The following is a 143,141-nucleotide window of genomic DNA, read 5'->3' on the forward strand; positions in this document are numbered from 1 at the left end:
AGAGACTTCTCATTTTCAAACATCATTGCTTTTTATAAGATTTGCTCTTCTTCCTTTTCAGGTTAGTGATAACTTTTCTTTAAGTTAGAAATCTTTGCAACCTTCATATTTAGTATAAAACTAAGAATTAAAATGATTTGCTAATAACTATGGTGTAGACGATAAAATAAGTCCGTATCATTGACTTGGGGAAGGGGAAAGGGGGTGTTGTTTGCTTGCTTATTTGTTCATGTGATTGAAAAATAGTACTACCCCTGGTATTATAATTATTAATATGCCCTGGCCAAAGTTGATGGGAAATAGTGGGGGCGTGATTCTATTTATTTTAGTATGCGTGTAATAGTGTGTAATAACATTTCCAACTTGAAAGCAGACTCCCAGGCTAATTCCCAAGAGGCTGTTTCTGAAATGATGGATTTTCATCATCTTTCTTCTCTTATGTTTTCTGCCTCTTTTTTCCATTTCCCTCCAATTTTTCCTCTATTTCTACTTTCAGTCCTTCTTATTCTCAGTTTTGTGTTTTTCATTTTTTCTTCTTTTCTATTTTGTCCTTTTCCTCACTAGTTTTTCTTTCAGTTAGGAGCTCCTGGGCACATCTACCTGAGATGCTTTACTCAAGATTAGAGCAAATTACTGAACAGTAAGTGTCACTGTCTACACATGCAGACACTTACAGTGCAGTAATTTGTTTCAATCTCATGTAAATTTGCTACCTGTAAATATAAGTAGCAAATTTACTCCGGAGTAATTACTGCATAGTACAACATGTGTAGACAGCTAACCAGAAATAAATTTGCTCCCGGGCAGCAAGGGACAGGAGATTGCCCCCGTTTTGGGCAGTCCTCAGCCAGCTCCAGACTGCATGTGCGGATTTGCCTGCACAGCCTGGGGCTGACCAGCAGCTGTCCCAGTCAGGGGCAAATCCCAGCCCTGTGCCCCGATCAGGCAATTGAGGTGCAGGGCTTGGAAGGAGCTGCAGGGGAGGGGAAGGTAAGTCCCCATTTGGGAAGCCAGAGCCAGGAACTCCCTGCTGTCAGGGCAGAGGGACATTGCCCCTGCTTGGGCTCCAGTGGTGAAGCCTGCCCCGGCAGCAGGAAGCTCCCAGGGGCAGGGAGCAATCTCCCAGCCCCCACCAGGAGACAGCTGTAATCTGGCCCCATGCTCCCTGCCAGCCCCTGGGCTAGCATTGAGCCTAAAGCTCCCCCTGGCCACTGCAGGGGGTCGGTGCAGGGCTGGCAGGGGTGGGAGCGGACTGCTACTAGGAGCAGCAAATCTGCTCTCACTTCTCCGCACATGTAGATGCCTGGCCAGGGTGGGTTTACTCCAGAGTAATTTACTCTAGAGTAACTCCCTCCCCCCCCCCAAGAGCATTTGAACATGTAGGCTCGTACCCTGTCCCCATTCTATCAGTTCTTTCTCTCCTCAATGGGATATGGACATTACTGGGACATTTCCTCATCTAAACCAATACATATAGGCTTCTTCTGAAGAAGGGGACTGAAAATGAGTTAGTGAGCCTGCTGCCTTGCAGGCTGGCTTTACCTTTTTAAAGGGTTTGCTCACACAAACAAACAAACTAGCAAACCAAAACTGATGGCCCCTCTCCAGGCAGTAGGGGAGGCCCTTTTGCTCTGGCCCCTTCCTAGTATTGGGTTTGTTTGGGTTTTAGTCCATCTCCTGCTCATAGACCACTTCTTCCCCTTAGCTCAAACTCCCTGCTGTCTCGCTCAGTTTTTTAACTATCGGGGGTACTCCTTGAGTAACTAATTGCTGCCCGCTCCTACTTAAAGGGCCAAACTTCCCTGTTACAGAAGCCTTATTGTGCCTGACTCATATTAGTATAACTCTACTATGTCAGTGAAATTAATTCAGTTCTTCTGCTTTCTTACTCAAAATCTTACAACATTTACTTGCCACAAAGGATGTCAAGTCATGCCAGTTGGAACCAGGGAGGTTTATTTCTAACCTCCTATTCTATGTTATTCTGGATCTCATCCCTCAAAATGAGGACATGACAGGGAAAGAGAGCACATGCAGCCTGGAAGAGATGTAGTAGAGCACTCTAGCAGAGTTTGAATGGGAATGAAAAGTTGGAAATTATATCTGTGGAAGCACTTAAACTCCATTTCCTTTATGACAGCATGCAGGATGGTCCAAGTCTCTCCAATATTTCTTTTATACTTTGGCAAATCAACAACATATAAAAAACTGAAATGAAGTCTCCCAACAGTCTAACACATACTTCATGAGAAATTGAAAATGACATCTACTTTGGTACGTAGCAGCTTCTGCGCACTTGATTGAGGATACAGTGGGCATAATGTCTCACTTGGAGAAAAAAGAAGCAGAAGTGTAAACACTCTGGCAAATGGACTACGTGGTCATTCCAAGGCGGTTCAGAACTGGAGCACTTTCCCAGGGCTGCTCTTCTCATTTGCTGTCATGCCACTTCTCCTTAGGCTGTTGACTCTTTGCTTGCCTGTCCATTTTGCCACACTAAAAGTATTCCATTATTTTCATAGGTATGGAGCCTGTTTTCTGGTTTTACCAACTCAGTTTATCAAGAGGAGCAGGTAGAAGCATGGAGTATGCTTGTGACTGTAGAGCAGTGGACCAGCTGCTGAAGAGAAGACCACAGGCACATGTTTTCACTCCACAGGAGAGAAGTACTGATGAGAGCGTGGCCTTAAGGCCACAGCAGGGAATGTGGTCTTAAGCTTAGGTTATGCAGGCAACTACTTAAGCAGCTACCAAAAACTCCATGAGATACGCTGGCTCGGCAATTCTTGTGCCAGTCCTCTCAAAGCTGGGGGGAAGAAACACACATTAACAGACAACATATTTGAGTCCCAAATCAGAAGGCGAGGCAGTTTGAAGGCTGATTCCTGCCCTCTGTGGGCCCCAAGATCCCAGAATAGAAAGGCTGCCTGTGACAGGGCCACATTTGAAGAGTGGTCGATGGAATATTATGCCAGAAACACATTAGCACTTGGGCAACCCACATACCGAATCTAGTAAAGTCACCTTGTCTCTGGCTTTTAGCCAGGGCTTCCAGGTTGTAAACGGTCTCTTCAGTCCTTTGAACAAACTGTTAGTTTTCTAGGATTATTTTACAAAGGCTAGCAGCATCCTAACCATGACACTTTTGCATCCTGACGTCAGGCCATTGAAGAAGTGAGTGCACAGAAGAACCTCTGTCCTCTAATGCTAGTCTTCTGCGCAAGCACAGTAATGCTTGGTGCTAATAAGGGAAATGCCTAAATCTGTGTCCTCTACAGCTGTGCACACCTAAAGGCCTCCGATCCTTTAAGATTTGCTGTGGGTGAAGCTTGGTATTCTATAAGGAATGAAAGAAAGAATCCACCTGACTTTGAAGAAGAAATAGCTGCCTGGACGCTGGAGGAGGAACAGCAGGGGTAGCACTGACTGAAAGTGTATTTTTACACATTGTTTTTACCTCCTTGTTAAGCCTGGGACTGCCAAAGAGGATCAAACCGTGCTCACTCACTCGTTCCCACTCTATGTATGCCTGAGCTCAGCAATTAGACAGAGCAGATATCCTGAGCACATTCCTCAGCACTGCTTTCAGTTTTCTGTTCTAGGAGAGCCCACGAATGGTACTGGGTCACGCACTTGGGACCCCAGTAAGCTGTCTATGCTGTCTAATTGCTGAGTGCAACTGGTCATGCACTAAACAAGAGTAAGCAGGCAAGGCTTGATTCCTGCCAATGGTCCCAGGCTCAGTAGAGAGGTGACACAGACATGCATTGAGCATGTTTTTAAGGTAAAAGTTGTAACCTCATTAATAGGGCTGTGTGAAACAGAAGTGTTCCATTTCGACCAGTGTTTCGACAGAACAGTGTTTCATTTCGAATTTTTTTCTGAGTTGAAACAGCTGTTCCCTTCCGTTCCGTCAAAACGTTTTGCCGTTTCGACCCTGTTTCGGTGTTTCACCCATAGGATATAAAGGGGAAGAATGAAACAGGCTATAACTTTGTCATTTCTATCCAGATTTAGATTAAGCTTGCGGAACTGGTAGCCCCTTTTGAGGGCATGATGCGTGCCAAGTTTCAAGAAGATAGATGCGGGGGGTTCAGAGAAACTGCACCCCAAAGTCTTGAGAGAAAAACTCATGTCACGTATATATGTTAAACCACAGTGGGGTCAAAACTGCAGAGATGGTAACCCCTGCTGAGGCAACAAAGCCTGCCATGTTTCAAGGAGATAGGTGCAGGGGGTTTGGGGAAACTGCATCCCAAAATCCTGAAAGCAAAACTCCTGTCACTTGTATGTGTTAAGCCACAGCAGGATCAAAACTGCAGGCTCGCTAGCCCCTGTGGAGGCCACAAAGCCTGCCAAGTTTCAAAGAGATAGGTGCAATGGTCTGGGGAAACTGCACCTCAAGCTGCTGACAAGCAAAACTTGTGACATGGATGACACTGTTTGTGTTAAGATGCAGCAGGGTGAAAGCTGCAGGCCTGCTAGGTCCTCCTGTGGCCACAACACCTACCAGCTCTCAAGGAGATAGGTGCAGGGGACTCTGGGGTCTGGGACCCTGCACCTCTGGCTGTTGACAGGCAAAACTCGTGACGTGGGTGACACTGTTTGTGTTAAGGTGCAGCAGGGTGAAAGCTGCAGGCCTGCTAGCCCCTGCTGAGGCCACAACACCTGCCAGCTGCCCGAGATAGGTGCAGGGCTTCTGGGTTTTGGGGCCCTGCACCTCTGGCCACAGGCAGGCAAAACTCGTGTCATGGGTACTTGTGCAACTGTGTCTGTCTTGGCGCAGAGGGGGTGGAAACCACTGCAGACCTGGCTGCTAAGCCCTGCTGCGGCCACAAAGCCTGCCAGCTGTCAAGGAGGTCGGTGCAGGGGGATTCTGGGGCCCTGCACCCCTAGCTGCTGACAGACAAAACTCATGACATGGGTGCTTGTACAACTGCTGCCTCTCATCAGGCAGCAGGACTGAAAATCCCCCATCACTTGTCACCAAGACTTGAGGGTAATAATTGGCCACAGTATGAACATGAGCCGGCAGTGTAATGCTGTAGCCAGCAGGGCCAACAATACGCTGGTATGCATCAATTGATGCATCTCCAGCAAAAACCATGGCAAAGAAGTGATTCTCCTGCTCTAGTCAGCGTTGGTGACAGCATAGCTGGAGTACTGCATCCAGTTCTGCATTGAAACAGCGAAACGTTTTGACTTGCCTCATTTTGTTTCGAGGTTGTTTTGACCATATCTGTTTCATTTCAGTTTTGCTGTTTTGACTTTGAAACAGGTTGAAACACCATCAAAACAAAACTGGTGGTGAAATTTTGCATAGCCCTACTAATTAACTACGGAAGGAAGCAAGGGAACAACCAAAGAGCTGCATAAATGAAAGGCCTGGCCCAGTAACCACTGAGTCAGAGTGTTTAGAAACAGGAGCATTTGGGGACAGGGCAGAGGAAGCCTGACAGGCCCACTTAGGCAGATTCGGCCAGTCTGCTTAGGGGGTTAGGAATGGGAGAGGCTATTAAAGGACCTGGCACAGGAAGGGAAAGAGCTAGATCTCTTACTATTATTAATTACAACTTCTATTATTGCTTGTATAATAATATGTGGTAGTATCATAGGCCCCATTTAGGTTTGAGACCCTGTTGTGCTAGGCAGTGGCTTGTGAGCTCATTGAGCCTCTGGGGCAGGGGGGGTGAGGAGAAGGGAAGTCTTACCTGTCCTGGCTTTCTCCACAGTGACGGCAGCTGCCATGGGGCCACAGAAATGGCCCCATGGCACAGGTTTGCTGGGAGTAGAGCTGTTCCTGTTCCATCATAGTCTCCCCCGAGGGGAAGGGAAGCACCATTGCAATCACTCCACTTGCCCCCACCCCCACATACATTCCTATGACCAGGCAGCACGCTGCACCTGCCGTGGCAAAGACTCAGGTGCCACCACACAGTTGGTATCCAGGGCTGGTGCTTTGCTCACCCCTCACTAGTTATGCTATTTGTCCTAGGACAGAAAGGCAGAAGTAGGGGCCAGGGCACTGGACTGTAGTTATGCTTTATTGCCCTGCTCTGACAACCTTGAAGCTAGTTGTGAAAAGAAGCTGGTTGTGCAGAGTAGTCCTTTATAGGTGACTTGATCTCTTCATCTGCCTTCTATGACCTACAAAAAACAACCTGCATTTTCAGCCAGCTATATCTATTCTTGGAGTATAAAGGCTAATAGTAGTGTTGGACCTAGCGCAAGGCAATACATTTCATAAGCCAAAACCAATAATGGATTCACATCCACTTATGCCAGGGCTGGTCCCTTGCATTTTTCTTTTAGCTAATAGTGAATGGGCCTTCTCACCTTTGGTAATCTGAAGCCTGATGTTTTTTCTTGGCATAACCACCTCAGCATCCTAAATATCTTTTGATGATTCTGGCTTTTTATACCTGCTTAAAAAAAATCAGAATATTATCTTCTGTCTCTCCTTTCCAGCAAATGCTGGGGCTCCAGCAGTGTAACAGAATCCATAAGAGTGAAGCTCTTTAGAAGACAGATTGGCTTGTACTCTACTTGTTTTCAGTGCCTTCTGTCTAGGCATTTACGTGCCCCTCATCATCACTCTATCTGAATGCAGTATAACAAATAGTGGGTGTACTGGCATTGGCAATGGACCCTCAAGACTGCAAGGCTGCAAAAGCTCCCCCTAGCGTTATGATACAAATAAACATGTTGTATGCCCTTAAATTGATTTGAAGACACCTGTGATGCAGGTTGTGTATAAGAAGCTACCAGCTTGACAATAATTCCTGCTATCCTGGGAAGTAGCTGACAGAAACATCTGTGAGGACAGAGAAGTAAAACCTCAGAGCATTTCACTTAGATGGGCTGGCTTGAATTACTGTACATACACACACATGAACAGTCTGTGGAACATAACTGTCTGCCTTTTTGCTCATCTGGAAAGAGGGAAGAAGAGGGCCCTTCTGATGCCAATGCTTGGAGGTTTCCCATATTAACCTGAGATTAATATAGGTAAGATAAGTAAATGTTGTAATAACCAAAATGTACGCAGCTATTATACATATATGTATAGATTTGTTCAACATCTGGCAGGATTAGATCACCCCTAGTTTCTGGAAAACAGAAATTGCCTGGTGCCTTGTCTTAACTTTCAAGTTGGTAAGACCCCATGTGCTGTATGTGCTTTTTACAGTCCCCCCCCCACCAACTTTACATATACATATATGTATATACTTATTTATATATATTAGAGGTCCACCGGTGCATCAGCCTGATATCGGATCGGCGCTGATATAAAGAAAATTGATGGTATCAGATATTAGCTCTTTTTGCCTGATGTGGCTGATCATGTAAACAATAAATGCCCTGTGCATGTGTGCAGCTGCAGTGCAACATGTAGGCTGCGAGGACCACAGTGTGGAGAGCTGTGTCCAGCTGGTAAGTCTGTTGTGGTGGAAGGGGAGGGGGAAAAGAAGGGGCATGAGGAGGGCAGATCAAGGCTCCCGGGGGCTGGGGCAGGGGCTAGGGCAGACGCTGCCCAGCTGGGGCGGGGCAGGACACAATAAAGAGCTGCGGCTCATCCCAGGGCCTTATGGGGGGCAGCTCCCGCTGCTGCACACACCCTGGGAGGGCATGGAGGGGGTGTGCCCCCAGATCTGTGCAGGACAGAGCAGGCTACGGCATATTTTGGGGTGGCTGCAGCCCCTCCAACCCCCCTCCCAATGCCACTACTACCTGCCCTGAGCACAGCCCAGCCCTCACCAGGAAGAGCCCAGAGCAGCCTCGGCCCCACTGCAGCCCGCCCTCACCCCATGCAGATCTGGGGCACATGCCGCCATGCTCTCTCAGGGTGTGCACAGCAGTGGGAACCACCCACCCCATCCCCAGATGAGCCGCAATTCTGTCCCATGCCCTACCCTGCACCGCCCTGGCTGGGCAGTGCTTACCCCAGCCCATGCCCCAGCCCCACTCCCTCCCTCATTGTAGGGGCCTCGATCTGCCCCCACCCCCAGGCCCCTTCCCTTTCCCCTCCCCTTCCACCACAACAGGCTTACCAGCTGCGCACTGCTCTTCAAGCTGCCGGGCTGCTTATCAGAATTTGGATCGGTATTGGCTGATACGCCTCCCAAAAATCAACTATTGGTATCAGCACCCAAAATCTCTACTGGTGCACCCCTAATGTATAACATTTCTGGAGTATGTGTGTATGTATGCATATATATATATATATATATATATATATATATATATATATACATCCAGTGCACCAAATGCCCTGATGGAAAATATGTAGGAGAAACCAAACAACAACTGGCTTCTTTTCTATTCTTTCCAGGAAGAACACAGACCAACTACAGATGCTTCCTTAGCCTGATGAAGAGTGTTTGTACCTGAAAGCTTGCAACGAATAATCTTTCCAACTATTTGAGTTGGCCTAATAAAAGATATCAGATTTATCCAAATAACTTTTTCTGCCTGTTATCAGGGTGTATGCACTTCTGATGCTTGCTAGTCTTGACAAGCGCACCCCCATTCAGGTATCAGGCCGTTAGTCATCACCTGAATCATTGCTGAATTGTGCAACTGTCAGCCTCCTGTACTAACAATTACTTCAGTGCTTCTCAGCCTCTTGTGGGCTAAGATCAAGTGTAGTCGCTGCACTGGTTTGTTGCCCCAAACGAGATCACATTAGAACGGCACTGTCCAACGCACCCCTGTCAAATGCCTTACAAGAGTCTGGTACAGCCTCCCAGTGGGAGGATCTCAGCTACACACCTACTTTATGGAAATAGGGACTCCTCCCTAGCTTGCTCTTGTGGCCATTGGCTAAGAGCAAATAAGACTAGAGGGCATCCGAACCCTAAGACCTCTGGGCTTGGGCCTGCATGTAGAATGCCTGCCAAATGGACTTCGGAGTATCTGAAGCCCCAGGCTGAAAAGTCTGGGCTGAAGGATACTTGCCGTATGTAGCCACGTATGGTATTTGAACAACTGAGTTTTGTTCAATCGAGAGGATTCAGAACTGATTTGATTAATTTGACCCAGAATACGAAAAAAATTCAACCCCCCCCGAAAACTTCAGCAAGTCTGACTTAGACATATGCCCTGCAGTTCTGTTCTATATGGAACAATGACAGAAGTAATCAGTGGCCCAGGAGTCTTCTTCAAGCAAAGTATCATTTCTTTAGAACAAAGGTATTTGAGAGAGCCCTTTTTAAAAACAACAGCAAAAAATAGTAAACCGTCCCTGTACATTTTCACTGAGGTTTGATTCCCTGGATCTGATAAGGGCCAATTTTTTTCTACTCCCTCCCCAAAAATCTCATACTTTGTTAGCCCACACCGTCTCTCAAGGGACTTCTACTTGCTTAGCATCCTTTCCTAGCTGTGTTTTATTGGAAGACAGGATGCAAGCTTCTGGAAGCTGATGTCTGTACTGTACAGTTGCATCATACGCGCATTTAACTTGTGCGAATTCAACTATACGTGGGGGGGCGGGTGGCGGTGGGAGGGTTTGGCAGTGTGGTGGTGGCCCGGAGGCATGCAGCCATCCCTCCCACCACCCCGCATTGCACCGCTGCCGCCGGCCACACAACTCCAAGCACGGCTCTGCGGCGGCGGCGCGAGGTTTTAGCAGCGTAGTGGTTGCCCGGCGGCACACAGCTGCTGCACCCAGCGCTGCATGGCTGCAGCCGGCTGCACAGCTCCAAGCACGGCTCCGTGGCGGCGGGAAGTTTTGGAGGAAGAGGCAGTCCCCACTAGTCAAATCGCTGGCAATTTGACTATACGTGATTTTTGCCTTACGCGGTGACCTCAGAACCTAACCCCTGCGTAAGACTTGACATGCCTGTACTACTTCTGTCCTGACCCTGGGTCTGCTGCTAAGAAAGTAACTCTGTCTACTGGCTCCCACACCACAGCCCTGCAATCAGGCAGTATAGATGGCCCAGGAATGGTAACCTCCAAAACTTGGGGGTTTACACAGCACTGTGCCCAGGCAAATCAACTTAGCTGAGCTAATTAGCCTACCTGTACTAAGATGGGTATACTAGAACAGTGGTTCTCAACCATTTTAGACTCAAGGCACCCTTCAATAGACTGAAGGCAGCCCTCATTAGATTCAAGCCAGCCCTCCATAACTTTTGTGAATTGACCAGCTGCCTGTTGTTACAGTACTTACCTCCTTGCAGAGGGGCCCTACTTGCAAGGAGGCCCTCAGGTAGGGCCTGAGCCTGCACTTATCTGATTTTCTCACACCAGGCTTATCTCATCTTTCAGGGCACCCATCAGAGGATCTAGTGGCACCCCTGGGTGCCGTGACACCCTGGTTGAGCACTACTCTACTAGAACTTGAAATGACTACTTCCAGACATCTGGGGAGTGTCAGAAACTGCCTTAGATTTTGCTCCCTGAAAACTGCCAGCTTTAAATATTGTTCTTCCCTTATCTGTGTAACTGATTTGCTATGTGACAGTGAATAAGTCACTTTTCTTTATCAGTTACCCTAACTGCAAACCAAAGATCACTGTGCCTCCCCGCAGTTGTAAAATGCAACAGATGACACATTACAGAATGGCAAAAAGGGTAGATACGAGTACTGCATACTCCACAGAGAAAACGTAGAGTTGAGGGAGCTGCACAAAAATTGGCATTACTTTTAGGACACGAGAGGTGAGTATCCAGGGTTGCTAACTGAGGAATGAGATGTTTTTCTCAGCCTCAGCTACTGGAGTCTTGCAGTTATGTAGAAACCTCTGCTGGTGATTTAAATATGCCCCCCTGGCCTATGCCGCAGAGCTTTAGCTGACAGATCCAGTGTCTACCCTCATAGCGACCAAACCCTTCCCTCTGCTGCCTGTCACACCAGCTCCGCATGCCACAGGTTTCTGCCAACACTTGGCAGTGTATGCGGCAGCATGCAGAGATGCGTCCATGCTTTCTGATGGCTGCCAACCCACCTCTCATCCCTGGTGCCTCCCAGGGTACAGCTGACACAAGCCTTTTAGTGAAGCTGAAAGTGCCTGAAGAAACCAGAAGCCAGGCAGGGATGTAGGTACTGGCAGGCTCCTGCAAGACTCTCATAACTGAGAAAAGCTTTAAACACCCAGACTGACTGGGCCCATCTACACGTGCACTTTAATGCATGTAAGCTTATTTTAATGCGCATTAACACATCACAGAAAACTGTGTGCTTTCGCTAATGCGCAGTAAAATAGGCTAAGCCTCCTTTTTCTAGTACCTCACAATGGAGGGCACCTATACGCATGATGAAGCTCTGACCCTATGTGTCCTAATCAGCATGACTTGGATCAATCAGTCTGCCGGAGCCTGCTAATTAGCACACTGCGGCAGCCTCCTCCACCGCTATATTCAGCGTCCCTGCATTTCAAAGTGGTGGCAGGGTGCTTTAACTGAAGTTGTCAAACACGCTTTAGGTAAAAGCTCCCCCCACTTCTAAAGTGCAAGATGCTGAATATGCAGGACACTGGGGGCACTCCAATTAGAGCCACTCCAATTTAAGCGTCCCCACTCCACCCCCCAGCACGTGTATAGATACTCAAAGGCATTGCTTTTAATGGGGTTTAGGTTGTAGCCGTGTTGGTCTAAGGACATAGGCAGACAAGGTTCCTTGGGTGAATTTGATATCTTTTATTAGACCAACCCAAATGGTTGGAGAATAGTTATTAAGCAAGCTTTCGGGTTCAAAAACCCTTCGTCGGGCTAAGGAAGCTGCAGCAGTTTTCATTCCATCCAGGAAGAGCACACACCAACTGCTGCAGCTTCCTTAGCCCGACGAAGGGTTTTTGAACCCGAAAGCTTGCTTAATAACTATTCTCCAACCATTTGGGTTGGTCTAATAAAAGATATCAAATTCACCCAAGGAACCTTGTCTTACTTTTAATGCACATTAACAAAAGGCGCATTCGTGAATGTGTAGAGGTGCCGGGTCTCATGTCTGACCCAGCAGCGGCACCCAAGGCTACCTCCCAAATCCTTGGGATGCCTCCGCTGCTCCCCGGCTTGGCTGCGGCTTGGGGGAGCGCGCAAGCAGCCCGCTCCCCTCTGCCACTGCTCTGCTTCCCCTTCGCAACCCCGCCCGCCGCCACCAGCAGTGTCGCTAGAGAGCAGCAAACCCCATTCCTTGTTTTCAGACTCGCGCCAATCGAATCCAGCCTCCCCGCGTCTCCCCGCCCCCGCCCGGGGCTAAGCCACGCCCCCCCGGCGCCGCTGTCTGCGACTTCCTGCTTCCTGCCCAATGCTGCCCGGCGAGCGGTGGGGCGGGGCGCGGATTGGCTTGTCCGCGGCGTTCCAAAGGGGCGGGGCCGCAGGGAGGGATTTAAACTCCAGCTGCCCGCCGCGTTCCTAGGGGTGTTGCAGTGTTCGGGCTGAGGCGAGCGGAGCCGGGTCGGGTGAGCGCGGGGGCGGGGGACTGGCGTCGTCGCGGCTCCCCTCGGCTTTCCTCGCCCCCAAGCGGGGCCCGGGTGGCGGGGAGGGGCGGCTTCCCCCCGCGGAGCTGCCGGTTCCCCCAATCCTTAGGGTGGGTGGAGAGAGGGACGTGCCCTGGCCGCATCCTTCCAGTGTTAATAGGCCGGGCGTCCCTGGGGGAAGGGGGCCCGGGTTAGGAGGGCTGGGGTCCCCTCTGTACTCATGTACTCCCCTGATCCAAGTTTGACCGGCTTAGGTGTTGCTGGCCTTCTCCCTTGGCTCCTGCCCCAGGCAGCATGTGCCCTGCTGAAGATCCACTAGGGAGTAGGTTTGTCCTCCCTCCCCCAGTTGGCTTGGGCCGGCTTGCAGCTCACCAGTCCAGTCCTGACTGGTCTGTGGAAGAGCCTTTCCTGCCTCGTTGCTCCAGAAACCCATTGAGCAACAAGTGCTGCTGGTTGTGCAACAATCAGATGATTTGGTTTCCTTTCTGCGTTGCCCCAAGAACCTTCCTAAGTTCTTTGCAATGGAAGAATTGCCCAATATTTTTTATCTTATTTAACTTATTTAACTTCGTAGCAAGAAAACAAGTGCAAGTTAAGAGCTGGCATCTTCTCAGGGGTGCCTCCGGTCTGTCAAAAGGGTGCTTCAAACCTAAAAGGCTTGAGAACCACTTTCCAAAGCTGAAGCAACTAGAGCAGTGGTTACCAACCAATGAATCACAAACCACCAGTAGATCTCGGGCCCTCTTGTAGTCAGTCTGAGACTGGGATGGGGGGCTGGGTGCCTGCATGCATGCACGCTGCAGCCCAGCAGGTCAGTCGGTAGGGGAGGGAAGGGGTGAGGGCTAGATTGAGGCCCCTCTGGTGAGGGACAGTGCTGCAGAGGCAGGAGCAGGGGTAAGTTGAGTGGGTGGGACTTACCTGCTGGGGACGTGTGCCCCTAAATAACTTTTCCTCTCTATCTGCCCTGCCTTACCTTCCCATAGTCTTACCTGCTGGGTGGGGAGGAGGGGTGGTGGTGCTCTGTAGATCTTGGGATGCTTTTAAATGCCAAAGGTGATCTCGTACTTAAAGGTTGGAGACCACTGAACTAGAGGCCAAGCTGCTGCTTCAACTTGTTACTTGGCAAGCAGTCACTTTAGGTTCTGATAAGGACCGTTACTTCTCCTTTAGCTCTCACATCCCTTCTTAATTTATGGGATAAAAAGTGATTTGTGAAAGGGTGTCAAACTTTCTCACAAAGCTGAGAGGCTAATAGTGGTAGACTGCCTTCCACCAAAAGAAGTTGCTGTGCATGTGGAACTTTAGCCATCATTTAATCAAGGCAAGAATAATGCCCCTCCAACATGCTAATTCTAGTGCTTGTATCTTAAACTTATATTCTTACGTTATCTGTAGTGCATTGCCTTTTAGAAGTATGGAAAGGAGTTGAGTTCCTTCCAAAATGATCACTCCTGTAATACTATGTGGGGGGGTTTTATTTGTTTTTTGTTCTTAATTAAGCATTGGTGTTACTTTGGAAACTACCTCTTTTGTGGCTTAGTGTTCAGCTGTACTGCACTGACACCACTGCTTCTAGGTGTCCCCTGCCCCCTCCTGCCTTCCTAAACAAAAGTTTCCAGGTACACTACATGGAGTAAGGACAGTGATCTGTGGAGGCTGTTAGGTCATCCCAACTTCCCAAACCGGGGTGCATTTTTAAAGGAAGATGCATGTAACTGGAAATTATTCTGTGGATGGCATTCCATGAGCCCAGACTAGTCCTCTGGCTACCCTAGGCTAGTCTGCTGAAATGGATAGGAGTGGTGGGGTAGGAGATCTTGGATGGTTACTAGAGAACTAGTAGAGCAGTGTCCGCTTGTCTGAAATCAAGCGGAAGTTAGGGCAGGGTGGCTTCTTAGACTGATTTGGAGAGGCAAGCTTGTTGCATGTGATGGCCTAATTCAGATGCTGAGAATGGACTTGCATAAAGACAGGATGTAAAGATGAATTCAAGTACAAAGGGAAAGGATAGGAGGTGGAGATGGGCACTGCTCTGTTTTAAACCTGTTCTACCGGCAAGTCCATTCATAGCATCTGATGGAAGCAGGTGGAAAGCTCATGACTCTCCTCTGAAAGGTGTCGGCCTGTACTGCCTTCATCTTTGCAGAGCTGGTAGAGTTCTTTGTAGGAGATGAGGTGTTGACACATTTTAAGTGTACTGTAATAATAATTAACTCCAATTTATTGGCTAGGCCATATGTGGTAAAAGTACATAGTGCTTGAGCCAAATTTTGATTCAGAAAGCATTGATTCATCTTGTGGCTTGTGGTGGGGGGGGATGAATTCAGCTACCCAGTAGTAAAAGATCCAGCTTTTTCTTAACTGTCCTGGCCTGATCTTTGGTCTGGCATAAAACAGGACTGAAACATGCCATCACTCCTGTTTCTAAGCTGTTCTGGGAGGTTGAGCAGCATGCTAAAGCCAAAACTTTGGAATAAACTTCTGGTGACTCAGTTTTAATTTAATTCAGAAGTTCAAAGGATAACTTTGTGAGCTAAATACTGCTGGGGCGCTACCATTCTTCAGGAGTTTGTGAATTAACTTGTAATAATCTTAATGTCACTTAACATATTGCAGGCTTAACTGTTTTAAGTTTACTTTCTAGCTTGCTTCTTTCTTTAATATTAACACTTGGGAAAGAATTTGGTGCAAAATAAATGGAAGGGAATCTTTTTGAAAGAATAATCCAGGTTCAGAAGAGTTCCAAACTGTATGTAAAGAAAAGCAGGATAGATGAAGGTGCTGGTAAAACTAACTCTTGGGTGTGAAACTGCATCTGAGCAGATTCCAAAGTTCGTGCTGAAAAGTGCATATCATATGCTACTGCATCAGCAGGACTTAAATGTTTACCTAGCAGTTCTTCCCTTCATCAGCACTTCATGCTGTCACATGATTTCCTGTTTCAACCATGAGATGTCTTGTGCTCTGAAACACCCATAACACAACTAAAATTGCAGTGTTGCAGTTTGAGAAGGATGGAACAGTATTGCCTTAATCCTTTGAATTACTTTAGCATTTTGTCCATGTTTTATTAGGCTCTGGGCAAATAATTTTTTTTTTCCTCCTTCCTTCTAGAACTTTAAATAGTATTACTCTGACTGGAAAATGTCTGGCCTTGAAACCCTCTTCAGGTACATTGATGAACACCAGGATCTCTATGTTCAGGTAAGTAGTTTAATAATTTGCAGAGAACTTCATCCTAAAGGGAAATCTATTTGTTGGACTGACACTTAGTTGCAAGTTGCAAGAACATAAGAATTGCTGCTTACTGAGTCCATCTTGGCATGGTTTCCTGGCCACTGCGAGCAAGTGGATACTGAAAGGGATTCATAGATTCATAGATGTTAGAGTCGGAAGGGACCTCAATAGATTGAGTCCAACCCCCTGCATAAGCAGGAAAGAGTGCTGGGTCTAGATGACCCCAGCTAGATATTCATCTAACCTCCTCTTGAAGACCCCCAGGGTAGGGGAGAGCACCACCTCCCTTGGGAGCCCGTTCCAGAAAATAAGCAGGATCTGCCTAGGGCTTTTCTTTTTTCCACTGTCCCTCCCACTTGCAGCTGCCATCATTTACGGCCTAGAAAGTTCTATTTCAGGGGCTGTACCCCTACCTCCCATGCTCAATAGCTGCTGATGCATTTTTCCTCCAAGAATCTGTCCAGTCCCTTCTTGAATTTGGCTGAACTATCAGTTTACATAGCATCTTGTGGCAATGAGTTCCATGCTTTACACAGTGTGGAAAAATAATTCCTTTTGTTAGTTTTAAACTTACTACCTACTAGCTTCATCTTGTGACCCCCTGGTTTTCTCCTCCTCATTTACTATTTAAAATAAATAGGCCTGGCCTCTGTATTCTCTCCTCATGTAGAAGCCCCTCCATACCACTAATCATTCCTGTTTCCCTTCCCTTCTCCAGCTTTCTTTCTATATACTTGTTGAGCTTTAGGTACAGTAGTTGAGTGTAGATGCAGCATGGATTTACAAAGGGGCATAATGATACTTTTTATTTGCAATTCCTTTCTTAATGGTTCTTAATGTTGTTTGCCTTCGTGGTAGTTGCTGAGCTGATGGTATTTTTAGCAAGCTGCCTACAATGACTCCCAGAACTCTTCTGTGTGGTAACAGCTAATGTAGAGCCCATCATAGTATAGGTATAGTTTGAGTTACTTTTGCCCCTGTGGATCACTTCCCACTTACCTACGCTGAATTTAGTTTGCCCTTTAGTTGCCCATTCTTTCAGTAGTGCCAGATCTTTCTGTAATTCCTCACTCTGTCTTGGTCTTTACCTTTTTGAATAATTCAGTGTCAAATTTGGCTACCTTGGTACTCGCCCCCTGTTCACCATCACTTATGAATATGTTAAACACCAGTGATCCCAACACCAATCCCTGTGGAACCCTGCTTTTTACTTCTTTCCATCCTGAAAACTGACTGTTCATTCTCGTTTGCTGTCCTTAAGCCAATTGGTAATCCATGAGTGGACCTTCCTGGTAATCCCCTGACTACTTCCTTTCATTCAGAGTTAGTAAGGTGGTGCTGCTAACCACACCTGTATCCATTTTTAATGATTAATATGTTGATTCTTGGTTTTCCTGCTTTCTCAGGAACTCAAGTAACTTGTGGTTGAGAGACTACAATTGGCAATATTAAGTGTAATTGGGTGTTGCCTCACTATAATAATACCAAATATTACAGAGAATAAGTGAGTAAATATTGGGTTTTAATCCATATTCTTTAAAATGCTTCTCAAACCACAAGTAGCCTTCTCAATAGACCAGTGAGGTAAGAGATGATGAGTGATAAGTGGGGAGGCATAGTTGCAGTGACTAAACTAAAGCCTAGAGGGATTTCGTGTCAGAGTCAGGACTAAATTTTAGCAGCTCCTGAATTGTAGACTGCTGACTGCATGTCTCCCCACATGGAGAGAGAAATCAAAGTACTTCTGCAACATCAACTCTTCTTTAGGGGGTTTGACCTTTGTTACAAACTATCTGGCTATAAAGTTTAAAATGTGCCTTCTGCTGATCTCTACAACTTGATATGCTTTCTATGTTAGTGGGGTTTATTGGAAGTCTTGAGGGACTGGACTGCCAAAAAATATTCAAACTTCAATGCTCTTTGTATGGTGCCCATTACTTGTTAAGAGTAACTAGCACATGGGGCCAAAGATGATATTCTTGAGTCCTAAGGGGAAGGGCGCTCAAGCTGGTATCTTTTTAGAGAAAATGTTGCATGAAACAGTTGGTGCCACGAACCAAAACAAAGCCAAGTTGCTTGGGCAAACTATAGCATGTTCAAGCCTTTAATGCTGAGCAGATGGACTATTTTTTTTGCTACACTGTATAAATGGGGCACCTATAAAGGAGAATCTTTCTAGAGAAATCGTACCATATTTATGTGAATCCAGGACTACTTTGAATTTAAGATAATCTTCCTGCCTGCCAAGAAATAAATTCTATGCATAGAAAAATTGTATGAGTTTGTTATAACTTTCCATGAATAGAATCTAGTTTATTGGGGGTTTGTAATCTTAAATTCATTTTCCCCCTTCTCCACCTTCCACTGCTGCAACAGGGGAGGCAAAGAGGGGTAGGGGCAGGTGGCTTGCCCCTTGCCCACTTCCTGTCTATTCCCCCCCTCTCCCCATGTCACTGCATGCTTCCAGACTACTGCATACCTTGCTGTGTGGATTCATGCTGCCTCTTCTGATTGTAAGTGCCGCTTTTGCCATTATGATTTTAAAACAAGGCTCCCCCCCAGCCATATTGAATGAGGGGAAAAGATTCCCTCTTGGAATTGAGTAAATACTAAATATGGTAATTATAGTAACTATACTAAATGGACTCTCCCCCCACTTTTTACTTTTTTTTTTTTTTCTCCCTTCAAACAGAACCCAAACCACAGACTTGTAATCAAATCTTACAGTTGAGACCCAATACCTGACTTTGTACCTCAAGTCGTATATTCCTAAAATACCTTTCACTGGATGGTATGGAATAATACTATTATTAGGGTAAAGTCTTAACTTTTTGTTATCACCAAACAGCGTCTGGCCCAGTGGGTGGCAATCCAGAGTGTGTCAGCATGGCCGGAGAAGAGGGATGAAATCAAACAAATGATGGAAACTGCTGCCAAGGATATTAAGCGTTTGGGTGGCACCACTGAACTGATGGATATTGGGACCCAAAGGGTATGAAGTTCTGCAACATGATGCTACTGTGTAAACTAGAAAATGATTGTGTCAGAGTAGACTTTTAAATTGTGTGGCTTGGTTGGAGCCCTAGGGAAAGGAAGTTGCAACCTGTCAGTGCTTTCCTGCTAGGAACTAATCCTCTGGGTTTCAGAAATGGCACCTAAATGTTGGACTTTACAGTCTCTGCATGGCAGCTTTAAGTGCTCCAGGAGTAGGGACTTCATTTGAAGCTTTATAGAAATGAGCATGAAAGGATCTGAGAAGAAGGGTCCTGATGCAAAATTGGTGCAATGAGAAACTTGACTAGAAGCAAACCTTCAAGGATGGGATTTGTATACCTTGACACTAAACTTCAGTTGACAGAAAAAAATACTTTATTTGTGAAGCAGAAGGTTGTCATCTGGTAAAAAAGTAAATATATGATAGGCACTTGCACAGCCCAAATGACCTATAACTGAAATAGGCTTAGGTTTCTAGCATTGCATGGATCCCAGTAGCAGTCTTGGTTATGCCTGATCTCTTGTCAAGGACTTTTTCCTCCTAGATAATCTAAAGAATGATCCTTGCCCTATCTTTATCAAGAGATTAATTCAGGTCTTTAATCTTTTAGGGATATTTTAAACCTTGTACTCTGTAGTAAGGTGATTGGATCAAAAGCTAAGTAATGCTGAGTAAGAATGAGGGACTATCCAAATTGAAACCTCTTTAACTATACTCCTACTGGTGCATCTCCATAGTGAGTTGGGAGAGTCTGCATTCCCACAATGAGTCTGGTGCTGTATAAAGTTCCAAAACAGCTGAATAGCATCCAAGGTTTAGTGTGGATTCCTGATCAAATTTTAAGGATGTTGGTATCTGCAATGAACACTGAAGTTATGTCAGGCAGCTAATTAAACTGTTCCCTGAAGGACATCAAATGATCTCTCTCTCTCTCTCTCCATCTAACAAACTGAACTCTGGCTTGCTATGTTCTGTACTCACTGCGGAAGTCCAGGTACAAAGGCTTTTAAGTGGCCGTCTTTAGATAAGACCAGCTCTTTAATGTGACATAGTAACTGTAGTTTGCATGACACCAACACTGAACTTCAGCACTGACTGGCCATGTTTTGAAGGTGTCATGAGCACTTACTCTAGTTATAACAATCCTAGCCTGAGCTCTGTGGCCCTGTGGTTGTTCTGTAACAACCTTTAGATTCCCTGGGTGTTGGAAGAGGAGCTGTAGGGGGAATGACTTGGAGGGTGATCCCAGGAACTGTTTTTGAAAATGATGCAGCACTTAGAGAACAAAAGGCACCTTACGGCTGCAATCAGAAGTACACTGCACCTAAATAAAGATGCAAGTTGCTACAGTTGAAATGGAGTCCTCTTAGTGCTTGGTGCATGTAACAGTCTTGGCCATAGTGTCTTATACTCAAATTATTAGCAATATTTGGTCTGTGAAGCTTGGAGGGTAGTACCAATCAACTTTTACTTAAAACATTTTGTTCTTTTTCTAGTTTAACTTCTATCTACAAAAGCTAAAGTGTAGGCCTAGAATTATCCCATGAGATTTGCTTTCAGAGCATTAAACTTTCTAGCAGCTGAATGGCCATCTTATGGCTTATCACTGAAACCTGCCTACTTTTTGTTTCTAGCTGCCTGATGGTTCAGAGATTCCTCTGCCTCCAATTATTCTCGGCAAACTAGGCTCTGATCCAAAGAAGAAAACTGTCTGTGTCTATGGGCACCTGGATGTACAGCCTGCTGCCCTAGAGGATGGTTGGGACAGCGAGCCCTTCACTTTGGAAGAAAGAGATGGTAGGAGTGATACGCTTTAAAACAGGTCTAACCCTTGGCCCCCAAAGGTTTTATAACTTGGATGACCTCTTAAACTGTATTACTTGGAGGAGGTGGGGAAGTGTTGGTAATGAGTGGAAGAGCTTAGCATTTGCCCTTTGGAGAGCTGAGCTTTTAAAGTAAGGGGGAAGACAAAGTGGTTCTTTTTGGTCTAAACTCTTTTTCTCCATCTGTCAGCTAAGCTGTGCTCTCGCATTCTTTTCCTTGTAGCTACTGTGATGTGGGTATGTTAGCATTGGATATTGGTTTTCATGGCAACTGTGCCCATCAAATGCACTAGAACTGAATATTCTGTCACCATTAAAGCTTGTAGTCTGCAGTGGGGGGGGAGGGGTGGGGAGGTGATTTTTTTTTTTTTTTTTTTTTTTTGCATCACCTTTGCAAGTAATCCTGGGGTTTGCAACTAGTATGTGGGCCAAAAAAACTTAACTGGGGGGGAGCTGGGTTAGTCCTATGTCTCATAGCTCAAATCACTGGTCATTGGAGTGCCTGGTGGCTTTAGCTAGGCCAAGCCACTGCACAGGGGATTATTGAAGGACATGGGAGACAGAGGGAATTACTCCAAATGCAAGCTAAGTAGTTTCCCACAGGAGGGGGATCAACATGAGGAAGAAGGGTGTAGGGGAACCCTGCCTTGGGTGAGCTCATACAACAGCTCCTGTTACCACAGCATAAATGGCTAATAATAGAGAATACTGAAGACCCTCTTCTTGAAAGCCTACCCCATAGATGGCCTCTTTTCCCTGCTTCAGCACTCAACAGGCAAAGCTGGTGATCTTGAAAGTCAAAGGTTGGATGACTAAGATCTCTTGTAAAGGCAGACGCATAGCTTTGATGTTTACACCACAGCAAATCAGCTGCTAGCAAACAGACTTATCAGTGACCCATCAGCTTCTAGTGTTGGAGTAACTTAGATTTTATTAATGTGATAAAGATTAACTAAGTTCTTGTAAGAAAAGCTAGGCCCTGTCCTTGTGCTACTTGAGCTACTCACAGGGTGACAAAACTGCTGCTCTAGGAGTTGTTAGTGCTTCCGGTCTGGTTCTGCCATCGATTGACTGCTGCTACAGTGTTTGTGTGAGCAGTGCTGATGAGTATTGGGCACATCCAAAGCTCTGCTGCATTCCAGTGAATCTCAACTGATGTCTGGCCTAGAGGGGGTTGTTTCAGTGTCAAGCAACTTTGGGTACCTATAAACAAGCAGGGAGGCTGCTGAGCAGGCAGTTGGCTGCAGTTGCCATGCTCTATCAGCCAGCCTGCTTTGTCTTGTGTATTGGCAGCATCCCTGTGCTTCATAATGGTGGTGGGGGGCTTTATGTAAAGCTTGTTCAACCCCCATTTTTTGAAATGTGGGGACGCTGATGCACGAGACCCTCCAGGCCCTTTTAAATTAGAGCCGCTCTAACTTAAAGTGCCTTCCTTCCCCCCCCCCCCCACGTAAAAGTGTCAAAGGGCATTTATACTAGCCCATGTACCCAGTCTATTTAATCTCAAGAGATGGGGGATTCTTAAGTGTGGTAGGCAGGAAACTGTTGTTTCTCCTTGAACCTTGGAGTGGGTGCAGAATACTCAGAGGTGCCCATCTGTTAACATTACTTGGATTGAGGAAGAGAAGCTGGCTATTCTAAAGGTTTGATTTGTTAGTTTTCTATAGATTAATTACTGGCAACTAGTATAGAAGTATAACCTCTAATAGCCTATCGAATTGGGGGAGCCAACCTTTTTGGGGGCTTGTCTTGTGGCATGTCTGTTGCTTCCAAAGTGCCAGCCTGATCCCTTTCTCTTGCCCCATCTGCTCTCTGATTTGTGTCTTACTTGCATCTGCTGCCGTACTGCCTGTCCCTTCCTTGTCTGTCATGTACCACCCAAGTTGCCCATGCCATTTGTGGCATGCAGGCAGGGGGCTGGGGGAGCGGGTGTGGGGGGGAACCCCATGGTCCCCTCCCCTCCCCCTAGTACTTACCAGCACAGAGTTCAGCTGCAGCCACTGGGGACTGCCTGAATCATCAAAGCTCTCCGAATCTTTTCTGACTTTTTTTAAATTGGTCCCTATTCGATTTAGGGTTCGACCACCAAATTGGGCCAAATCTCCTCCGAATCACATTGCCACCCGAAGCTTTGCACAGCCCTAATATTCAGCCTTTTATGATGGGGGCAGCCTTGCAGAGCCCAAGTACAGGAACTAGGCTGGCACAGCCCCGCACCCAAAGCTTACCTAAGGCAGGGGTTTTCGACCTTTTTTTTTTTTTTAAGCAGTGTATCCCTAGTAGCTGGCTGAGGGGTGGGCTGGGTAGCAGCAGCTGGTCACGGAGCCGGGGTGATGGGAGGTATGGTGACAGCAGCAGCCACACATGGAGCAGTGGCGCAGGGTGGTAGATGGTGGCCACTGCATGCGAGGCCCCCCCCCCCCCCCCAATCTGGCTAGCCAGGTGGTACCTGTTCAACCCGCAGAGGGGTGCTGCTGCCCTCACTCTGCCCTGGCCCTGCTCCTATGAGGCAGTGGCATGGGGTGGTGCTGCTCCGTCCCCGCCCGTGCATACCCCCTGGGACCTTTCTAGGTACCCCCAGGTTGCACGTACCCCTGGTTGACAACCCCTGATCTAGGGGGTTGGAGGCAAGTGGGATGGTATCTCCTAAGGAGCCTTTGCTACAGCAGGTGCAGCCCATCCCCCAGCATGTGGCGGGGGGTGGGGGGGAACAAATGAAGTACTGGGAGTAGCTGCTGGAGTCTGTGCCAAGGCGTTGCTGCCATTGAAGCCAACCCTGCAGCACTAGCTGCTGCCTTCAGTATGCGGAAAGCTGGGGCAAGTAAGACTTTGCTTCTCACTGATTCTTCCTGTGGCTTCCCCCTTGCAGCCCTAGATACTGCATGAGCTCACTAGGTCTCTGGTCTTGACTCCAAGAATTTGGTTGTTACTTCCTCCTGATAGCCTGCCTGTTCAGTGACTTTGAGGCACATGTTAGCCCTTACTTCTGATTCCAATTCACCTAGTTTTTAGGTTTCATAAATTGGTTCTTTTTTCCAGATTAAAATGCTGTCTTGAATTTATGCTTTAACTTGTGACTGTTAATGGTTGTGAAAGAAGCAGCTTGTCCCTAAAATGCAATTTAATTGTCCAGTTGCGTGAACTTGGATAGAGCTGGCTGAAACTCTAGTTTAACCCTGTTTTTAGGCATGACTGTTATGACACATCCAAGCAAGTTTGAATACACTAGTAATATACTATTGTTTCAGATTCTTCCCCAGATGGCTAACTGAAGCGATGTTGAAGTACGACATAAAGCTTTGTATTTGCAAGTCCTCTATCACTGAATATCTCTCCCTGTATCTTGTTGTTGTTGTTGTTGTTGTTGTTGCTGCTATAGGAAAGCTCTATGGACGAGGGGCAACAGATGATAAAGGTCCCGTACTTGCTTGGTTGAACACCTTGGAAGCTTATCAGCAAACTAAACAGGTATTCTGTTTAGTGCATTCTGCTCAACTCAGCTGTGTGGTATAAAGCAGTACAAAAGTTATCCACTTGCAATTAATCTTGAATCTAGTGTGTAAAAACCCAGCCTGCTTGCTCGTTCTAGTGCTGATGGAGTAGTGCAGTTCTTGTCTTATTTGCAAGTAGGTCATGTAGTTGGAGTGGCTAATTCTGGGGAAGCACTTCAGATGCCTGTCTTGCAGTTATCTTCCTGTAATTCTTAGTAGTTAATTATGTAATGAGAAACAACAGGCACAGCCTACTGCAGGAAAAATTAAGCCTTAACAAGCTCTGCTGAAATGTGAGGAGTGCTCTTGACCTTAAAACCAGAACAGTCTGTTTACTTTTTGAAGGTGGCAAGGGGGGGAACACAACCCAAAAAACCCATTATTCTTCTTTTGGGTTCAAGGGCAAGTTTTTTGCAAACCTGGTCAGGCTGTCAGTTCTGATGCTGCTTTAACTTACTGAAGTGTGAATGCGATCAAAATGTTCAACAGGAAGCCTGAACTATATTAATCTGTAGTAGGTTTTCAGTCTTCCATTTATTATTCTATTTCCAATGTCATTATAAAACAGACTTGCTCTATCAGGTTAAGTAACTAGAGGATATGCTGTTAATCTACTAACCAGGTATTGCGACCCAGGGAATGGGAGGTAGTGGCAGAGGAGTGTGGCTTGCATCCTGTTTCTTTAAGGCAATTTGATAGACTATTCTAACAGTTCATAAAGAGGAGAGAGACTCTAGTCTTGCGGGATATAGATTTGTCAGATCTTGTGCCTTTCTACAGACCAGAAAGAGCTGTCTTATTGCTTCACAACCTTTTTTGGACAAGCTCATTACTTGAATAGTGACACTTGAGTCAATGGAGTATGGGATTGACTTTATTTGCCTGCAGATTTACTAACAAGTGCCCTTCATAAAGCCAGTAACAACTTAGCTGTTCCTAGTCTGAAATGAGCTTTTGTTAATCATCCCTCATCTGAAAGGCATATAACAAGTGCATGGAATAATAGCTGAATGACTCTTTCTATGCATATCTAATCTTTTGGCTCTTCCTCCAAAGGAATTCCCAGTCAACATCAAGTTCTGTCTAGAAGGCATGGAAGAATCTGGCTCCGAGGGCCTTGATGAACTGATTTTTGCTCAGCGTGACACTTTCTTCAAAGATGTAGACTATGTTTGCATCTCTGACAACTATTGGCTCGGGAAGAAAAAACCCTGCATCACATATGGCCTAAGGGGTATCTGCTACTTCTTCATAGAGGTAAAATCCTCTTCTTTTTTTTTTTTTTTTTTTCCCCCACATGCATGTTAACCCAAGATGCTTGCAGATAGGATGTTATGCTTTATGAAGAGCTGTGGCTGCTCTAATTCTTGACACTTCCTGTTCCAGACGATGCACTTTTCTGAAGCTGATCAGTAACTTCCAGTAGAACAAGTTCAGTATCTGTATTCTCCTTGCATAGTCTCTTCTGGATGGTAACATTCATAGGCAACAAAGCCTTCTTTACAAACTTCCCCTAGTGATGTGTAATGCTGCCATGAGTTCTGACATGGACCTTTTTCATCAAGTTTGACTTCTGTATGTGAGTTGTTGTATCAGTCAAACAATATGGCCATAAATCTCCTAACAAAAAGGCCTTTTGCAATAGGATTTTCTTCCTTCCAGTGCCTACAGGAATAAGTTCCCAGTCTTGAAAGACCTTTTGCTGCTATTGCATTGTAAATAGCTGCAGATTTCAAAATATCATTGCTTGCAGCACAGTCTTTCCACTATCTAGCCTTAAAGAATCTCCATAATTGTGGGTACAGCTAGTATGTCTATTAAGGGGTAGGCCAAAAACAACTTCTGGATCTCCAAATAAGCTGTTTTGTAGGTGGAATGCAGTGACAAGGACCTTCACTCTGGAGTTTATGGTGGCTCAGTGCATGAGGCTATGACTGATCTCGTTGCTTTAATGGGTAAGACATGTTTCCCTTCATGGTAAAGTTAGACAGGCCAGCCCATCCTTAACCAAGAGGAATGCAAGTGAATTAACTCTGCCTCATATGCAACTTGCAATAAAGAAGTATAACTAACGGGTCAGCTTGTTATATGCTGTGAGGGGTTTTGCTGCCTAATGTACTTCGTACCATTTCGCTACCTAAAACTAAAGTATTAATCACTTAAATTTATGGTTTGCAGGGGAAGTGTCCATTAAGAAAAATGGAAGGTGAAAAGCTCTAGGCACTACAGGATGGAGTTAACTTCAGGTTTCTTTAGTTGACCAGTGTCTTAGGCTTTTCTTTTTAATCTGAACTCTAGGGCTGTAATTAGCTGCCTGCTTCCCTGCAAACCAGTTTATAAAATGACAGGAAACTCCATGGAGGGACGTTACTTCAAATACAGCACAAGAAAGATTGGGTAGTGACTTACTTTGACCTCAAGTATAGACTAGTCATTAATATGCTGACCTGGCATGTTCATACATGAGTTATTCCACCGCTAGGGCTGACTTGTAGGGATCTTGAATGGCTAGCATAGCATGCACAACACAACTGAAAGTAGTGAAGGCTCTGGGCAGCTAGGCATCATACAGACTTGAACCTGGATCTGTAAAGAGGAGCAGTTCTTACCTCTTTTCCCTTCTTTGCCCTTACTCATAGGAAATGCCTAAAGAAAAAGACTGTAGAAGTCTGTTTACAGTAACATGGAAATGCTTTGATTTAACAACACTTAAGCTTTTAGACACTAATCTTTTTGGCTTTTCCCTTGCAGGCTGTCTTCTGGATAAGAAAGGGAAAATTCTTATCCCTGGCATTAATGATGCAGTGGCACCCCTTACTGATGAGGAGCTAAAATTATATGAAAAGATTGACTTTGACGTGGAGGAATATGCAAAAGATGTGGGAGCAACAAAACTACTGCATGACTCAAAAGTAATGAGAGCTTTCTCTCTTTCCTTTCCGCTCCCTACATTTTTTCTGTTAGGGCAGAGTTATTTTAGGTGGACTCCTCCAGAGACAGCACAGTGTCATACTTGGCTGTTGGGCCTACTAAAATGAACTTTCTTCTATAGGTAGAACATCTTCATTCTTAACTTTTGCATAAGGAGTTCTTGCTGCTACTTTCTTATGTTTCACTAGGGGTGAACTAGAAATTCTGTATAGCTTTTATGTAGCTATCCTACAGGTTAAGTTTTTATAGCAAAACTTCCAGGGAAGTCTCTTCCTGCTATAGGGTAGCCTTTTGCAGTAGCAGTGCAGACTTCTTATGTCCAATACTCCTAAATGCTTGAACAATATTACCATGGATTAAACATCTTCTTTTTTTTTTCCTAATGTGTTTTATTTTTAACAGTGATATTTCTTCATCCTAGATTAAGGTTGTGTGTTAGCCTCTAATAGTTAATGCATCCTCCTTTCTTTTTTATGCAAATATCCTAAAGCTTGTATGATGTCACCTTTTAGCCAGACTAAAATCATGTGTTACATAGGTTTAAAGATGAATACCTACTTGGCCTTGACACAAGATCACTTGCTGAAAGTAAATTGTATAACAAGAGCCATTATCCAACAGTTGAGTGGCCTTATTTAGAAGCCTCTTTCATTAGAGCTGGATTTTCTGAAGTGACTTAAATATGTCCTACAACGAGAAGTGAAGAAGACAAAAGAATCTGCTATCTCAAACAGGAGTTCACACCAGTTCTTAAACCAGACTTCCCTGTGAACAGTGCAGGTTGCTCCAGCTTCCGTGGATAGCTATTCTCTCGAGGACTTGATCTGGAGCCTGTAGTCAACATGGGCAACGGTCACTCCCCAGTTCCCTTGTAATATTAACCATTTTTCCCAATGCTTTTTGCAGGAACATATCCTAATGCACAGGTGGAGATACCCATCCTTATCTCTCCATGGAATTGAAGGAGCCTTCTCAGCATCAGGAGCCAAAACAGTGATTCCAAGGAAAGTAATTGGCAAATTCTCGATCAGACTAGTGCCAGACATGACTCCAGAAGTGGTCAGCAAGCAGGTATGTTGGAATGGCTTGGTGTAAATGTGGGTGGATTTTTAACCCAATTTAATGCTTTCCCTTCTGGTCTGCACAAACACTAAGAATGGTAGTTTTGTTTGTCTTGCTATTTCTCTTCTATATGGCTCTTGTTCTTACATGCCTACATTCAGATTTAAAGAGGTAAAGAATATCTCTTGAAACTAAAGATTTGATATGGTGGTGCTGGGAAAAAGTAGGACAAAATAAGCTGCCTTTTTATTCAGGAGAGCAAATAGTTATACTAATGTTTTTATTTACTGCTTTTTTTTTTGGAGAGGGGGTTTAACCTCGCATATGTAGAGCTTTGCCTAGCAGTTTATTTACTATAAAAGACCAGATTCTGACAGAGTGCCAGAAATTAAGTCTTTAAATGAAAACATCAGCAGATCAGTTGGGGCCTGACATCTAAATGATCATTCCTAATGAGAGAAATAGAACAGTTTAGTTTTCAGAAGCTCTCATTACTTGACTCTTGCTTTGAATTTTGTCAAGGCAGAGTTTTCATGTGCAAGCTGGTGGAAAATGTTTGGGCCTTATGCTGGGTCGATGTGAACATAATTGAAAAGTTGGGTAAATTGCTTCAAACTGCTGTCCAAGTTGGCCAGCACTTGTGTAGGTATTGATTTACTTTTTCTTGCATTCTGGCACTGCCCTCTGAGCTCTGCACTTCCCATACAGTGAGACATTACCCCTGTTTTTAAAGTATTTGCGTACACGTGTGTGCACATGCAGTGATGGAGCAACAGTATCTTGCTAGTGGTGTCAGCTTGGCTGTACAATTAATTGCTGTTCTTTTGGAACATAAGAAGAAGAGTCGGTAATAACTCATGGAAACTCTAACTTTTAAATTGGCATTTATAGACTCCTAACTTCCATCTCTTTTTCATAATAAAAAGGTTGAGGACTACTTGACCAAGAAGTTTGCTGAGCGGCAAAGCCCAAACAAGTTCAAAGTGTACATGGGCCATGGCGGAAAGCCCTGGGTGTCCAACTTCAACCATCCCCACTACATGGCTGGTAGAAGAGCCATGCAGACAGGTCAGTTAGAATTGAGGTTTGGGGCACTTAAGTACAATCCAAGCTATTCCAGCATATCGCTATAGTTGCAGTGGTAAGGTCAGCATGCCTGGAGTGTGTAATGGTAGGTGATTGGACTGTGAGTGAACTTTGTGCTGGGTTGTGATTTGGTCAAAATCAAAAGTCCACCTCAGACAACTGAGTTGGTATAGTTCATTAGAGGCAACTTCTGTGACCAGTAATACACAAGAAAGTGATGTGGCTATAGTAGCATCCAGCTTTCTGACTTCCTAGCCTGCAGAATTATAATTGAGAGGTAGGTCTGGAAGGGGCCTTCAGAAATGACCTCATCCAACCCCATGCCTGAGGTAGTATCACCCCTATACAAACCCATTGTCTAATGGGTTTGTAAAAGAATAACTGTCTAGACTCTTGCTTAATGAAATTTATGCAGAACTGGGTATCCACTTACTGTTGCTTCATGGGAGGGGAGCCTCTGGCATTAGCCCAGAGAGGAACTTGAATTTGTATCGCAAGATGCGTGAATCACTCGGCCACTACAACCTGGCAGTCCTGGTCCAAGACTAAAAGTCCAGGATGCTGGTGGGAGAGGAAGCTTCCTCTGGCGATGACTGGGGTACTATAATGGAAGCAGTCCCTTGGCGAGCTGTTACATGCAAGCGCAGCTAGAACTTAATCTGATGTGCAAATAAAATCCTGTTCACCTGATCAGAAGCTTCCCCCTACAGTGCATAGAATATTGTCGTTAATGGCATATATCATGCCAGGTATAGGTTAAATCCTGCTCTGTAATGTGCTTTGGGGTACTTAATGACTAAGTGCTACAATAAAGTCTCTAAGGAAGCTGCAGCAACCCAAGATAACCAGTTTTTTTTTCCTCTTAAGTCTTTGGAGTTGAGCCAGACTTGACAAGAGAAGGAGGAAGCATTCCTGTCACCCTGACCTTCCAAGAGGCTACAGGCAAGAATGTAATGTTGCTGCCTGTTGGTTCTGCAGATGATGGTGCCCATTCTCAGAATGAGAAACTGAACAGGTAAAACACTACTTGAGGATGCATCTGCAGTGTCATAGAGGTCTCCAAATAAGTCCTGAAAGGGACCAGTAAACCCTTGTGGTCCTGGTTGCTCTTGGTTTTGTGTTTGAAAGACGCCTAATATAGTAATGAATATCCAGTGCCTTGCTCGGCCAAATACTAGCTACCAATACCTGCTTGCAATTCAGGCATTTTCTTGCTTTTCTGCTTACTAGACATCTTTCAGACCTGAGTTGGCAGCTCCTAAGGCAGGAAGGGACTAGTATTAAATGCTCTAATGTCCCAAATACTGGCTCACCACAGTGGTGTATGAGAACATACACTTGCACTAATGCAAAATGCTTTTTCCCTAGGTACAATTACATCCAGGGAGTGAAGCTACTTGGAGCTTACCTCTATGAAGTCTCTCAGCTGAAGGACTGAATTAGGATTTCATTCTCACTAGCACAAGCAATTTGGATATCAGTTCTGGAAATCCTACAGGCAAGCAAGCAAAGACTATCAAAATACTACAGCTGACTTCTCCTTCTACTCACCAACACTTCTCTTCCACAGGGGGAAAAGAAGCCTTTGGGCTCCATTCCAGAAACCCTGCAGCATCCAATACCAAACTGCTGCTTTCATTCCATACTTCCAGCTATGAAGAAAGAAGAATCCCAACACCTGACAAGTGGTTCTGCATCTCTTTGGCTCCTCCCCTCTCTGAATCAAGTTTATGGCTTGCCATGTGCATTCTTTCTTCCTTCCTTCCTCACTCCCAAATTAGCAGAAGGAAGAGTTGTTTTGTTCTCTGCCATGTTAGAGAAGTCTATACTGACCTACAGTGGCTGAACTGAATAAGATGCTGTTTCTATAGGGAAAATCCTGGCAGCACTTTAGTGCTAGACTCCAAGGGGTATACTGGAATTCTTGCAAACTATATAATGGGGGGCCATCAGGCTAGGATGGGACTGAACAGCTGGTTTGCTGTAGCAAAGCTGCTTGCCTGTAGACCAACCTGAATACTTCCTATGCAGTGTACCAGTGACAGGCACTTTTTCCCTTTTGTTCTCCATGTAAAGGCTGACAAATAAAAATTAGACATGACACTCGCACTTAAGTTTGGTTTCTTCCCAAGTGAACCCTACCTATTTTTAAGTTAGTTCTGCACCTGTGCTTTGGCCTATGGGTATTGGTATCCAGCACCACATAAAGGCCAAAGAGCTGAATGGCTTCCTGTCACGAGCTGGCTTGAGCCCTATTGCATGGTGGCAGAGCAGTAGAAGGCACGTGTAGAGTGAAAGGGATAGCTTATCCCTGAGCAGTGCATGTGACTGAGCTGTCATAACATTGTCTTGGTAACTGTTTCAGGGCTGTGTTATGTACAAAATTATTAAATGGTGCAGTGTACCTCCTACATCAGTATACATATGACTTACACCAGCACCTTCAGGGAAAGCTTCATCTACTAACAGGTAGCAAGGCAAATGCAGGCTGGTTCTGAATTTCCTCTCAGTGGTAGCTTTATTTAATTTTATTTTATTTATTTATTTATTTTTAATGCAAGTAGAGCTGTCTGAACATACATGGCTCACTTTTTCTAAGTATGAATGTTACTGAAACAACCAAGGAGTTGGGGAAGTTTTAAGCAAATCTGTAGTGAGCCACGAGCAGCGCCTACTGCATTCTCTGCCTGTGTCTAACTTCCATTCCTAGCCTAAAATGGCTCAAAGACTTAAATGCTCTCAGGATAGCAGATTTAGAGCAAACAAAGCTGGTTGTCTTCTCTAGACTAGAGAGTACAAACACTGAAAAAATGAAAGTATGAGATGAAAATGTGCTTTTGCATTTCTTAACACTAGGAGGCAGGTATGCTAAATTTGATATTCATCCATGTTACAGCTGTTCCTTGATTTGGACTCCAAGGGCACCTATACAGGGGCTGGGCATCTGCTCTGTGTCCTAATTAGCATGTGTGGGAATAGACTTCAGTAACGGACTCATAAGTGTGCTCCAGCAGCCTCCACATCATGTGCATTCAGTGTCCCTGCACTTCAAAATGGTGGCAGGGGCACTCTAAAGCTTGTTGAACTAGCTTTAGTTAAAACACCCCCACAGCCATTTTGAAGCATAGGATGCTGAATACACATTATGCTGCAGGTATTTTAATTAGAGCAGCTCACTGAGCTGCTCTAACTTAATTCCTCCTCCTCCTCCCCCCCCACCCCAGAGTACATGTAAAGAAGCCCCAATTCATTAATTAATTCCCCCTATTAGTTACATTGCTGCCACTTATCTAAACTGGGGAAGGAGAAAAACAGCCAAGTAACAGGACATGGTTGCGGGGTATGGGGAAAATGGGCGGAGGGCATCAAGATAATACTAGAACCTTTTGGTAATAAAGGCGAGTGCTAGTAGAGACTCTAGAGGAAAAGTAGGTGGTCAGGTGGGTAAGCAGTTACTGGGGACCTGAATGTGGATGGGTGTTGGAACACTAGCCAAAACTAGGCAGAGAGTCCTCTGAGAACAAAATAAGCAAAAGTTTGTGAGGGAGCAGCAGGCTTTGTCTAGGTCTTGAATGTTAGAAACAAAGACTATAGACCCATGATCCAAGTAGAACTCTCCCTATCCCTGCACCAACCCCAAATCAAGTCTTTCTTTAAGCCTTTCATAGACTTCTCATTGGATAACAAATAAATTGCTTGCAGAACCCTAGTTAATAGCTTTTTGGATGTTGAAGGCTATGCTTTAAACCAAGACACCACCTTGTTATTGTTGTGGAAACCAACATCCAAGCTGTCTGAATTGCAAAGGTGCTTTATAGCACAGCAGGGGTGTAGGTTGTAGGGGTGTTGGTCTAAGGACATAGGCAGACAACCCGAAGAACCTTGTCTACAGTGTAGCAGTAGCTTGCTGTTGACGTTGTACTATAGGGAAACAAAGGTATCCAACTGCCATCTGCTGGCTGAGTGGGTTATAAGCAGTCATTCATTTTACTTCCCAAATGCCAAGTTATATTTGCCTATTACCACAGTGAACAGGAAGAAGGGTAACTGTCACAGCATGCTTGCTAATGACCAGTTTGAAAGTTTGACATGCAAGTAGGCTTCTCAAAGTGAGTATTACCTTCCCTGAGAAGCTTTTCTTTGAGGGTGCATGAGACTAGCAAGTAGTTATTTTAGCCAAGGTAAGGCTTCTTTCATTGCTGTACACAATACTTTCCTAGGCCTGCAACACAAATAGAATTAAACTTTAATTGTCCATGCAGTTGAATTATTCATATTCCCCAACCTTGTGTGGAGAGCAATTTAGAGCCAACACTCAATGGGGCAGCCAGCTTTAATTGCCTGGGTGCTGATACAGTGCATATAACTGTTTTTTCCTTCTTAAGACTTGCCTAAGCCTATTCTTAATTTCTAAGGAACTGCACTTTATTTTACTGCTTGTTCCAACTTTGAGGGACAGACTTCAGTCTAGTTAAAGCCTTATCCAAAGTCCAAAGGTTTTCTGCTGCAAGTGCCTGAAAGCAATTCAACTTCCAGTTAGGATACTAGAATCCAGGTATTGCATGTTGATTATCTAAGTGTGCTATTCAAAACAGGAACTTCAATAGAGAACTAGCTTGGGGTTGTTGTGTGGTTTTGTTGTTGTTTTTTTTTTAAGGCTGAGAAATCCTAATGCTCTTCTGGACTAGACTAACATTCACTAAAAGAGCATGTATTAACTTTCCCTTCTTCAGTATAACATCATGGTGGTCTGATCACGGGACACCTAGCATGCATGTCACTTGGATAATACTAAGCATTACCCAAAGTTGGAATTTGTTTTGAGCGGTGCCATGGTAATGCTTATTACGATCCCCTATGCCAGGTCTCTGCCACTGGCAGTGGGTAAAGCGAGATATAGGGAGCAAAACCTAGGAGAAGGTATCCTGGGATTGGACCTGGTTGGAGATTTTAGTGTAGACTCTCAGGCCCACTAGAGCCAAGTCCAGGCTCCAATGTGCTCCTGGGACTGGGACCACAATTGATCATGTTTCTGTAGAGCAGTCCTATGTTAACACATGTTACTTAATACTATCTGGAAATGTTCCTACCTAGGGAAGGTATAACTTGGCATGATACAACAACGTGCTGAGTTTATATCCTGCTTGATCACACAGATGCTTGAGTTGTAAGTGTACTTAATACATGCTCAGTGCCTTGTGTGATATTGCATGAAGTTTGTTCTTCAGGCTTACAATATATATCATTATCCAAACCAGGAAAGAATTTCTTGGGTAGCTGAGGCTGTGAAGTACCTCCTGAACTAGGAGCTAGAGCCTGAGTGCATACCACACAATCATAGCTAGCTATGCTTTTTCCCCACTACCCTGGCTGCACTAAATAGAAGTGGTATAGGAGGCGGTGGCTGCTGCAGCTGCTGGGAGAGTAGAGATCTGTCTCCAGGCCAAAAGATTTTTCACCTTTTTTGAAGGCTGATTTACTCAACCATAAATACTTTACCACAAACGCAAGTCAGCTATTCCAGGGGGTGGTTGGGTATTTTAAAATGCAAAGGGAGGAGATGGGGAAGAAAAAGGAACCAGAATGTCAAAGGCAGTAAACTTCAACCCTTCCTCTTGCTTCTCCACCCCCCACCTCCAAATTTCCCATTCCATAGTCACAAAGTCAAGAAATCATAGTTTTTGAGGAGAAAACAATGCTCAAACCCTAATTGAGTCTGCTGGAGCATATAAATTGATGCGCTCTGGCAGCCTTGCATGTTGTGTATCAGCAGCATAGCACACCTTCATGCTGAGAAAATAGTGGCGGTGCACTTTGAGCTAAAACACGTTCGATATGCTATAGTTCAAAGTGCACTGCCACCATTTTCTCAGCATGGAGTGCTACACTGCTGATGCATGTGTTCCTGATGCAGCACCGGGCACTTTTTAATTAGCAAAGCTTGTTAATTATAAGTACCTGGCACTGCGTTGGAAGTGCATGTAAAAATGCTCTAAGGCCCAAGGCTGTAGGAGTTTTTTGTATATTGCCAAGGGGCTAAAGTTATAGCAAGTGTGCTTATGTTTCTGGTTTGAGTTTTGACTACTGGTTTGGGTTGGGGAAGGTGGAGGTCCCAATTGTGCCTGGGGGCATGAGAGTATCTTGAGCCCTGCCAGGGTAGGTTTAGTCAGAAGATTGAAGCTTGGTGAAAGCGGCTGAAACCTAGCAAGGGCAAAAGCTAGATCAGGCCAGGGGACCCAGTCTGAGGAGGACAGGAATCGGGGTCAGGGGCTGAGCAGACCAGAAGGGGCAGAGACTGGGACCAGGGGCCCAAAGATACTAATGACTGATAAGGCTGAGGTCAAGAGAGCTGGACCTGAATCCACAGGCCAGGGCTGGAGGCTTGCAACCAGAGAAAAGGATTGGAGACTGAGAAGGCTGAGACCCCAACAAGGGAGTGATCATGCAGTAACACCTGCAAGGCATGGACATGACTATAGGGAAGTCAGAGGTCAGGAATAGCCCTTAAGGCTACAAATATCCTCAGGTGCATGGGTGGCCCACTGTGCTCAAAGTAGGGCGGAGACCAGTGGAGTCTGGGTGGAACTGGCTGGCTGTCAGAAGAATTTAGGGCTGGATCTAGGACCCTTAGGCAGCCTCCCTTTCTAGCATTCAGTAGTTATATTAAGGCATGGCAGAAGAGAAGGGGAGGGTACCCTAGAGCCAGAGTAGAGCAAGGGTTGTGTGGCCCCCAGGGGGTGTCACAGCCACCCCGGTAGCCTGACTACTAGCTACATAACTGCAAGGTCTCTTTCTACAAGACCACTACTAAAGTCAGGCCACTTGTAGTCTGACAATCTTGATGGTACATCTCTCAAACTTCAGATGCATTTAACATAACACTTTAGATTGACCCTTCTTTAATTTGGCGTAACTTCTGATTTTACAAATATATCCTTCTTCTCCCCCACCCTTCCTCCCACCCATCTTATTAAATCCATCCTAATATTAAATAACCTCAGCTTTAGAGTTTTGGTCTCTTGAAGGAAAGAATGTAAAAGGGTGGATATGACCTTTCCTTTTCAATAAGGACCACTAAATTCTGTTTCTACGTCTGGCCCAGTACTAGGTACAAATAAATCAATCACCTTACTAATTTTTTTTTTTTTAATGTGTAAAATGAATACTTTCTATAAAAATATAATGGACTTATGTACTAAATGTGTTTTTTGTACTGAGTCACTCTTCAACCTGAATAAATCACTTTCCTTGTCATTAATAAAAATAGGCAGAGGTTTGTATAGGAAAGCTTAGTAGTGGGTAATTTTGATTATATCATTCTATATCACCATGTTAGCATATAATAAACCCCAAATGCTAATGTATGTTTTCTAGTACTTCTTAAATATTCATTTCTGTATTAATTTTGCATATCCCTAGAGGTTTCCTTGCCAATGAAATAGGCCAGCTGATGCTGATATATTGGTGTCCTCATTCTGTCCAATCAAGCTTGTGTTCTTCTCAATCGAGGAGGCAGCACATGGACCTCCTTTAAATTTTCTTCCCTGAAGACTGAAAAATGAGATAACAAATGTACTGGAACAGCTTCTTTTGTCATCATTACTGTGCTGTCCTCTCCTTTGGGAAGATGACCGTGCTAATGCAGTATATTTTGAATTGTGGAGACCTATTGTGTGAGGAAGACTTTTTTTGCATGGGGTGGGGAAGAGTTCTTTCACAAAAAACTAAATATTGTAGTTCTCGGTGGCAAAACAGCTATTGTAATCTCTAACATGGTTGTGAATATTCAGTAGATACAAACTTGATCCCCAGCAAATGAAGTGTTTTGAACTTTAATTGTTATGACTTCTTAATTTTGTTTAAAGCCTATTACCGAGTTGGGAAGGAGGTATCTTTCAAGCCCAAAAAGAAACATTAGCTTGAAAGATGCCTCCTTCTCAACTCTGCATATCAAGAAACAGTGAATGACTACCACTCTTGGTAGTCATTCATTGTTTCTTGATATGCAGTGAACAAATGATGTGAAAGCATTTATAAGTGCACATGCGTGATTCAGAAAAGAAGTTTTGAAAGCTGCTCTTGATATAAAATCTGAAATATTTTAATGGAACATAAGGATCAGTTTTAGACTATAAAGTTCATTGGTCTTTTTGGGTACAGAAAGCATTTAGACCATCACAAACATAGATGTAAACTATTAGCATATGCAAAATCACAGTTTCTGACTTCTAACTTGGAGTGAGATGCCTATTACTCATAAGGGAGCTAACTCTATAGATCAGAAGTAGCTGATTGAATGTACATAATTCAGTTGAAGAGTGAAGTAAAAAATGAGGTATTTATTAGCAGGAATTGCTACTATTCTTGATGACGTTGAAAGCCTAGTAGAGGAGGCTTGGAACCTTGGGTTATGCTTCTTAATTTAAATTACATAAAGACAACCATCTCCTAAAATATATTTTTCCTGTGACCTGGAAGGCAGCAACAAAAAAGCCTAAGGAATCTAAAATGAATAAAATGAAACTTTGATCAATTTATTGGTTCTTAAAAGCATGAATCAACACAGCAAAGTAAAGACAAATAATTTTGCCTACAACAGTAAGTGATACATTTTTGTTTCAAGATACTAATGATGTTAATGTCTTCCGTGGAATAACTAAAAAATAAATCTTCCTTCATTACCTTGCCAACATAAGAAACCTGTTTTGAAAGTTCATGCACAGTAATTTAGAAAAACTATACAGTCCATTAGCAACTGCATTAATCATAATTAATTCACTTGTCTTAAAGAATATCTACCCCTAGATGCTTTTTTCCCAATCAGCTTCCAAAAATCTAGAGTAGAGAAATGAATGAAGACCAAGTGGATACCCAGTTGCCTTAGGTTTAAACCTTCTCAGGGTAAACAAGTTCATTGGGAAGTTGGTTGGTGTTTGTGCTGGAGATTTTTGGACTTCAAGCTCCAGTGGTTCCTTTCAAAAGCAGAGTGAGGAGCCTGATGTTGTCTGTAGGCTCCTGTGCTTTGTTTGAGGGCAGTGAATGGTGCAGTGAATATAGCCATCTTTTCAAACTGACAAGAATCCATAGCAGTTTGCTAGTGGCCAAACTTATCAGTTTTTGTCTCTCTAATATATATTTTACTTAAACAATTACTTTTGGGTTCTCTCTCTGTTTCAAGCTGCTAGCACGATCAATCAGCCTCACTATCTTCTCTGCTCTAATTTCTCCTGCTGACTTTGATTCGTTGGTTAATGTTGGTAAGCCTACAGTGTTAGGCTTCATGTCAAGTGGGATACTGGGTAACATTCAACTTTAAGCAGGGATTGATACAGTACTACAGACATATCTGTGATACCTGAACTTTTATCTCCCTGCCTTCCCTTTCCTCAACATCTACCTCTGATTTCAAAGATTAGATTGGGCCTCTCCAAGTGTGTAGCTCAACAGTCTTGGGCCAAAAAAAAAAGAATAGCAACTTAAGTGAAATGTTTTCTAGTTTCCCGCTTTATTTATTTAATTTTTCTTTTGACGACTAGGCTTTTTCATTTGTCTTTCCCTACAACTATCCAGATATGCAGCACTGCTAATGCATCTCTTAACTATAACAGAGGTTCCTGGTTGTGCTCCTTACCTCTCTCATGCTAGTTTTATAACTTCCTATGCATTTCCTAGTTGTATTGTATAGATCTTTACAGAATTTGCAACGGTGCAAAGCCTTATTTTTTCTCTCTAGTAGATGTGGTTCATACATTGGCTCTAATGTCCTGTTTTGAATGTTCATTTTGTATTCATGTTTTTGTTCCTTTTGCTTGTTTAAGGGAGGTTTGAAAAATGCTAGTATACAATGACTTTTTAATTCATTTGTTCATATCTAAACTGGCATTTTTGCATGGTTAATTTTCAAGGTATAAGAAAACAACATAAAAAAAAAAAAACCTGAAAAAACAGGGATAAGCACTATGTTTTCTTCTGAGCAATAACTTTCCTTTCCATATGTTTCCTTCCCTTCAGTATATGGATGGTGTAGCAACACTTAAAGGTATCATCAGGTTGGCAGTTAGCTAGCCAGGGACCAGCAGCACTGTTCCTTCATCACTTGAAATACGAGGCAGTTTAATGACAGTCAGGTCTTTATTCATACATTTCCAGGAGTATCAAAGGACCATCTTTCTGTTCTGTATAGCAGAGACCTAACTAGAAAATTTAGTTCTGATGCTTGAAAATACTGGTAATATTGTGAAAATTGTGGGGTGCATTGGTTTTGTGGTTAGGCAAAATGAAAAGGCTAAAATGACAATTGCTGATATTGAAAGGGGGCAAAACACAACGCTGATCTTATTTCTGTGCAACCTGGAAATGGCTTGTGTATCTTAGGTCTGATAATTTCTAAGCAGGACATTTCTATTACAGACTTGTACAACTAGGTACAGCTCCCTTATCAGGGTAAGGCAGCTTTACTATTCTGAAATCAGAATAGCCAAATCAGGGGAGGGTAAAATCCAATCTCATTCTTGCCTTCTGTTCTATATAAATTTGTAAAAGGAGCTTTTCAAACCATAACCACAATACAGTTCATGTTGTGAGTTCAGCTATGTTGTATGCCAACTCACATGTATGTGAGTTAGCATGTTTGGATACTGGCATCTAACTGTCAAGCAACAGCACTTCAGGAAGAACTTGAATTATCAGTTTTGTGTGTGCGCGCAGCATGGCAAAAGTGGGTGGGGGTAGGTTTCAAAGGGGGAATGATGATGAAAAGGTAGATGTGTATGCAATGTAATCTGGGGGATGATGCCTATTGGATGACCACACTTTAAGAGTTCGGTTCCAAAATTTACTGACATCCTCTTGAATTTGTATGGGAAGTGAGTCTAGCTTTTTATGAGCTTTTGCTAAGATGTGAGTAGTTTGGGAAGCTTCCCCATATATTGGAGCACATTGACTTCTGTTGATAGTAGGAGTTTAAAAAGCTCAATGATGAGGTCCATATTTAGGCAAAACTCTTTTGAAGTTAATGGAATTTTTTTAGAGAAAAGATTTGAGAATCGAGTGCTATAAAAAGAGGGACAAAAAGTCCAGACTGAATTCACATGGAGGTGCTGGAAGACATGGGGTGTTTTGTGTCTTTGTTTTGTTTTTCATTAGCACAACGGAGGCCAATGGTTTTTCTTACTACTCATGAAAATGAGTGCCCCATGTAGGTTAAGAGTATTGGAGAACTAGGTTCTTTGTTTAACGTTGTCAACTGTCTCTGAAAGTGCATCCTTATATGATAAGGCAGGCAATATCCATTAACATAAACCATTAAAATTTAAGGTGATTTATTCCACCTTCTTAATATAGGCTCTAATTTCACATCTATCTGTGTGCAAATATGACATAGATTTACTGGGACACAGCAGTCACCTTGAAGCTGTATTCACTAACAGTTGATTAGCATTATCCATTCAAAATGTAAAACAAGTTCAGCCTCTCTGACCTCATTAGAGGTAGATGAGAGGGGCTTAGTAATAAATACACATCTCTAGCTCCCTCCAATAATTTGATTCATAACGGGAAAAGTCTCCACCATCCCTGTAGGTATCTGGACAAGCTTCTCCGAGGTAATGGTAGGGGGGTTCCAAAACAACCCATCTTAAATTTTGAAAAGGAAAGAGGAGGAATGTGAAACAAGATGTATAATTGTCAATGGCAGGTTAAAACTAGGTCTTTTTTATGTACAGTGGAATGGATCTGCTCTAGATAAAAGCGTGCAATATAAATAAAAGCAGTCTGGTGATTTTAGTTCAAGAATAAGATACTAGAACTTCTCAGTGCTGGATCCCAGTTTTGAAAACAATTTGCTTTCTCTAGGTTTGGGCAGATTTCTTAAATTTCTGATTCCATTTCTTCATCTATACAATTGAGATGAGATGGTATCCACTAGCAGTGTGCAAAATGGGCCATATCCAATTCAGATCCTGATTTGGCCCGAATCGGGGACAGTGATTCGATTAATTGATTCAGATCACTGTCCCCAATTTGGTTTGGCTGAATCCAAATCTGAAGATTCGATGCTGATTCAGAGAATCAGTGATTTGGTCATAGACACAACTTTAAATGTTTTTTTTTCTACGTACCTCGAACTATCAGGCATGGCTTGTGAATGCTGCAATGCTGGGGTGGATGGAGCATCCCACAGAAGCATGGTTGGGGGGCCTCCCGTGTGCTCAGGGGTGAACCCAGAAGTGGACCAGACTTACCTCCGGTCCACTTTCTGGTCTACCACCAAGTGTGCTGGGGGTTTGCCCTGCCCCCTCCCCCTGGCTCAGCAATCGGCCACAGGAGGGATCCTAGGTGTCCCCCCAGGCCCAGGAAGCACCAATTGCTAAGCCAGCAGGGTGCAGGGGGGCCCCACTGCACACTCCCTGGTTGAACCGGAAGTGCTTCTAGTCCACTTCCAGACCTGCTGCCAAGTACGCTGGGGAGCCCCCCGCGCTCTCGTGGGACACTCCACCTGCTCCAGCATCTCAGCATTTGCAAGTCACCTAGTACCTTGAAGTACATAGAAAAAACATTTAAAGTTGTGTCTATATCTGAATTGTGGAAACTCTCCAAATCAATTTGGAGGGTTCTAATTCAATTCGGAGAGATTAAAGGGTCTCCTGATTCAATTAGGAGACTCAGCCACTGAGCACTGTATAAGAAAGTGAGATTCAGTTGGAGAAACAAAGATCAGTCTCCATTTCTGAAGGCAGAACTTCCCTGCAGGTAGCACCAGGATCTGATGTAATTTATTCTCTTTTTAATACTTAAAATACAAACTGCCCTTCTTTTTAAAGCAAAAAACACGATGCAGCCTCATACAGAGTTGTTGTGTAGACTGAAGTTTGTGCTAAGTATTATTCTTCTGGTTATTTCCCAGGAAAATAGACAGTGTTGGGAAAGCCACATGAAAACAGTAGTTTCAACTGTGATAACTATCTTCAGAACACATTTCACTTTTTTGAAAAGTGAGATAGGAATTCATAATTCCAGATTTGTCAGTCAATAATTTTTAGCTAAAATATGAATCATAATACTAATCCTAAAAGATGAATTCTAATGAATCTCCAAAAGAGCCTTTCACCTGTTTGGTATGGCATCACCTTTCCTTTTATGATGCCTATACATGAGTGTGGAGGCTGCACTGTCGTGCTGGAATTCCAGCAGATCGGTTGAGTCTGCTGGAGTGTGGCAATTGCCGTGCTCCAGCAGCCTCCTGCGTCTTGTGTATCAGTGTCCCCGTGCTTAAAAATGAATGCTGATATAGGAGATGTGGGGGTGCTTGGAGCATCTCTAATTAAGGCAGCACACCCCCTACCCCTAGAGCATGTGTAAAAGTGCCCTTAGTGCCTTAGATTTACTAAGACATACAAAAAACTAGAACTCTTGGTTCCAAAATGATACCTTTTATTAGACCAACTGGAAAATGGCAAGAAAATTGTCCTTTTCTGCAAGCTTTCGGGAGCAAAGTCCCTTTGTCAGGCTCTGGGAAAAGTGTAGATGGTACAAGATGGTAAAAAGTCCCCATAGGTAGGAAATAAACTTCATTTTTGCACAGAGGGAGCTGAAGATGGAAGTCTGTCCCTCTGGGTCCATGAGTGTCTTTGTGAGCTGTGCTGAATAGCTCTTTGATGTGTTGATCAGGTAGAATGCCTTCCCTGGAGGTGTCAGATGGGAAGCAGGGAGGCAAAAAAAACTTCCTTATTGCTCTGCAATGAAGTTTAAAATCCAAAATCGGCTAAAATTCGGCATATTCCATGTTTCAGGAGTGTACTTGGTAGCCGTGTTGGTCTGAGACAAAAAGACATGCATACTTAAATTTACTAAGTTATTTTGAAATTCAAAGTTATTATAAACTAACAAACCTGAAAGGAAAAAAAAAAAAAAGAGAGAGAGAATCCTTTAGACCAGTGGTTTTCAGCCTGTGGTCTGCAGACTAAGGAGTCTGTGAATGATGATTCATAGATGTCAGGGGGTGGATGGTGTGTGGGCCGGGAGCAGTCCAAGGCTTTCGGGGGTGCGCGGTGGGCTGTGGCCAGCAGCCCTGGCACGCGGGTCGGGGAATGCAGGCCGGCAGACTAGAATTAGGCACGGACACGTAGCGGTTGATTAAAGATTATTTTACTTACACCGTAGATGGTCACGGTGCAGGCAGGAAAAGCTTCGCTTAAGTTGCAGTTACAAATGAAAAGAAAACTCGCTTGAACAAGACCCGTAGAAAACTCAAGCCTCTTAAACCCGGAAAGAGCTCTGGATACACACACACAAGAAGTTTGCTAGGCTCCGTGGACTGAGCGCGCAGGGAAGGGTACGTCGAGGGATCAGGCAGCGACGGGGAGAGGCTAGAGGTTGATCAGGCCCCTATATCCTTCTTAAGGCACACGCTGGGTTTGTTAGGCTCCACAGCGCTTAGAGTTCTTCATGAGATGTGAAGTCCTCCTTCTCCTCCAGATGGTTGTGGAGTCCTCCAACTTGGGCGGAAACCGCTCAAGCCTCTTATGCAGCTAGCAAGCCAATCGCTAGCCGCCACTGGGGAATAATTTAGAAACAGCCAATAGTGGGACACAAATTTGCATGCGAGTGGTGGGAACTCCTTTGCACCAGGGTTTTCTCTATGCAACTGAGAATTGCACCGTGCAAAGAAAGCTCCTCGTGGTGGGAAATAATTCTGCGTTGCCAAAGCGCACACACAATCATACCCTTGGGTCATGACAGATGGAACCTTACAAGATTATCGGGTCCTGCCCCCCTACACTTGGGCAGGAAAGACTGCTGGGGTCAGATGACCCCAGTAAGGTGGGCAACAAGACACTTTTTGAAGATCGCCAGGGTGGGTGACTGTACCACCTCTAGGGGGAGCCTGTTCCAGACCCTTGGCACTCAACTTATAAAGATGTTTTTTCTTATGTCCAATCTGAAGCAATCTTCAATTAGTTTGTGCCCATTGTTTCTTGTCTTCCCCTGGGGGGCCTTGGTGAACAGATGCTCCCTCAGGCCCTGATGTACACCCCTAATATACTTATGGGCTGCCACCAAGTCCCCTCTGAGTCTTCTTGTCTCCAGGCTGAATAGTCCCAAGTGTTTCAGCCTCTCGTCGTATGACCTGCTCTTTAGACTATGATCAACCAAAAGTATGTGAATACCCACACTTACAACTCAAGGATCTGCACCTCCATTTGAAATTTCCAAAGAAGTCCACACTTCCATTCAAAACTTTCTAGGGGTCCACAAATGAAGAACAGTTGAAAACCACTGCTCTGGACTGTTTCTGCCATATTCACTTTTGGGTTTGGCATTTGCAGAGCAAGAACAGGTGGACAAGAGAGTGCTTCTTTGCAGTGGTCTCAAATATTGTGGAAAAGTATAACTGTACAAGAACTATGTACAGAATTAGATAAAATAACAGAGTTAGAGGTCCTCTCCCTCACTACCATGTTGTTTCTTCAGGACTGGCTGAAGTAAAAAGCAATGAAAATCATAAAATCAACAGATCTGAGGGGTTTAATGGGGGAAAAACTTGGGGAATGGCTATACAGGTACTCCTTATTTAACGTTGTCCCAGTTAACATTGTTTTGTTATTACATTGCTGATGTATTAAAGAAGTGCAATGTTCGGTTATAACGTTATTTGGCCACCACCTGCTAGTAGGTAACTACTGTGAAGTAATTGGATTCACTTAACATCGTTTAGCTTAAAATCACATTTTACAAGAATGTAACTATAATGTTAAGCGAGGAGTTGCTGTATTAAGTAAAAGTACCTCTTTTTATATGCGCACAGCCAGTTGACATGGAACATGAACAAAAACAATATTAACCTGAAGGAAAGTGCAATTGATTGCCATCGATTTCATAGTTCAGGGGCTTTCAAGCTGGGGTATACATACCCCCAGGGGTACTTTGGAAGGTCCCAGGGGGTACGCAGCAGTGGTGTAGAAAAGCCACTGGCACTTCCAGTTTTGCTGCTGTGCACCATGTGGGGGACTCCTGCCCCCACCCCCACTTGTTGACTGGCTGTGTGGGGCAACCCGGCCACAAAAAAAATGTTGAAAACCCCTGTCACAGCTCAAAAGATGCTAAAAATTCTCTATGCCAGGTGTAATTCTATCAAGCATATAGAATTACATATTTCCTTTGTAGAATAATACTCCAGGTAGATTGCAGTATATTGACAGATGATGTACTGAACAGACTAGATTATCACTATTTCACAGATTTGAGTACTTAAATGTTTAAAGTTGCATATGGTAAAATCAAAGCAGTAAGTGATTTCCATGAGGTGTGGGAACCTGTAGCGTGTCAAAAATCCTTTTCATATGTAGCAGGCTCACCTTTCAGAGCTTGGGTTGAGTCCCAGGCTTGAGATCCTGCTGTTTTGACTGGTGGAGCCCATCCACCAATCAGGATGCAGCAAGAGAAATAAAGTCATGCCTGTAGTATTGCAGTGACTATAATTGCTTTGATTGCTTATCTTGTTATTGGCTATAATTGCTTTGATTGTTTATTTTGTTATTTTTCTTTTTATATAAGGAAAAGATATAATAGGATAAAGTTAATCTTGTTATGATTTACTTTTTACTATAACTTGATCAGTCATTATTACTGTTTTAAAATTAACTATTTTAAATTTCTTATTGCTTAGCAGAAATATATTGGACATATTGGTCTCATGACTTTAGAACTTAAATTTAGTATAAGGAAAACACTTGTGTAAGGGTCTGTGGTATACCTGGTGGGTGTGGATATGTCTGGTTTATGTGGAAAGAGGTAACAAAAGAATGAATGATGGACATATATGCCAGCGACAGAGGAAGACAGGCCTCTTGCAGCAGGTGAAAATAGCTTCCTGTGGTTTAACGGTTAAGGGCTGGAGCGGACATCCAGTGAGCAGTGAAGGATTACCAGACGCTAAATTATGCTCCATCCTGATGGCTGAAGACTGCAAGTGACAGCCCCTAAAGATTGCAGACCTCTAAGCCGGAAGATCATGACCTACCAATCCCAGCCTGCCAACAGGACAAGAAAGATGGCCTTTGTGTCTGACTCAACAGAATCCATAGGCTGGTATGGACAGCTATTACTATAAAGAATAAACACGAAGACGAGGCTTTGGGTCTCCTCCACCTGCAAGAAGGAGTTTTCGGCACATCCAACAAGACCTGACTCCAACTCTCTTGGTCAGCCTGGCCAGCCACCGGACTGACCTTGAGCAACTTTGAAACTTGGTAACACCTTAACCTTTGCAGGACTGTCTAATTTTTGTGTGTGTGTGTGCTTGTCTCTTTTAAATGAATGCATGAATAAGTATACATAGGAATGAGTGAAGCAATGAGAGAGAGAGCTTCAGCCCAGAATACTGTGTAGTCTGGTGGGTTATGGCACTCCTGGGATACGGATTCAGGTTCCTCTAGCAGAGGAAGATTAGGTTAAAGTAGGGCACTGGCACCTCTCCCTGATGAGGTGAGGTGGTTTTAGAGTGTACTTACTAGATCTGGCCCAGCAAGCAAGACAGGAGGGTGTATCCTGTTGGAGCTTCACTGAGAGAGGTGCTGCTGATGTTTTTGGGCTGCCAAGTCTGGGGCAGTTGTGTGTGCACCCAGCATTTTGGCACCAAAAAGACTTTGTGGTAATGGAAAATTGCGGTTTAGGTTCCTCCAGGGCTAGGGAGATGTTTTGGAAATCAAATTTGTGGATTAAATACATAATGGAGTCTTTCTTGTGAATCTTGCCCTGGGCGTCTCTGAGCTGTATACATGGCCCATGACAAACAAGGAAGACAAAGCTGGAACTTAAGCGGCATAGGACACTTTGTGCGCGTGTTAATGAGTATTTCTGTTCTAAGACTTCACGCGTTATTCCACTTGTCATGCAACGTACCAATCTGGATTCAGGCAGGAACTGGGAACACAGTTTGTCTCCAGCAGCATTTTCATTACTCATTTCTCATTTACCTCAGCAGTGAGCAACAGTTTTTAGAGATATACAGATCTTGTGCAGCAGGAAGATACCAAGACTGACTTTTATAAACTGGTTTGTACTCCTGCATATAATAAACATGTAGTGGGGGAGACAACAGGCACACACTATTAGGCAGTGTTGTCTTTAGGGCAGCAATCATGCCCTAAATTAAAATGTTTGTAAATATCTGATCAATATCTGTGAGATATTTTTTTGGGAGGAGAGGTGGAATTGTGATTTTTAAAAGCTATGCAAAGGAAACAACAGTATCAAAAGAGTTCATGTGAGGACTGAGGGAAATGGGAAAGGGTAGTGAAAAGGTACCCTGGGTTTTTTATGTTATAATCTTCTCTGTAACTTTGTTTATTGACCTGGAGTACACAAGCTGTTATAGTTAATAAGTTAAACTTGTTTGTATTCTGATAAAAGGGCAGCAGCTGCACAATACACTGAAGGGTTAATAAGATTTGTCAATCACCCAGATATTTTTGCTGCTAACCAAAATCAGCTGTAGCGTAGTTTCCATGTAAGCAGAGAAGTGGGAAAGAATTGCTTTATCTTCCAGACTTCACTATGGTAAGTCTTTTTAATTTCACCGTCCACTGTGGATTTAGATAAGAACCTCCACCCATATAATGGAATATGCCCTTTTTCGAATGCAGGAGAACAAAAGATATTGCATTGCATTGCATTCATACAAAGAAATGGCAAATGAGGTCTGCAGCAGTGCAGTCAGGGCTACATTGTGAAGGGTGAAACAGTAGCTGAAGTAACCAGAGGAGCTGCGTTCAGATGGAATATTCAATAGCATTTTACACAGCCCTGTTAATAAAGGGCATTATGTGCAAGTAGGTCTCTCGATTCCAGTGAAGGGAAATGGGGGGTGGAGTGGAGGAATTGAGAGGTTTTTGCTTTCCTCAGGAAGTGGCATGACTTCACATGATTTGTGTGGCATTTTGATTGCAACGTCCTTTCATGTGCATCTCTATTTGTAATCTATATATATAGTATTTAATATAGATTAAAATATGGACTTGACTGATATTTAACTGGTTCAATCTTTAACTTTAAGGGGGAAGATACAGATGTGTACAATAGACACAATTCCAGTGAGAGCTTCCAGGAATAGATCCAGGAGGGGTGCACTTTTGATTCCTGGTCCACCCAAAGATTAAAACCAGCTACTTGGCTTTGGCAGCACCATTTCTAGTCAGGCAGCAAAGAGGGACTCATTATAATATACCCAATTCCTCCTAAACTTTTCCACAGGTGTTAATGTCCAGTTCTCTTTTTAAATGGTCTCAATGTCCCACCATTCAAGCTATCCTTTGTTCTGCAATTTTGCTGTCTTAGTTGCTCCTGGTAATGTAGTTTCTATTTCACAGCTGTGCTGACTGTTTTTAACTCATTCCAATTAATTTATAGTTGTTTTTGTTTCGATCATAAACTGAATAATAGAGTCCTAGCCTCTGAATTAGGATTTCCTAAACCTTATATGCTGGAGGCTGCAAATGAGAGAGGAACGGTGGGAGTGGAAAACCCTGCTCAGACCCAGTGCACTCTTCCTCTCAGCATCCACACTTTGCTACTGTGCGACATGGGATGCTGGGAAAGACAGACCTGTGTTCTGATTGAGTAAATGACAATTCTTATATTCATGAGGTTTCTTCTATGACACTGTCTTCAGGCTCACGGACTTTACTGGGTCTTTTAGCAAAAGGCAGGTGTTTTATCTCACTTTGAAACTCAAGTCCTCCTGCAATGTAGTAAGTAAAAGGATGTGAAATGAGTTTATCTCCTTGGATTCTTCAAAATATTCTGGAAAAAAAAAATTAAACTTGTGCCTAAACTTTCAGATCCTTTAAATACATGTAGAGGTATAAGGGGAAGATCCACAGTAAGATTTGCTGAGTCTGGAAATGTAGCTGCAAAACCAGTCCCACCCACTTGCTCTATTCTACCTTTGCAGAAAGCTGGGAGATTGAGGCATGACCTTTGGGCATAAAAGCAGGCTTCAGGAGGACCTAATTGCCTAATGCCAAACCACTATCTTCAAAATTCCCTTTCAGCTGCTAATTAGCCTTAGAGGTACCTGAAGTTTGCTATTTCCATTTTTGACATCACAGGTGCTATGCTGCTGAGCATTATCTTGCACCTAATCCCTGCCAGGAGCCACAAAATGGTGTTTCCTCCACCTGTTTGCCAACGGGGCTTGTACATGTTTGTACAGCTTCCACATGGATTTGATTTGACACAAAGTACTGTGGCATTTGCCATGTTCTTCTAAAATATGGTTAGAGTAGATTTAGTTTATTGCATGGGGGACTATTGCAGCTACATTCCCAGGCTCAGCAAAACTTACTGTGGATCTGCCCCTTCTGCCTCTACATGTATTTAAAGGATCTGAAAGTTTAGGCACAAGTTTCAAATTTTTTCCAGAATATTTCGAACACTTCTCAAGCAATACGGCAGGCAGAAAAAGGAGAGGAGCACAATACAGAATAGCCCCAAGTCCAAACAGAAGGGCGTAACATATATACCAAACACTTTTATTATATATGAAAAACATCCCACTGCTTCCTCTCTTTCCACCCAATAATATAGTCCTTTAAGTACTTCAGCTGGACAACGACTCGCCTCACACAACCTGATTCAGGGATTGGAGGGCAGCAGGCTGGCTTGGCTTTCTTGAGTTACTTCAGCAGGTGAAGGATGTGACAGGACTAGAACAGCCTCTGGACTCCTAGCAAAGCATCCTGGTGCTGATGGCATTACAGTATCTTCTGGATCTGTAGACAGGACAGCAATTGGAGCTCAAATCTTGCATCTGATAGACGTGTCTGCAGATGATTTCCCTGCGTATGATGAAGGATTGTTTCCAGTAGCCTGTTTCCTAGGCTTCTGTTCAGTCAAAATATTAAACTCTCTCAAGCAAAGTGGCTTCCTCCACTATTCTGTTTAGCTTCCACTAAGTTGTGGAAGAGCCTCTCTTATTTTATACCTTGATTACATTAGCACTTGATTCCTGAGATCAGTCTATGCAGGGGAGGTGCTGCATAAGCAGAGACCGTCGTCGCTGGTGTGCATTCTAAACGCACAAGGCAGACAAAAATATTAAGACCTTTTCCTTTTCTTATCCCTTTATTATAGTAACTTTTTTCTGTAAATTCATAGATTGTAAGGCTGGAAGGGACCTCAGAGGATCACTGGTCCATCCCCCTGCACCAAGCAGGAAAGACAACTGGGGTCAAATGACCCCAGCAAGGTGACTGTCTAGTCTCCTCTTGAAGATTTCCAGGGGAGGTGATTGCACCACCTCTGGAGGGAGCTTATTCCACAGTCTGGACACCCTAGTAGTGAAGTAGTTTTTTCCTTATGTTGAGCCTGAATCGATCTTCTAGGGGTTTGAGGCATTAAATAACGCGTCCCCCTTTGTTTAAACACTTGGAGACAACTGTTCCCCTGAACACATTAAATCTGCATTTAACCAAACTCTTTATGCTGAGTTGTTTAATCTTTCCTCATAAGTTAGCCTTTACAGTAGTTAATAAGCTACTATCAGAGACTGTTTTATTAGATAAAGCTGGCTGCATTTAAACAGGCTGCTAAGCAAAGTTTGTAATGTTTATGATACCCGATAAATGGAATTATAGCTATAAAATTATAAATCTCATACACTATGGACTCTAAACCTTATTCCAAGGTATAGATTATGAAATAAAAGGAGTTACTAGTAGTGAATCCACAAAAATCATCATTCTTCCTTAACACTATGTTATCCTATAGTGACTAATTAGCAAATCATTGAATTCCAGTTTTCATCTCAATGACACCACTTTAATTCAAGAGTAACTCTGGAGTTAAACCGAGTTAACCGGATAAGTGAGGTCAGAATCAGCATATCTATATGAATGCCCAAGGATCAGTATCAGCCTATTGTTAAAGAAATCTATTCAAGCAGACACATTTCAGGATCATTTGTGTTTCATTGACTAAACCCCAGTTTGTCAGATTGTATGAGTTACGTTAAACAAAGTGTGAGCACCTAGACAAAGAAGGTGCCTACAGTTCCTCTTTTTTTGGTGAGAATGAGAGTACAGTGCATTGATATCAGATTTGGTCATGTGAATGGCCATTCTGTGAGCTGGACTGAGGCCACCATATTTGTTTTTAAATAGTCATCAGAAGGAAATATCTTTCAGTCACTTACCAGTCTGCATAGAGGCTGAAGGTGCAAGTGATTACTTGGGCAATGGCAGTTTTACTGGAACAAGAAATACAGGATTGGTTCTCGAACTGGAAATTCTCATCTCCCAGTACCTTTTGAGGTATTCAGTCTCCATAACAAGGACCACTTTTAGACGGATACAAATACCTGAAACAATAGCAATGTTAAGCTTTCTTCAGCTTGGCCCTCTGTAACAACAAATGCACTTGAAGGCAATGGCCTGATTCTTATTTGCCCTGTAGTTTGTGTAGTAATTTATACCACAAGTGGGTGAATGATAACTAAGTGGATGTAATATGCTGTTGTAGTACACAGGAATTGGTTAGTATCCTTTTAAATAACTTATGATGCTCATTCTGTTTTAGAAGGGTCCAGAAGTAAGCCAAGAGCAATGGTATATATGTATGTAAGTAGGTTTTGTGTTTCATGAACAAGTTATTTGGGATATGCCTATTCCCATACAGTTACTCTGCATCATCTTTTTTGTGTGTGTGAAGGGCTAAAGATATGACAGTTACCATTCCAGTCTGGGATTGTTTTACATATACTTTGCATTGGTGTAAACCAAATGTCCTGCCATGGTACCCTTTTGTATCACTTCTTCTGCTACAGAACCCCTACCGCTAACTCTGTGGGCCATGTGAGCTGCCGTGGAGCCAGGAGACCTTACCCAGTAATGGCAGTGCACCACTTCCCAGCCTGTTCTGCCATTATTCCCAACCTCTTTGCAAGAACCCCTAGTTACCTATTGTGGAACCCCGAAGTTTTGTGGAACACAGTTTGAAAACCACTAGTATAAGTGACTGAAAAACCACAGAGAGTAGGTCCAAACAATTTATTTAGTTAGGACAATTAAATAAAACATTTTTCCCTTGTGGGGGGGGGGAAATTCTGTTATGGTCTGGTGTGGTATTATTTTTTTTCATTCTCTGTTTTTTTTCGAAGTGCTATAAATTAGCAGAGTAAGGGCCCTAAATACTTGGCACTTAGCAAATTCAGGCACTTAGATCACTGTCAGATTCTCGTATCCTTGAAAAAATGGCCTAAAATGAAGTAGAAGGAAACAGTGCACGTGTCTCATTGCTATTTGTGACTTGATTTTTTTTTCCTAGCTTGGATTATTATTTGATAGATCAGCTTAAAACCTGTCATAAACTTCTGAACCAAGAGTTAATTTTTAGCCTGTTGGTACCATTTCCTAATTTACAAATGCTTAATGAACTTAGATACTGTTTTGCTTAAGTCCTTGTTTTACAATGATTAAGAAGGGTATATCTCATAGTTCAGAGTGTCTCCTTCACCACTTTTGCCGTAAACGAAGTCGAATAACAAGAATACACAGAGGTAAGAGTTTTATTTTTACATGCTGCATACTTAGAGAAAGCTGTTCATTAGGGTCTCATTCATTTACTAGATTTGCTTGAGTATCAAACACAGGACTTACCATTCTTGTTTTCTGGTCCATCCGTTCCATAACATTGCTGCCTTTTGCAGGATAGGATTTCTTAGAGCGATATCTTTTATTGGACCAACTATGCAGCTGGGATAAAGTTATACAAGCTACCTCAGGATAGACAGACTTATAAAAATCAAACTGTTACTGGAGTGTGAAATGACTTTCATCCCTGCTAACAAACACTGGACCCTGCCAGCACTTCACATGTAGAACTTTTATTGAAACTACAAGATTAGCGGGACTAGATTAGGCTCTTATTTCTTTACCCATTTTTAGTTACTGTCAGATTTTGGGAGGGGCTGAATTTCTCTTGCAATTTGCTGAATGTTGACAGCAGTGGAAGCTGTTTCCCATGGAGAATTATCAAGTGAGGAGCCAAAAATGCTGAAGTCATCTATGTGGCCACAAGGGGTCCTACCACTGCAATCCGACTGGCATCCAGACAATCGCTAACCCTCTCTGCTCAGGAGAGAGCGTCTCAAGGTTATGTTTTTAAAGAAATTGTTAGTTGATTAATGGTTCCATTAGGAAGATCTTCACTTTGAAAGACCCACCATTTATTAGGAAAACCAACCCTTGCTGTAACTGAAGATTCTCTGTGTTTCAAAGGTGCGTTTTACTATTAGCAAGATGCAGACCAGACATTCTTCATGTTTACATCAATTAGTAAGAAGAGAAATATTTCACTGCATCCCTTCAACAAGTCAACACACGCTTATTCTGTGCATTACTGGCTTGTTTACTGGAAATAATGAAACCCAGATCCATAGATTCCCCTTTGCTTTGTGATGGCATAAACCAAATATAACCTAAGCAAGAACTAAAGCCTGGTCTACACACAATTTTTATACCACTTAAACTAAGGTAACCTACTCACATAGCCTATATCCTATTGCATTCAGGAAGAGCTAAACCAGTATGAGTTGCCTTCATATGAATACAGCTGTCATAATTAGAAAGTATGTTATGGTCCTTTAATTATGCTACCTAATTAAAGCAACATAAAATTTGCTTATAGACGCAACCATATTGCATAAGCCAAGTAAATAAATAAAACTAAAAACTTGAGAATCAAAGGTGGAGTCTTTCCTTCAGTAAGTGTAGTAAAGGAAGGGAAACGCGAAGAATGACGGGCATTATTTCTAAAAATAACTATTTAACTTTTTCCAACAGGTATTACTTGTTCCTCAAAGTCAGATCAAATCAAACCTATTAGGATCTGAACACTAGTGTTTTGTTTTTTTCTTCTCTATTGCCAGCCTGTACTATTCATTTAAGTTGATGGTTTTTGGCTGCAACAGTGAGATACTTTAATGTTGCCAGAAGGCTCACTTCTTTTTAGTGAACTTATTCCCTTTCTTCAGTTCTTCTTGGTTGCTGTAAAATGTTAGTTAAATGGTGATGCTGTCTGCATTGGTAGTGTGCAGAATCATATAGATTCATCTCTTTGACACGCCTCCCTCCTTCCCTGAAGTACAATACAACATAGCTGCTCTCTAATTCCTTTTTGGATTTACAGTATTTAGTCCACCCTGCAACTTCTGAGGGCTCTGTAAGTATTTTCTCTCACTTTTTTCAGCATTCTGCATAATTCATGCTTGCTTTTTAGCTTAAAGTTAAATTTCACGCATGCACAATGTTTAATAAGAAGCTTGTAGATCTCACTTTGGACGTTGTACTGAATTAGTCATTAAACTCCTGGTTAGTTGGTTGGTTGGTTTGCTTTCCCCTGCAGAACTTTGAGGAGTTTTATTTTCCCCAAAAGCAATTAAAAGTTAGTGAAAACTGATTGTTGGCCACACATGCTAACCTGTCTTTTCCTAGGTTCTTTTGTATATGAGGCAGACAAAAAAGGAAAGCTCGTCAGGACCATATCAAAAGTAACCATGTAAAAAAACAACTTTTTTCAGCACTTAACATGGCATTTAAAAATCCATAGAGATACTTTGGGATTAAAATGCTGTGAAACTGTTGGTTGTCGTAATTCCTTTCTTTTCCCTTTTTATGCAACGAAAATAGTATACATATGGAACAGCAAAAGCTTATACATACACAGAACGGGAAAACTGTATATGAAGAATCGGAGATGCCTCTTTCTTGTTTGCCTTTGTTTACTTTCATCTCTTTGATCTATACTGTTATCTGAGTTCAAAATTGATTCTGTATAACTAACAGAACCCAGATAAACCTGTTTTGTAATTCAGGGTGAAGTGAAATGAGGACAGACGACCTAGATCAGTGTTGCAAATCTTTCCTGGATTGAGGTTTGGGAAGAAGGAGGTAATTGAACAATTTCAGAAGAAATAGACTAAATGTGAAACTAAGGAGCTTGTCAAGTTATAGCAGGTGAAAATAAACATCTCTAGCTTTACTGATGCAAATATCTTATTAAGCTGGTCACGTGCTGTGCTTTCCTCCAGTCCCTTGCATCACTCCTACCTCCCCTAATTGAAGAGTGGACCTCCACAAGTTACCCATCTTAAACTTGATCTCCAGGTTATGCTAGTCCTTATTCTTACTGTCTTGTCATACTTGTACAACATGCATGCAGTATATTAAACACTTTTGTAGATCCTCTCAAGCGTACCCCTCAGATGACAGGCTTCACTCTCACCCTTGGTTCTGAGGTGGCAACCACCCTGTTCTTAAACTGTGTTAGCACAAGCAAGAAACTTCCCTCCAGGAGTCTCTGACCAAAGCTGATTGAAATGACTCTAAAGCACCTCTTTCCTAAACAGGCACAAAACACTTGTAGCCTGTTTCAACTGGGCAGCAGCTGGTATGACTTATGTGAAGGAGCTGAGAGTCATTCAAATGCATGGCAGAAGTTGGAGCATTTGCGCTGAAAGACTTTTGTGTGTCCATACCCACATTGTCTTGGCATATGAAAATACATAGCAAAAAAAGAAAAGGATAAAAACCACAGCAGGATGGTATGTCTTGGATCTTACTTAAAGCCTTCCATGTCTCTGAAAGCTCTCTATGAATAGTTCTGGTGATTTGAATAGCCTTTTACACTCCCAATTTTGGAGGGAGTTATTAATTTTCTAGTGTCCTTCTGAACTCTGCTCCTAATCCTTAGCAAACCAGCTGTGTCACCCTGCCTAATACCTTCAAGTAGCATCTTGTCAGGTAACAGTTCAATAACTCTTAGATTTTTCTCTCTCAAAATGGCTTATCAAGAGATGTCGTGTGTTTGGCCATTGTTTCTCCATTGTTTCTTTGAGAACATAGGATAGATTTGTATCTTATAGACTAACCAAAGTGTGTGTGTGTGTGTGTGTGTGAGAGCGGCAGTCCCTCAAAATTGAGGATGTCTGTCAGGCTTGATGGGTCCTCAGGTGACTGAGAAGCCTAATTCTGGATGCACACATTCTTTGGCAATGGGGGCATGTTGTTGCACAAGGGAGTGGGATTTGCAGCACTGGGTTGGTCTCTTTCTCTTCCCCCTGATGCCACCGTTCTGCCTGGGTATCAAGTTGTTAGGCATCAAAGTGGCACGCGCCTTGGTGGACCAGGTGGCACCATGCTGAGCATTCAGCATCTTGTTCCTCCCAGCCATTGGTGTTGATGCCTCCGTGCTTGATGACAACCTTGAGCATGTCCTTGTACTATTTTCTTTGGCTGCCCTTTGAGTGTTTGCCAATGGAGAGCTGGGAGAAAAGAATCTGGAGAAGGAGGTGGTTCTCGGACATCCGGATGGACTGGCTCATCCATTGGAGTTGATTTCTCAAGAGCAAGGCTTCAGTGCTGGAGAATGTAGATTCATGGAGGATGCTTGTGCTGGTCCAGCGGTCCTCCCTTTTGATCTCCAGGATTTGACACAAGCACCGCTGATGAAAGCTCTCAGGGGTCTTAATGTGGCATTGGTCCAGGCTTCACTGCAGTAGAGGAGAGTGGTCAGCACAATGACCATATAAACCAGGACCCTCATTGACTTCTGAACATCTCTATTTTCAAAGACACAGTGTTGCAGCTTGAAGAAGGTGGCACTGGCGCAGTTGAACCAGTGCTGGACTTCTTCATTGATGGTAGCCTGTTGAGAGACGTGCCTGCTGACATACAGAAAGTGCTCCACATATTCCAGAGCCTCCCCATCTCTGTAAATAGCACAAGGGATGTTCAGTTGGCCGGGGGGGAGATTAGTGGAGAACCTTTGTCTTCATGACATTCAGAGACAGGCCAAGTCTCTTACATGATGCATTGAAGAGATCTAGGGTCACTTGTACATCCTGTGTAGAGTGAGCCACTACGCAGCAATCATCCACAAACTGAGTCATGGATGTCCTTGGTGGTGAGTTTCATTTTTTGCCTGGGAGTGCAAGAGATTTGAAAAGCTTCCTGTCCAGTCAATAGTGGATACTGATGTCAGATAGTAGATCAGGCTTGTCCAACATATGGCCCATGGGCTGCCATGCCATTTTATCTGGGCGGCAACATGAAGCCGCCGCTGTGGAGTGTGGAGCCACAGGGGCAGCAGCGCGGAGCCGCGGGGGCGGCAGCAAGGCAGGCAGGGCTGACCCGTGGGCCCCAGCCGGCAGTGAGGGGAGGAGAGCTGCTTTACCCCCGCGAGGCCAAGCAGCGACCGCTGGCACTGCCGGCCCATGCCTGCCTCCTCACCTGTCCACTTCAAGCCAGCCCCACTGCCCTGCCCTGCCCCACAGCAAGGCAGTGCCTGCTTCCCTGGCCAGTCCCCCCCAGGCGCTGCAGCTCTCCAGGCCCAGCTGCCCATGCGCGAGGCCCCAAGGGGGCCACTTCTCATGTGCTGCTGGGGACGAGAGGAGCCTGGCCGGGTCTGCACCAGCCAGCAGAAGCAGTGGCAGAGCCGTGTGCCACTTGGGATGGGACGAGGCTGCACCGGTCAGTCCTGAGTGGCACATGGCTCTGCCGCCACTTCTGCTGGCCAGTGCAGACCTGGCTAGCCTCTTCCAGTCCCCAGCAGCACATGGGAAGCCAGCTTCAGCTGCATGCTGCTTTTCCTGGCCGATGCTGATCCAGTTCTGCCCAGGTGGGTCCTGCAGCACCATGTCAACCCGGGCATGGCACTGGCAGGCCGGGTGGGCCCCAGGTTAACCCTGGCCTGGCTCCGTGGCTTCTCCAGCACCAGGTCAACCCGGTTGTAGCCAAGCGGCTCCTGCAGCAGCATGTCAACCTGGGCATGCATGGCATGTCAACCAGCACCATGTCAACCCCCGCAACTTCATTGGTGTCAAAGGTCACATGACATCACTTCCTGATATGATACCACTTCCTGTGATGTCTTTGAATACGGCTCACTGGCCCACTGGGTGATAAAAAGTTTGTGATCCGGCCCCACGTTCAAAAAGGTTGGACACCCCTGTGGTAGATCATCTCGGATGAGGTGGATGATGACAGTCGGGTAGATGGTGAACAGGGTGGGGGCGATCACACAACATTGTTTGACCTCGGTCTGGATGCAGAAGATGTCGGTTTCAGATCTGCCACTCAGGACGGTGGCAGTCATATTGTCATGCAGGAGTCTCAGCATGGTGACACACTTCAGCAGGCAGCCAAGGCATTGGAGGATGGTCCACAGAGCTTCATGATTTAGGGAATTGAAGGCATTGGTCAAGTCAATGAAGGTGAGGAACAGAGTTCTTGATTTTGCTCCCAATGTTTTTTTTGGATCTGCCTGGCAATGAGAACCATGTCCACAGGGCCCTGAGATGGTCAGAAGCTGCATTGGGTTTCCAGAAGGATCTTCTCAGCGATGGGACAAAGGTGTAGTTCAGGAGGATGCGCGGGCCAGGATTTTACCCAAAATGGACCGGAGGGAAATCCCCCTGTAGTTCCCACAGTCAGATTTGTTCCCCTTCTTGTAGATGGTTGTGATGGTCATGTTCTTGAGATCCCCAGGGATCTCTTCATCCCAAAGGCAGAGGATAACCTGGTGGAGTCATGATGTGAGCTGGATGGTAGACCTCTGCAGGTATACCATCTGGCCTGCAGGCTTTGTTGGTTTTCATCTGTTCGATGGCCCACTTCAGCTCTCCAATAGTTGTTGGATTGCCCAGGGAATCCACCACAGGGCATTAAGGGATGGCTTGGAGGGTCTCCTCCAATACGGTACACTTCCGGTTAAGGAGGAGTTCGAAATGCTGCTTCCAATGTAGACAGATGGCATCACCATCTTTAAGGACCTAGGAGCCATCCTGTGATTGGGAGGGAGTTTTGTCCAATGGAGCGGGGTCCATAGATTATCTTGGAAAAAGTTACACATGTCCTGCTGGTGGGTGTAGCCCTGGATCACGCACACCTTTTCCACCCACCAGTGGTTCTTCATGTCACGGATACATCTCTGGACCTCAGCCTTCAGCTGGTGGTACACTGCCATCTTTCACTGAGTTTGTGGATGGCTTTGTCAGGTGATTGAAGGCTGCATGCTTCCACTCGAAAAGATCGCAAATCTGAGTGTCATTGGCACTGAAGCAGTCCTAGTTCCTTTATGATGCGAATCCAATAGTCTGGGCATAGGCATCTTGGACACTGGACTTGAGTTGCTCCCAGTGTGCCTGAACGAAGATGTCATCAGCAGTAGGGACTTGCTCCAGTGCACTATACAACTGGGCCTAGAACTCCTCCCGCTGTCCAGGTTTCTTCATAGCTGCAATGTTCAGTCATCTCCAGGTGGCCTTCTGGGTCTTCCAGTGTCTTGGTGCCAGGCAGATGTTCATCACCAAATGCACAAATCAGTGGTCCATCCAGCAGTCTTCAGATCCCTTCAGGGCCCTCGCGATGAGTACATCCCTCAGTTCTCTACCTCAGAAGATGATGTAGTCCAAGAAGTGCCAGTGCTCCGACCTCGGATGTCTCCACATGATCTTGAGCCGGTCTTTCTGACGGAAGACAGTATTCATCACAATCAGGCTGTGTTGGGCGCATTTGGTCAGGAGCAGGATACCATTGGCATTGGCCTTCCCCACACCATTCTTGCTGATAGTTCTGCTCCAGATTTCATGGTCACGTCCAACCTGGGCATTGAAATTGCCCAGGACAATGACCTCGTCATTTCTGGGGATGGAAGCAAGGTCATTGTCGAGATCGGAGTAGAACCTTTCCTTCACTTCCTCATTGGAATCCAGAGTCAGAGCATATGCGCTGATGATGACAGTGGTGCATTGGTTTTGGCTGAGGTGCAGGTGAAGGGTCATCAGCCTTTCATTGACAGAAGGGAGTTCAAAGAGCTCATCATTGATCTTTGTTCCTGATGGCAAAACCAACTCTATAGATACAGGGGTTGTGGTCTAGTTTTCCTTTCCAGAAGAAAGTGTACCCTTTGCTGACCTCCGTCAGCTGTCCCTCCCTGGTGAGCCACATTTTGCTGAGAGCAGCGATGTTGATGTTATGCCTCACTAACTCCCAAGCCACAATGGCAGTTCGTCTTTCTGGGCGATCGCTCTTTGGGTTATTGATAAGCCTTCTCACATTCTAGGTTCTGAAGTTTAGTTTTTTTTCTTATTTCGACCACAGGAATGGTGATCCTGCTGGGTGCAGTTTCCCAGCAAGGAAAGATAGGACAGCCTATTTTTGGGGCACGTTTTCTAGCCCCCTCCCCATCAGGGTAAGCAGAGGGTATCCTAAAAAGGGCTGCTCAGTCGCAGATACAGCTGCCAAAGGACACCCCTGTCCCAACACAGGTGCCTAACAACCATTGCTCATCCACTACCTGTGTGCAGATTCTTGGCTGGGGGCCCCCAGGTATCAGCTCCACACTCACAGCTCTGTCCCCATCACCAGTCCTCCACCACAGGGCTTTTGGACCTGATGGAAGCCTGCACATGGCATGTTTAACATGGGAACCCTAGTGCACAGTTAGGTCCACACGATCTTGGCAGTTGGTGGCCAGGTTCAGTGGCATAGCGAACCACGATGACTGGGGCCCACTTCCCCATTGTGGTCGTCTTCCACCTTCACAGCCACTGGGGCCACAGCCTTCCTTCACCTGCTCCACTGTAGAGAACAATTCAAGAAGTCCTCAGTCTGGAACCTCTCCCTCAACCTTACCACCATGGGGTAGCAGCATAAGCATCACTACCCCAGATGGCATCACTTTTGGGGTCATTGGAACATGCAAGCCTCTCCACCACAACAAGGTTGCAATCCTTGTTTACACACGTATACACACACATGCACACAATTGAATGTATGAATAACACAGAAAATAAGATTCATCCAAAAGCAGCAGTGTGCACCAATCTACAGAAGCATCACAGTTTGTTGTGCCCCATGGGGCAGTGCCAGCTACCACAGTGCCAATGGCTGTGGTGTGGTCAGCTGCTGTTGCAGTGGCACCTATCAATGTGCCTGCCTTCCACTGCGCCCTTCCACCAAAAAAGGTGGCATACAGGGCTGCAGCCCCAATCATAAACACCTCTCAATTATGCTACTGCCAATTTGTGCCAGGCCTGATCTGATCTAGATAGCTACAGTCCCAAAGTCTGGGCTCTGGAGACTGAAAAATATTAAAGACTTTTTACAAAGGGTTTTCAATATATTGTTTAGCAGGTTTCAAAAGAGAGTGATTTTTTCCCCCAGGTCTTTTCCTTTAAAAAGTATACAGAGTTTTAGTTGTTAGATCCCTCTTTCCTCCCTCTCTTTTTTGCCCTCAGTTGCCCAATATATCGCTGGCAGTAGTTGTAAGAGGAAGACAGAGAAAAAGTTTACAACTGAATATGGAGAATATTTATTTTAATTTTCAGATTCCACTAAAAAAAAACAAACAAAGTGAAACATTTTAGCATAAAAACTCTGCTATTTTTTCAAACAAATCATTTAATTGAAAAATTTCCATCAGTTACAGCTGAATCCCTGAGATAAAAGCAAGGGATTTGGTCTTAACTATACAGAACAATGTTCCTGCAAGAAACTGATGGATGACTGCTTACCTCTAGGACATTAAGCAGTATCTTTAATGATACAGTAAAGACATTTTTCACTGAATTAGAATAATCAAGGTTTTGCTGTTCAGAAATAAGAGTCTTTAATCCTTGCATTATAAATTGGGACATTTTTCACTTTAAATGGTACTTAATCACAGGTGCTTATATATTTTTAAAACACTATATACCCAGTAAATAATCCTCTAATTTGTCTAGATCAGTTAAAGGTAAACAAAAGATGTTGAAACTGGGCTGTAGGGGAAAGTAAGTGGAAATTACTGGCTGTTTTTATGAATGGTAAAACACCACTGAATGGGAACAGGGTTTTGCACTAAATAATAAAAGCATCATAATGGTTGCTTATATTAGCAGTAATAACAATAATAAGAATAAGTACTTTTCAGTACTATTTGGCAATTGCTTGTAAAGTGCTGTGCTCTAAAACACCATGTAAGTACCATGTTTTATCATTATTATGGTGTCAGAAATAAAGGATGCAAGCCCTAAGTAGTTAAAATAGATGCTGACGTGCTACTGAAGTGAAGAAAAAAAATAGGTTAATGGAAATTAAGGAATGAAATATATTGTGAGTGGGCATGGTAGGCCTTTTGTGCCACTGAATGAATATTTTGAAGAACCTTTTTTATGCTTAAGAGAGTTGATGCAGTATTGTGGCAACATGTAAGTCAAACTTTTTCTAAGGTTGTTATTTTTGATGAGAGGGTAGTGCATGCGTGCATATGTGCACCATTTGTATGATGGCAAAAATACTCCTGTAGATTGTTTTTATTCTTGCAGTTTATTTCATTCCCCCCTACTTCCAATGCCATATAAAGTTATACTGGCAAAAGCACACTTGGCAGTAAAGGTTGAGTCTGCACTCTGAGTTTTAGGGGTATAATACGCTAGCAGTGCCATCTTAACACACAGGCTTACAGGGACAAAGCCCCAAGAACACTGAATGAGGCATATGCAACATGTGCCCGTGAAGAGAGTGTGAATTTCAGGACCACCAAAAGTTTTGGTTCTCTTCATGAGCACACATACCTACACCCAAATCTATATATGCAGTTAGCCAAGTGCCAAATATGGTTCCATGCATGCTCATGCACAGTCACTGCTGTAATTGTGATGCGAATAAATGCACAGAGGGCCCAAACAGCATGCACCCAGTGCCTCCAACACTCTTAAGAAGGTCCAGAATACTAGAAAATCTTCTCTAAAACAGACATGGCTGTGACACGCATCTTGGAGGGGGCAAGGATAAAGCTGGTGTTGCAGAAACTCACAAGTGGATGTTACTGAGCATGGAAAAAAAAAGAAAACTAAACTATAGGAAAGAGTGGGGGCCAGAACAGAAGATCTCAGTTCTGTTCAGGAAATAGCAGAAAACTTAAAGGCAATGTGGTCCCAAATGAATAGGTGTCAGAAGTAGAGCTGGCCTGAAGGAAAATGGTGCCCAGCCCCTTCCCTCAACTCGGCAGCACAGCTGCAGGCAGAGGCAGGTGGGCAGGAGCATGGTATGCAATCTGGCATGGAGGCAGAGCTGCCCATTCAGCCCAGCTTAGCTCCTCCTGAGGAGCAGGTGAGGCGGACTGGGCTGAGTGGGCAGTTCTGCCTCCCTGCCATACTGCACCCCGCACCCCTGCCCACCTGCCTCTGCCTGCAGCAGTACTGCTGACTGGGGGGGGGGGGGCTGGGCTCTGCTTTGTGTATATGTGCACGTGTGTGTGCACATGGTGCCTCCCTGACCATGGAGTCTGGGTGGCCACCCACGTTGCCCACCCCTAAGGCTCATTCTGGTCAGAGAATTAGGTTCTATTCCTGCCACTCTTGCCAAAATGACCCTAGTCAAGTAGCAAGTGTTGTATCTCACTTTCTCATCTGTAAAAACATAACTATTACTATCCCTTCCAGTTGTGGGATTGGCTTAGTTAACAGTAGAAAAATACTCTGAGATCACTGGATACAAGGTGTAAAGAAAATATTATTATTTTTTTGTACTGTGGCAGTGGTGTTGGTCATGGACCTGGGAGCCTTGGTCGTGAATTTCATGAATTACAACATCTTCCCTCTGCGGATAAGAATTGGGTGACTGAAATAAATAATAACCAAAAAAATAAGCCTTTAAAAATAAAGATCAAGTTTTGGGTTGCATCTATAGTACCATAAAGAACGAAATGACTACAAGGTAATTTTCATTTCCTATTCAGGACACCTGAAACTGAACTCTAGCTTTCAAACTTTTTTGACATTGATTATAGTGACTTCGTATCTGACAGAAAATCTCATCTATAGCCAAAGCCTCTCTTAGGCTCTCTCCTTATATTCCAAAATAAATGGTGACTGTTTCTTCGTTCAGCCACAGCCCTTCCAGAAAGAAACATCCTCCTTCTCAGTGTTTTCTGTGGGTCTGATTTTAATCCCTTCCATTTTAAGAAACTGCCCCCACACCCTCCCCCAAATCTTGAATAGTATTTCCAGTTTCAAAAGTACTTTTGCCTCAGAGTGTGGGGCTTGCACTCTGAGACAGATGTCAGCCATGGATGTCTTTTGAACTTTTCATACCCAGGGCTTGAGAGAGAGGTTCAGATTTGGACTTTCAGACTAGGGCCACCTCTTGCACCACTCCTGTTCAGAGGCATAATAGGGCAGCTCCATGCCCTGGGCAGTAACAGCACAAGGAGTAGTGCCAGCTGCCACACTGCTGGCAGCACCAGTGGTGTGGCCAGCTGGCAGCTGTGGTAGCAGTTATTTTTTCCTGGGGCTGCTGCCCTAGCTTCTCCCCTCTCCCCACACCCTACTCTCTAATTGCAGAACTGTCTGTTGTTATATCCCACTTTGTGAATGTTTTGTCCCAAAGTTCAAAATACCCCAAACTATTAACTAAATAGCCTCCATCACTCACTTCTCAGTAAGCTGTCTGAGAGGGGTTTGGGTTTTCCCTGGCATTTTTTAATGCTTCTTTCAAAGAACTCTCCACTATCTCCATTTGCTTTTATTCCAGATTTCTGTTACAGGAGCTGATTAATAGAATTTTTATATACTGTGAATGGCTGACCAGCTCCACCTGCTGGGAGAAATATTCAGCTTTTCTTTATCTGAAGAAAAATGCATTAACTAGAAGAAGGGGTGTATTTGGTAGCTGTGTTGGTCTGAGACAAAAAGAAATGCAAAACTCTAGAACTTTTGGTTTAGAGATGATACCTTTTATTAGACCAACTAAGAAATCACAAAAAAAGGATACAGAAAAAGTTAACTTTCTGCAATTTCTTAGTTGGTCTAATAAAAGATAATTTCCGAACCAAGAGTTCTAGAGTTTTGCATTTCTAACTAGAAGAAATTACTCCTCTAATTGGCACTTGAGGTAAATCTACACTATAAAATCCCTAATATGTATTTTTTTTTTTTCTTTTTGGCTTGTTCTATCTCTGGTTCTCCCTTGAATAATGTGCAAAAATTTCCTGGAGCATACCTTCCCTTACCCTGCTTTATGCTTTCTTTTCCCCCGCTTTCCAATAACAATCCAATGCCTATTATGCAACATGACCCTACCTCATTCTAAACAAAATACATCCTTTGTTGTTACCTTGCTTAAATCTATTTCTCAGACACCCCGTTCCAGTTGTTTGCATTACTCTAATGTCTCAAATGCCAATGTTTTAAGTGTTATAATATGTTATAATCTTCTATTTGAATATTACACTTGGTAATGCCACCCTATCTTATAAATTTAGGTATAGTCTATACTAGGGCTGTGCGAAATTTTGCCGGCAGTTTCGTTTCAACGCTGTTTTGACTTGTTTCAAGCTCGAAACAGCAAAGTCAGAACAAAACAGAGAGCTTCAAAACAGCCTCGAAACGAAATGAAGCAAGTTGAAACATTTCGAAAATTTCAAAATGTTTCAAGTTTTGAAGCTCAGGCTGGGCTTGCCTGCAGGGAAACAGACTAAAGTAAGGAGAGGGAGGGGGAAGTGGCGGGAAGGAGTGCTCTCATTAATGACTGTGTAGCTGGCCAGTGACTGTCATCCTTTCCTAAGGTCTCTTCCAATCCCAGTGCTCTGGGGGAGGGATGGAAAAACTGTATAAAAGACAGCATTGTTTGAGTGAGGGCACACCTTAACACACACACTGTCACCCACCCATGTCATGAGTTTTGCCTGTCAGCAGCCAGAGGTGCAGGGCCCCAGAGGCCCTGCACCGATCTCCTTGACAGCTGGCAGGCTTTGTGGCCTCAGCAGGAGCTAGCAGGCATGCAGTTTTCACCGTGCTGCACCTTAACACACACACAGTGTCACCCATGTCATGAGTTTTGCTTGTCCACAACTTGAGGTGCAGTTTCCCCCAACCCCCTGCACTTATCTCCTTGAAACTTGGCAGGCTTCATTGCCTCAGCAGGGGCTAGCATCCTGTCGTGAATCGGAACAGCCGCTGGCAGCCGTCTGACTCACACCAGAGTGTTTAGATTTTGAACTCGGCAGGCGGGATGGAGTGAGTGGAATTAACCAGGCACAATTGATGGATGGAGTGGAATTAACCAGGCACAGATGTGTGTTGGTTACAGGAGTTTGTTTACTTACATCACCTAGATAATGATGACGACGCAGGTGAGAGCCTTTGTTCCGTTACAGCTTCGGTTACAAGGTCGAGTACACGCACACATACAGGTTACAGCTAGGCAATGACGGACGAGGCGCCGGAATGAACGGTCGGGCTTGCAAGACTTCTACGCCAATATTTACGGTGGTGGGGATGATTGATTGGGAATTGATCAAGTTCCCAACTCTCTGGTGATGAGCACAGGTGTTTCCTTTGCTATCCCCAGAGTTCTCCGCCTTGGGTGGAAACCGTTAAACTATTTATAAGCAGAGGTGTTTGACAGAGATACCCAATCGTGAACCGTTATGTGGAATCTTTAATTTTTCGGCAGGTGGCAGCTCTTTGTCTCCTCAAGTTACAAGGTAGTGGGTTAGGTTTCTCTACCTGTTATGTGTGTGCTACGTGTGAGGAGCTTATGCTTAATTTTTTAACCAATTATATATATTTTCCCCTCGCATTTTATTCCCACTGACCAATTATCTATAGTCCTCCGCCCGCGTTTTGTTTCAAGGAATTTTTGGCATGGAAGTTTTTTAACCCTTAACCGTCAAAATGAAGATGATTTGAATGGTATCTCTTGCTAAGTGGCATGGGCACAATTTAATTGGGTTGTGACACATCGCTGCAGTTTTGACCTTGCTGTGGCTTAACACACAAACATGACATGAGGTTTTTTTTGCTTTCAAGACTTTGAGGTTCAGTTTCCCTGAAACCCCTGCACCTATCTCCTTGAAACATGGCAAGCTTCATGCCCTCAGAAGGAGCTACCATTCCTGCAAGTTTCATCAAAATAAGGCCAGAAATGACAAAGTTATGGGCTGTTTCAAGCTTCCCTATTATAGCCTATGGGCAAAACATCAAAACGGCAAAACCGTTTTAATGGAACGGAACGGAACAGCAGTTTCGAATCGAAACAAAATTTGAAACGAAACGCTGTTCCGTCGAAACACTGGTCAAAACAACGATGCTGTTTTGCACAGCCCTAGTCTGTACCCTTATTCAATACAGCCAGAATTCCCATCCTGATTCTAGATCACCAAGCTAGCTCCCCGAACTTGTTGATTCAGTTTTAAGCTGCGGATGGAGAGTTCACCTGGCAGTTATGCAGCTTACGTGGTGGACAGCTAATTATTTCAGTTTGTCTCAGCAGATCTCAGTGCTGTGTTATTATTTGTCGTTGTTGGGACTACTAGGCCCTGCTAGTTTCAAGGCTATTATTAAAGCCAAACTGATCCGAGAATCATGGTAAAGAGCCTTAATGAGGTGCGAGCAGTTGAGTAGAGGCTGTGACAGACTCTGAGTAAGGTAGGTGACAGCAGGCAGCAAGGGCTGAGTGCAGGCTATTCTTGCAGGGACCAGCAAGGATACATACATGGGTTTTAAACAGTGCCTCTTAATATTGAAATCAAAAGGATTTGGCAAATGGCTAGTTTCATTTGTGTAATTTATAAGGCTGCCTGATTACACACAAGCATCTTAAGTAGCTTAGACTGTATATGTGAATTCCAAATGACTATCTAAGATCTAGTCTTCACTAAACTACTGAAAAAATAGTGGTGTCTAGAGCTTGCTATCCATCTGAAATGATTGCACTCCACTTGCCTTGACAGCCCAACAGACCTACATTCAGCACATTGCACTCTTATGACAAGTCGCAGTTTGCTATCCATGAAAAATAGTTTCTGCCATTTCCATGGAGGATTTGAAAATATGTAGAAGCTGCCAGGATAGTTTGAATTTCCTGGTTTTGAGATCAGGGAAACTCGTTGGCTAAAGTTTGACTTTAGGCATTAAATCTCCAATCTCTGCAGATTAATTAAATTCTAGACATATTGCGCATATGAAAACCCTGAGCAGACCTAGAAGTCTGACTACATCTGAAAAAAAAATGATTTTGTTTTTGTTTTTTTTGGCTATCAAGCCTGTCTGCTTAAACCCAATCATAGCAGAGATGGCTGTCATCTCTGGCCATTGCTCTAGCCATACCGTACCCTCTTAAGTCTTTTACTAGATTCCAGTTTTTAAGAGGCTTCTGGTCAACTCCAAAAGCCTTCAAAACTTGGCTCGTCTTTATTTTTCCTCTTTTATCTCACATTCTCTTGCCTCCTCTCTTCTGCCAATAAAAACCTTGACTGAAAGTTTGTAAGCTTGTATAACATTTGGGTTTGCACAATTTTAATCTGTGTTTTTAGAAAAAAAAGAGATTTGGAACTATCAAGCTGTCCAACAGATACCTACCTATGTTACCACGCAGTCCTTCTTTTAATTCTTTCTTCTCCTTCCTTTGTCTCCTCTTCTTTGTAATATTGTCCTGCTACATCTTGCTTCACTTTCAAGCATTGCTGAAACTGTTTTTATAGCCATTTGCTAAACTTTCAGGAATGCATCTTTGAGTTCCCTGTACAGAAACCAAACTTAAAAAAATTACAGGGTGTGCTGCTGTATATGTTGCATTCACCACTTAAGTAAACATTTTTGGCAACGTGGTTCATTCTTGCTAACCCCAGCATCTTCTTTCCCCACCTTCCCTGGCCTTGCTCCAAACAAACTGACAAGTTTGTTGATTTTAGCCTCACCCTCCGAGCCCTACCAACCTAACTCCCAAAGACACAACAGCAGAAACTCTGAGGAAGCAGCAGGAGAACTGTCAAACCCTGAAGAAAAATATTTTTTAAAATGCTGTGGTTTGTTAAATCTTCTTTCATCTTGTCAAGAAATAATGTTCGTGACAGTCGGAGTATACGAGCAATAAATGACTTTTGCAGTTATCAAATGTCTCAGCTTTGCCCCAGTGTTTAATCATCCACAAAAGCTATTTATTGCTTCATATACTTCTCCATCAGGAACGTTATCCCTTAAACAAATTGCATGTAAAATACAGAATGTACATTATAGACCCAGTTCGGTTTTTTTCTTTTTGGAAAGAAGTAGAAGGCTGATCCCCTTGGGCAACTTGTATTTGTGTTTGTAGTTTTTTTTCTTGTATTTTGGCAGAACATACAGATTGAGATTGCTTCACAGTTTAGCATGAAGCAATGGATGTCTCTTTATAAAAAGTTGACCTTTAGAACTAGTCCTCAGAATTACTCCTAATTCAGAAAGTGCAAAACCCATAAACCCATTGTTGTTTTTGGGTTTTTTCCCCCTGCAATGTGACTGATTCTCATGTATGTTGTATGTGCTAAAATGAAAGAAATGCTTTCTTCTAGTGTCATAGGACTTTAAAACCAACTGACTTGCCCATTGCACCACAGTTATTTGTGGCTGCCAGTTCAGTGGAGAACTGTGTAGTACATGTGCTTAGGAGTGCTTTTAGTACATTGAACTTTGTCTTACAGATATTGTTCGTTGCTGCCCTAATGCTACTCTTTGAGCCAAGAGTGTCCTCAACTTCCTCGAGCTTGGAGACACAGATATTTCAGTATATTGATGATCATCAAAATGAATTTATTGAGGTAAGAGATGTAATGTTGTAAAACAGCTGTAACGTAAAACTGAATTGGAAAGACTAATAATACATGTTCCTCAGGCTATGTCCTTGTTTTATGTTAGAAAGGGAAATACAGAGCAGGCTTTCATGATTCCAGAAGGTTTCAAACATATTGGAAATGCCACATTTCACTGTGCAGGGGATCTAAGCAAGGGAAAGTCTGTGCTTAATGTTCCCACACTACAGAGATCTGTGGTACAAAGTACCATGAGACAGGGAAATCTGGATGGGCTGCAAAACCTAGGTCAGCACAATAAGATTTCACTGAGCCAGAACCATATATCAAGGGGAACAGCAGACCACAGACAATCCAACTTCACTACCTTACCAAGCACATGTGCCACTTGTGCTTGGGCTGGAGTTTGTTGGATGAGAATTATTTTTCCTCAGCCTGTGAAGTTTCATTTAATTTCTCTTAAGTGTGCAACTTGTTCTATTGGGTTGTGAATTATTTACCCTTTCCAGGACCAGTATTTTTAAAAGAACTAAGGATCAATTTGAGTAAAGGGAAGAACTTGAGGAAATGGTCAGGAACTGCCATTGCAAGCCCACTGGGCAGCTTTTGTAAACCCAGCAGCCTAAGGCACTCAAGGGAACCCACCCCTACCCCAGTCCCAGAGCGATCTGTAGGAAAGGAAAGGGCCCCCAATGGGACATTTATGTGCCTGTACACCAATGCCAGGAGCTTGGGGAGCAAACAGGAGGAACTGGTCCTCCTACTAAACAAAAAGGATTACGATCTCATAGGGATAACAGAGACCTGGTGAGACTCCACCTATGACTGGGCCACAGGTATAGATGGCTATACCCTGTACAGGAGAGATCATGTGAAAAAAGGGGCGGGGGGTAGCTTTCTATGTCAAGGAAAGCTATGCATCCCTGCAAGCCAGCATTGGCACCCAGGGGGTATATTTGGAGACTCTCTGGATCAAAATCCGTGGCAAGCAAGGCACAGGGGACACAATGGTGGGAGTCTACTACAGACCTCCTAGCCAAGATCAAGAGCTTGACCAGGAATTCACCAGGGAACTAGCTGAGGCTGCATGCTCCTGGTCCATGGTTGTCATGGGAGATTTCAACTACCCTGACATCTCATGGGAAGAGCACTCAGCCACATCTGAATGGCCGCAAAGGTTCCTTATGTGTGGATGAGCTCTATTTGACTTAAGAAGTCTATGGACTGATGAGAGGCAAAGCATTTCTTGACCTGGTACTGGCAATGGGGGATGACTTTAAGTGACCTAACAATCGAAGGGAAACTGGGAGACAACAACCATGAGCTGAGCACCTTCACCATCCACCATAAAGCTGGCAAGTCAGTCAGCAATGTAGAAATCCTCAACTTCAGAAAAGCTGACTTTGACAAGCTCAGGAGGCTTGTTGGTGAGGCCCTAAGAGACCTCAACCCAAAGGGGAGGGCAGCTCAGGATGAGTGGTTGCTCCTCAAGGGAGTGATCCTGGAAGCTCATGCAGTGTCTATCCCATCTCGGAGGAAAGGCAACAAAAGGGCACAGCAGCTCCCTCAGCTCTGCAGGGAACTAGAGGACCTCCTGCATCTAAAAAGAAAGACCTACAAAGGAAGGAAGGATGGATCTTTACCAAAGGAGGAGTACTCTGCACTGGTCTGGACCTGTAGGGAGAGAACCAGGAAAGCCAAGGCTGCGACTGAACTCCAACTAGCTACACGTATCAAGGACAATAAAAAGTCCTTTTTTAGATATGTTGGGAGCGAGAGGAAAAGCATGGGTAACATTGGACTGCTTAACCATATGGGTCAACTGACAACCGACGCCCAGGAAAAAGCCAAGCTGCTTAACAGGTATTTTGCATTGGTCTTTCACCAGCCGCAAGGGATGGCTCTGCTCAATATGGTACAGGATAGCCAGGGCAAGGGAGAATTGTTACCCTTCATCAATGCTGACCATGTGAAGGAATGCCTTGAGAGGCTGGACACCTTCAAGTCAACTGTCCCAGACAACTTACACCCCAGGCTATTAAGGAGCTAGCAAGCATCATAGCTCTGCCACTGGCACAGATCTTCGAGAACTTGTGGTGCTCAGGTGAAGTGCCCAAAGATTGGAAGAAGGCCAATGTGGTGCCAATCTTCAAGAAAGGGAGGAAAGTAGATCTGGGGAACTACAGGTCTATCAGCCTGACCTCTATCCTGGGGAAGATCTTGGAACAAAATCATCAAAGAGACCATTCTTGAAAAACTTGCTGAAGACAACTTCCTGAGGGATAGCCAACACGGGTTCATTGCTGGTAGGTTTTGCCTGACCAATCTCATCTCCTTCTACGACCAGGTGATGTATCACCTGGACAACAGAGAAGAGACTGACATCATATATCTTGATTTTTAAAAAGCTTTCGATCTGGTATCCCATGATCATCTCCTAGAAAAACTGGCCAACCACAGCCTTGGCTACATCACAGTCCTCTGGCTGGGGAATTGGCTCTGATGTTGGACCCAGAGAGTGGTAGTTGATGGAAATTGATCACTGTGGCTCGCCGTGACCCATGGGGTCCCCCACGGCTCTGTCCTTGGACCTATTCTTTTCAACATCTTCATTAATGATGTGGACATCGATGTCAGAAGTGGACTGGCCAAGTTCTCTGATGACACCAAACTTTGGGATAAAGTGTCCACAACCGAGGACAGGATGGTGATCCAGAACGACCTTGACAGGCTCAGAAAATGGGTGGATGAAAACATGATGGCCTTCAACACTGAAAAATGCAAGGTACTCCACCTTGGGAAGAAAAACCTGCAGCATGCTTATAGGCTCGGCAGTGCTACGCTTGCTAGCACCAAGTGCTACGCTTGCTAGCACCACTTGGTGGTCATGATTGACCACAAGGTGAATATGAGCCTCAAATGTGATGCTGCAGCCAGCAAAGCAAGCAAAGCTCTGGCTTACATCCATAGATACTTCTCTAGCAAATCCCAGGATGTTATCCTCCTGCTGTACTCTGCCTTGGTGAGGCTGCAGCTGGAGTACTGCATCCAATTCTTGGCTCCACAATTTAAAAAGGATGTGGAGAAGCTTGAGAGAGTCCAGAGGAGAGCCACACGCATGATCAGAGGTCAGGAAAACAGGCCTTATGATGAGAGGCTGAGAGCCAAGGGACTCTTCAGCCTGGAAAAGTATAGGCTCAGGGAGGACCTGGTGGCTGCCTATAAGTATATAAGGGGTGTACATCAGGATCTGGGGGAAGTCCTGTTCATCAGAGCGCCCCATGGGATGACAAGGTCAAGTGGTCACAAACTCCTCCAAGACCTTTTCAGGCTGGACATAAAGAAGAACTTACTGTCCGAGCCCCCAAGGCCTGGAGCAGACTGCTGCCAGAGGTGGTGCAAGCACCTACTCTGGACTCCTTTAAGAGTCAATTGGATGTTTATCTTGCTGGGATCCTTTGACCCCAGCTGACTTCCTGCCCCTGGGGTAGGAGGCTGGACTTGACGATCTTCCGAGGTCGCTTCCAGCCCTAATGTCTATGAAATAATACATCTTGGTTTGCAAAAACTCATTTCTGTGGGAATTAAGTCAAGAGCACTTATGTCATTCCCCATAACAGTGGGCATTTCCAAACATAGATGAGAACTGTTTAGACAATTCTGGCAAAATTCAGTTACCTGATGCAAACTGAACTTGCATGCTCATCTTTAATATTGATTAGATCTCTTTTTACATCCTCTTAGACTTGGTTTTATATTCCACAGTAACAGGTTGCCTAGCTGCTAGATGAAAGATGGAAGGACCCTGGGGAAAAAAAAACCTCTCAAAACCCCCTATCTTTAAGGAATCTACTTAAATAAATGCTGTGTGCACTCTCATGATGTGTACTGGGGACATTAAATACCATGTTTACTTGAATAGAAGGTGACCCTGATTAGAAGATGACCCCCCAATAATTAGATTATATATGTTGAAATATTTTCAATTTTGTTATAATATTCCAGGTATAGAATCGAATTATTGGAAGTTTGCTTTGAATTTGTTCCCTTCCCACTGCTACATCAGGGAAAATAAATCTGGAGGGTCAAGTAGTCCTTTTGCTCTCTGCTTCTCCCCACCTTTATCCCCTGGAAACCCCTTCCCCTTCTCCTTACTGTCACAGCCTGTTCTCCCTGAACACATGGACATGGGGAGCAAATTTGAAAAAACTGACTTTGTGCAACCAGGATGTTTGTGACAAGGTTCCCAGCCTGGCTCACCACTGGGCTCCAACCTCCTCACCCTTTCTTCCAGACTCTCTGGGTCCTTTCCTCCTCAAGGTTATCTTGCCTGCCACAATTTGACATTATAGTTTCATAAGGAAGCAGCCCCCAGGAGGTGGATGCAGGTTTTAGGGTAGGTCCTTATCTGAACCCAAGCTCTTCCTGGTCTCAGCTCCTTTTAATTTGACTGGGTCAGACTGCCTAGGTCCTGGGAATCTAGCTCTAGCCCCTAGAGGGATCGAGGCCATTTGGGCCCTAAGCATGCTGCAGGCATGGGAGTTACACCCCCAATCTTTGCCATCAGATACCCAGTCCTCTGACATGCCACAATCTTCCCTCTAAATGTATTTGGACTCCTGCCCATACTCAACATCCCTGCTGCACCCCAGTGGCCTCCAGTCTGCCGCTTATAGACACTCTGGTCCTCTGGTTCAAATGTAAACCAAGAGTATGAGCATCCACTCCCAATCGTAAGGCTTGCCAAATACATACTCCCTTTCTGTGGTTAATCTTAGCCTTTGGTAGCACAAACACAAAAGGTTCAGAGTGCTTATCTCATGTTGTTTGCAGCACAGGGTCTCTTCTAGCACAGGGTCTCTTTTGCCCTTCTGCGGCACACAGTCCTTTCTTCTAGACAGTTAGCACTGGCTCCTCCCTGGAGCTGTGCCTCCTGCAGCTCTTAGAGCCAGACAACCCCATCTGGGCCAAGCCCTGGGCTTTTGAGCCTCTCCCTGGGTCGCCTACTTCTGCCCCAGGCCTGCCAATCACAGCTTATACCTAGGGCAGGCAGCTATCATATTTAAGGTCCCTTTTTCCCATTTAGTCTGGTCAAGGGGCTGAGCTGGCCAATGGACCCCAGGCTCCCTCCCCATCTCAGTAATGGGACAGGACCCCCCTGCTACATCTTGAAATAAACCAAGCTGTAGTAATTTGCATATAGTACCCATATACTTAGTTCATCCAGCATTGATGCATGTTACATTTGTTTTGAAACTACTGCAAGTTTTGGCACAGGTACTCCATAAACGCATTTTTAAGCAGCAATTTTACTTGTGTATCAGGGGTGGGCAAAATACAGCCTGTGGGCTGGATCCAGCTCATGAGGCCATTCTATCCAGCCTGCGGGGCCCCTAAAAAATTTAGAAAATTAATATTTCTCTGTCTTTTGGTTCCTGTAAAAAATGACAGGAACCAGGGGCTGTAGGACCCAGGGGAAGCCCAGCAGGCTCCCACAGCAGCAGGGTCTGCCCCCCCAGCCAGAAGCCCCAGCAGGGGCTTCTGGCCTGGGACCATGTGGCTGCAACATGCCAGAACCTCAGGTAAGGGCAGGGAAGGAGCTCAGGAAAAAGCTGAGCATGGGGAAAAGTGGCTGCTCGCCCACCCTGTGACCCATGCTCCCTGCTGCAGCCACTCCCAGCCCACACGGGGCTGTCCTGAGCAGGCACAGGCAGCTTCATGTGGGCTGTGGACAGCTGCAGCACAAGGCACCAGGCAAGGGGTAGGGAAGGGGCTGCTTTTCCCCCTGCTCACCACCAGCTTGTAACCTGGCCCCACTGCCAGCCTGGGCCCCATACCAGCTCTGGCCTCGCCCATCGGGGCTGCGCATGGCAGCAGCAGCTGCGCCCCACCACCTCTTGCTGCACCAGGCAGTGTTTGCTGTTGCTGGCCGCCCAAAAGCTCAACCAGTTCATCTCCTGTTTCAGGTATGCCCTGTGGAAAGCCAGGAACCTACTCATAAACTAGGACCCCACAGTTGAGGACTGTATTAAAATGAGGCTGAGTGAAATATAGTGCAGGAAGACAGAAGAGGACAACAGGAAAGAAATGGAAGACCTCATATGGTGGAGAGGGGACTGGCATAGACTTTCAGAGGCAAACCCTCTGAAAGAACAATGATTGATAACACTGGAATGGTGATAGGTGTGTGGGTGTGCAGTGTGACCTGTGTGTAATGGGACTACAATCATTTAACTATCAAAGTATATTTTGATCTGCCAATTGAACCACAGTGGTCACCTGACAGGTTGCTAGAGGTACAGTTTTATTTATACATATCATATATATTTTTGAAAAAAATATTTTTTTTTTAGCTAAGTTCAGTCCCCTCTCCCAGTTAGTGTCAAATATAGCATTTTTGGCACCAAGGGAATGGTGTCAGGGCTGACTCTGGCTCCCCCAGTACTGGCCTGGTATTGCAGTACCTCCAGGCCTGGTGCCAATTCCCTGCGGAGGAAACACCTAGCTATTTTTTTTTTAAGGGCCACACATACAAAAAGAAAGGTTCCTATCAGCATGTTTCCCTGATACAGGACACATATTTATAGTCATGCTCAGTGTTGGCCCTTTTAATCAATTTAATAGTTTATAGCTTCATTCTGAGCACATGCTGCTTTTGGCAACAGTTTAATAATAGACAATGTATTTAGTAAGATTTCCTTGTATGTGATTATAAGATGAGGGGCTTTTTCCCTGGTCAGTGGGGGAGGGCTCAGGGGGAGAACCTTATCTTGTATTCAAGTAAATATGGTATTTCCAAATGCTATAGGATCAGGGCCAAGAAACAGGGAAGCCAGACCTGTGGGCTCCCCAATGGCTTCCTTAAAGGAATCAGTAAAAGATGGATAAAACAATTGGATGCTCATGGTTCTGCTGCTAAATTCAGAGTGAATATTTTAACACAAAGTGATGCAATGTCCTGACAGTCCTTTATCATTTGGAAGAAAAAAAGCGGCTGCAGCTTGGCTGTGACAGAACTAAAAGGAAAGTATTTTCTGATGGATTGCATTTTGAGATCAAAGGCTGACCAATAGTACCTAAGGCCTGTTTCCTTGTTAGTGACCCATTGACTCCTGTAAATCATATTGCTGGCTTCCTTTGCAGAATCTTAAGGACTGGGTGGCTGTGAAGAGTGATTCTGTTCAACCAGCCTTCAGAAAAGAAGTAACACGAATGATGGAGTTAACAGCAGACAGACTTCGAGCTTTAGGAACCTCTGTTATGTTAGTAAACCAGGTACCTAATTATCAGTGTCATGTTTTAATATATGAACTCTCTTTTTTGGGGTTCTAACTATTTTATTGAATGTAATGTATAGCAAATTCATATTTGTAGTACAGGTAGGGACACCCTTTGTTACAGCTAAGACAGTAGATATCATAGAATTCTTACTTTTAAGCAGAGAATGAAAATACAGGGTTTTGTTAAAGACTTTCTCTTCATTTGATAATCAGAAGAAAACTGCTAGACTACTTTTAACATCTTTTTTCAGCCCTTTTAATGCAGGCACCATTTTTTTTTACACAGACTAGTATCAGCTGTTAATGCAAAGCAGCCTGCAAATTCTTATGACTTCACTAACTTTCTTGCCCTTCTCTGATACTGGGATTCACCTTTGGGAGACATCCAACCTCCTCTTGAGATCTATCCAATGTGATAGTAAATTGCAATATTACCTGGAGACCTTAGCCTGTTTTTAAATCAGTCTGTAATAGTTGCTAGTGCTGCTTGCCAACAAGGCAATACATTTCACTTTTTAAAATGGACTTCCAAGGCTCTTCAAATACATCTGTTGCAAACCAAATACAACATTACCTTATGTTCTGCCTTTCTATAAATGTTAATTTCACAACATATAGATAGCTTTTCACCTTCTCCATTACAGGTTTAGTCTATGGGGCAAATGAAGGGTCTAGCAAGGAGTTTCTGCTATCATTGTAGACAGGCAATAATTTCACCTGGGTTGCAAAAGAGTCAGTTTTGTACAAACCTTAGACATGGGGATAGGAGTCAAATTTGAGATAAGAGCAGGTTAAAAGTTCATCAGAGCAGGTTAAAAGTTCAAAAGGTAACTCAGATATTGAAGATACTACAGCTGCTAGTGGGTTCTCACAGTGTTGCCTTTTGTCTGTTAATATCCTTCCACAGCTGCCTGATGGCCAGAGTCTTCCTGCAGTTCTAGCAGAACTTGGCAAAGATCCACACAAGCCCACTGTGTGTTTCTATGGACATGTGGATGTTCAGCCTGCCAAAAAGGAAGATGGATGGAAAACTGACCCCTACACGCTGACTGAAATTGATGGTCTGTGCATGGTTGCTATTCTACTACAATTGTTTGCATGCATGAATCTGAATTATGGAGAGGGAAGAGGCTCCCAGGAGATTTAGAACTGCTCTAAGGTGCTACTCTTATTGAAATATCTGGAACAAATTCTATGGAAACAGGCCTTTAGGAGCCGCGCTGTTGTTGGTGAATCCCATAGTGACTGCACAATATCCCTGTGAAAGGGTCAGTGGGAGTAAAGCAGCTGGAGTTCATAATCACACCATTAATTTCACACACCAGTAAGGGAAATTAGCTGCATCTAAGTAGTTCTGTTTGCTGAGGAAAGGGAAACTGTGGAGTTAAGGTCACAAGGAGTTAGTAGCAGAGTAGAACGGCCAGCTCGTAAGCCCTGATTCTGAATCCGGTGTTCTCACTGGGTTCATCTGCACATGCTATTAAGGCAAAACAATAAACTCTGGTGTTTAGTGTGCTGGAGTTTATTATTCCCAGGTGTCACATTTACACATGCACCCAAGATCACAGCATGTTGAGCCAGGTCAGAGCAGCCCCGACTGGCAGGGTGTCCGGAAGGTCAGCTTGCTAGCCCAGGGCTGCTCTGACCCAGTTCAACGTGCTGTGGAAGGACTGGCTGAGGAACGAGGGTGCTCCAGTGTGGGGCTAGCCAGCAGGCAGTCCCTACACTGAAGCAACCCTTATGCTCCAGCCTGTCGCATCAGAAGCTACACATGCACTGGTGCAGAATAAAAAACTCCTCAGCAGGATAGTACTTGTATTTATAAGTAATACCCTGCTGCAGAGTTAATTAATTCCCTGCAGCCTAATAGGGCTGCATATGTAGACATGAGATGTTTACTTCAGAGCTAATTAGTCCATTCCACACTAAATGTGTCATATAAGCATGCCCACTGTTAAACCTCTCAGTCTCTGAGACCAGAATAACTCTGTTTACTTCAGTTGAAGCCACTCTGTTTATATTGGCATAAAAGGGAACAATACCTATCACTTCATAAATATGTGTAAATGTATTACTCCCAAAAATGATAGCACTGATTAATACCTACAGACTCATATGCCACATCCAGATGAGGGCAGCTGTACAGTATGTGGTGCTGCAGACAGGTCTGCACCACACACCACACATTCAGGCATTTCCCATGCTGCTACGTTGCAGTGTGGGGGGTGGGACATGGGTTGACCCCAGGAAATCCCAGGGTCAAAAAACTTTGCATGGAAAAAAGTGGGGCAGCAAATGTGGCTTCAGTGCACGCCACCCAAAACTGGAACCTGGCCCGCTGGACCCATGCTCAGGCTGCTGGCCAGGCTCCAAGCTGCAGGAGTACTGCGTGTGTATCCCCAGCCCCCAGGACCCCAGGTAAGGCTGCAGGGGCCAGCATAGTTGCTGGCCCCAGCCTCTCCTATCCCATCTGGGGTAACCTGTCATGCTAGACGGCGCATAGCACAGGTGTTGCCCAGGGACAAGTAGGACTGGCACAACGTGTGTCACTGCTTTTTGTCCTCAGGGAACCAAATATTTGCCCTTGTTTGGTACGGCCACAGGGTTAGAATTAACCTTGAGGGTTATCTATTCCAGCCCCCTGCACAAATGCAAGATTTGCTGTTCTTCCACCAGGCCAGCCTCTTTTGGAAAGCTTCTTCTCACAACTTCCCTTGGTAGCTTGACCCACTGTCCTTTCACTTGTCCTGCCTGACATTTGTTCTAAATCTGCTTTACTGTAGTTTAGAGAGACTGCCATGTACCATACTCTCTATGGCAAGGGACAGAAGTTTCTCCCCTTCTCCCAGCCTTTCAACTATTTGAAAAATGTCATTATAGACCCCCCGCACCACCATCACCAGTTCTGAATAGTGTGGAAGGATCACTTCCCTTGATTAACAGGATTTGCAGGTAATACTTTCTGGGTATTGAAGTCAAATTGACCAGTATATAATTTTTGGGCCCTCTCTTCTTTTCAAGATAGACACTATTTTAAGCCACTTTCCTGTTCCTCTGAAACTTCATATCTCACCTGAATGTTTGCTAATATTGATGCCAGAGGCTTGAAGATTTCTTCAGCTGGTTCCTTCGGCATCAAGGGATGAATTCCACTAGATGCAACCAACTGAAATTCAGTTAGTTTTGTCAAAAGTTCCCCTATCTCCCTCTCACTTATGTGTCCCTTCCCCTTCTATGCTTAGGTTGTTAGTGCCCCGAGGAAAGCTTTTTTGGAGCGGGGGGTAAAGTCTGAAGCAAAGTAGGTATTGAGCAGTTCCCTCCTTTGTGGCTTCTCCTTTGAGCTGAGGACTCGCAATTTCCCTAGTTTTTTTCATCTGACATATCTGTGGAACCCCCTCCTTATTGTATTTAGCGTTTCTTGCCTGTTGGAACTTATTTTCACCTTTACCTTCCTGACTTTGTTTCTACATGTTTTTGCTATTCCTTTTTATACTTCCTCAGTGCCACACTCTTCCTTCTATTGCCTGTCCCTAACTCTTGATTTTTCAGATAAGTAAGAAGATCCTTATATAACCACATTGGTCTCCTCTGGTTCTTCTTATCTTTCCACTGTGTTTGTGTTCTACTTAAAGGCATTTTACAGACTTTTTTTGTCCTTAGGTAAATCAGTGCACAATAGTATAATCTTTACAATTATTCTCACTGTGCAGGAGCTGCACACTGTGCCAATCTGTATAGAAATGTATGGTGCAGACAAACCTCATCTAAAACATGGAATAAATTTGACTTGTGACACGTATCAAAATTATCACAGAGTCCTAAGAGATGAAAGGCTAGTGCAGTAATCAGTGGAAAAACATCAAGTACTTTATTTAAAACTATTCTTTGCAAGCCTGTCTCCAGTGGGATCAGTGGGAGTTTTGCTATTGAACTTCACTGAAGCCTGAATTTCACCTATTACATCTGAATGCATGAGAGATTCTAAAGTTTGATATAAGCTTTTAATTTTCTCTTTTTTTAAGGAAATCTTTATGGGCGTGGAGCAACAGATAACAAAGGACCTGTCTTAGCATGGATAAATGCAGTGGAAACATTCAGAGCACTAAAATTAGTAGGTAGCAAAGAGAAACAATTTTATTATTACAATGGCACCGTGTAGGAGTAAATTTACACTTCTGTGATGTCAGGTGAAACCACCTTATCCTAACAAATAGATTACATGTATTTTGAAATGTTAGGATATTTTTAATGCTTCTTCTAAAATTCTAGACCCACCCCAATATTGGTTTATCTTTGGGAATTTTATATACTGAATATAATGTCGTGGCTACCACAGCCCTTGTCCTGTCTTGAAAAATGTTCCTAGGGAAAGGAAAATACTAAAAATGTTTCTTTCATTAAATTGGCTAATTCCCTTGAAGACTATTATTTTGAAAGCATTTACAATTGAAAAACTGACTTTAAAACAGATGTTGATCATGGGATCTCATAGCTGTCACCTCTTGTTCTTGGCTACAAGTCATCTTCAGTCATCAGTGTGTATTCATGGATAGAATAAGGATAAGAAAGCACCTAGCAAATCCTCATTCAAAATAGAATATATATATTTTCAACAGCCTCTTAGACTTCACAAAGAAAATGTTCTGAAAATACAGAAGTGTTTATTATTGATATATAGACTATACATGCTCGAAAATGTGAGAGACAGGTGTCCCTCGATGAACCATATTATATTATTATTAGAGACTAGTCTTCAAACTACAGCCTCTGTCTAACCTACCAGGTTATCGTTTAGCTTTGCATATTTAAAATTGGGACAGTCCATCTTACAACCAAGTTATAGGACACCCTTAAGGTCTTTGTCCCCTACAGCTTTTAGCTGTACTATAACCAGTTAGGTGACAACAGTTGAAGATCAGTCTCCTGCCTCTGTTACAGCTGTAAGTTACGCTGAACTTAAGGATTTGATTTTTGAAGACTTTATAAAAACTTATGGACACACAAACAAATTACAGTGGGGTAAAACAAGGTGGGGCTTTAATGTGCTCTTGCACAGTTGTAAGCAGAAGCTTAATCTTTGCAGCTCTTCCCTCTGTGAAAGAGACCAATGGAAGTTTGCTTTGCAGTAGCTCTATTGGATCTGCTTCCATTAGCAGCTAGCCTGCAAATGTAGACATTATACTTCGTTATTTGCTGTCCTAGTTGTTGCACTTAGAAAGCAGATTTTTAAACCTACTGCCCCAAGAACTGACACAACACCTGATTGATCAATAGCAGAAAGGCTTTAATAACAACACTACAAGCAAGCTATAAAACTAAATGACAGAAAAAGACTCCTTCCCAAAATAAAATGAGCTATGCCACAAAATCCTAGTACATACTTAGCAGCAATAGTGTTTTCTCAGCAATGCAGGTGAAGGAAGCTGGTCAAATCTTGCAGCTTTCACCAAGCAGGATCCATTACTTGTTAAGCTGGGTGCAATGAAGCAGCAATCTCTCTCTGCTTCGTGGCTGAATCTCTGAATCATATTTGGCCAAATCGATTCAGGACAGTGATTTGAATCACTGTCCCCCAAATCATCCAAATCCAAATCTGACATGAATACTAGCCACTTCACACAGGCCTAGTAACCATCATATCACAACTGTTAAATTGCCTAGATACTGTTTTTGGATTTTTCTAGGTGTGAAGACTTGTGTTTCTCTGCACCCACTGTAATTACAGGTGATGGGTCCTGAGTGGTCCAACAGAATGCTTACAGGTCTCACCTGACCTGTTTTGGCTTATTTGTATATAAATGGGGCAAATTTGCAGTAGCTTGTACTGGTGATGGTTTATTTACAAAACTCCAGACATACACTAAATAATTGAGATATGTGTAACACCTTAGACATTGGATGCCCTGTTTGGAGAAATGTTAGCATGTCATGCACAGGGCATCCTTCCTGTATTCAGTGAACTTTTTACAGGTTTTGCTTGAAATGTATATTTAGTCTTTTGTCTTCCTTAGTTGCTAGTTCAATTTTAAATGAATGTGTAGTTACCTTGCCTTCAGTGGCTCAGCCTTTCCTTTGGCTCTCTTAGCTTGGAAATACACATGTGATGAGCATGTTAGGTCTCTGTTAACAAGTTTAACCATCACTTTTAGTATTTTATGGCATGTGTCTGGTATTGGGTACCACAAGCACTCCACTGTGTCAACGCCTAATGGGTTGCAAGTCATTAGAGGAGTTTGATTTTTTTGTGGCAGTCTTGTTACCACAGTCCAGTCTTGCCCCTGCATTTACACACTCTCTTGCATTTTTTACAGTGTCTCTTGCATTTTTGTGCAAGAGACACTGTACAAACATTCACAGTTTTCATATGCAGCACTAGTCACCTATTATAAGTTAATGAGGTTGTGGCTAGCTTTCTACACTGTGCTAATCTTTGAAATCAATAGCTACCACACTGGCATTTTAACAACTGAAGCTAAAAATATTTATCTTCCTGAAACTTCTCTCTAGAAAACAGCAGAGGCCATTACACAACCTATGTGAACAGTTTAATCCTAATTTATTTTTGGTCATTTGGTGAAGCATTTATGAAGTTAAATTTATCCATAAAATAAATCTGTTGAAGTCCAGGCATTTGCACTTGGGTTCAATATGAGAACTGAAGTAAAACAAAAAACATCAAGTTGTGTATGGAACTTAACCTCCATAATCTGAACATGAATCAGATTGGAAAGCTGAGGTTGACTTGCGTGGGATGTGCAAGCCTTTCTAAACACTTGATGGCCATGATAGAAATTGTTTGAGTAATGTTGAAAATAGCCCTTATAATCAACCAACTCTACAGCTTCACTGGTGCTCACAAAATATCAGGAGTACAACAGGACACTGGGCTGCAGAGGTTTTACTAACATGAGACCTAACCACTTCTGTTTGGGCCACATAGTAGTTAAACAGTTAATCAGTAGACCTATGTCAATCATCTTGCCTTTGGTCTCAGCTGCAAGCACTGGTGGAAATGTAACAATGGATAGTACAGAGGAATCCTTCAGTGAAGCTGAAACGCCTGCCTTATGCAGCTAGAAAAAATAATTGAAAATAATTTAGCCCCTTAGAGAAAACAGTTAGTAACTTGATTAAGGTACCCACCTTACAAATGCAATGTTATGAAATCTTCTGAAGGCTAAGAAAGCTGACTGTGTCATTTTGAGAAAAAGGAAAAGAGAGAAATACCATAAGGGAAAGAAATATCATCTGTGACACTGAAGCTGGAAATGGACATTGCCAAATTAAACATATCAGCTGGGCTGCAGTGTTACAGCACATCTGATCCACTTCATTGGATAAAATGCGCATCATTCCTTGTTCCACCCTTGTTGGTGCAGTAGAGGGGTGATATGATCTCTGGAGCCCTGCTTTCCCCGTTTAGCCAGACCTGTCCCCCATGATCATAGGAGCAGGTCTGGCTGAGTGGGGATGGTGAGACTCTTCCCCTACTCAGCCACACTCACTCTTGCAATTGGGGGAATGGGTCCAGCTGAGTGGGGAACCCCAACTTCCCCACTTGTGGAGAAGTACCTTGAGATTCCCTGGGGGTGTCTCTCTGGAAGTGGGGAAAGAGGCCATCAAGCCTCCAGAGCACCTGCCTAGGTTGGCTGGAGAGTGCAAGCAGCTCAGGCCACACATACCCTTTTGCCACAGAGCTAATACATATTTGCTGCAATAAAACAACAGAGTCTATTACTACCTTTTGTCACACCACCGATTTTCCTTTAACACAGAATGACAAAGGGTAGCAATGTCTATTTGCTCACTATCTGTGCCATCATAAACATGTTTATGGTGGCACAAATAAGACAACAGGCAACATCTGTTTCCACCTTCCATGAATCCAGGCTTGCCTTTCTAGTGGGATGGAATAGGCCACCTGCTTGAACATCCCTTTCTTCACAGTATACTATTGCTCTTCATTATTGAAAAACTGGCCATTTACCCAGGCTTTGGTTTTTTTTATTTTTTTTCCCATAGGATATGCCAGTGAACTTCAAGTTCATTATTGAAGGTATGGAAGAAGCAGGGTCTTTAGGGCTAGATGAAGTTGTCAAAGAAACAGAGCATTTTTTCTCTGATGTTGATTACATTGTGATTTCGGATAATCTTTGGCTTAGCAAGAAGAAACCAGCCCTCACCTATGGGACTCGTGGGAATGCCTGCTTCTTTGTGGAGGTACAAGACTAAATGAGAGTGGTTTGTATTTGGCATAGGTCCTTGGGCAGAGGGTAGTGATGTACCTTGTGTCCACCCCCATCTAACCCCGCCACACACCTATATGTATAGAGCAACACTGAGTGTAAATGTAATACATATGACTAGGGGTCTTTCCTCTCCATTCTATCTGACCTCCATATACTCTCCTCCAAATTCAATTCACTTAACCCTGTCATGTTCCTGTCCTTCTCACCATTTCCCCCATGTTTAGGCCCTCATTTTCATTCTCTGAATGCCTATCTCCTTCCTATAAATCTTCTCCCCCTCCTACATTTTCCTTCACAGACCATCTCAATCTCTCCCTTTTCCTTTATTCCCTGTTTCAGAATCAGTTGCTGCTGCTTTCAGCACTGTTCAGTATGATTAGTGTTCAGCATGAGCTATCTGCCACAGGGTGCACAAGTTAGTAGAGGCCCTGGGGGGAGAAGACCAATGCAAATAGTCCGCTGTAACATAGCAAGCGGAGCAAACCACCCTTAAATATGGATAGGGAAGGATAATAAATTCACCAGTTAGGAAGTACTTGAACTCACAAAATTGAGGGGAGATATCTTATAAAATAATGCTTAAAGAACTACCTCAAAATCGGCTTCCGTGCCTCTACTTGAAAAAGTCATGGTGAAAAAGAACAGCATCATCAAAACAAAAATGATCCACATCTGTTACTAAATGGTCTGACAGAATGATGTCTGGAAAGGAATGGACAAGTTTATTGGAAAAAAAGTTTAATTGGTGAGAAACTTATTTAAAAATGTATCTGGAAAAGGAACTCATTAAATAAATCAAAGATTTTCCTCTATTCCAGAGCTCTATAATGCAAAAGTTTCCTAAACTAGCTCTTACATGTTGAAGTCTGAAATATGTGTTGGAAAAAAATTAAGCAAATAAGCTTAACATGAGGGATTTGGTCTCCCAAAGTTAAAGACATTTAGCAATTTGCAAATGTTTTTGCTCAAAAAAGTATTTTTAGGCGGGGGGAAATCAGAGGAAGAAGATACTTTTCAAAGGACCCTGCAAAGTAGAAAAAACCAAATCTGTCTCCCTTGTTCCTTGTCACAAAGCTACTCTTTCATTTCCAAAAATTACATGAGAGACCAAATTTTTGACTGTTTGATTTCCCTTTTGTAGGAAAGTCTTCCAAATGTTTTCCTACAAGTATCTACTTTCTTTTTTTTTAATTGAGGCCAGAAGCAATAAAGCTGTAATTATCTGAGTTTCCATGGAAAACTAATCATTGAAACAGTATACGTTGTCTCAATTTGGGTCTTTTTCCTCATATAGGTGGAATGTGGTGAGAAAGATCTTCACTCAGGAACTTTTGGAGGCATCATTCATGAACCAATGACTGATCTAATAGCCCTGCTTGGTAATACTGTGCATCATTTTACTAAATAGTAACTAATGGGGAAGGCTAAACCCTTTCCCACTACTGGGGCATAGTTCTATGATTAGTTTGGTTTCTATAAGCATCCTGAAACTTAGATAATATATGTCTTAGCTGAATTTGTGAAGCTGGCCTGTAGACTTCAGCAGGAACCTTGGGTTCTTAAAAATACATGCCATTCTAAGTATCTTGCTGAATCTTGATTTGTCCTGATCTCATTGACCTAAAATACAGATATTTTCTACCATCTCCACTGGCGTTAGCAGCATTGGAAGCACCAGCTGAGACAGCCCACCAGTTGCTGATACTGTTTTCAGCACCATAGACCTGATAATGTTTATTAGGCCTGCTTCTTAGATCCATTCAAGAAAAGCCTGACTGAAGCAGGACTCTGTGTTCTTAATGCTCATGTAGCTAGTGGGACCTCAGCAATGGTAGGAGATTTTCCTTCTATGGACAGGGATTTTGTGGCAGCTTGAAAGCTAGACTAGATATGCCATTAGTGAAGGCTTCTGAATTCTAGGCTAAGTCTTAAGTATGTGGAATAAGGATCCATGTCAGCTACTGGCTCTGTTGCTATTCATATTGTCAATAGCAGCCCAATGCATTTTTAATAAAAATACTCTACGTTAGACAGTCATAACCTTGAGGGCAGCAAGTAGTTTCTAGGGCTTTGTGACTTTTCTCATACTGTAAAAGGTAAATGGGTGTGTAGGCTAGAAGGAAAGGGGGTGGAAGTCTTGGCACAGAAAAGTGGAGTCTCACTATGGAGAATAATGGGAACCATTGCTTTAAATGTAAAAGAAGAAGTTGTCTACCTCAGCCTACCAGCACCTGTATCTCTCTGTTGGTATCTACTCATAGACAGCCTTGTGAATATGTCAGGTCATATTCTGATCCCTGGAATCTATGATGATGTTGCCACCCTTACAGAAGAGGAGAAGCAGTTGGATGAATCAATTGAATATGATCTAGAGGAACATAAAACTATTGCTGGTGTGAACAAATTCCTCTATGACACCAAGGTATGGTAGCATCTTTATTAATGATCTGTAGAAAATGTTTAAATGACCTATTACCTTCACTTGATAACTTCAGACTTCACTGATTTTTTTCAAGGAATAGTGAACACAACAAAATAAAACAAAGGAATCTAGATCATTGCAGACTCGAGTAAAAAGTTTAAAGAGAAACAGAGAGAGATAGTACCCATCTGGTCAAATGCAAACTAATATATCTGGGGAAATATAATCTGAACTATAAATTTTTAGTGAAAAGGGATAATGCAGAAAAACAAGGAAACCATAAGAAAAGAAAAGCCCTAAGGTAAAATGGGTAAACACTGGTTTTTAAGCAAGATTGGGAAGTGGATAGCTGCAGAAAAGTTGATGTGATTTTGCTATCTTTATATATTTAGTTCAGATATTGATGTCTGACAGACATACCAAAATAGTCCCCCTTCAAGCCTTTAAATTGCAAGCCAAATAGCAAACTATGTTTTATATGTCAGCGAGGGTATGATTTTTTACTTTTATTTTTGCCAATATATTTATACTGCTAAGAGCCCTGCTGTGAATGTAGTTATTCCCATATAGAAGTCCCTGAACTGGAACAAGCTATACCAGTAAGACAGTTGTGTAAAAGTATGAATGTGGCCAGACAAATTGCAATGAGATGTAAGCTAAGGGGTGAACTTAGTGTGCTGCCTCTGTGACAACTGCCAGCATGTATATTTGTTAGTTTCAACGCATCAAATGCAGCTCTTCGTTTTCACTCATTTCCTGGCTATAGGAAAGCAAAGCAATTTTTCTGTTGCAAACAGGACAGACAGATCACAAAGGGTAAGAATGTATTTAATACTGTGGATTTCCATTGGAAATCTCTGGGTTCATCTGACAAAATGTGTTTGCCCACCTAACAGTGCTAACATTGTCTGGCATCCCACAGCATCCTTGAGAGGCTCTCGAGGCATCCCTAGACTGTCTTGGCATCTTAGCTGAGTATCACTCTTCTGAACTAAGGAGATTTTGCCACTTTGGGCATTGGAGGGCGGGGAGGGGGCACTTTAATTAGCGAGCAATACTACTTAAAAGCACCCAAGCATCATGTATATTAGTATCCCCGTGCTAAAAAAATGGCTGCGTGGCACTTTGAACTAAAGCTCATTCAACAAGCTCTAGTTCAAAGTGCCCCACCACCATTTTTCAGCGTGGGGACGCTGATACACGTGATGCTGGAGGCTGCTGGAGCATGTTAATTTCCCTGCTCCAGCAGACTCAATTAATCAAGTCTACTCCGACGTGCTGAATTTACAGCGCATCGGAGCAGCCTTCCTGCATGTGTGTAAGTGCCCTTTCTGTACCAGGATTGTTAAAGTGCATTAAACTCCCATGTGTAAATGAGGCATAACTATCAACAAAAATGGAAATTGAAAAGAAAAGAATATATTCCGCTTATAAGGGGATTTTTGTGTGTATGCCAATCGTATTTATTTTCCTATATTTTTAATATATATTTTCTTATATATATACATTTTTTTTTTTATGTTGCCATCTTAAAGATTTTATTTTCATTTCTTCTCCTCCTCTTCCTCCAGAGAAGTAGAAGGAATTATTTACTGATTGCTGTCCCATTATTGCTTTCATTGTTTAGATAAGAGGTATGCTATATTAAAAAAGATTGTTTTCCTTTGTAATATGAAAGCTTCTCAGTTCTGTTTAGTTAAGCCAATTCCATTTGAACAAATTCAGTTTTATACTGAGTAGGCTACTAGTTCTGAAATCAACAGCCAGTTGGACTCGAGGTGTGCTTTGCTTTCGTTTTGCTTTTTGAAGTCAGGTCATTGGCATCAGAATTTGTATAGCTCCAGATAAAAGTATAGTTTTATAAATGGGAAGCAACTCAAATTATTATTCAACCAAATATGAATGAGTAGCATACACTGCATCTATTGATTATCACAATTTGTAATCTTTCTGTAAAATGTGAAATATGAAAATAGATAAATAATTTGCTCCTTTCTGTCACATGAATCTCTCTTTTCTTCCAAATATTTCTATGCTTTAGGGAAATGTTGATTAAAATGAAGTAGCAGATTTTACCTGGCAAGACCTTTTGTTGACAAAGGGGGTTTTAATCACAAATCAATGAGCTGTAAATTACAGGAATGATCAGGTACAAATTTTGGAATGCAAGACGTTTGGTTTTTGAGTAGATTAACCCTGCCAGTTGTGAATTGCTGTACATTTTTTGTACGTTTGTTGTTTTTTAAAGGAGGACATACTTCTACATTTGTGGCGTTATCCTTGTCTCTCTATCCATGGGATTGAAGGAGCTTTTTATGAACCAGGAATTAAAACTGTTATACCATCAAAAGTAATAGGAAAATTTTCAATTAGGCAAGTCCCACACATGGCTCTTGCAACTGTGGAAAAGCAGGTAAATTTTAACCTTTGGTCCAGTGCAAGTCAAGTCCTTGGTAATTTCAGAGGTCCTATCAACATTTAAAATTAACAATCAGAATAATGAATGGTCTGTTTCCAATACATACCTGTTTATGAGGTTAAGTATGTAAGCAGAGGGCTGCTCATGCATCATTGGTATGGTATTCAACCAGATATAAACAAGTAGCATACACTGGATATAGAGATTAATGTAATTTATGGGTACCTTTTTGTTGAAGGATGAAAGATCTATAAACACTCATAATAGAAAGGCATTTTCTTTGTAGGTGACACAGTATTTAGAGGAAGTATTCTCTAAGAGAAACAGTTCCAACAAACTGAAAGTGTCTATGCCAATGGGTACAATGCCTTGGATTGCTGATATTAAAAAGCCTATGTACCTAGCAGCCAAAACAGCAATTAAAACAGGTTTGTTTGTTCTTTTTTTTTTCCATCTTTAATGTCAGTTATAGACCTTTTTTGAAAGAATTGTGACTTCGACTAAAGGTAAGAAGCTTCCCTAAAACCAACAATTTTCTAAGGAACATAATTCTGTAGATGCAGAAATCAATTCTTTGCATGTGTTCCAGTTTTTGGAGAAGAACCAGATATGATCCAGGATGGATCAACGATCCCTATTGCCAGAATGTTCCAGAATGAAACAAGGAAGAGCGTGATGATGCTTCCAATTGGAGCAGCTGATGCCGGGGAGCATTCTCAAAATGAAAAAATAAGCAGGTTTTAGTTTTGTGTTTCAAGCACCAAAAAAGAAGTGGGGAAAGGAGTCCTCCAACACTCATTGAGAGCAGTGCCAGGATTCTGGTGACAGCCCCATCTCTGGGCCACAGAGTATAGCTGATTCCTATCTATCATCTTCAACAAGAATTTTATTGTCATGCCCCGTAGGGAAAAGTCACCTTAAATCCAAACCACACAATTTCTCACAAACCAGTTAGCTTGCCTTTAAAATATATCACAGGTATTTTTTGTTACTAACTTGATTTAAAACATACTTTTGCTATGGGAGGACAGTATGTAATATAACAGCATTTTAATCAGAAAATCTATGATGGGGTGTTATTTATATGTGTAGCTTAGTTTGCGGGGGGGAGCAAAGGTTTTACTGCTTTTTATTCACGTTGGCCTGAAGAGCTAGATGTAGCTAAGCATATGTCTGTATTACAGTGACTGCAGCTCAAGCAGATCTCATGTAAAGCTAGCTTTAAATTAGTTCAGGAATTAGTACAAGTTTAGGCACAACAACACTGAGCTGGGCTTAACCACCTGAATATTTATTTGGTTTCTCAGGTGGGCTTTACAGCCCATGCTGAGCTCCATATGGCTGTGGATAAATAGGGAATACAGCAGCACTCACCCTTTACCTTTTCAGTGTAAACCCATGCTATAATGCTATGGGCAGGAGGGTTAAAGGGACATAATGCATCTTTCTGGGGCACTCACATTTTACTTAAGTCCTTAACTCACACAGTTGTTCCTCCAATGCCCCTAGGCTCCTTCTGTCATGTGCACAAAGTCATGCCAACTCTGTGTCTTCAGGACCAGAGAGGAAGATTAGAAGTCTCCTGCGTAACAATTAATTTTGCCTATGTTTGATATGCTGTTAATTGATGGGGAGAGATTTGGCATCACAGCTGGCACTAGCAGGCATGCTTATGGGACTCTTCGCACTTTTCACTTCAAGCACTTCATTTGTCCCTTCTTACCCTTTCTCTCAATTAAATTTAGCAGCCAGTCAGAGAATCAGGCCCCTAATTTGCAGAATCAGTTTGACAGCATTGATCATTTTGTTTCATCATCTCTGTCTGTATTTATTCATAGGTATAATTACATTCAAGGAACAAAACTATTTGCGTCCTTCTTCTTGGAGATCTCAAAGTTTCATGGCCAGTTACAGGAAGCTTCCAACACAACGAGTGTGCCAACTGAGGAACCCTGAAAAAGGAAAACAGCTAAATACCTGTTTATGAATAAACATACTGCTTTGCCTCTTCAAAGAAACATGTATTAATAATTAAAAACACTTAGAAATGCACTGAGTGCTTGAAGCTGTTGAAAAATTTAAATGTATGCAACTGCTTGGAATATATACTATATATAGCGTATGTATGATTATAAGCCGGTAAGAGATCTTAGTCCTAAGGCAGCAAAATTGGGGCAAAGGTGCATCAGGCTTATTGAATGGAATGTTTTACTGTGTAACATCAGACTTCGAGGCAATGGGAAGAAGAAAATGTTGTTAATTTTATTAAAATTAACTTTATTTCCTGTTTTGTAGTTTGGCCAGCATAGTATTGTCTAGTTCACATTCCATTTCCTGAACATAAGTTGTTCACAGCACTGCTTCTTCCCTCTTGGCTAAATATGAATTTGGCGGGGGGGAGAGATATCACTGAATTAACCTCTTCTCCATCCACTTTTTCTCCCTAAAGGTTACCTGATGCAAGGAATAGCCCTGTACTACATAGCCCTGTCTTATTCTTATGAGCAGTTTGTCTGAAATCAATAGGAATGTTCGCATAAATAAAAGTTTGCAGGTCTCCATGCTTCTTTTTTTCCATTTGATCAGAATCTCCTGCTGTTTTGTAATTTGGCACATTATTACAGATTTTCCTGTGATACTCTCTTCCTAGATGTGACTTCTTGTAAATCAAGCATGAAGTCACTCATGAATATCTGTTCTAACTAAAAGCCTGTGACCTGAGTAGATGTTTTAGCTTCAAACCAACTGACTTCACATAGCCATAACTTTTTATCAAGTATAAGTTTTAGGCTGATACCTTGAACTACAACAAGTGATATATTTTGAAACTAAGTTAATAATTATGAGAAGGTTACTTTTGTTAGATGTTTGAGTCAAATGTCTAGAACAGTTTTCATGGGAAAGATGGCACAGAATTGTGTGTCCACTTCAGAATTGTGTGTCTAGTTCAAATCTATATCTTTGCCAAATCAAATAGGATGTTTTTTCAGCACACAGTCAATGTACACAGAAAGAACATTATCGATCCAAATTTAAAAAAAGAGCTTTATTTTGTATAAAAAAATAATTTTGTGTAACTAGTTTGCCTTGCTATTATCATAGAGAGTTTATATATAATAAATAATGGAAACTGGGCAGTCTCTCTCTCTCTGTCTCTCACACACACACTCACACACACACTCACACACACTAATAATAGGGAGAACAAGGGTGATTAAAGGGCAGAGGGTTTGGAGCCAACCATGGAAACATTAATTGGCAAGCCTGTGGACTCTGCTGAGGTGAAAGAAGTTTTCAGGGTAAAATGCTTTGGCTGACTTGTAGAAAAATCTTCAACTAATTTTGCATTTTCAGTGACACTGCTATGCAGTAGCCTAATAATACTGCTCAGTAGCATATTAGCACTGTGCTGACACATTACTGCACAGTAATATTAGCCTACAGTGCAGTTAGTGTCTCGTGTAGATGCGCTCACTGTATATAGTCTTTAAAGAAATGTTCTATTCTCTTTTTAGGGATTTTCTGGGAGGAGGTGGGAAGGGTTTTTTTGGTTGGTTGGTTGGTTGAGTTTTTTTGGACAGGTTCCACAAAAGGAAACTGTCTCTCATAAATGAAGGGAGTTTGCTCTCTGTCTTAAACTCTCAGACTGCAGTTAATTCTTGGGTCAGATTTATTTCTTCTGATAGTTAAGCTAAGATTCCTGGGAGAAAGTGTTGCCTATTTGCCATTGGGAATCACCTGTTTTTTCAGAAGTGGAGTATGGTGTTTAAATAAACAAGTTGCACCCAGGAAATAGAGAGCCCCTATCACCAACTTCTTCTCCAATGGGAAACTGATATGTCAGGCCCCAACATCTGCTACTGCTCAGCAGAAGACAACAGTGTTATACCCATTTTATAGATGAATAAAGGACAAAGTGATTAATGAAATGATATGAACAAGGTGCGAGTCCTAGACTAGTCAAGAATAGTAAACAACATCTAACAACTGGCCTTACATTCTAACCATGAAGCTGCACTCCCTCTGGCAGCTTTTGCTCAGGGCTTCCTGAAGGTTGGGATTCTGGGAGTTCCCTCCAGTTGGATCACTGAGTTCCCTAACTCAACTGTCTTGGGCTGCAAGGAGGCACGAAGAATCATCCAGTCCCACTGATACTTCCTGCTCCCTGTGGCTTACCCACGATTCTACTACAGTTCCTCAAACTCACTACTCTTTGCAAATATTTCATCTTCCTAGACAATTTTCTATCCTGCCATCATGTTCTCCCCTCTCTCCTCCCCGACCCTGACCTGGCACAGTACCTTTGTCAAGTCTGACAGAAGGCTGAGCAGGGTGGCACCTTAGAAACCAGCTCATCCACAGAGACATAAGCTTTTGCAGCTGACAACCTACTTAATCAGCTGCTATGAATGCTTTGTCTATAAACTGAAGTCTATAAAGCAGGTAAGAAGCCTTTAATTGCACTTCTCTGAACTGATAATGTTCTTTGTGAGGCACTAACTGCTTGCATCCTTTTCCAAAAAAGGCAGCTGCTTCCATGCTGTTGGTTGCTTTTCATTCATTGCAGAATAGAGCTCTGGGCTGGAGAGCTGTCTTAGGTTAACAGCATAGGCAACTATACTAAGGCCAGAAGCCAGGCAATATATTTTGTGCATGTGGAATTATTTCTGGCTATCTTTGATCAGCATAGAAAAGGAAAAATAATATGCTGCAGCAAGACTGGCAGGAAATTAGGGGGTAAGAACAATTATAGCAAGATTACAAATCTTGAGCAAAAATTCGTCTTTGCATTAATCCAGTCAGTTCAAGAAATAGAATGCCACATCTCAGAAATGAAAGGAAATGAACCAATGGGTAGGAAGAATATATTCCCTAGGCAAGCTGCTGTCATTGAAGGCAGAACCTGAAAAGGGGTTCAAGATGATCAGGGCAGCTCATTTACCCAGAATATTTCTTATTGAAGCAACTGTATGTTCTAAAGGAATCATTAACAAACGATTTGGATAAACCAAAATAATGGTAAACAGGAGACAGAGGTCAGGGAATGGCGTATTGGTCTACAATCTGCTACAGCCTGAGAATGTCCAAAGCTTGTCAGCCTGCAACCATTACTTGGCAGCACTAATGAGACAATTTTGGAAGCTGTTTTGCTCCACAGCCATGGTAAAGCATTTCCTCTTTCATTTTTATGCATTGTTGTTGCTGTTTTGCATAAAGTAATTATGCCTAAAGATAGTTCAAGCTTTCTTGGGAAAAAAAAAAACAGTTTTCAAAAGTCAGATGTATTCAAATAGTATTTTATTTGAAGAGCCGTATGGTGCAGGCAGAGGCTGTAAGAGAAAACTAGGCATTTTGTTTTCAGTTAAAAATGTACATTGTGCCTATGTACATGTGTGCCTGTATGTTTGTGAGATTAAGACGTTTGTAATTATAGCAATCATAAAAGGGGTAATATCAACTGCAGAGAAGGAAATAGAGGTGGGAATTAATTATACAACAAGTAAAGGTCTTCAAAGGATTCTTTAGGAAGACTTTAAATTTTAAACGACCCAATTCATTTAAAATAATTTAAAGGGTACCTTGGTAAATTTTTGGGTTAAAGGCAATTTGCCAAAAAAATCTAGTCTCTAAGGATATTTTCTGTTCGTCTCTGAAGTCATCTGGTGATTTTTGTCATTTTATATCTGCAAATCTAGGCTCTGCTTTGGGAAATCTGAACAAGAAATCCCCTTTTTCTGATTTACATACAAAAAGAAGCACTATTACTGAAGCTAAATTCATAGAAGCAGCCTTGGCTGCCCACAGCCTGTCCATGCAGCACCCTAATATGCTCTTTAATTCCCCCCTTTTCTTTCTGCTGGGTGTGGTGATGGAAGGCACAGGAGGAAACAGGGTGGCCATCTGGCACTTTCTGGCTCTTGCTGAAGAATCCTGCTCTAATCTGTGTAGATCTCGTAGGCCTCTCCTGCACTGTGACTACTTTATATTAGTCTCCTTGTGCAAAAGGGCTGTAGAGATGGCAGATCCAGCTGGAGAGGGATGTCTTGCCATGGGGACATTTCTGAATGATGTAGGCTTATGATAGTAGTTCCTATGTTTCCCCCATGTCCTACATTCCTAGCTCCCTCCAATTTCCAACTGCCAGAAGGTCCCTTCAGCACCCCAAGTCATTCCTAGGATTGAGGACCCACAAAATGAAATCAATATATCTTTACCTTCTGCTGCATCTATTGTAACTCAGCTGCACGGGAATATAATTATAAATACATGAAGCATGTGCTTTTTCATGTTAGCTGTTGGGAGGGGGACATCTGAGCTAATATTGGTTTTTTGAGATGCTGCTTCCACCTGCCAACTAATCCTGCCTCTTTCCTGCTTTTCTTTTCTTCTGTAAAGCCTGTCCTAATGACTTAAATATTCCCCAAAGTTAAAATGATTTCTACTACTATTACTGGTAATATTTCTCAAAGTGGAAGAAACTTTTTTGAGTACAATCTATCAAAGCTCGTGAGAGCTTTAATCCCCTCAGGTACTTTTTCCCCATTTTTTTTTCTTCCAGCTTTTTTTCTACAATGTTGCCAGTCTGTTCTACCCCTCACTATCTAATCTTGCCAATTCTATTTAATGTGCCTGTCTTGATGGTCTCCGTGTAGCGCACGTCACAGGAGCATTAATGTCCCATAATGCTTCCCATGCAACGCCCTCTGGCTACATACTGGTCACTGAAGTGTTTCATTATTACGGGCCAGAGTAAGAAACTTATTGGCACTTAGTACTTTATTTCACAAAAAACTCCACTGATTTAAATAGGATTCCTCATAAATAAGCTATTACATAATGTGATACAATTTGACAGAGAAATCACTCAGGATTCCAGTCTCTTGCTTCTATATATAATGGCTGATTTGTTATCTACAGATAGTGCATAACGATAAGAAATATGTCTGGTGATTCCCCCCATGATGAGAAATTGTTCCTTGTTAATGTTATCTGCCATTCAGAAAAAAAGTTTCAAGCAAGAAATGTAATGTCTCTCCTGTGACTTCATATTATCATAGAAAATTAGGGTTTAAAGGGACTGCAGGAGGTCATTTAGTCCAGTGTTTCTCAACCTGTGGGTCACAACCCAAAAGTGGGTCGCAAGAACATTGTAAACGGTTGCAAGGAGGTCCCAGAGAATTGCACGCTGGCAGCCTGCATGGAGCTGGCATGCAGCCAGGGGCATGGCAAGCATGCAGCATTGTGAAAGCAGCCCCAGGAGCTGGAAAGGAAAGAAGATGTAGCAGCCAGAGGAGGGGTGGGAGGGAGAGAGAGAGAGACTGTGTGGGTCAGGGCCAGGGGGTTGTAGGTTGCAGGTTGTAGCAAGCTGATAATTATGCTAATGGGTCCCGGTGTGAAAAAGGTTGAGAATCACTGATCTAGTCCAATTTCTTGCTCAAAACAGGACCGTCCCCAACTATATCATCCCAGCTAAGGCTTTTCCTAGCCAGGTCCTAAAAACCTCCAAGGATGGGAGAGTTCACAATCTCTTTGCTGGCTGTAATTTGGTTCCAGAACTGCAACACTGAGCAGAGACACACTAATGTCGCTGATGAATTGAATGCCCACTGGACATTAGCAGCTGGACAGTGATGGCTAAAGAATGGTATTTAGAGGGTTTCTTTTGAAAACTGGCTTGTAGGTAAAGTAGATATGCATTAGAACAATGGTCCAGGGGAACGGCAAAGGTTAGTTGATTAAAAAGCCTGTTTGTCTAAAAGCTTGTTTGAGACAAAGTTTTCTTCAAGGCCCACAATGTCTAAAGCCAGCAGACACACAGGCTGGGAAACTGAAGACATACCACAGTGTTCCATAACATGAGATAAGGTGACATTAGGTCACAGTGTCAACCTGCAGAGCCCTTGGGATTTATGGTTTTGGTGGATGGACTAAATTAGAAGAAACCTGTAAACAGCCAAATTAAGATGTGTGCATGTGACAGGTTTTTTAAACAAAGGAATCTGCTGACAGAACAGAACGTGGGCAGTATGACAACCACAGGGAAACCAATCAGTCAATGATGCCCAGAGATGAAGAGTCATTCAAGGAGGAAAAGGATACGAAAGGCGGGATTTCAGAGCAGCAAAGGGTCCCTGAGAGAGGAACGTGAAGCCACCATGGATAGAGGGCATACCACCAGCCCATCTCACTCACCCCAGTGGGGGAGGGTGGGCCTCAGTCTCCAACCTCCAAGCTGCTGACATCTGACGTTCAAGAGAGAACCTTAGGATGAAGCTCACATACAGGCCTTCCATCTGTGACATCTTTAGGACTGGTAGATATGAATAATGCAAATAATTCTATATCTGTTGTCACTGTGTATCAATAAAATGTACCTATTATTGAATGGAGAGTCATGGTCCGTCTGAGGATTTGGGTCCACCTGGAACAAGGTATCTGGGTCGTAGGTCCAGTTCCAACAATTGGCAACTCCACCAGGACGGTGACTCTGTGACTCTGGGACTGGGACCAGGTCCAGCGCCAACAACTGGGGACTGAGACTTTGGGGACAGGACTTGAAGGCAGTAACCTGACTGATCAGGAATTTGTTGATACAGAGTGAACCTCTCTAGAGGGGGTTAGCCAAGACTCATAGTGGAGTAAGGCTGTGGAAAAATGGGTGGAGACCTGTTTGTAAGGTGAAATCATATGGTAGTTTCAACTAGGGTTGAAAACCAAGTAACCATGTTTAAGTCAGAATCTTTTGCACAGGAGGTTGTTTGTTGCACTGTTGACCCAGGGGACAGTTGCTTGTCTGGGTCAGGCAGAGTAGTGTACAGAGGTACAGGTGTGTTGGAGGCAGGAGCGGAAGCTTTGAGGAAGACAGGATCTCAGCCTGATCTCAGAGTGTGCCTGAGGTCCATGGTTTGGACAAGGGTATGTGCTGTGGTCCACTTGAGTTAAGCAAGATAACCTTCTATTGCAGGTATAATAGTGTAGTGTACCTGGTGGGGGGCAGGATGAGGAGGCACCAGCCCCAGGCACTGACTATGACAGTACCAGTATCCCCCCATAGAGGTCTATAGCCCTGCACTGCCCAGCTGCAGAGTTGGGCAGTGCAACTCCATGCCCAGCAATGTATCTAGGGGGTGGGGAATGAGTTAGGGGAGAACTGATACAGGAGTACTGCCCTGGGAGTCTGATACAGGAGGCACAACCCTGTACCCTTTCACATATCTGGGGTTACAGAGAGCAAAGCGGGCATTAGGTGTGGTTCTCAGAGAGCCCATGCCACAGGGCTCCTGCTGCCAGAGCTCACCCAGTGGCAGCAGCTGCCTTTACTGTGCAGGAAGTCAAGATTGGTAAGACTTCTCTTCCCCTCACTCCCCTACCTCTACAGTGGTTGGCATGCCCCCAGATGCTGAAAGAGCTTGCTCTGCCTTTGCATTTGGGTGACGTAAGTGGCAACTTTTTTCTGAGTTATTAGGGAAAAATATTGTGGCTTGAACAGGAATAGGAAGAAAAATAAAAAGCTTCCTGTTTTAGCCCTGGCTTCCACTGGTACTAAGCAAGCTATCCAAACCATTCTTTGCAATGGAAATCTGTCTTCCTGGGAGGAATCTTATTAGACATTGTACCAAACATGAGAATCACAGGATAACCTTGTTCTACAATATTTCCATCTTCTTTTACAGACTTTCCTAGTACTTGCCATATTTTGCATGTCATTTACTGCCTTCGTAGTATCTGTGCCTTTAGATCAAGTATTTCAACATATCGAGGAATATCAAAATGAATATGTAGAGGTAGGTCAATTGCTGCAAAATGTAAGAACATGTGTGTCTTAAATGAATGTCTAACAATTGGTTGTTCTCAAAAAAGGTTAGACTTACAAAAATAAAATGGATAAATTAATAATCAGAGTATACTTGCTATTTTCCTTTTGGTAGTAATATTCTTTGTTATTCTTTTTATTAAAAAGACTACAAGGAATTATTTTTGTATAATATTATTGCATATTTTCATTTGTAGACTCTATTTTCTGTGTCTTTCTGATATAAACTTCACCTTTATAAAAGTGCAACACACAGGAAATTGTTTTTATTTAACAGTACAGAGAGATGACAAAGGGTTAAATATTTTCCACAGCATTTTTTGCCTGGGTTAAGTCTGCAAGGCTTTTCTTGAGGGTGCTCAGAATCTGAGACTACAGAAAATTTTCCAGAATGTGTCTGTTGCCGAACTGTTATGGTAAGTGTGTGCTCTGAAATGCAAGCTTTAATGTATATATTCTAGCACAGCTGAGAAGAAAAATTTGAAAGCATAAGCTGAGGCCAAAAGGCTGAAATGTTTTTCTGACTGCAGGCCTCCTGAAACAATGCCACTGATGTGGGAATTGTCCCATTCATCTCCAATCATTACCCCTGAAACCTAAAGATGACATTCTATGTTGACATTGTTACCTAGCCTGTTGTTAATGATTTTAGCAGAAACATTCAGCTAATGGGCTTATAGTATAACTCCAAGCTGCTTCATTTCTCTTCACTCTTACAAAATGACTCTCTGTCCTCTACACAGCTGCCCAAACCTATAGTTCCCGTAATGACCTCTGCTATCCAGTTTTACAGCCTGAGTACAATAAAGCTGCACAGCCTTAGTAACGGGAATGTGGGGACTATATAAAATAAATGGATTGCAATATCAGAATTAATAACACAGAAGCCATTATGGGTTGTATGAATTTACATATTTAATTTATTAAAAAGCTCAATTTAAAAATATTTAAATGAGGCTGCCATTAATTTTCAGTCTAAATGTTAAAATGGCCTCATAGGACTATAGGGTTGAAGCCTCTCTCTTGCCCCTGTTCCCATTAAGTGTGAATATTAGGCTTTCCATTGATTTTAATAGGGAAACTCATAAAATAACACAATATGAATTAGAGTGGCAGACCCAGGCCACTTCTTCAACAGATCTTCAGTAATAAGGGTGATGAGGGGAAAACTAAACTCACATTGACCCTGTACAATCTCATCCACTGTTTCAAAATTATGTCTTTGATGTGATGACACATGGGCAAGCCCATACATGGAATGGGTAGGAATTTTATACACAAGCAATTCTGTTAAGGAGGCACAAGAAACAACAGAATACAACTCAATTTCTCTCAATAATATTGCCTTTACAGGGTAATGCTAGGTTGAAAACAGACATTACCTTTGTGCTGCCATATTTTTTTTTTATGGAGGCACAAAGCCCAAGAAAACAAACGTCTATGTCCTTTGTCACACCACAAATGGCCAAAACTGTGGCCGTGAGAAGAGATGGTATAAATTTGTGTTCCTTTTTTGTGGCAGTTATCTGTTGCTTTATGGAGGAAAGCGCAGGCAGCCTGGAGCTGCCCACACTTTTAAGGTGCTCCCAGGACCTGATCCTGTGTACTCAAGGTATTCTCTGAAGCCCCAGTATGCATCTGCAAATGATGTCAGGCACTCCTGGGGGTCTTCAGGGACCCTCTAGAGGGATTCCCCAGACATGATTATCTTACTGCTGTGCCTGAGTTGAGCACGGTCTGCAATTGTGGAATGAAGAAACCCCACGGGAGTTTCTCTTGCTGAACCTGAGGAATCACCCTGCAGGGGGTTCCTGGGGTATGCTTTCAAGCTGCTGCACCCCAAGTCAGAGCACAGCACCTGGGGTCATTGTCCCACAGGAGCAGGAGGGGCCTGACCCTTCAGGACAACAATGATGTCTGTTTTTGCCGATCAATTGGATCCACTGTGCCAGGATGCATCTCGGCACAACTGATGCTGCTCCTAAAATGATGTCTGTTTCACCTTTAGCGAAAAGCAGCAGAAGCTTATTTTTGTCACTGTCAACAAATGTGGCATGAAGCAGATCTCCTAAGTCGCATGTTGCCACTTTGTATATCTTAAATTTCAGTTTCTGAATTAAATAAGATCCCAATGCAGCAAGGGGAAAAATGGCTCCTGCATCCACACAGAGTTTGGTGCAGGATTGGCCTGCTTTCAAAAGCCCTGTTTTTTAAAATAAAGCAGGTGGAAGGCTCCATGTTCAGAGAAGAACAATTTCATATAGAAACTGACTTGCAATGTTCTTCTTGTACAGAGACTTAAAGACTGGGTGGCTATAGAAAGTGACTCTAGTGACCCTCTAAAGAGACCACTGGTGATAAACATGATGCATTTAGCAGCAGAGACCATAAGGACATTAGGTGGAATGGTGGAAATGGTGGATCTGGGCATGCAAGAGGTATTGTATTTTTTCTGTTTCTTCAGAATATAAAACTATCTATAGTATGGTCTTGTATACTGCTATAAGCAAGTTATCTACATGCTACACAAAATTAAGAAGCATGCCCTGTAAAACAAGGTAATACTGTAAGTAGGGTTTTCTTCCTTTGTCTTTTCTACCAGTAAATAAGATGACATTTAGAAAGGTAGCAGCCTCATTTATATACAGAGGAACAATCGGAGTAGTCCTGGTGGGTTAAGGATTCAGAAATTCAGTGGCCGTTGTCAACTTAAAAATTAGATTTATGAAGTGGATGGACTAATTACTAGTTATAAGGATTCTTCCCACTCATTCCTTGGGCCCAGAAAAGGGATGCCAGGAGACCATATAACACAGCGGTTCTCAACTATTTTTGTACCAGAATGTAACAGGCTCGCCTTTTAGGGTCAGGTCTCAATGCTGGTCACCCGCCTGTTCAGGGCTAAACCCCAGCCTTGCTTGCTTAAATATAATTGCTGTTTCTAAGGTGGGAGGCTGCCCATTGCTTGCCGTCCTGATGCCAAGGGCCTTACATGTGCCCCTTTATATGTGCCCCATGCCTCGCAGATGTTTCTTGGCCTAGCACCTGGCCTCCCTTCTGGTACGCACACCAGGCCTTCCATACCCAGCCTAGCACCCCGCCTCCAACCTGAGGCACACACCAGGCCTTCATATATGTGGCCTAGCACCCAACCTCCAGTTGGGTGGCACACATCGGCCTTCCATCTTTTATCTAGTATTCTATATTGGCATATCCAGTAGGCCTGTGTGAAGTGGCTAGTATTCACTTCAGATTTGGATTCGGCCAATTTGGGGGACAGTGATTCAATTGGGTCATTCGAATCACTGTCCTGAATAGATTTGGCCAAATCTGATTTGGAGATTCGGTTGCTACCAAATCAGCCGAATCACACAGGCCACATCCCCCACCCAGTCGCAGCTCTTTCAAAAATGAAAGCCCTGACTCACCAGGCACTGCAGGTTCCCTGCCCCATAGGACCCATTTGTAAACACTGATGACCAGTCAACCCGGTAAATAGACAAAGTATAAAACAGCCCCTAGTCTGTGGGGAAAAGGGTGGGGGTGTGGGGTGGGGGTGGGGTGTGGGTGGGGAATTGGGGCCCCTAAGATTGATGAGTTCCTTGAAGGCTGGAACTCTGCCAGCCTGCAAGGGAAAACCCACAGTTTCCCACATTTTTCTCTTTTAAAGAAGAATACATTTTTAAAGTTTGCTCACAACTCTTTCATATATTCTTGTGACCCACTTTTGGGTTGCAACCCAGGGGTTGAGAAAAGCTGGTATAACAGATTTACTTTTCCTGATTCCTGAGGGCTAGATGTAGGAGAACGTAGGTGCAAGTGCCAGCTTCTATCTCCAGCCACTTGAACTCCCAGGACTCCTTGCTCTCAAACCAAGGCAGTGTACTCACCAGTTGTGTTGGCTTTCATATTATATGACCAGTGTCAGATCATCGTCTTGCAACAAAATGATTTGCATGCTCCTAAGACCCTTTTCTTTTCTGCAGTTTGTTTTGAAAAAAATCACTCCAATTTATATGATAAAGTACATTTTATTTTAGCTACCCAATGGACATAAAATCTCTTTAGCACCAGTTATTCTTGCGAGCATTGGAAATGACCCCAAAAAATCTACTGTTTGTTTCTATGGGCATTTGGATGTGCAGCCTGCAAAAATTGAGGATGGATGGTTAACCGACCCATATATATTAACAGAAAAAAACAGTAAGTACTTGGGCTGCTTGAAGAATACGCAACAAAGAGACAGCTTCAGCATTTGGCCTATTGCAGCAACAGTTGAACACTTTATGTATTAAGGCAGCTTCCCTATCTGTGAAAGAATAAAAAAGGGAAATCCATTCAAGTTAACATAGAAGCAAATAGCTTGTTTAGGTAAAAGAGAAACCCTTCTATGATCTGCATGCCTTGTCTGTAAAACACTCCCATATTAAAAGCTTATAACTTTTCTTATATACGAAACAAAAATTTATCAAAAATAGTTGCATAGAAGATCCTGGTCCAAATTTAGGTTGTATATATTGCATTTATATTTGTCACAGATATGAGAGGTTAACTGGCCCTAAATTTACTATGGTCAGTGGGATCCTAAGTCCCCTAGCTTCTTAGGGGAATTTTACCCCTAAAGCTACAGTAAGAGAGAGTGTCCTGCTCCTTGGTTGGTATGTATAGTAGGGTAGGGAGAGTGGGAGGAGGAAAATTGATGCTCGCTTCCTTTCCCTTAGTTTCTGGAAATCAAGCATCCCCAACAGTAAAGGGCAAGGCCACAGGAGCGGTTGAAACAGGGCAACTGCAAAGCCTGCTCAGAGGCGGCAAACAGGAGAAGCCCCTAGACAGGTCAGGGAACATAGGAATTACTAAACCTTTACCTGAAGAGCATTCTCAACCAAAGGGGAGAAGTATTCCAGCGGGGAAAGCCTGTGTTACAGAGAGTCCCAGGAGAACACAGAGATGGTCCAGGCTCCTTAAGGTTCCCACTGGGAAACAGAACCCCTGGGAAGGGAAGGCCCTATTTGGAAACACTAAGATGGGGCTGGAACAGCTCAGGTTGTTTATAACCTCAGGGGATGAGTCACTTGATGTTAACTCAGTCCAGGTGTCTTCCCTCAATACAGGAAAGATGAGCTACAGCTGGGGACCAGAAACAAGCATTGATAGGCTGAAAGTGCAGGACAGAGAGCCCAAAAGGACACAAGCAGTAGTGAGAGGAAAAACCCTGCACTGGAGAGCAATGGAGGCCAGGGATGAGGAATACCTTAGCCCATATTTTTCTATTTTTGTTTCTAATGGACTGCAGATGCTTCCTGGGAGTCATCCAGGAAGGTACCAAGACCTGCTCCTAGCTGTGATGCCTTAACAGCAGGAGCCTGTACTTAAACCCAGAGGACTGTGGTGGGGGTACTGGGGTTGGAGGAGCCCCCTGTAAGGCTTGTGAGACTCTGTTACAGGTCATAACTGATTATTTGAAATATTGGACACAGCCCTGATGGTAGAGCCAGTTTTTCCTTCTCTGGGAGAGAATTCTCCAATTATTACTATCAAGTCATGGCAGGCGAGTGCCCCGAGGAGGAAGCGTACTGTTTAAGGGTGTGCGGCACTAGCCAAGCCATATACAAAAGGACTCATCCGCAGTGTGGAGTTTTCAGGGTGTGTATCCGGAGTCGCCTGGAGACCTTGAAAGACCCATTCCTGCATGATCCCAGTCTTTGATCAAAGTTGAGCCTAAATGAAAGGGTGGGGCTTATTGGAAGAAAAGAGGTTGAACAGCCAAGCAGCCACAACTAGTGAGACCCTGATGACCAAAGGGCAGCAAACAGGGAGTTTTGTCTTTGTGTAGAAGTTCATAGGAAGGATGGTAAGTAAAGCAGCAGCAGAGAAATCTGAAAAATAGTGGAGATAACAAGCAGGGCTTGAGGGAGAAATAGTTCATTATCCTTAGGTTGGTACCTGAAGACTGCTCTATATACATGAGGAGTCACCTGACACACTCATGGAAGAGAAAACGCAACAACGTGGGATGCAGCTAGAAAGAATGCTGGAGTGCAGATGTGGTGTTGAGGCTCTGATGGAGAAGAGAAAAGAAGATGTGTATATAGCTGAACAAATTGAAGACACTTGCTGAACAAGAAGACCTGGCTGGCAGACCCCTCAAGGAGGGTGAACCATGGAAGTATGTAGCCATGACATCAAATCAGAGGAAGAAATGGTCAAATGGAGGAGAAATAGAGAGGAGGAACAGGTTTCTGAACTAAAAAACAAAGAACAGAACCAGGCAGAAACAGAAGATGGACTAGCAAGGAAGAAGAGATCTACTGTTAACTTCAGAAGAAGAAAAGAAGAGATAACAGAACCAGGAGGTTGAGGAGGAATGAGGACAATATAGTGATGACTGAAAAGCAGCTATGCTCTACTGGCAGAAGTCAGAGTGGAAGGGAAAGGATTGGAGATTCTAGCCAACTCCCAGAAGAGAGGGGTGTATTTGGTTGAGTACCCAATATTAAGAGCAGATGACAGGCTATGAGGGTGCTTAAGCATTGGAATAGGCTACCTAGAAAAGTTGTGGAATCTCCATCTCTGAGAATTTTCAAGAGCAGATTAGACAACCACTTGAATGGGATAGTTTATTCAGGGATGACCTTGCCTTGAACAGGTGGCTGGACTAGATAATTTCATGAGGTCCCTTCCAGATCTACTTTCCTATGACCCTACAAGTCTCTCACAGTCAGAGTAGCAGGAGCATTCTGGGGCAGGATACAGATTTCAGCCATTTATACTTTTGAACCTCCCTCGTTTCAAAGGTTTGTTTTTTGATGAGTGATTTATGTGGGTAGATGTTCTGAGTCTGTGACAACTTCTGGGCTGGGCAAAATAACAGCACAAAATAGTATTTCATAGATTTAATAGATTTTAAGGGTCAGAAGGGACTTATTCGATCATCAAGTCTGACCCCCTGCTGTGGGCAGGAAAAAGTACTGGGTTCAGATGACCCCAGCCAGGTGCTTGTCCAATATCCTCTTAAATACCTCCAAGGAAGGGGACAGCACCACCTCCCTTCAAAGTGTAGTCCGTATTTTGGCAACCCTCACAGTAAAGAATTTTTTCCTGATGTCCAGTCTAAATTTGCTCTCCTTCAGTTTGTGGCCACTGTTTCTAGTTACCCTGATGGATGCCCTGGTAAACATTGATCCCCTATTTCCTGCTGTCCCCCCCATGAGTTTGTAGACAGCCACTAGATCACCTCTCAGCCTTCTCTTGCGAAAGCTGAAGAGATTCAGGTCTCTCAATGAGTCCTTGTAGGGTTTGTCCTGTAGGCCTTTCACCAGATGGGTGGCCCTCCTCTGAACCCTTTCCAGGTTATCTACATTCTTCCTGAAGTGCGGCGCCCAAAACTGGATGCAGTACTCCAGCTATGGTCTGGCCAATGCCACATAGAGGGGAAGTATCACCTTCCAAGACCTGTTTGTGATGCACCTACTTATGCAAGAACATGGTGCAACACATGGCACTTATCTTTGTCGTTATTGTGCGGGCCGGGCCCTGCTCCCGCCGCCACGCGCGGGTTGGGAGGGGCGATCCGCGGCCCGTCTTTTGCGCACGCGGGCCGTGGCTAGCAGCCCGGGCACGCGGGGTTGGAGAGAGCCGGCGGTGACCTAGAATTAGTCACAAACACATAGTGGTTGATTGAAAAGATTGTTTACTTACACCCAAAGATGGTAGTGGTGTAGGCTGGACAGGTTTCCAGGCACAGCTCCCACTTAGATCCTCGCTAGAGGACCACGACAAATTCGATTGCTCCCATGGAGTTGTTTAGGCTCCGTGGGTCCGGTTTGGTTGGGTTCGAAAGGTTCCCCGGAGTTGAGGCTCTGCGGGTTCGAAGTTTACAGGAAAGGGATACGTCTGGGATTGCGATCGGTGACGGGGAGAGGCTAGAAGTGAAAGCTCCGCGGGTTTGGTTATTAAGCTTGAGAGAGGCGCGTTGGGTCCGCAAGGGTCCGCAGCGCTTGGAGATCTTTATACAGCACAAAGTCTCCTCCTCCTGGTGAGTTTTATCTCTCTTTCCAGTTTTTTCTCTCTCTCTCTCTCTTCCTCTCCCTCTCCGACTTGGGCGGAAACTACCCAAACCTTTTGTACGGCTAGCAAGCCAATAGCTAGCCGCCACGTGTGCCTACATTTGGAATTGGCCAATAATGTGGCGCGAATCCAAATACAAATGGCAGGAACTCCTTTGCAACGTGCATCACTAGTACGCAAAAGAAATGCACCCTGCAAAGAAGCTGTAATTTGGCGGGAAATCCCCCGTTGCACTAGAGTTCTCTCTCGCAGCAGAGAACTCTACCGTGCAAAGAAAGCTACAATCGGCAGGAAAATAATTTAGCGGTGCCGAAGCGCACACACAAACAAAAACCACAACTTTGGGTTGTGACATCCCCCCTTGCTGAGAGCATAGCTAAATTATGCCATACTCTTCTAGCAATCCAGAATTTTGTCGTGAGTCGTCAAACGAGTAGATAAGCAAACAAACAAATAAACAAACATAAAATTCGCTGCCCTGGGATTAAGTTACATAACAATCAAGAAATAATAATCAACACAAACACATAATCTGATTCATAACAAAATTGCACTATCAGGGTTTCAGTGGGCGTCGTGCCGGGGTCATACGTCTCCTCACTTTTCTCAGTGATGTCATCCCTTTCAGGGCTTCTCCTTTGCCACGCACTCTGAATCCCAGATCTGTAAACAGAAAACTCTCAAAAATAGATTAATAATCTTATTCAACAAACTCAAACAATTTTCATGGCTCAATTAGATGAAATCATCAAAGATTCATCATCTGGTTCTTCTAAATAACGGAAACCTAACTCATAAGCTAACTGCCATTGGCCTGCGTCCCCTAAAATCCGAAGCTGCTGTTTATTAAGTCCGGAACGCTGTAGGAGAAATCCAAACATGTATCGCTCCTCTAGGGTTCTCGGTGGCAGTGGTGGGAGATCGGATCCACGTCGTCTGGTGCCTTGAGGCCTGGTCGGGTGTTGACAGTCCCGATCAAGAGACAATCTTGGCTCCATCAGGATATGCAGTCTTGGCGACTGACAAAGAAGATTACTCATTAATCACGTTTAAATTCCATGGCCATAAGATCTAGCCATGAAATTATAGCTTCATCAGGTTCCATCTCTGATTCCTTGTATAGCTGCTGTAATTCTGTCCAAGCACAAATGCGACTGGTGACGACATCTCGCTCATCAGTTGCTTGGTTGACCGTGGCTGTAGGGCAAGCTGTTCTTTCGGGAGTTGATGTTGTCAAAGGCTGAACTGCTGCCACAGGGGTTACTGCTGCTGTTATTGCTTCAGGCAGGAGGGGCGGGTGCACTCCTCCGCTTGACTCTCTCCTTCGTCGGCAGGAAGGCGTGGTGGGCAGAGACGTCGCCACGTCGCTAGGCAGGGTTGCCGGCGACGACGCTGCGTCGATGGGCGGAGTCGTTGACCGAACTCTCGCGGGTTCGTTAGAAGCTCCACCCTTCTTTTCCGGTTCTGCCATGCGGTCTCCCTCTTGCTCGGCGCCATCTTGGACTGGCGTTTCAGGCTCCTTTTTCTCAGCCGCTTCTTTGACCGATCGGATCGCCATCTGCAGCTGGGTTTTCAAACTTAAGTTTTTCTGCATTAAATCCATTACAGTACGAAAAGTTGCACTACCTTCTCCCCCTTTGTCGTACTGCAAGGCCACTCTTTCATCTGCTGCACATTCCTTCATCTCCAGATCTTCGCGGAGCTCGGATGGAAGCTCGCGACCCCGTAATCTAGCCATTACCATACACAGGGAGAACCGGCCGATTGGCTCCGGTTCTTCACTCTCCTGAGCACATCGTAGGCATCGGGCACACTCCCGGGTGAAAGTTGGGTTCGTTTCGCCCGCCGGGTTGGGTCCGGTGAGGGACACAGTATCGAGGGGCCTAAACAGGACCCGCTCATCTCTCATTATAAACCCGAATGCCGCAGGGAGCAAGTACACTTCCCTTTCTCTCGGGGCTCCGTCTTCGGAAATTCCCTCTTCTCCCATTAGCGACAGACGTCCGCTCACAAATCTTTCACCTGTTCTGCCCGCCTGGTGGTAAGCGATATGCACCTCCAGATCCTCAAAGCTTTTCACTTGGCATTGGTTATCGCGCCAAGGGCAATTCTGAACCAACTCTAGCTCTAGCGTGTTCTGTCCTGATCCCATCCTCGTCACCATGTGCGGGCCGGGCCCCACTCCCGCCACTGCGCGCGGGTCGGGAGGGGCGATCCGCGGCCCGTCTTTCGCGCACGCAGGCTGTGGCCAGCAGCCCAGGCACGCGGGGTTGGAGAGAGCCGGCGGCGACCTAGAATTAGTCACAAACGCATAGTGGTTGATTGAAAAGATTGTTTACTTACACCCAAAGATGGTAGTGGTGTAGGCTGGACAGGTTTCCAGGCACATCTCCCGCTTAGATCCTCGCTAGAGGACCACGACAAATTCGATTGCTCCCATGGAGTTGTTTAGGCTCCGTGGGTCTGGTTTGGTTGGGTTCAAAAGGTTCCCCGGAGTTGAGGCTCTGTGGGTTCGAAGTTTACAGGAAAGGGATACGTCTGGGATTGCGATCGGCGATGGGGAGAGGCTAGAAGCGAAAGCTCCACGGGTTCAGTTATTAAACTTGAAAGAGGTGCGTTGGGTCCGCAAGGGTCCGCAGCGCTTGGAGATCTTTACACAGCACAAAGTCTCCTCCTCCTGGCGAGTTCTATCTTTCTTTCCAGTTTTCTCTCTCTCTCTCTCTCTCCCTCTCCCTCTCCGACTTGGGCGGAAACTACCCAAGCCTTCTGTACGGCTAGCAAGCCAATAGCTAGCCGCCACGTGTGCCTACATTTGCAATTGGCCAATAATGTGGCGCGAATCCAAATACAAATGGCAGGAACTCCTTTGCAACGTGCATCACTAGTACGCAAAAGAAATGCACCCTGCAAAGAAGCTGTAATTTGGCGGGAAATCCCCCGTTGCACCAGAGTTCTCTCTCGCAGCAGAGAACTCTACCGTGCAAAGAAAGCTACAATCGGCGGGAAAATAATTTAGCGGTGCCGAAGCGCACACACAAACAAAAACCACAACTTGGGGTTGTGACAGTTATTTTGTTATTTATATTAGTACACTTACACTTATATTGTTTTTGCTATATTACTTTTTGTCAGTGTGTGAAAGACAGCATTAGGAAAAAGCATTCTTTGGCCTCTTCTGCTCAGCTTATTATACATTTTCTTCTACTCACTTATTATAGTGTAACAAAGAACATTTATTGGAAGCAAGTGTACAAAGGGAGTAATCCCCAACAGTGAACACTAAATAGGTATATGTGGACTTTATCATATTAAAATTAAAAATCCAGATACTGGAATTTGTAAAGGCCAAGAGTGAGTGATGGAGTTATATTTAATACATCAGGACCAAACAGTCCTGACTGAGGTTCCTTTTTCCTGTGGCACATGTAGAACGCAGATCTACAGGCACAACATGTTAAAACACTGCCTTAAAGGTATGTGAGATGGCAATAAAAAAGGTGGATATAGTATGAATTCAATTATGATTTTCTCTTCATAAATAGTTTAAAATATAATTAACTTTAAAAATTGATTCCCTAGGAGTTAGTTATTTATTGCATCCCAGTTATTTCTGTATCCAATGTAGTCAGTTGTTAAATACATGAATGCAGGGTTTTACAAACTTTTTAAATAAGTGTACCCCTGGCGGCCAGACGAGGTGCGGGGGGGGGGGGGGGTGCAGCTGGATGCAGAGCAGAGGCAGCGTGGGGTGGTGGATGGCAGCGGTGCATGAAATTTTTCTCCCCACCCCCTGAGTCCAAATGGCTGGGCAGTGTCTGTGCGGCCCACAGAGGGGCGCTGCTGGCCTTGCCCTGCCCTGGCCCTGCTCCTGGGAGGAGGCAGCACAGGGTGGTGGGTGGCAGTGCTCCGTCCCCGCCTGCCCACGTGTACCCCCCTAGAGCCTTCCCAAGTACCCCCTGCATTAATGGTTTTCCTATATGTGCCCTTGCAGAAGTCTGCATGTGTTCTGAAAGCCAAACAGGATTCTTTTGACTTGGGCAATGTACTATGTATCTGTGCAGCCCCAAGGCCCGCACTGTCTAATAGGAATTGTCTTTATTACATCTAATTTAATTCCATTTTATTTCCAGGCAGTCTCTATGGCCGAGGTACATCTGATGACAAAGGACAAGTTCTGGCTGTACTAAATGCAATTGAAGCACTTCAGGTACATGATGTGACATTTCCCTTCTCTCTTCGATAAATTCATTATTTTTAACCACATAACCAGTTGCTTAGGATTGTTTGGAACATTTTCTGACAGGAACTTCCGGTTAATGTTAAGTTTCTGCTTGAAGGCATGGAAGAAGTAGGATCCCAAGGGTTACCTGCACTACTTGAGCAACAAAACACAACATTTTTTTCTGATGTGGATTACATTGTGGTCACTGACACCCCTTGGCTCAGGAGCAAACCTGGTATTACATACGGAACAAGAGGAAACAGCTACTTCTTTCTTGAGGTATAGTATGTAAACAGGTTTGGGGTTTTTTTTTTACTTGACTACTGAATATTAGCTGATTGTCATAAAGAAGCTTCATATGAATTTAGGTTCATGAAGTAATAGCCCTAGAAAATATAGGCAGGCAAGGTTCTTTTATTTGACCAACTAAATATTTAATGTAAATATGTAAATATTTAGTTGGTCTGATAAAAGATATCACATCTACCCAAAGAACCTTGCCTACCTATGTCCTTAGACCAATATGGCTACAGCCAGCAACCCTAGAAAATACAGACATCTTTAAAGTCATAGATTTGTATGATGATTATACCATGTTCCTTCCTTTGTGTTTGGAAGGAACTTAAATGCTGAATTGAAAGAATTGCTGCTTTTTAATACTGCCACATAGAAATAACAATAATAAGACAGGTCACATGTAACTGCTTTATGTGTCAAATTATACTCTCAGTAATACCAGTGCAAACTTGCCTAAATTTAACTGGGGAGACAATATCTGCCTTTATTCTCAAAGGACTTTACAAGCATGGGCTAATTAATTAAGGATTTCTTGTATGCTCAATTCTTGTAGGAATTTATCTGGGATCATGAGATACAAGTGATTTGGATTGATCACTGGTAAGGTTAATTGTTTGTTGAGGTAAAACAGACAAAAAATAACAGTCTGATAATGTGGAAAAGGTGAAAGGCATAAATTATTAATTTAAAGAAAATAAAGGAAAAACACGTTATATTATTTTAATCCAAGTACCTTTTATTTTGCATAAAATATTACTTTAATATCAAGAAAAGTTTTCTCCCTCAGCTTCTGCCAAGGCAGTTGGAACACTAATACTGTGCAGATACTTCACAGCATGTCAGCTTCCTAGCTATGTAAATGCCAGACTTTTTTTTTTTTAGTAAAGCAAAGGCGATATCACAGAACGTCAGAGCCAGCCCCTCTACTGACTGCTGGCAGGACAAGAAAAATTGCACTGAGCACGTAACTGTTGTGCTGAACATTTCCTCTTGATTATCTAAAAAAATGTTTTGATTAAAGATGTGTGAACTGCCATTAAATGTTAAAATATCTGTCTCCCTTTCTAATATAAAGAGGTTTCTAGCTCAATTCCTCAAAACTGTCAAACTATTCTGTCATTGTTGGAAGAAGGAAATGGATACTGTTCTTTTTCTTAATTGTAAATTGTATGCATGGTATTTAAAGACAGGTGCATTTGTACATAAGCTATTTTTCCTGAGTGATAAACATGAACATCTCATAAACACAACAATGCGATCTGAATTGTAGAGACATGTTTGAAATATCTTGGAACAGAGCTACCATAGATTTTAATTACTTTTTATTGATTTCAGTGGAAAACTTTGGCAGGCTCACCTCTGTTTTTTCAAAGGAAAAATTAAAGTGTGTTAATCTACCCTGGTTCTGTAGATGAGATGTGCTAGCCGAGATTTGCACTCAGGAGGCTTTGGAGGAATAATACAGGAAGCAATGAATGACTTAATATTTCTGTTAAGTAAGTACCATTTCAGTCTATCTTATATGAAATGTTATGTTCCATGTCTGTCTCGTTCCATTTCAAAGCATGTCAGATATTGCCCTTGCTTTCACGAACTAATTTAAGGTACAAAAACGTAAAACACACAAGTTAAATGTAGTGATCTCAGTCCTGACATTACCAGACAAAATTCGTATTCTTTCTGATTGGATTTTTTTTTTACTAAGGCCTGAGGATTCTGGTTTAAAATCACTGAAAAATCGGATTGGAAGCAACCTCAGGAAGTTATCTAGTCCAAAGCTCTGGTCAAGGCAGACTCACTCTCATCTAAACCATTCCAGACAAATAGTAGGCAAATTTTCAAATTTCATTTAGGGATACAGTTTCATTATATAAAACCAGATTAATTTAAATTAGACTGCTTCCTTCATTAGACTGTGTACTTCATTTAAATTAGACTATTTAATATACTCACAAAAAAGAACTGCTCAGTGAGTGAAGGTAGCAGAATTTTATTTTATATTTATTTTAAAGCAACACAGTCTGTGTTTAGTTTATTTGTTAACACGACAGTCCCAGTATTATTTGATTCATGTGCTGCATGTTGAATCAGAATATGACAGAACTGTTTGTTAATCTAAGCTAGTTATGCTGAACCAAGATGCTGTGGCACTCTGGGGTGCCTTGAGATCCTTCCAAGGGTGCCACGTAATGTTAGCACTGTTAGGTGTGAAAACCTGATACAAAAGATAAACCCAGAGATTTCAATTAGGCATCCTTCATCTTCCCAGCAAAAATATTAAAAATAAAAAGGAGAGAGAGAGAAAAAGAAAGTTAGCCATAGACAGTTACCTGGCACCGATATTTTTTGCCCAGACAGTTATTATTTGCAAAGTTGTAAGCAACTGGAAACGGAGTCTCCTAATGTGGGGGTGGTGCAGGCACCTACCCTGGAGATCTTCAAAAGGAGACTGGATGCACACCTTGCTGGGGTTATTTGACCCCAGAAGTCTTTCCTGCCAAAAGCAGGGGGGCTGGACCCAATGATCTCACGAGGTCCTTTCCAGCCCTAAACTTCTGTGAATCCATAGTGTAGTATTAAAAACATTTTGACCTGTTGTGGTCTTTCTGAGTGTTTTGCAGCAGAAACATTGCTCTATTCTTTTTCTCTTGTCAAAAAATTAGTAAAAGCTAAGTGCTGGCATTATCCAAGGGATGCCTTGAGTCCAGTGAGGGGTGCCTCAAGTCTAAAATGGTTGGGAACCAATGAACTAAACCAGTTAAATCACCAGAGAGGTACAGCAGCTTCATCTGTCACTCTAGCTATGGGCACACTAACTGACTTGGTGCCTCCTTCAAACTCCTCCCTCAGCAACTTGTGCTGTATCAAGTTCCATGTAGGGTGCTACACAGGGCATTATTTCAGTGTTCTTACAGCATGTGGAATCAATTACATTAACGTAGTGTTAGGGTTGATGTTTTAATTTTAAAAATATTATCATTTGTAGTGAGTATGTCCTTGCTGAAAGATACTGGATGTTCTTGATTTCTATCTAGTAGGACTAGATATCAAAATAAGTGTGAAAGTTGCTTTTGTTTTAGTAAACACAGATTTAGACCAAAGCTCATAAAAAAACACATTCATCTCAAAAGACTGCTCACTAAAAATTGGTAAAGAGGATTCTGATTAAATTAACGGAAAATCAGTAAAGGAGACATGGGTTCCTCAAAACAGGAAACCAATGAAGTGAGAACACATTATACCAATAATACCATAAGACTATGAAAGTCTGAGGAGATCACTTATCTCAGAGTTACCTAGGTTATAGTCTGTTAGTGTGTAATATATAAAATTAGGCTTACTCAGATTGCTTTGATTTTTTTTTCATGTATTCAGCTACTGTTTCTTGCACTGAAACATACTTTGACCCATGTTATTTAGTCATCTCAGGGTGTGTTATTTAGATTTGCTACAAAAAGTTGTAGAAATGTCAAGCTGAGAAGTCAGGAAGGATGTTGCTGTGTGGAAGTGTCCAGCACTATTTATCTGAAGTAAAAACTCTTAACTGTATATACCTAATTTCGTCTTTCAGTCTCATCTCCAAATGACATCTTCAATGTGCCTATCACTTTACTATGTAAGTGCCGGTATCTGTAAAGTATCTGCAAAAGTGTATACGTGTTTCTCTCCTGAGATTGTCCCCATTAAGTGATTTAGACCAAAATAGACATACACTCACCTCTAGTTATTTCAATATAATTATAAGCTTAATTAAGAAAACAATGTTAGTTTTCAAAAGTGAAGTATAGTTATTTTGTTTTTCTCCAGTGGTTTTTCTAAGAGCCTCAGGATAATTGACATCCATCCATCCCTGTCTGAGTGCACTTTCTCTCTCTCTCTCGCTGTCTTTCTCTCTCTCGCTGTCTTTTCTCATAAGTCTATCTTTTGGAGACTTTTCCTCCAAAAAGCAAATTCCCCTGAAATGTCAACAGTGTTTTTCCCATAAGGAAGGGTCACAAGTTACTTTCTCCAAGGTAACAGTGTGGTACCTATCCAATCTTTACTGTCCCAAAAAGACAACAATTATTTTTTTGACTCAGATTTCTAGCTGGTAGGTGTCAGTGCTTTGAGCTATTAGATGGCATCCTATGGTGGTAAAAATTACATAAATATTTAAACTAGGCTTAGAAAATGAAAACTAAAGAGCTGCTATGAGTGCTTCCTTAGTAATAGTATATCATGATCCCCATGTCTGAAATATTTCAAATAGTCTCTCATTTGTACTTTTCAGAAACATGACTTCAGGATACCTATATGTTTTTATTCAGCTTAATGAATTAATATCACTCTCCCCTTCATACCTGCTGCTAGAGTTACCAGGGTCTCCGGCTACCCCTATTCCTTCAAGCTTCTACTTCCTGCTCCTGCCCCTGGAGGCAGAGAGCATGGAACCTGAGGCGTGCTGGCCTCCAGGCTGTGCAGCCCCTGACCACACAGAAGTTGAACACCTCTAACTTAATAAATACATTATAAATGGTTCTCGTTAAATACTACAGTTATATGTTACAGTGGGTGTGTCTACCTGAGATGTATTACTGTGCAGTTGCCTAGTTTACTGTTCAGTAAGTATGCACATCTACACATGCACATGCTTACTGTGCTGTAAAAACCCTCAATGCCACTTAAATTTGTTACCTGCAAATGCAGGTAGCAAATTTAAGTGTGATTAGTAATTGCACATTAAAGCATGTGTAGACGCAACCTGGCAGCAAATTTGCTGCCAGGTCTGTCTAGCCACTAGGGGGCTGCAACCTAGGAGCCTCTCCTGCTCTGTAGCTGGGCTGCGTCTATGGTAGCCTCTGTCTGCTACAAAAGCCTGCTGACATTTTGTACCCTGGGGCGCATGTACCAGGGAGACTGAGAGTACTGCAGACCCTGTTTGTCCCCCTTGGCAGGCCACAGCCCTGCTGTGCCTACCTCCCAGCACCCCAGCAGTGCTGCCAGGTACTAAGCTGCCACCAGCTGCCAAGGCACTGCTTTCAGACCAGGTGGGTGCTGAATAGGGCTGCAGGGTGCTGCAGCCCCTGACCAGCCCTGCCAGCTCCCCAGGGCTGCCTGTAGGCTGTCTCTGGCAGCAGGGCCAGCACCACCTCCCTGCTGCACACCCCAGCAGCCTGTCCCATGCCTGCAGGTGCTGTGGGGAATAGCCTCTGCCATGTGGCTACCAGTCTGTTGCTTTGCGCCTGCAGTGGGCACTGCTGGCAGCTGCCCAGGGCCAGCAACAGAGGGACAGCCATGCGGGAGTCCAGAGAGCTGGCACAGGATCCAGCAGCATGGCCTTATTCTTTCCATCCAGTCCCAGCACTGCCCATGTGTGCACACTCGTACCCTCCACCTGGGACCACAACTAGAGTCAGGAGGAGGTTGACGACTTCAAGGTGCTCTGTGGTAACAAGGTGCTGTGCCAGTTTGAGCAGGGTAGGCACAACAACACCCACATTTATGAGGCTCTGTTGGGTGGGATGCGGGAGCAATAGCACAACTGGTGGGTGCAGCAGTGTTGCACAAAGGTCAAGGCCTTGAGGGCACAGTGGGTAGCCATGACTGACCACAATCAACAGTCTGGTCATGCCCGCAAGACCATGCCTTTTCTGTGGCAGCTGACTTCTATTCTGGTGCCCTGGAATCCAGCTCACAGCCATATGGTGTATACCAGCATGGGTAGCCTGCCCAAGCCCACACCCTGCTCTGGCACCTCCAGGGCAGTGGGGGCAGGGACAGGGGATCTTCCCCTGCTCCATCATAGCTCACAGTCCTGTACCAGGAGCACAGGTGCACCCGGGGCACCATAAAGATCAGCAGCAGCAGCAGGGCATAATGGGTCAGACACTCCTCATCCTGCACAAACATCTCATTGTGCGCCAGCTGAGGCATACGCAGCAGGGGCTCACTCAGGGCACAGCAGCTGTGCAGTAGGGTGCCTTCTCAGAGAAGATCCTTGAGGAGAGGGTGTGGGTACGGGCAACTCCTGGTTCCAGTTATCCAGGAGCCTGAGCACCTTGGGCTGGGCAGCAGCACAGCAGAGCAGCCAGCCTGAAAGAGGAGGGTGGGAGAGCCATGCAGGCCACTGATGATGACTGTCAGATGCTGGACACCATCCTGGGCCTGGCAGTCTCATTTGTGCCCACTGCTGCCTGGTCCCTGGCCCTAGCCCAGTGGCCCCCCTGGAAGCTACCTGCCACCTCAAAGCAGGCTCTCACCTGGGCCTGGGAGGAGGAATTCCACCACCGCCCACCTGCAGGAGCCCCTGGCCTGGACCCCGCTTTGGGTCCACTGCTAGCCACCTTGGCCACGGCCCGTCGCTCATCCCAGCTTCATGCAGAAGTGGAGCCAGAGCTGCGTGGAGCAGCACCAGGACTGGACATCGGCTCTGCTGGGCCTGGACTTCACCAGCTGGAGGGGGAGCCACCCACCCTGGAAGAGCATTGGATGCCTTTGTCCTGGGTGGACCCCTCACCTGCTGAAGTCATTGTGGTGTGTGGACCAGAAGGGGAATGGCCAGGGTACTGGCCACCTGTCCCTGGGCTCTGCCCCCTAGGTGCCCCACCCCTTGGGCCCTCACTCTGGGACTCCACAGAAAAGATACTTTCTATGTAGTTTCCACAGAGAAGAGTGTTTTTTATTGTTGGAGGGTAGGGTGGGTGGTGGAGGGGCTGTGTGTTGGGAGGGAAAGGGAAGGAAGGGACTGTGTGTGTTGGGAAGGGAGGGGAGAGGGATGCCTGTTATATGTGAGGGAAATAAAGACTAGTTCTTCTGACATGTGTCTGCAGTGAGCATGGTGCAAGGGATGGGCAGGGGGAGGTGGGAGGGTTTCTGGGCAACGGTGCAGGTGGGCTAGAGCAGGGAGTGCAGGAGGAGGTGGTTGCCCAGGGCCTCCCATACCTGGTGCCCTGGCCCCCACTGGTGGGTGCATGGCTTTCCTGGGTGCCTGGGTGGGGGGTGCCTGCTAGGGCCAGCAGGGTCAGCACCATGGCCAGCAGGAGCACAGGATACTGGTCATTGTTGCCAGGGGCAGGGGATAGAGTAGCCATAGCACAGGGAGGCAGAGTGGGCAAGGAGGGAGCTGCCACGTGTTGCCCCTGTGCTGGACACAGTTCTCCTGGGCAGGGAAGGGACTTCCCAGAGAGCAGAGAGTGGAGTTGGCTTCTAAAGATGGCTGCCAGGTGCTGGCAGCTGTAGCCAGACCCTGGAGTTTCCCCCAGTGGCCTCAGGAGCATATTGCAGGGACCTGGCGCAAAATTTTCTCCCTAATTGTTGCACGTGTAGACACCTACCCAAAAATCCTTACTGGGCATGTCTATATGAGATTACTGTGCATTAGCCTAATAAAACTGTGCTAATAGGCTACTGCGTAGCGTTATTAGGCTAATATGCAGTAAGCGTCACTAAATAACCATGTGCTAGTGCTACTGCGCAGTAACTCTAGGCACTATGCATTTACTTTATTAAGGAAGTACTAAACTAAATGTGCAGTATCTAAGGCACATTAATGAACATGTAGATGCACCCACTGTGCAGTAGTTTACTGCACAGTAAATCAAGGCTGGAGTAAATGCATGTGTAGACGCACCCAGTGAAAGCTAACAGAAAGATCACAGAGAGTATTAGAAGCGCAAACAATTTCTGTAGAGTTTTGAAACAGCTTTGTTAAAAAATGCCTTGCAGATTTCTATTATCCCTGTAGTGTTTAGTGGACATGAAAATTATCTTTCTAAACCACTCCAAAGTCACTTGGATTTTTTTCCAGACAGTCTTGTTGATTCTGCTGGGCAGATTCTGATTCCTGGAATTTATGAAGCTGTAGCTCCTCTCACAGAAAAAAAGAAGAAACTCTATGAAGGAAATGAATATGACCTAGATCAGATCAAGGCCAAATATGGAATAAAACACTTCCTTTACACAACTAAGGTATATGATACCTATATTTTTATTTTAGTAATAGAATTTTCCAGGACTGGTTTCAGACTTTTCAGTTGGAATAACAAATTGTGTGTTTTACTGAAGTCAATGGAACTCTCTAATGAATTGACTGAACTTTGAATCAAGTCCTCAGATCAGTGGTCCTTTCACATCTCTCCTCAAGCACCACCTCTGTTAAAACTGGTATATTAAGTCAACCAGTTGATGGTTATCAGTTTATTTTTTAAAAACCTCCACTTTAAAATGGGTGATTTTGTATGAGGAAGCTTGTGCATTAATTTTCCTATCATTCTTCTGAGAACCTTTGTGTAATTTGTAATCTTAGGGTTTAGCAAGCTACTCAGGGCATGAACAATGCCTTGTGTGTGGAACTAACAGAATGCTTTCTGTGCAAAACTTTGTTGTAAGTATTAAATAATGATGATTGTAGAGGCAGCACCAATGCTACTACTAGTAATGGATGCCAAGAATAGTTTCACTTTTTGGCAGATGCATATATTGCCAGAACTCTAAGGACAAAATTCTGTTCTTGGTAAAACAGGTGTTTTCATGAGGATTATACCCATCCAACTGAGAAAAGAATTTGGGCCTACTACCAATTCTTGTATTTGTTAAAAGCCCTGACTCTTGAGGAAAGGAGGTTGGGAGAATTTGCTTTGGAATCTCTACCGCAAAAGTAGCATATTGTCAGCAAAGACACATTCCTTTGTGATATCTGATATATCAGTGTGTGAAAATATGGACATGGATTTTTACAAAATCACTCTTCATTTTAAGAATGTAATTTTTCCAACAAAAATATTGCTTAAATAATCTTTCAAATTAATGTATTCATTAAGTATTGGCCATTGTTTTATTTTCATATCACTTCTATTCTAACACCATTAACCTTAATAGAACATGTGTGTCCCACATAAAAATGAGAAAATACTGATTGGAATTAGATGTCAAATTAATATAAAATCTGTATCAGATGTGGTGTGTTTGTTATGAAAGCTAATTTCTAGCTCGATCTGATATCATAAATACCACAATAAAATGTGTAGTTAAAACCTAACATTTACATCTGAGATTTTTTTACTGATTTCCTTTTATGGACTTGAAAAGATGATTTCTATAGTTGCAGAAAGCTAAATGCTTGGAAGCTGGACATCTTCACACATAATAGATATTATGATTTAATAAATGGATCGCTTTCATTTTGCTATAATAAATTGGTTTTAAAAAACAAGTCATGGAAGATTTGACATTGTCAATCTCTAGGCAGATTTATATATAGCGTACTTAAAGAACCCACAGTTTGACTATGTATGCGTGAATAATAATACTGATGTGTTGCTACTTGTCTAGGAATCATTTAGGTGATCTGTCATTGTGAAATAACATGAAGTGCTAGCTAATTACATGCCACCTCTGCTTTGATGCATTTACATTTTTTCACATCTTTAGGAAGAATTATTACTTCGAAGATCACGCTATCCATCTCTTTCCATCCATGGAATTACAGGAGCTTTTTCTGCACCTGGAACTAAGACTGTAATCCCTGCAAAAGTAATTGGAAAATTTTCAATACGTCAGGTTCCAAACATGAAGCCTTCTGTAGTGGAGAAACAGGTAGAGTTATGGACCTATTCTTTATTAATTCCTCATGTATCCCTTCTCGCATTGACCCACACTGTACCAATGTTCCTTTGGAGAAAGTGGTCTCTAGTTCTTTATTGCCTGCATGAGAGGACATTGGAACTTTATCCATCTGAGTGGCTGATCTGACAACTTGCGAAAAGCCCTCAATTTCCAATTAATTCACATCAAATTAAAATTTTTTCAGGAGCTTTGACATATGATTGCAATAGGATGATTAACAGAAACTACCAGCTTCAGCAAACAATACGCTGTCTCTAGCTTTTGTTTGGCTCAAGATGCAACAATATGTACAATGTCCCATTGACACTACTGACTCCAGAAGGAGTGCAGTGGCATGGACATCTCCCGCTTTTAACTAGAAGGCCTGTAATCACTTTCCTTCCAGCCTGGAAGCAGGCATGGGGGAAAGGATCCTGCCTGCCACTGCTATCTCTGGCCAAGTCTGGGTATCAAAGATAAGGCCCACAGGCTGGATCCAGTCCGTGGATCCATCATCTAGCCCCCCTTGGTGCTACCCGTAGATCTGAATTAATCAACATGCTGCTGGACTGGCCTTGCAGGCAGGGTCCATGACATGTGCCACATGCGGTGCCTGGTCCAGCTACTCTGGGGTCCACGCTGGACATAGTGCCTGTCCCAGCTGGTCCAGGACTGCGCTACATGTGGAGTTCACTCCAGGACCGGTGCTGCCCATGGTGCTCATTCTAGTCCATTTGGAATACACATTGCACGCAGTGCCCTCTCCCGGCCAGTCCAGAACGGCTGCATGCAGGATGGTCCTGGACTGGCCAAAATGTGCCCAATCTGGTGTGGAGGGAAGGGAGGAGGGCAGGAAGGTCCACGGGCATAATTTTGCCCATGGACTGGCCCCGTGCCACTCCTCCAGCCTGCAGGCCCAGATAAGTTTGACACCCCTAGTATATACCTTATTTCTGAATAGGACCTGCTAATAAAATTGGGCAACAAAAGACTATAAGTGAGCCAGTTCAGGTGCTGATGGTTGATGGCAATACAGGAACAATGTAACTGGGATTCTCTTCCCAGACTCTTAACATTTCACTTTCAGTTTGTGTCCTGACAGTGGGATGCTTGGGCTTGACCATCTCCCACATGAGTTTGTTGTGCCAAGTCACCATTTTAAAACACACAAACACAATTGACTTTATTATGCACACATTTATTTCCTTCAGGTGACAGACTATCTGACCAAGAAATTTGCTGAACAGAAGAGCTCTAACAGTGTTAAAATAACCCACGTCCGGGGAGCTAAACCTTGGCTATCCGATATAAATAATCCTCAGTTTTTGGCAGCAAGGAAAGCAATTAAAAGAGGTTTGGTCACTTTTACTGGACAATTACATTGCACAGTTGAAACTATACAACTGCAAAAGTAGTAACTACAAAAATGTAAACCAGGTTATATGCCTCATTTTGAATCATGCGCATTGTGCTTGTATTATGCATATGATGTGTTCATATCAAATTATACTTTTTTACATGGCTGTCCATATCATAATATTTATTTGTTTTGAGACTTTGGTCATTAACAGGGATCCCGGGTTTTCTCTGTTTAAAAATTGCAAATTCTCTGATTAACTGTCCCCCGAATTCTCTGATTTAAAACCTGTGTTTTTCCATGATTAAAATGAAATGCCACATATATACATACACACACGATAAATTCTAAATACCTATATATTTTGGTGTTTGATTTTGGTTTTTTTTATAATAGAAAATCAGAGCTCCCCCTACCCCTTCATTCACCAAGATCTGGGTCCAGCTGTGGCTCTTCCCACACCCTCACCCGCCTTGCTTTGTGGCGCTGAGCAGCCCCGATATGCCAGTGCCCTGCCCCTGCTGGTGCCCCTCATTCCCAACTCACAGCCCCCACCGCCTTGCTGGTGCCCTTCATTTCTGACCCACAGTCCCCTTGGACCTGCCAGTGCCACTCAAACCCCACTCACAACCTCTCATCTCTCTAGTCCTACTGGGATTCCCAACCTACTTCCAACCTACAGCCCCCTTGCCCTGCCAGTGCCCCTCACTCCCAACTCCCCATCCCTACTGCTGCTCCTCACTCATGACCCGTAGCCCCTTGCCTGCCAGAGCCAGTGCCCAACCCCTGGCTGCCAACCATGGGAGGTGGTGGCTGCTTCAGCCAGAGCAGAGTTCCCCCTCCCCCATGGGCAGCACAGCTGGAGTGGAGCCCGTGGGGGTGGGAGAGGTGTGGGCTGACTATTGTAGGCTCAGGGCTCCCTGCCCAGATGTCCTTGCCCCAGAGGTCTCCACAGCCCGGCATGTGCAAGCCATCATAGCAGGGCAAAGCAGGGTAGGGAGCCTTGGTGCCACCACCAGGAGCCCCATGCCACCATGGTGAGGTGCCCCCTGTCCATCTGGCAGCAGTGGAGGCACAACTCCATGCCACCACCACTGCTACCATGTGGGCACCTTGCCATGGTGGCACAGGGCTTCTGGCAGTGGCAATGAGTGTACCTACCCATGGCTTTGCCCTGCCATGATCGGTTGCATATACTGAGCTATGGAAGCCCCTTGGGCAAAGGCAGCAGGGCAGGGAGCCTTGAGTCCACAGTGGTCAGCCCATACCTACCCCTGCCCGGCATACAAATCTGGGGGGGGCACATGCCCCTCCAAGTCTCCCTCTCTGGGAGCACACACAGTGGTGGGAGCTGGCCCCCTGCCATTCCCTGGACAAGCCACCTTTGGCTCTGTCCCATTCCCTTCCTGGGCCTCACGGCCACAAATTCCTGTCCCAGTCCTGGGCCCCATGTACCACCTTGGCTGGGCAGTGAACTCCAGCCCCAGTCCTGCCCAACTCCTTCCCTCACTGTGAGGGCCTCAATTCCAACTGCCCCTGACTTACCTGCACTCTGCTGCTGCCTAGCTGCCATGTGCATGTGTGTGCATACATGCAGGTGGCACCACTGGCTGATGGCTCTCCTCATGGTCCTTCCAGCTTCAAGCAGCCCCTTGAAGGCTGAAACTCTGTCACCCTGCAAGGGGAAACCTGTGGTTTCCTGCATTTTTCTCCTTAAAAAGAGAAAATCTCTGGTGAACAGAAAACGTGGATCCCTGGTCATTACATATTTCATTAATATTCCTGTGTACTGAATGATCATATATTATACACATAACTATTTCACTGATCGCTTGTATCACTTTTCAGTAATTTGACTATTTAAAGCTGCTCAATACTTGGTTGAATACTAAGCCCTCAGTACTACTGGCTTCAACACTTCAGATGGTAGCCAGGGTCTGTTGTGCAGTCATTTGTAGGTTCAGGATCTAAAATTATTTAATGGGCACACCCCAGAGATAAAAAGTCGATCATTTGGACCCAGGCTTAACAACATCAGATCTGAACAGGTTTTCTACAAGACAGAGAAAACATCTATGAGATATTCTCATATTAAAATGGTAAGAAACAAGTCTTGTAGTAGAACAATGTGCTAAAATACCCAGATATATAGGCAGAAAGGGCATTACATTTAGCTTTTAAAGATCAGGCTAATTTTTATAAAGCATACGTTGTTTTCTCCATTCCCTAGTGTTTGGCAAAGAGCCTGACATGATCCGGGTAGGTGGGACAATTCCAGTTGTCACATATTTCGAGGAATTGACTGGAAAGAGTATAATGTTATTAGGAATATTTGGACCGGATGATGCTACGCATGGGCAAGATGAAAAGATCAGCAGGTATTTTTACTCTCTTCCTTAAGAATCATGAAGATGAACATTTTAATTTAGGGGGAAATAAGCTACTTTGAATGTTAGTGATTTTGTTTTAAATATAATTTTATGAAAACCCCTTGCTAGCATTTTAAGAGAACCTTGCACTGACACCACTTTTTCAAATTTACATGTATAACTCTGATGTGTATATATAGGGGTTCCTCCCTCCAAAAAAAGAATTTGTCCCACCCAGAATTGTTTAAACACCTGAGCTATTATCTACTAGGAATTTTTAAGAATTAGTCAGTTAAAAAATCCAAGTTGAAAATCCCTTTACACAGCATTGTTGATTCATTTCAACATTTATATTGCAGTTCTAATGATTAAGAGCAGTGAAATTAAGTCGACATTGGTTTTATCACAATATCTGTATACTTGGTTACATAGAATTTCCTGTGTTATGAAAGGAATAATAGTTTGATAAAAGATGCATTGTAGCAAGTGAATGTTTTGTTTTAGTGAACCTGTGATAAATACTTGTATTACATATGAGTTACTAGAAGTAAATGTGGTGAATAATTCAAGCTGAAATAGAGACACAACACTTCAGTGAAATAAAGATCTACTTGCAAGGGAATCCATTGCCATTGATTTTGATGTTCAGCAATAGTTGAATAAAAATGATTAAATAGTTAGCTTATTAATTGAAGACCAAAAACATTTTATTTGAAATCTGAATACAAATCTCCAGCTTCTGTTCAGACAGGTGAGGTAAGACACAAGGCTTGTATTTTTCTCACAATTAAGTGTGTATGTAAGATTGACACTGGTTTCACTGGGAGTTTAATGGAAGCTCCATCTCCTGGAGCTGGGAGCCAGGAGCATGGCTGGAGTCCCCCAGCCATGCCCTGTCCTCAGTCTCTGGGTTGGCTGAGGAAAGCCCCTCAGCCATGCTCTTGGCTCCCAGCTCTAGGAGGCAGAGCCAACCCTGGTGCAGGCTTCCCTTGTTCATGAATGGCACGTGCGCCCAGCGGCTAGCCGGGGCATGGCTGCCCCGGCAGCAGCGGGAGCATGGTGGTGGGATTCTGGCGGCGGTGAGCAGGAAGCACCCACAGATGTCGCCAGCACTGTCGGCAGTGGGGAGGGGGTTGGCAAGCACGAACCATGGGTTGGCGACCCCCCACAGATGCTGCCAGCAGCAGTGGCCAGGGGCGATCATGGACCTCCTGCAGATGCTGCTGGTGGTGCCGGTGGTAGGGTGGCGAGTGGTGACTGTCCACAGGGGGTGAACTGCCACACGCAGGGGGTGCACCCACGTGCATGCCCTACACATCGCCCCCGCCCCTGTCCCCCCTCATTTGGGCCAGAGACTAAGGAGGGGGTGTGGCCAGGGGCTCCAGCCAAGATCCTGGCTCCTGGAGGCATAGCAAGTATATGTGTGTGTCTGAAGAACTCCCATGCTGTATAGTTAAGTTGCTCTGTTTCCTCTGTTTTCTTACAGATACAATTTCATTGAGGGAACAAAACTATATGCAGCTTTTCTTCACGAACTTGCAACTCTCTAGAAAAACAGGTGGCATAATACACCTTAATAAATACTACTGTGTGCATTCCATATAATTTTGGATGTCTAGTCTGATAAATATATATTAGTAAATATAATTCAGATTCCACTGTAATCCTAAATTGTTCTTTTCTAGAAATTGAACATGAAAAATGAACATTATAAAGCAGGGGTGTCAAACTCACCCAATCCCCCTAGGCTGGATTTTGACCTTAGGCCTCCTTGTGAGCCAGATTTGGATGTGGTGTTGGAGTGTGTGAGTGGGTCATATTCTTCCACTTTGTAACTGCAACAGGTTATACTGATCTCCATCTCTCTCTTCCACTCACTTGCTACATCTTGATGGGAAATATATATTCAGGAGGATGAATGTTCTGCCTTGCCAGTCTATCTGACCTTGTGGCAGTTCTTTTGGAGGGCTTCACATCCGCTATACCCTGCCCCTTTCCTCCTGGGTGAATGGTCACTATTCTCCATGGATGTTGAGCGGAGCCTATCCTGGTCTTTCTCTCACCCTGGTTTTAACTTACGGTGCCTTGTCTTCTTTCTTTGCCAGTTACATCATAATATGCCTTCCCTCATGAGCTCAAGTAAGAATTATCTCCATGAACTCATTAGTAGTTCCTCCCCTGCAGGCCCCAGGCCCTCTGACTTTGGATCGTCTCAGTTGTTCTTCTCTGCAAAATGGGTGTAGGATTCCTCTTAATTTTAAATCAAATCTTCTCACCCGCTGATATGGAAAAGTTAAATACTAGAGAAGGCTTCTTACCTGTGGTTCTCTTCTCCCTGTATTATTTTTATAATTCAAAATTTGTGGGTATACCTCCTGGATCTTTTTTCCCTTTCTCTAAGGCAGCATGGTTCTGCTCAGTTTTTCTCTCACCAGCAGGACGTATATAGCTTTTTTTCTCTATGCTGGCTGCCTCAGTTTTCTCCTTGGTCCCCACTACTCCCTGCAGACCAGCTCACTTGCTGTCTCAGCTCCCTTATACTTTGGCTGGTTTATATCAACTGTTTCCCCCAGGTATTCTTCCCTTAGGAGATTAGTTTGGACTTCTGCAGGGGAAGACCCATTCTGTCCCTTTCCCTGTCCCCGTTTACATATCTTTCCAGGGAAGAGAGTTGTCCCTGCCTAGGCCTTGTCCCAGTCTTGGCAGCTTCTAAGGTTCCAGCACACAGGTCTTCTTCTTTGGGGCTTGTCATCCTGTCATCTCCAGTGACATTTTCTCCACTGGGGATGCCAAACACTAAGCTCTCCGTAGCATCCTCCCTTTAACTTGCCTGCTTCTTATCATGGGCCAATCAGAGATGGTTCTCTAGAGCATGTGTTGTTGTGCTCCTGGGATTGCTGTCCCCTGGGATTGCATACCCCTGCACACCAGGGCTATGCCGTGTATCCAGACCTGGACAGGTGAGTCTCTGGCCAGCATGGTTGTTCCTGCAGGAGCGTGGAAGGGGCTGGGATGCTGCCTCTGCCACAGGGTGGACAGTAGTGGTGGCTATGATGAGTTTGTAGCAGGTTGTCTGGTTGTACCACACAGTCTTTCCCTGGGTGAACCCGTCCACAGAACACAGCATAAACTGTGACTCTGCAAATATCAAATACAAACAATAAAGGGGTAAACCAAATCTTGTGGTCTTTTCCCAAACATGGAGAGAGTACCCTGGCTCATTGCTTCAGCCTCTAGTTTCACAGCCATCTCTCTCTCTCCCCATGTAGCTCTCTTCCCTGGGAGCTTTTAACTTCCTCTGGGCCAGCTAATTATTCAGTATCAGCTGGCTCAGTCCTCCCAGGTGGGCCTGTAATTACTTTCTTGCTACCTGGTGATGGGGCTGTGTCTCAATTTAGGTGGTAGGCCCAACATCCACTTGCCACACCTCTGAATTCCTAGTCCTTCTAAGACAGGTGTGGGCAATTAGTGTGGCTGGAAGGCCACTTAATGAGTGTTGGTGAGCTGTCAAGTGCTGCAAGGGTAGCCCTGCCCCCATACAGGTGCCTTCCCCCCAGTCACCATTTTGGGACCAAAAGTCCTCCCTCTAACCCCTGACCTTTGCCACCAGAAATCCCTCTCTTGCCCTGAAAGTGCTTCTTTTGGGGGGTGGGGGGGAATGCCATCTTGAAACTGGAAAAAAAAACACATTATAGACTAAACCCTCCCCCCCCAAATCTACTATAACTTATTTTAATTTTATTTTTTAAAAAGTTTTGATCTATGTGTTTGCATAGTGTATCTAGAGATTGCATAATATCTCAAAATAAAGCCTCTTGTATATTGTATATGATAGGATGTTGGGCATTGGGGGTGTGGGTATATTGGGGGTGGATGTGGAGAGGTGTGAGTGCAGGGCATGTGATTGGGGTGGAGGTGTGTGGTGAGGGCTGGGAGGTTGGGAGTGTGTGGGGGCCTGTGGGAGGGATTGGGTGTGTCTTGGGGGTATGGTGGGGGGTGGAGTGTGTGGAAGGGTGTGAGTATGTCTGGAGGGGTCCTTGGAGTCCCTGGAGTGTGCGAGTCCCTGGAGCTGCATGTGGTGCAAGTGAATAAAGCCAGCCCCACCCGGCCCCATAGAACACAGCTCCCTGTACTCCCACCCCAGTCCCTGGCCACGGGTGGTGGCAGTGTGTGGAGCCAGCTCCACCCAGCCCATAATACACAGCTCCCACCCAAATCTCTGGCTGCATATGTCAGCAGCATGTGGGGCCAGCCAGCCTGGCCCCACAGCAACGCAGGTCCCATGCTCCCACTCCATTCCACAGCTGCATGTGGTAGCAGGATGCAGGGTCAGCCCCACCCAGCTCCATAATGCACTGCTCTGGCGCTGCTGCAGCATGCACTATGCAGGGCTAGCCCAGCCCAGCCCCATAGTGCACAGCTCCCTGCACTCCCACCCCTTTTCCTCCAGTGGAAAGCCCAGGCCCTGGCCCAGTGGGACCCATACCTGAATTCCAAGTCTCGCAACAGGGAGACTCCAGCAGGGAGTCTGGATATAGCCTTGGGGTGATCAGGAAAAAGCTCTGCCAGGCAGAGGCTTGTCTCTAATGCCCCCTACCTCACGGCTGGGGGCGGGACAAGCCAGGTTGGGGAGAGGGGTTGCTTAGCAAACAGAGCTTCACCTCCTGCATGGAGGCCCCAGCTTGCAGAGGGGCAGCCTGGGGCCATGGCTTACAGGGGGCTTATGGAGGGACCCCATGTGCTAGATGGTATTGCCTGGCAGACCAGATGTGACCTGCTATCTGTATTTTGCTCACCTTGCTTTAGGAGGCCATGTGACATGGCTACATTGTCTAGCTCTGGCCCATGGACCATATATGCCAATGTGAAAAGGATACAGTCCTTGATACAACAGTTATCTTTTTGATATTGCTTCAGACATTAAATTACTATTAATTAATGAAGAAGCAATCTATATTTTCTTAGTCATAGCAATGACTAAAATTCCTTTTTGGCCTCAAGTGGAATCCTTGGCATCAGGTGCTGGTCTACCAAATGAATGCAGTCTTCAGTTTTTGTTTTTTTTAACTGAGCCCATACTGAGAGTTTCTTTAACTGACTTATGAGCCTGGCTGAAGTGGCTTACATAAACAAATAATCTAATCACCAATTTTACAACATGGCTAGGCACTTCATACATTTCATTTCTACAACATTCCTATTCCTTTGACAATAGAAAGAAAAAGTGGAATTAGAGTAAAACTTCATTTATCTGCCTGGAAATACAGTACAAAGCACCTTTACTGGGTCCCATGTTCACATAGAACGTTTAATATTGTCCTCTGAAAGATGAAAAAAAACCCTTTGATTATTTGTTCTTATTATTACTCATATAATATGAACTTATGAAGACCTCTGAAAGAGTTGTACTTAATACAATGTTTTGGAACCTGCATTAGCAAGTAGCTTTTTGAGGGTGGGGGTTGGTGTTCCATCTAACGTCACACAACAATGTAGAATGGATATTTATATTTTGTATGTTAAAGTGGTTTGATTTTTTTTCTCTCATATGTGCCAGTAATCAGCACAGTATATGTAACTACATAATGAAACTCTAGTCTGTTATAAGAGTAGTGAATAAATTTTAATGGCTGTAGACCCTAAGTTAATCTATTCTATTCTATTCTCCATATTCAGTGTATAACTAAACTGAACTAACAGCCCAAGAATCACCATATCTTTAAATTCCATTTTTCTGTTTTTATTTTTTAGTTTTAACACTTACCTTATTTTCCCTCTTTAATAAATTATCTTTCTAGTCTGCTCTTGTTTATAATTTACAGTAATTTCTGATGTAATTATTTTACATAATTTATTTTACATAATTTATTTTGCACTATGTAAAATGTGATCCAAAAGACCTTGCTTTTCTTATTTTTATAAATGACTCTCAGAACTAGCTATATGTGGATACATTCTGTTTTCATTTACTTTGGTGTAATTCTAGATTTACAAAAGTAAATCTATTGATCACAATAAATCCATTATGAAGTTGGGTTGGTATAACATAAGGCTTCTAGTTATGTTAACTGTGAGGCTTGTGGCATTTCTAATGTAAATTACAAAATAGAGAATATTAAAGCTTCTTCTGCAGAAACAAAACCTTCATCTGACTACATTGCACATAGTTATTGATACATTACTTACCTTTAGGGTGACCATCATAGAGGACAGTCTGGTTGTCCTCTGTCCTCTACTGATACAAAACCGGACGTCTTTATGTCCTCTATGTCCTGAAGAGAAAAATAGAGGACATAAAGGTGTCCGGTTTTGTATCAATAGAGGACAGAGTAGCAAAAAACCAGAATGGCCTCTATGATGGCCATCCTATTTGCCTTCGGCATTGAAAACCTGTATTCCTTATACAAGAAGTATTCATAATGAAATCAATAATAGTTTTGCAAACGTAAAGATGGCAGAATAACTTATAATGGTATTTTCAAAATAGCTTTTATTTTTAAAATAAAATACATTAAAGACGTTCTAGTCTTTTATTTATACCAACATTAAGTTAATGCAGGTCTCATTTTAACTTATTTTAATTGATAGAATAATTTCAAAATAAAGGATGAATATATTTTGATTTTCATAATTGTTTTAACATTCTTTACTTAATGCATTGAATGCATTAAATTTTCCTGCATACATTCCATCTTTACAGGTATTTATAAGTACTTATAAAAAAAAAAAAAGAAATAATGAGAAGTACCTGAGTTTGTTACATATCACTTTATCCTCAGTAATATAGATACTTCCTTAATATTGCTACTTCTGCAATAGCGATGGCTCCCTCTGCAGGCTTTTCTTCAAGCTGTAGAGTACTAAAGACTTGGGGCCCAATCTTGAAGTTTTAAAACACTCGCAACAATTTAAGTAGACAGTTTGCTTGCATAAAGGCTGCTTTGTGCAAATATTTTAGTAGTTTACTTACAGAAGCAGTAAGGCCCAAATTACAAAAGGACTTGGACAAATAAGTAGGATTTAGAAATCCTAGACTGGAAGGTATCTCAAGAGATCTAGTCTCTTCCTTTGTGAACATCTCTCACAGATGTTTTACAAACAAGTGAGACAGCCCCCAGGTATAGAAGATTGCACACATCCCATTAGCACTTGTCATTGTCACTGTTGTCCTTGTGTTGTGTGTTATCGATGTGTTGTCAGTATTATGGTTTCAGGAATTGTAGTTTTAAAGATTGACCACAGACTTATTTCATGGCAAAGATTCAGCCCTAACACTTTTTGGCCTAACAAGTACATCAGACAAGATGTTAATGCATTTGTGCCTGTGACAAAGTAGTTGGCACAACACCACCCAGGCTCCCCTGGGCTGCTACAAAGTTCCCATAGTTTCCAACCTTCTTTTTATACAGTGATCAAAACAAATTACATATTACATTCCATCTGTACCTTGAATAGCTTAAACTGCTCTGTACCACGGGCTTGTTTCAAATCCTGATCTGGGTGTTCCCATTCCAGCCTTATCATTCTGGTACTGGGCTATGCTACACTTTGTACAGCCATCTCCCCATCCCATCTCCTGGCAGGAGTTACACATTAGGGCTGCGTAAAATTTTGTTGCCTGTTTTGTTTTAACGCGGTTTTGAATCATTTTGGCCTTGAAACAGCAAACTTGAAACAAAACAGGCAGGCTCGAAACAGGGTCAAAACAAAACAGGGCAGGTCAAAACATTTCGAAAAATTTTAAATGTTTTGAGTTTTGACTATGAAGCTGGGCTTACCTTCAATGGCTTTCCTACAGGGAAAGAGAAAGTAAAGTAAGGGGGAGGAGGGGGAAAGGTGGTGGGGAAGGAGTGCTCTCATTATTCATGTGTAGCTGGCTAGTGACTCTCACCCTTCCCTGAGGTTGCTTCCATCCCCAGTCCTCTGGGGGAGGGACAGAAAAACTGCATAAAAGCCAGTATTTTTTGAAGTGCCCTACTTTCTGCCTTGGGTGACTTACTGAGCTGTCTGTTCTAGCCGCTCACCATCAGACCACTATAGCAAGCAGCACTGATTTTCTAAAGAATTCCCTGCTTGCTACCCTAGCAAGAGGGATTTCAGAATACCATTTTTTGTAGGTGCTTTTATTTTATTAGTATTTATTCTTGTGAATTTTATACTTATATTGGATAGGATTACTATAGAATTTACTTTATATAGGAATTTACTGTATATATTTGTTTGTATACGTTCCTTCTTTGCACCACACCTACACTATTGAATTTATATATGAAGACAGATATATTTCTATCGCTTCCACAAATTTCTTGACTGCACCACACCTACATTTTTTAATTTATATACGAACGCAAATACATTTAGATATTTCTTGAAAAGGAGACATGAAACACATCATGAAGCGTGGTGGAAAGGCAGGTGGCCACACCGGCCAGCCTTCAGGGAGGGCTGGAAGAGGAGGTAGAGGGAGAGCTGTGAGTTCCCCCACTACCAAACTGAGATGCAGGATCTTTCCTAGAGCTAAAAGGGATGAGGCTGCTACAAGCAGCAAGGAGAGGGGAGCAGTGCCACTGACACTGCCTGTGCCCGAGACTGCATCCTCTCCATGCGCAGCAGCCATAACACCCCCCCCACCATGATGACAACCACAACCAACAGCACCAGCACAGCAGCCTACTCCACCCCTATGTCTCTTCCTATGCTGAGCCTTCCAGTGCCAGAAGAAGAGCTGGTGCTGGATCTGGATCTCAGTGCCCTAGCAAGGTAAATTCTGGGGAAGGAGGGGGAATCAGCTGAGTTGGTGCTGGACACCCCTCAAGTTTCCCTTTGAGCCAGGTCTCCTTCCTTAAAAGGCACTTTGGAGGAGGTTAATGTAGAGGTGGAAGCAAGCAACTCAGCTGAGTCCGCTCCTCCTCTTCCTGTGGCTCTACCTGCTGAGGAGGGGGAAATTGCAGCAGCATCCACGGATGCACCCGCACCCCAGTGTGGGCCACGATTCCCGGATGGTCCTTGGGAAACGGCCGCAGTTGCGTGTCGAGTGGGGCACCGGGTGGTGACACCAACCCAGACATGCTCGGGGATGCCAAGTGCGAGGAGGAGATAAACACCACAGACAATGAGGTGTGAAATAAAGTTTGATATTTACTTACAAGACTGACGAACAGTAGGTTGAAACAACTTGAAGGGTGATATAACTTGGAGGTGACGAACTATATACAGCAGCAAGGGACAAGCGATGGGTGGCGGGTGAAGACCGCAGTATACAAGTACGATGTCTGGTTGGGACAAAGTAGAGGGCATTCCGGATTTGGCAAGGCAGTAAACTATAATGCTCGGAGCGACCAGAGCAGCTTCTGCTATAGACCTAGGGGTCTGACCAGGCCCCAAGACGGGTGATCAATCCGTCCTGAGAGTCGGAGCCTGGGGACCACGCACCGAGGCGTGCGGTCCCCTATATAACTTTTCTGGCCAATCAGGAAGCTCCCCTGATGGTACATTCTGGAACCCATGGACATGCTGGCCAGCCAGCCATGCCCATTAGGTGGTCTTTGATTGGCTAGACCACAGGTGATCATGCCCTGATCACGCATCGCTCGCATGTTGGGTCAAATTGCTGATACACTCCACCACCGCATCACTATTTACAAATGGTTGCGTCACTTAATACTTTGGTGCAATAATCTGGTGGGGTCACTTTGCTTGTTGACATGCCCTCTTGACCTCTGCCAGATTATTGCATGAAATACATACAAGATTATACAGTACTGTTCATTGAAGTATACTTGGGCTCCTCTTCATCAATATCGGAGGTGGACATTTGGGTGTAAACCAAAGTAGATAACGTAGCTACTCTCTTCTTGATGGTATCTACAATACAACATCCTATACAGACGCAACATAACAATCCCAACAGGGGCATACACAAAACAATTAATGGGGTAAGTAAATGCATTAGCCATGCAGAGGGTCTCCATCCCAACAAGCTAAAGATGCTTGCAAGCCACCCCGTTCCCTCATCATTGATCCTGTTGGTTTGCTTGGCCACTTTTTGGAGGTCCCTAATTTGTTGATTTAGGGGTATTGATACGTTTGGGATGGATATGCAACAATGCTCATGCGATAAGTTGAGATATCCACAGATACCTCCTTCGTTAAGGAGCATAAGATCCAATACTAGACTATTTTGTAATGTCATTCGGGACGTGGCTTGGAGCTGTTGATCCACCAAAGCAAACCCCCTTGCAGTTTTGTTGGCGGTGGTTTCTACTTGCTCTGCCAACACAGCGATAAGTGTTCGGGCTTGCGCTATACTGAATCGTGGTCCTGCCCACAGATAGGCCCCACCAGTCATCCAGCCCCAGAACTTGTGCTCCCTTTCGTCTTGCGAGAGTGAACTCCACGTTGCACCCCGCTTTTGTCTAATCAATATGGGGCTGGTTGGTTTTGCGCTATTAATGGATAGTGGAGGACATAGCAGTATGTTTGTGATGAAACAACTTACACTTGATAGCGTAGCCAGGAGGTTAGTATAGAGGTGGCCATCGGAGCACGCCCACAACATTCCCAGGGGAGCCGGAGTTTTAAGCTCTCTGCAGTTTCTATTTTTCCATCTGCTTTTGGCTAACTCTCCGGGTAGGGCAATGTCGCTTGGTGGTAATTCGTACCCATGGCACCACTGACTGATCATAGCAACTTTACCTATTGGATAGAAATAAGATGCCCATTCGTTTGGGTTAGATATGTTAACAGCGTTGCTAATATTCCACGTGGTTAAGACCACATGGTGGTGTAATGCGGTACGAACCACAGGAGTTTGGTGGGTTCATTGAAATGGGCCAGGGGGAAGCTTTATGAACCATGTAGGTTCAGTTTTCTCTGCGTCCCAAGTGAGGGAATCGTCGTCTCTTACCCCATGGATCCCGTGTGGGTGAATGCCCCGCGGGATTTCAGAACATCTAATCGGAACTGGCTTACCAGGTACTGGTATTCCCAAGAGACTCTTAACATATTTGGCGCATCTGCTTGCTTTCATGCTAGCTACCGATAAATTGCTTTCCCAGGTATATTGATGTTCTACAATAGATTGATCTCTTACCCTCATGTCGATGCTCACATTACAGGGATCATCATGGTCTCTGGCTTGGAACCATGCCCCGAGGTTGAGAGCATGTACATAGGGGATGATTATTGAGTCATCAACCGACAAAGGTACTCGCAAACATTCAGTGAGTCCGCTCTTGTCTGGGTCCCCGATGATGTTGGCCCAGAGTGTTAGTAAACTAAGTATGGAGTTTTCCTGGTATCCGGTCGTGGTGTCATTGAAACTCTCCTCTGCTTGGGTTGTCACCAGGATGGCAATTACACATGTTACGATGATATGTGAGATCTTCATCTTTGTTGTTTTCTTATTGACGAGGCATCGTGTAGCCTGGCAGCTCCGAAACGCTCATTTTTCGCCTCAGCAAGCCAAGGGTTGTAAGAGCTGGTTAGCAGGCTTGAGGTGTCTGTAAAAGAAAACTTAACACCTATTAATTTAACTTATTTACAACACGATATCTAATTACTATATCTAATTACTATCTAGTTGGTCCTTCAGCTTCTCCTGCTCAGCCAATTATGGTGAGCCAGGATGATGCGTGGCAGTATGGCTGCTTCTAAGTAAACAAAATAGGTGTTGGGATAGTTCCCTGTTTTCACAATTGTCCCTGGAACCGGAGCTGGACGTGTTGATGTGGCTATAGGTATGGTTAACCATACCCTCTCCGGTGCTTTGTAACAAGGCCTCCAGATTGGTGGTGTTATTGCTGGTCTCTTTTCCCATAAGTCTTTTGTCTTATTCATTGATATTAATACTTCATCATTAAATTGTGTCCAATTTTTGTAAGTTCCATTGTTTTTGAGGAGTAGGTGGTCTTTATATAGGCCTATGTGTCTTTCAATTATGCCATTCGATTGAGGATGGTATTGTACATGATGGTGCCAGTTGATATTATGTTTAGTGGCAAACTGTTCAATAATTTTCGAGGTGAAGGGCGGCCCTCCGTCTGAATGGATCTCACTAGGCACTTGCCAACAGGCAAATGTGTATAATAAACTTTCTTGAACCTTATAGCTGTTGTTTTTCTTATCGGAATAACAAGGAGTTGCCTGGTTCCTAGATCCACTATAGCCAACCCTTTATTTGGCATTTTGGCTTCTGGGAGTGGGCCTAACAGGTCGACCTGCCAGGTCTTCCCGGGTGCAAAGTGTTCGGCATTAAAGGCATCGTGCTGGTGTCTGTGATGCTTCGGCTTCTCTCTGGCACAAGCAGGACATGCCTGTACTATTTCCTGCCATTGTTTTAGGCTAGGCCCCTCTTCTGCATCTAACCCCCACTGAGCTCGGGCTTTGTCGGCACTAGGGTGTCCCCAAAACTCATGGAGCCAGGTTAGAAATACTTGATTATCTGTCACATCGTGATTATTTGGGGTCTTCGTTTGATTGAACTGTATTAGTTCTACGTTGTCTGATAATGTCCTTTGTGCTAGGAGCTGATCTATGATTTGATGTACCCGATCAGTGTCTTCGCGATGAGACCGGGTGTGTCTTATTAAAGGTAATGTTGTGAGTTGCATTAATGTTTCTCTAATATCTTCCCAAATTTGTTGATGTTCGGTGGCTTTAGCGGCCTCAGTTACAACCCGGTATATGTATTCAGAATCGATGGTGATTATAGGTACCGGTAGGGTGTCATTATGATAGTCTTTAACATGTAACAGAGCTAAGTGGAACCCTCGTAACTCTGATGCTTGCACCGATTCGTTATTACATGCATCGTGAATTTCAGTACATTTGCACGGCTTACAGTGGAACCCATACGCTCCATTTCCCCTGGAGGTACCATCAGACGCCAACCAGCCCGGTTTTATGGTTCCGTATAATTTGGGTATATGTGGTTCTTCTCTTTCCTCTGGTGGCAGGTCTCCCTCCAGCGTTCTCCACCCTGACCAGTAGTACTGGAATCTCAGTACTATGGTACACCAGGTTCTCGCGGTCCCCTGATATTCCGGGTGGCTTCTGCCGGGGTTCAGTGATGTTAGGAGTGAACCTCCAGGCGCAACTAAGGTTCCGGTATATGGGGCCAGGTGTTCCACTAATTGGGTGGCTAACATAGTTTTGGCTAGGCACCCATATCTGTGCTGGTGTTCTTGTAAGGTGCGGTGGCCCATATATACTGGGTGCTCCGCCTCGATGTTTCTTGCGACAGCCCAAATGTGCTCCTGCGTGAATCCCACGTAGATGTGTAGTGGGGTGTTTCCCGATGGCGCAGTTAAGTGAGTATTGCTTACTTCAGACAATACTGACTCTAAGGCCCTTTGGTCCCGGTTTGTCCAGGGCTTACGATTCCTTGGCCTTTTGCAAAGTTGTTGCTGGATACGTTGGACTATTTTTAAATGTGGGGGCGCCACATAGTGACGAAGCCAATTTAATTGTCCTAATAGGGCTTGAAAGTCAGTTTTCGTCTTTGGTTGTTGTATAGATGTAGGTATGATGTTATGTGTGATACCCGACCGGCACTGACCTGTGAATTGAGTTCCGAGGAAAATGAAGCTGTTGGCTGGTTCCTTCATTGATTTGTTGTCGTTTATTCTCCAACCCTCCTTTTGTAGATGGTCTCTCAAACTCATAGCTGCTTGGTGCACGGTCTCTTGATGGTGTCCCATTATCACTATGTCATCCACGTAGGACCAGATGCTCACTTCCTTGTTTCCTACATAGATACCTCTAAAACTCTGAATACTGTCATTTATTTCAGTGGTGGGAAGGGGTGGGGAGTTCTGATATCCCTGAGGACACACGTTCCATTTATACATTTTGCCATTCACGCACATGGTTAGTATCCCCTTGTCATCTTCTAGTGGCACTGAATAGAACATATCTTTTAAGTCCAGTGTTACCGCCCACCATTCACCTCCCGCCTGGATTTTCGTTATGCCGTTGTGACGGAGGGCCTCCTCGGGCCGATCTCCACGGCCCGCCCCCTGTCTCTGGGCAACTGCCCGCCTATCTCGCTCGCCACACCTTTGATGATAACTAGCGGGAGGCTGCCCTTCATACTGCCCCGATGCCAAGGGGCGCTCTGCGGCTCCGACCTCCCCTAATACCGCAGCCCAAGCCTCGCAGATGGCATCATGGTGTTCTACCTCACCGGCCCCACACTGGGCCCCAGAATCTTCCATTCAAGACCCCACTATGATCTTCGCTACACAGGCAGCCACTCCACCGTCAACTGGGCTACCTCACCCCCCCCGAAGCTATCTTCCCCTCTCGGGTGTGGTTCCCCCGGAACCTTCAGCCTCTTGCCCTGGCCCACCTCAAGGCCAGTCGGGACCCCAGGCCCCCGGCTCTTGGGCGTCCCTCGCGGTGGGCCCCCGGCCCTTTTGACCCACTTGGTCCTGGCCCCACCATGGGCCAGTCGAGGGTACTCTCCCCTTCGGGCTGGGTCTCTCTAGCCACTCACTCTATCACTGGGCCTCACCGTGCCGCTACTCCCTTCCTCCTAGGAGCCACCACAGCACCTCGCCCACATCACTGCCACTCTCGGGGTCCGCCTTCTCTGGGCCCCTCATAACACTGGCCCTCTCGGCCCTCATAACACTGGCCCTCTCGGCCCTCATAACACTCAGGGGTCACCCACCTGGTGGTGGTGGGAGCTAGGGGTTAAGGTGCCCCGACTCGCCTTTCACCGGGGTGATAACTGGCCCGGCATTTCCTGGGGGCTCCCGCGCCACTGAGAGCCCCACCAGACCACCCACTCCCGGCAGGGTGCAGTTTCAGGTCATGCCCAGGACCAGGAGCCTCCTGCCAACCACTTGCAGCTCCCCCTTACCTCTGGGTCGTACACAGCAGCCCTACAGCCAGGCGATGTTGCTGCCTGACCTCCTGCAGCCCAACTGCCTGGTTTATATAAGCCTCAAAATGGCTGCCGTAATCAGGCAGCTGGAGGCTGCCAGCTCCAGGCCCTTAAAGTGGCAGGAGCACCCTGTGCTCCGCCACAGCCGTGTATAATTTCCATTATTGTGTGGGTCGCGGGCATTTGTAATAGAGCGCACCGGCGATTGGCCTGTCGGTAATCGACTACTAGCTGGGCTTCTGATGGGTTCCCTGGCTTTGGGATGCCCCACCCCGGTGAAAGATAAATAGAGGATTTTACCTCACTTATACAGCCTCGATGTTGTAGGTTCTGTAGCAGCTTTTTGACTGATTCTTGTAGACCTTCCTTTGTCGTGATCAGTCTATAACACCACGGCGTTGGGTTCTTTATGGTCGGTCGGTGTTTTCTCACATGTGGGACACATAATGGCAAGGCTGAAACGATATACTGTTGTAATTGAAGTAATTTGATTCCTGGTACCCCTAGGACACTTACACTCCCTAGGGTTCCAGATAAAATTTTGTTGTTGATTTTAAATTTAATTACCGGGGTACTTTTGATGGAGTTAAGCCCCTGTACAAATACTATTCTTGATGTTTTCTTGTGTGGGACATTAGGTTTTAAAACATTTACTTGTGCCCCCGTGTCTAACAGGAAATACACGGGCATTTCCTGGTCGTAATTTGGCGTCTGTACATTTAGGGTTAAATACGGGCGTTCGTCACCATCAGGTCGGCTGTCGGTGCCTGTTGCGGTGGCCGCTATTCATTTTTTTGTTGCTCTAGCCTTTTATACTTAAATCCCAATTGGGCCGCTAACTCCTTTTGACCTCTATCTCCCACTTTTCGTAATTCTATCGGCGTGAGCCCGCTGTTTTTTAGTAGGTAGCCAAACCGTGCCTTCTCTTCTGGCATCCTCTCTCTCCAATAATTGTTGGGAGACCTTTTAGGGGATAATTTAGGAGATGATTCCTTTTCTCCCTTTTGTTTTGCTACTTGCACTCTTGGAATAGCAGATGCGTTCTCTATCTTAAAAACTTTCCTAATCTCCGGCAACTCATGAAGAATATTTCCGATGGGGGTTCCTATTAGTGTAAATAATGACATTTTGAGAAGTGTCGCTTGATCGCCCCCATAAAGCTCTACACATGCTCGTATTGCTTCTTGAGACACAGGGACCCTACCTGGTTCCCGGCACCAGCGATGAGGCCAATAATCACGCCGTTGCTCTTTAGTTAGTGTCAATGGATAGGCGTCAGCATCCCAGATAAGATAACTCATGCCGGCTATAGCATATAAGAGCTGTTCTGATGTCGGGTTACTGGGTGGATTTTTGTGCCACTTATAGATTTGATTTGTTAGAGTGGGGACCACTGCTGCACTTACTGGGATTGGCCAGATTTGGTTATAGGTAATATAAGTCTGGTCGGTACATGTCCCTCCACTCCATATCGGGTGGCGCATTAATGTAGCACTCTCATCCATATCCAATAACTCACCCCCATTTAGTAAAATTAGGCAGCCTACCCACATTACCAGGGTTTCTTCAGAATTAATTTTAGTTTCTTTTATCGATTCTTGCATTTCTCCCCTTGTTCGTGTTCGGTATACCGCGACAGTACGAGTCAGCTCACCTTCTACTGTAGTTTTCACTGTGGTTACGGGGTTTGCGTGGAGAGTTGGGGCGCTCGCGGCCTTGGTCTCTTCTGTGAGGCTAGGGTACATTAGTGGTACGCTGTACGGAGGTGGTGAGCTAGATGACACTAAAGAATGAATTTTTTCACTTCCTACCGGCGTGGCAGGGGGCGCTAGAGAGCCTCCTGCTGTGCCCTCTGCTGAAGCATAAGGGGGCGCTAGAGGGTTCTTGTTCTCCTCCCCCACTAGGGTTATATTACTCGCCCCTCCCATCTTGTGGCCCGCGTCGTCTTTATTCACTGTGCCTGCTAGGATTTTTGGCGCCCTTTTCTCAACGGTCGCGCTCTTTCCCTCAGCATCGGTGCCATCTTGGGATCTCGGTTTGGCCAGTGCTGCATTCTTTTCAGTGGCTTCCTGGGCCATGGTCTCAATATCGCCGGCTTGATTTACTGCATGCCTTAAAAGCTCAGTTATTGTGCGAAACATGACATTAATTACTTCTCCTTTGCTCCATCTCTTTCCCCCGCATTTCCACCTGGAGGCTTCCCGTCCACCTATCTCCAATCGTTCCCCGAACTCTGACAGGATTTGGCTCTCTCTGCTCCCCTCCTGGAGGGCTGGGCAAAGGAATCGATTGGGCGGTGTGTCACAGCCACTGCTCTCTTTTATGTACTTAATGCACCGACTATACTCTCTTCATGAGTCTTTATTTTTACCATCGGTGATTTGCTTTGAGGATATAAAAGGCGTCACTTCTTGGGCCTTATCGTATGGTCAGTACAGTACCGCCGGGCTCGATAGCAGACAGCTGAATGCGGCCGGAGCGAGGCCTTCGACAGCCCACTCCTTCCCCTCTT

General features: G+C 43.9%; 4 protein-coding genes and 1 long non-coding RNA gene across 13 annotated transcripts; 4 read left to right on the top strand and 1 right to left on the bottom strand.

The window, feature by feature from the left end:
- Nucleotides 1-12,302: 12,302 nt before the first annotated feature.
- On the top strand, nucleotides 12,303-31,151 carry CNDP2 (carnosine dipeptidase 2). Of its 2 annotated transcripts, XM_006266825.4 has the most exons (12): nucleotides 12,303-12,407; nucleotides 15,540-15,629; nucleotides 18,511-18,654; nucleotides 20,292-20,454; nucleotides 23,860-23,948; nucleotides 25,028-25,228; nucleotides 25,842-25,926; nucleotides 26,723-26,883; nucleotides 27,809-27,973; nucleotides 28,891-29,032; nucleotides 29,918-30,065; nucleotides 30,419-31,151. In XM_006266825.4, the coding sequence occupies exons 2-12, from the start codon at nucleotides 15,570-15,572 to the stop codon at nucleotides 30,486-30,488; spliced, it is 1,428 nt and encodes a 475-aa protein (XP_006266887.1). In that variant the 5' UTR covers nucleotides 12,303-12,407; nucleotides 15,540-15,569; the 3' UTR covers nucleotides 30,489-31,151. The 2 variants fall into 2 exon arrangements, with proteins under 2 accessions (XP_006266887.1, XP_019346128.1); XM_019490583.2 differs by lacking the exon at nucleotides 18,511-18,654.
- Nucleotides 31,152-46,276: 15,125 nt separating this feature from the next.
- On the top strand, nucleotides 46,277-93,165 carry CNDP1 (carnosine dipeptidase 1). 7 transcript variants are annotated; one of them, XM_059724280.1, is made up of 12 exons: nucleotides 46,277-46,299; nucleotides 69,554-69,670; nucleotides 76,805-76,936; nucleotides 77,849-78,002; nucleotides 80,964-81,052; nucleotides 84,964-85,161; nucleotides 86,485-86,569; nucleotides 87,452-87,612; nucleotides 89,861-90,025; nucleotides 90,318-90,459; nucleotides 90,621-90,768; nucleotides 91,870-93,165. In XM_059724280.1, exons 2-12 carry the CDS (start codon nucleotides 69,575-69,577, stop codon nucleotides 91,985-91,987), a joined length of 1,488 nt encoding a protein of 495 aa, XP_059580263.1. In that variant the 5' UTR covers nucleotides 46,277-46,299; nucleotides 69,554-69,574; the 3' UTR covers nucleotides 91,988-93,165. The 7 variants fall into 7 exon arrangements, with proteins under 7 accessions (XP_059580263.1, XP_014462147.1, XP_014462148.1 ...); XM_014606661.3 differs by lacking the exon at nucleotides 46,277-46,299 and adding an exon at nucleotides 47,505-47,608; XM_019490590.2 differs by lacking the exon at nucleotides 46,277-46,299 and adding an exon at nucleotides 52,497-52,604.
- Nucleotides 49,599-53,043, bottom strand: LOC109283887 (uncharacterized). The gene is made up of 3 exons (XR_002091201.1): nucleotides 52,705-53,043; nucleotides 51,243-51,407; nucleotides 49,599-49,821 (listed from the first exon to the last, which is right to left on the bottom strand). It is a non-coding gene; the product is annotated as an uncharacterized LOC109283887 (long non-coding RNA).
- A 6,272-nt stretch (nucleotides 93,166-99,437) lies between the features above and the next one.
- LOC132249178 (beta-Ala-His dipeptidase-like) lies at nucleotides 99,438-112,155 on the top strand. The gene is made up of 4 exons (XM_059723518.1): nucleotides 99,438-99,816; nucleotides 102,140-102,283; nucleotides 103,886-104,048; nucleotides 112,043-112,155. Exons 1-4 carry the CDS (start codon nucleotides 99,733-99,735, stop codon nucleotides 112,153-112,155), a joined length of 504 nt encoding a protein of 167 aa, XP_059579501.1. The 5' UTR covers nucleotides 99,438-99,732.
- Nucleotides 112,041-129,628, top strand: LOC102560010 (cytosolic non-specific dipeptidase). Of its 2 annotated transcripts, XM_059724281.1 has the most exons (8): nucleotides 112,041-112,119; nucleotides 112,250-112,413; nucleotides 113,843-113,927; nucleotides 120,218-120,378; nucleotides 121,840-122,004; nucleotides 123,225-123,366; nucleotides 125,601-125,748; nucleotides 127,226-129,628. In XM_059724281.1, exons 2-8 carry the CDS (start codon nucleotides 112,252-112,254, stop codon nucleotides 127,287-127,289), a joined length of 927 nt encoding a protein of 308 aa, XP_059580264.1. In that variant the 5' UTR covers nucleotides 112,041-112,119; nucleotides 112,250-112,251; the 3' UTR covers nucleotides 127,290-129,628. The 2 variants fall into 2 exon arrangements, with proteins under 2 accessions (XP_059580264.1, XP_059580265.1); XM_059724282.1 differs by lacking the exon at nucleotides 112,041-112,119 and having other exon boundaries at nucleotides 112,325-112,413; nucleotides 113,767-113,927.
- Nucleotides 129,629-143,141: the final 13,513 nt, after the last annotated feature.

The sequence above is a fragment of the Alligator mississippiensis genome, chromosome 3 (assembly GCF_030867095.1).
Source record: "Alligator mississippiensis isolate rAllMis1 chromosome 3, rAllMis1, whole genome shotgun sequence".
In the NCBI taxonomy this organism is placed as follows: domain Eukaryota; kingdom Metazoa; phylum Chordata; order Crocodylia; family Alligatoridae; genus Alligator; species Alligator mississippiensis.

Excerpts from the sequence above, each read along its gene's own strand:
- LOC132249178 (XM_059723518.1), top strand. The coding sequence starts at position 99,733 with ATGTCATTTACTGCCTTCGTAGTATCTGTGCCTTTAGATCAAGTATTT. Across the intron at positions 99,817-102,139 it reads ATCAAAATGAATATGTAGAG|AGACTTAAAGACTGGGTGGC; the intron begins GTAGGTCAATTG and ends CTTCTTGTACAG. Across the intron at positions 104,049-112,042 it reads TATATTAACAGAAAAAAACA|GCAGTCTCTATGGCCGAGGT; the intron begins GTAAGTACTTGG and ends TTTTATTTCCAG.
- CNDP2 (XM_006266825.4), top strand. The coding sequence starts at position 15,570 with ATGTCTGGCCTTGAAACCCTCTTCAGGTACATTGATGAACACCAGGAT. Across the intron at positions 20,455-23,859 it reads CACTTTGGAAGAAAGAGATG|GAAAGCTCTATGGACGAGGG; the intron begins GTAGGAGTGATA and ends TTGCTGCTATAG. Across the intron at positions 23,949-25,027 it reads CTTATCAGCAAACTAAACAG|GAATTCCCAGTCAACATCAA; the intron begins GTATTCTGTTTA and ends CTTCCTCCAAAG.
- CNDP1 (XM_014606661.3), top strand. Across the intron at positions 87,613-89,860 it reads AATTCCTCTATGACACCAAG|GAGGACATACTTCTACATTT; the intron begins GTATGGTAGCAT and ends TGTTTTTTAAAG. Across the intron at positions 90,769-91,869 it reads CAAAATGAAAAAATAAGCAG|GTATAATTACATTCAAGGAA; the intron begins GTTTTAGTTTTG and ends ATTTATTCATAG.
- LOC102560010 (XM_059724281.1), top strand. The coding sequence starts at position 112,252 with ATGGAAGAAGTAGGATCCCAAGGGTTACCTGCACTACTTGAGCAACAA. Across the intron at positions 112,414-113,842 it reads ACAGCTACTTCTTTCTTGAG|ATGAGATGTGCTAGCCGAGA; the intron begins GTATAGTATGTA and ends CTGGTTCTGTAG. Across the intron at positions 122,005-123,224 it reads CTTCTGTAGTGGAGAAACAG|GTGACAGACTATCTGACCAA; the intron begins GTAGAGTTATGG and ends TATTTCCTTCAG.